This window comes from Phyllobates terribilis, unplaced genomic scaffold (assembly GCF_046119375.1).
Source record: "Phyllobates terribilis strain yellow unplaced genomic scaffold, ASM4611937v1 Scaffold_1__5_contigs__length_1240528914, whole genome shotgun sequence".
In the NCBI taxonomy this organism is placed as follows: Eukaryota; Metazoa; Chordata; class Amphibia; order Anura; family Dendrobatidae; genus Phyllobates; species Phyllobates terribilis.
The window spans coordinates 1116422285-1116566463 of NW_027362761.1; the positions used below are offsets into that span (position 1 = coordinate 1116422285).

At 46.3% G+C, this 144179-nt stretch overlaps 2 protein-coding genes and 1 non-coding gene across 6 annotated transcripts; 1 reads left to right on the plus strand and 2 right to left on the minus strand.

Moving 5' to 3' along the window:
- Positions 1–35241: 35241 nt before the first annotated feature.
- Positions 35242–67117, minus strand: ZCCHC4 (zinc finger CCHC-type containing 4). Of its 2 annotated transcripts, none has more exons than XM_073646627.1 (13): positions 66758–67117; positions 59488–59606; positions 57699–57781; positions 57253–57528; positions 56758–56838; positions 52560–52632; positions 51426–51576; positions 48647–48744; positions 47306–47427; positions 44839–44914; positions 43386–43437; positions 38479–38623; positions 35242–35489 (listed from the first exon to the last, which is right to left on the minus strand). In XM_073646627.1, the coding sequence occupies exons 1-13, from the start codon at positions 66852–66854 to the stop codon at positions 35375–35377; spliced, it is 1488 nt and encodes a 495-aa protein (XP_073502728.1). In that variant the 5' UTR covers positions 66855–67117; the 3' UTR covers positions 35242–35374. The 2 variants fall into 2 exon arrangements, with proteins under 2 accessions (XP_073502728.1, XP_073502738.1); XM_073646637.1 differs by lacking the exon at positions 66758–67117 and adding an exon at positions 60667–60822.
- A 3036-nt stretch (positions 67118–70153) lies between these two features.
- TRNAI-AAU (transfer RNA isoleucine (anticodon AAU)) lies at positions 70154–70227 on the minus strand. Its single transcript has one exon. It is a non-coding gene; the product is annotated as a tRNA-Ile (tRNA).
- Positions 70228–70429: 202 nt separating this feature from the next.
- SEPSECS (Sep (O-phosphoserine) tRNA:Sec (selenocysteine) tRNA synthase) lies at positions 70430–105554 on the plus strand. Of its 3 annotated transcripts, none has more exons than XM_073646650.1 (10): positions 70430–70650; positions 74992–75146; positions 76397–76515; positions 76598–76756; positions 77568–77721; positions 77827–77929; positions 78719–78940; positions 93880–93973; positions 100166–100256; positions 104931–105554. In XM_073646650.1, exons 1-10 carry the CDS (start codon positions 70537–70539, stop codon positions 105217–105219), a joined length of 1500 nt encoding a protein of 499 aa, XP_073502751.1. In that variant the 5' UTR covers positions 70430–70536; the 3' UTR covers positions 105220–105554. The 3 variants fall into 3 exon arrangements, with proteins under 3 accessions (XP_073502751.1, XP_073502761.1, XP_073502770.1); XM_073646660.1 differs by lacking the exon at positions 70430–70650 and adding an exon at positions 70697–70849; XM_073646669.1 differs by lacking the exon at positions 70430–70650 and adding an exon at positions 70700–70833.
- The last annotated feature ends 38625 nt before the right edge of the window (positions 105555–144179 follow it).

A 144179-nucleotide genomic window follows, 5' to 3' on the forward strand; every position in this document is an offset into this window, starting at 1 on the left:
TACGCACTTGATGTGCAGAAGGTGAGCGCGGAGGACATGCCCCTGACTTCTGGTTTCACTTACCCTGGCCGTCCACAAGCAGCTTCTGCTCCGGCAAAAGCTAAGTACCCTGGAGACAGGGTCACCTACATCCGTCACCATGGAGAACGGGGGTGGTACGCCCTACACGTTCATTGAGTGTTGGAGGAGGAAACTGTACCCCTGCCGCCCGAAGCTGATGACTCGGCTGGGCCAGCCTACAGCGGACAGGTGTTTCCCAGGAGGGAGCACCACTATTGAACTCCCTGTTTGAAAGTTGAACTGTAAATAGTTACCCTGAAAGGTATTGTAATGATCACTGTGTGTGTTTAAAAAGTTTGTCCATTTGTTTAGTGTACCCGGTTAAGGTACAAGGACTGATAGGTTGTGGACAGTGAACAGCCAGGACTTTTATTTGTAAATAGTTTGCACTTCTTAAGGTGCTTCTTATTGGTTTTATACAGATCGCAGAACAAAAACCCGTTTGGCGTGGCCGAAGACGTGGTCCAACAGCAGGATCACCTAAGCCCTGCAGCCACACCCAGGGCCTACATTGAGGATTTTCGGACGGGTCCCTCATGTTGCTCATGTTGCACCTTATCCAGTGAGATAGACACCCGGTTACAAATCTCACTACAGTTTGCTGAACTTACTTGAAAAGTGATAAAAATGTTTTATATGTGGAGAAGAATATTATTGAAAATGCTTTTATAACGTTTTATATGCTAATAGAAACCAGTAATGTTTAAGAAAATGTGCCTCCCATAAAGGGAAGAAAGTTATGATTGTTCTTCTAAGTGAATGCATTCTAAACATTTTGTATGTCTAAAATACCTTGTTTTTACTCTCTTCCAGCCCGCTGATATGCTGTGTTTTACCAGGGGGGTATGTGGCGCCCCTGCGGTTTCAGTCGCCACAGAGGTACTGCATCTCACCAAGAGGTGTGGTGCCCCACTCTCAGGTAAGGAGGGAGTACTGCCCGGGACCCACCCACCAGCATCCAACACTACACCATTCCAGACCTGCAGGCAGGGCAAGATGCACTGGCTTATGCTGAGCCCTGCCCCTGGTTGGAAGTGGGGGTAACCTAGAGAGGGGGAACCATGTAGTGGGTGTGGGTGGAGGAAGTAGTTCAGGGGAGCACCTTCAGTGGGTGTATAAGAAAGCAGGGAACCATCTAGAAGCAGGCAGAGAGAACCAGTCAGACAGAGGAGAAGGAGTGGGAGCAGGAGCTCTGGAGGAGCTCTGCTCAGAGAGGAGAGAGGAGGACAGGCGGGAAGAGGATGGGAGCAGAGGGAAGGCTCCAAGAGGAACAGAGGGGATCCCAGGGGCACGGGAAGTGCAGATGCCACCCGTGCGCCCGAATCTACACGGACGTGGAGGGATCAGGCCACAGAGGGGACCGGCCCCTAACTAGTGGAGAACTACAAGGCTCAGCTAGGAACCGGAGGCTACTGTACTTTCAGGGTGCAGATGCTCACTACAGCAACTATATTGCCAAAAAGGTGGCCACGTAGGATTCAAGGGACTGCAGGTTGCCCGTCAAAATCCGAGGCTACCGGCTTGGGACACTGGTTGCGAGGCGCAGGGCAGGAGGGTGAGAGCCAACGCAGGAAGATGACTGAGAAAGGCACACAGCATGGGGTCCCGTTGAGTACTCTTGAGATACCTGAGGGATTGCTGAACCCCTCCCTTGGTGAACACAGGACGGCGTGGAAGGTTACCCTGGCGCTGGGAACCTGGAGTCTGACAACTGTGAGTAAATCTTGAAGACTGCACCCCCACTGTGTCCTAGAATTATTATCTGCACCATCACCTGCACCACATTGCACAGCAACATCTACCAAGTCACCATCTACACTGCCCTGGAGCTTAGCTCTACTTGTGGAGAGCTGAACCAACTCTGCTGCATCACCATCAGCTCCAGAGGATCTGCACCGCAGCGGCGGCCCCATATAGCCGCATACCACAGGTGGCGTCACGAACATTAACTATAAAAACTTTATTCCCCTTTTCCAAATTCCCCTTTTATTGACCGCCCTGGGTCACGGACCGGGTCACTGCCACCGTGACATCCCCCAGCCTCGACCGGCCCAGCTACCGAGTACCCCACGGCCCAGGGGGCGCGTCACATGTCATTGGTGCAACCTGTGCAGCCACACAGGGGCCCAAGAGGTGAGGGGACAACTTCTACCTCCAAAGCAGGTGGAATTGTGCATTATCATGAGCTATTGGACAGCAAAGGGCCGATATACATTCCTCGCATAGGGGCCCTATTCTGTCTGTATCCGCCCCTGGGAAGCACACTAGGACAGATTTACAAAATTGACCAAAAGAATAATGGTCTTTTTTGGTCCAAAGCAACCAATCACAATTATTATTATTATTATTATTATTATTAATAACGGCCTTTAGCTTGATCTCGAGCCATGGCGATTTGATGGGTGAATGCTCTGTAGGAAGATCGATCTTGTGCAAGCCTACTGTAGATGGATCCACCAGGGTCTTCTCCACCATTATCTTGATTGTATCAAGCCATCGGGTGGCTGGTCTTCCTCTACGTCTTGTTATTTCTGTTCTCCTGACCATGATGTTCTTCTCCAGTGATTGCTCTCTTCGTATGATGTGTCCACATTTCAAAGGCGCTGATTCTTCTTCTGTCTCGTTTCTTTATCGTCCAGGTTTCACATCCATATCTTACTACAGAAAAGACCAGACTATGCACGAGCCGTGTCTTCATCGCCAGTGAAATGTTTCTTGATTTAAAGACCTTGTCCTGTGACTTCATTGTTGATGTGCCCATAGCTATTCTCCTATTGACTTCCAATGTCATCGCTGCATCTTGAGTGATTATTGATCCGAGTAGGTTGAAGCCCTTTACAACTTCCTGTTCGGCGCTGTCCATCTCAAATGTATCCCGGTCGCACCTGGCAGTAGTCAATATCTTTGTCTTTTTTGTATTGAGCTGGAGTCCCATACTCGAGCTTTCCATTTTGACACTTCATAATAAGTCCGTCATTCCATCTACGCTTGTTGCTATCAATGCTGTATCGTCTGCGTATTTAAGATTGTTGATAATTCGTCCAGCAATATTGATTCCTTCTTCTTTTTTGGCAAGTCCAGACTTCCCGAAAATAGCTTCTACATATCAATTGAAAAGAAATGGTGACAGGATGCAGCCTTGTCTGACGCTTCGCTCTACTTTGAACCATGACTCTGACGTTTCAGAAAAAATAAACTTTGAAGATGTGGACAAGGGCTCGTAGGCAGAAACGTGACTAGTCCAGTGCGGCTTTTAGCCGCTTCTCACCATAACGCTATAGTCCATTAACAGGTTTCTCCTATGTGTGTCAATCACTTGGAGCGTCACGGGGAGAAGCCGTCCAGGGGCCGCACCAGACTAGTCACGTGTCTCTACCTATGGTCCTTGCCTACAGATCTTTAAGCCATGTTTTTTCTGAAACATCAAAGCATGTCAGAGAAAAACATATCTGCTACAATCATGCAGCCTGACTCTGATTCATGCTACCCGAGGTTTGGACAGCATGAACCAACTGACAATACTGCAGGTGCCCTGGGATGAGTGCACTTGGGAATTTTATTAGCTCATTGGCTTTGTATTTACTGCTCCTTAACAAATCTGTTATTTAGAATTAAAAAAAAAACACACAAAAAAAATTACATGCCAATTGCTATTTTTGTAACATTTTGTTACTAATTCTTTTCTGCTTTTGTGTTAATCACATTTTTGTGACTAAAGGTTATTTTTAGAGACTCTCTTTTGGGAACATACGTTGTCTATAACTTATCACCTCCATAACTTGAGATATCACAATAAAAACATTTCCTCCCCTGCACATTTACTACATTCCAAACCTGCTCGGAAAACCAATAAAATGCACAAAATTGCAAAAAAAAAAGCGGAAGCAAGTTGTTTGCTTTTCAAATCACACAGAGAGCAGCCATGTTGCAACATTATGTTTAGTCAGTGCCGTATTGTTGAATTTCCACAGTTGCATCATGGTTCACGGGGTGAGCAGATACGTGAACAGCTGAATAGCATGTTTTGTGTTCTCAAAGGTAAAATTAACTCTCCAAAGTACTATGCCACCACTGAGCGCATATATCCATATCGCTGAATATAAGGGGCTAACTTGACATTCTTGGGCCCTTATGCAAAATCTCCACCAGGACCATTAACTATCATTGGCCTTTAACAATACTGGTGTTGCCAAATTGGACAATTGAACTGCAACCCCAGCACCCACAATAGTAATGCCCCTGATAATAATGGCCATGCAGGCAAAGACACTTAACATGATTATGCCATAGAGTAAAGGCCCCCATACTCATTAGACTAACGTTGACCAAACCTACCAATATGCGTATGGGATCCTCCCGACTCTCCCCTAACAGATGATGCTGGGAGAGAGAAGCATTATCCAGCATTTTTTTTTCCACGGATCTGTGTTTTCATTCTGTTAAACTAACAATATGTTCTAATCTCATTTATTTATTTTCAGATCAGAATCAGACACTTAAAGGAATATTCTCATGTTATTAAATTGCTTTAATTAGACAGCATGAAAATTAGCAAGTTTGTAATTGACTTGCTTTTTTGATCTGCTGTTATTCTCCTGCTGTGAAAGCTTTTATCTTTCATATTGTACAGCTCATTTCCATTGAACTGGGACCCTGACCATGAGTGTACAGTAGTTACATTCCAGGAGAGGAGTTAACTCCTAACATACTAGACATCTCTCACAGTGATTTCTATACAGCAGTTATCTGCACATCTCCCTCTCCTTACCTCAGATCGAAAGCTGTGTGCTGCTCAAGAGACAACTTGAGAATAACTTTTTAAGGCTATATACACACTGCATCTTTTAGATGCTGGCACAGCCATCAAACTTTCCAGGGGGGCTTTTTCCAAACACTGCTTCGTTGGCTCTGCTGCTGGTGTCTTCTACTCTATACTGTCAAGAATGAGCCTGCCACTTCTTTAATGGCTACTGGGTTTCAGAAGCCTTTAAAAGAAGTGACATAAGACAGAACATGTGCACAGCAATTTCGTTTTGACATTGCTGTGCATCACGATAATTTTATGGTGCACTTTTGCAGCACTTGTATAGGCTGATTCTGGGTGGAATCAGCCTGAAAAAGATGCATTGTGCACATAGCCACAGTCTATTGGGATCTGCTAAAAAAAAAATAAAATGGAAGACATCTGTTATGCATCTTTTTTAATGGATCCATTGCTAAGTAACAATGGAAAAAGCACAGCCAATATGCCTGCTTCCGTTTTTACAAGCACAAGAGAAAACAGATTCATTTTTATTTTTTGGAAGATGAAAAAGAAAAACTGATGTGTGAATATGCTCTTAGTCACCGACTATACTCACTGACACCCTGACTAATGCTCACTAATGTATTGACTGATAATAATTACTAATTTAAAGGAAACCTGTCTTGTTAAAAAAACGCTATCAACCAGCAGATATGAGGTTAGTGTTCTGAAGCTGCCTTCAGAGGTCTTGTGTAGTCTATGGCTTGATGGATCCATTCCCAACTGTACTGGTGCCATGAGGGGGACTTCATACAAAATGAGTTGGTTATAATGCTGATCAGTATTCTTTCTACAGCTCCCACTGAGGTTGTTCCAAAATGCTGACAAACCCCTGAACAGTAAATTTACCTTGCGATGCAGTGATGGCAGAATTGCTCTCTTATCCTGCCTCACAAAAAAAATGAAATAGAAAGCTATCAACATGTTGTATGTACCCCAAAATATTACCAATAAAAATGCTGTGACTCATCCCATGATAAACAAGTTTTCACATGAACAATGAAAAAAAAAAACTTAAAAAAAGCTATGACTCCTGGAATATAGAGTAACAAAAACTATTTTTTTTTCTCAAGAAAAATTAGTAAGAGAACAAATGAAATGTAGAAATTTGCCATTGCTATACTTGTACTATATTAAGTTATAGTGTAATTTATATTGAATGGCGTAAAAACAAATCCCCCGGCCCCCACAAAAAAAAATGCAGAACTGTTATATTTTTCATTTCCCCACAGAAAAAACATACAGTACCTTGAAAAAGTATTTATACCCATGAACTATTCCACATTTTTTTATGTTACATCTACAAACTTTATACAAAAGTGTAAAGGAAATGACACATGATTTTCTAAATATTTAAAAAATATAAACATGAAAATTGTGATGTGCATTTGTATTCAGCCCCCCCATAGTCTGATACCCCTAAATAAAATCCTGAGTGACCAATTACCTCCAGAAGTCACATAATTAGTAAGTTGAGTCCACCTGGGTGTAATTTATTCTCAGTATAACTAGAGCTATTCTGTGAAGGCCTCGGAGGTTTGTTTGAGAACATTAGGGATCAAACAGAATCATAAAACCAAGGGACACACCAGACAGGTCAGGAATAAAGTTATGGAAAATAGTAAAGCAGGGTTAGGTTATAAAGCAAATAGCCCAAGCTCTGAACATCTCACAGAGCACAGTTAAATCCATCATCCAAAAGCGGAAGGGAGTATGGCACAACTGCAAACCTACCAAGACTTGGCCGTCCACCTAAACTGACATCCCAAGCAAAGAGAGCACTAATTAGAGAAGCTGCCAAAAGGCCCACTGTCACCCTGAAGGAGCTGAGATCCCCAGCTCAGGTGGGAGAATCTGTCCACATGACAACTATTAGTCATATGCTCCGCAATTCTGGTCTTTATGAAAGAATGGCTAGAAGAAAGCCATTTTTGAAATCAAGCCATAAGAAGTCCAGTTTACAGTTTGCAAAAAGCCATCTAGAGGACACAACTAGTATGTGGAAGAAGGTGCTCATGTCAGTTGAGACCAACGTAGAACTTTTAGGGCTAAATTCAAAACTCTATGTGTGGTAGAAAACTAACACTGCACATAACACTGAAAACACCATCCCCATAATCAAACATGGTGGTGGCAGCATTATACTGTGGGGATGCTTTTCTTTTTTTTTGTAGGGACAGGGAATCTGGTCAGAGTTGGCGGGAAGATGGATGAAGCTAAATACAGGGCAATCCTGGAGGAAAACCTGTTAGAGGCTGCAAAAGACTTGAGACTGGGGCATGGGTTCAATTTCCAGCAGGATAACAATCCTAAACATACTGGCATTTTAGATGAAAGCATATTCATGTGTGTGAATGGGCCAGTCAAAGTCCAGACCCAAATCCCATTGAAAATCTGTGATCCTTTGTTGGGTGAAGAGAATGGGGCATCAGACTGCGCTGCTCGCCTGTCAGAATAATGTATCAGAGGAATCCAAGTCGATGTAATGATGAAATAGACTTTATTTCTACGCGTTTCGTGGTGATCACACCACTTCCTCAGGACAGTTTTTATATATATATATATATATATACTAGATGGTGGCCCGATTCTAATGCATCGGGTATTCTAGAATAGGTATGCGGCCGACGGGGCGCAATTAGCAGAGCGGTGTTTAAATTTTGCGCCAAAATCGCTGATTGGTCGCGTTCGGCAACCGCGACCAATCAGCAAAGCGGTGTTTAAATTTGGCGGCAATATTGGTGATTGGTCGCGGGCGGCGGCCGCAACCAATCAGCGAACCGTGTTAGTGAGGACTGGAGAGCGTGTTTAAATTTGGCACCAAAATCGCTGATTAGTCACGACCAATCAGCAGAGCGGTGTTTAAATTTGGCGCCAATACTGCTGATTGGTCGAGGCCGCCGGCCGCGACCAATCAGCGATTTTGGCGCAAAATTTAAACAACGCTCTGCTGATTGGTCGCGACCGTCAGCCGCGACTAATCAGTGACTTTGGGGCCAAATTTAAACCCCGCTCTGCATCGCTCTGCTGATTGGTCACGGTCGCCGGCCTCGACCAATCAGCAGAGCGTTGTTTAAATTTGGCGCCAATCTGGCTGATTGGTCGCGGATGGCAGCCGCGACCAATCAGCAGAGCGGTGTTTAAATTTGGCGCCAAAATCGCTGATTGGTCACGGGCGGCGGCCGCGACCAATCAGCGAACCGTGTTAGTGAGCAATGGAGAGCGTGTTTAAATTTGGCACCAAAATCGCTGATTAGTCGCGGCCGGCGACCAATCAGCAGAGTGTTGTTTAAATTTGGCGCCAATCTCGCTGATTGTTCGCGGCTGACGGCCGCGACCAATCAGCAGAGTGAGGTTTAAATTTGGCGCCAATACTGCTGATTGGTCGCGGCCGGCGACCGCGACCAATCAGCAGAGTGGGGTTTAAATTTTGCGCCAATACTGCTGATTGATCTCGGCCAGCGACCGCGATCAATCAGCAGAGCGTTGTTTAAATTTGGCGCCAATCTCGCTGATTGGACGCGTCTGGCGTCCGCGACCAATGAGCAGAGCGTTGTTTAAATTTGGCGCCAAGCTCGCTGATTGGTCGCGGCTGGCGTCCGCGACCAATTAGCACAGCAGTGTTTAAATGTCGCGGCAAGATCGGTGATTGGTCGCGGCCGCTATTTAAATGTGGCGCCCAAATCGGTGATTGGTCACGGTCAGCGTCCGTGACCAATCAGCACAGCAGTGTTTAAATGTGGCGCTAAGATCTGTGATTGGTCGCGGCCGCTATTTAAATGTGGCGCCCAAATCGGTGATTGGTCGCGGGCAGCGGCCGCGACCAATCAGCAGAGCGGTGTTTAACTTTAGCGCCAAGATCACTGATTGGTCTCGTGCGGAGAGCGCGACCAATCAGCGAATCGTATTGGAGAGGAGCGGGGAGCGGAATCGTATTAGTGAGGAACGGGGAGCGCCGCTGCCTGTGCGGGTACTTCCACTGCGAGAACCCGGGACATGAGCGACTGCTTGCAGCAGAAGTATCCCGACCCGCAGCGCCGCTCCCCAGTCCTCCCTTCACACCCTAGCCGCTGATGTCTCCACAGTATCCGCATAGTGTTACAAAGGTCCGGACATTTGTGTGAAAAATCGCTGATTGGTCGCTGGCGCTGCCCGCGACCAATCACCGATTTGGGCGCCAAATTTAAATATCGGCCGCGACCAATTACCGATCTTGGCTCCACATTTAAACACCGCTGTGCTGATTGGTCGCGGCCGATATTTGAATTTGGCGCCCAAATCAGTGATTGGTCGCGGGCAGCGCCAGCGACCAATCAGCGATTTTTAACACAAATGTCCGGACCTTTGTAACACCATGCGGATACTGTGGGAACATCAGCGGCTAGGGTGTGAAGGGAGGACCGGGGAGCGGCGCTGCGAGTCCGGATACTTCTGCTGCGAGCAGTCGCTCATCTCCCGGCTTCTCGGAGTGGAAGTATCCGCACAGGCAGCGGCGCTCCCCGGTCCTCACTAATACGATTCCGCTCCCCGCTCACCAATACGATTCGCTTATTGGTCGAGCTCTCCGCACGCGACCAATCAGTGATCTTGGCGCTAAAGTTAAACACCGCTGTGCTGATTGGTCGCCGGCGCTGTGCGCGACCAATCACCGATTTGGGCGGCACATTTAAATAGCGTCCGCGACCAATCAGTACAGCGGTGTTTAAATGTGGAGCCAAGATCGGTGATTGGTCGCGGCCGATATTTAAATTTGGCGCCGAAATCGGTGATTGGTCGTGGGCAGCGCCAGCGACCAATCAGCGTTTTTTAACACAAATGTCCGGACCTTTGTAACACCATGCAGATACTGTGGGGACATCAGCGGCTAGGGCGTGAAGGGAGGACCGGGAAGCGGCGCTGCGGGTCCAATTGGTGGCGGCCGCTATTTAAATGTGCCGCACAAATCGTTGATTGGTTGCGGACTTGGCCTGCGACCAATCACTGATCTTGCAGCCAAAGTTAAACACTACTGTGCTGATTGGTCGCGGACGCTGCCCGCGACCAATCACCGATTTGGTCGCCAAATTTAAATGTCGGCCGCGACCAATCACCGATCTTGGCTCCACATTTAAACACCGCTGTGCTGATTGGTCGCGGCCGATATTTAAATTTGGCGCCCAAATAGGTGATTGGTCGCGGGCAGCGCCAGTGACCAATCAGCGATTTTTAACACAAATTTCCGGACCTTTGTAAGACCATGCGGATACTGTGGGGAGATCAGCGGCTAGGGTGTGAAGGGAGGACCGGGGAGTGGCGCTGCGGGTCGGGATACTTCTGCTGCGAGCGCCCGCTCATGTCCCGGGTTCTTGCAGCGGAAGTATCCGCACAGGCAGCGCCGCTGACATCCAATTGGTCGCGGACGCTATTTAAAATTGCCACACAAATCGGTGATTGGTCGCTGTCTTGGCCCGTGACCAATGACTGATCTTGGCGCCAAAGTTAAACACTATTGTGCTGATGGGTCGCGGACGCCGACCGCGACCAATCACCGATTTGGGCGCCAAATTTAAATATCAGCCGCGACCAATCACCGATTTGGGCGCCAAATTTAAATATCGGCCGCGACCAATCACCGATCTTGGCTCCACATTTAAACAGCGCTGTGGTAATTGGTCGCGGCCGATATTTAAATTTGGCGCCCAAATCGGTGATTGGTCGCGGGCAGCGTCGGCGACCAATCAGCACAATAGTGTTTAAGTTTTGCGCTAAGATCAGTGATTGGTCGGGTCCGAAGACCGCGACCAATCATCGAATCGTCTTGGTGAGGACCGGGGAGTGGCGCTGCCTGTGCGGGTACTTACGCTGCGAGAACCCGGGACATGAGCGGGCGCTCGCAGCAGAAGTATCCCGACCCGCAGCGCTGCTCCCCGGTCCTCCGTTCCGCATGGAGGTCAGCGGCGCTCATCTCCCGGCTGCATCTCCGTCCCGCAGATGGGTCCGGCGGTCGGGTTCCTTCTGCTGTTGCCAGCCGGGAGATGAGCGCCTCGCGCCGGTCATCTCCCGGCTGCATCGCCGCTGAGCTCCGTCCCGCAGATGAGCCGCTAACGGCCGCCATCTTTTTTCTGAAATCCCCCGGCGCTGATTGGCCGCTGCCGGACCAATGAGCGACGCGGGATTTCCTGGACAGACAGACACACAGACAGACAGACAGACAGACAGACGGGATAAGACGATTATATATATAGATATATATATATATATAGTCTATTGCACGACTCGTTAAAGGGTTGATTGTGACTTGTAGGATTGCTACTTCCAATAGGTGGCGCTATAGAGTACAAGTCCTCTTTTTCTCTGAAGAGGCAATTTGCATGGTAAAACTTGAAAATTGCTGTTCACAGACACTCCCTATCCAATCTAACTGAGCTAGAGCGAGTGTGTAAAGAAGACTGGGAAAAAATGTCACCTCTTGATGTGCAAAGCTGGTAGAGACAGACCCCAAAAGACTTGCAGCGAAAGGTGGTCCTATAAAGCATTCACTCTGGGGGGCAGAATACAAATACACGTCACAATTTACAGATTTATATTTTTTAAATAATTAGAAACCATGTATCATTTCCTTTACACTTCACAAATACTTGGAACTTTGTATTGGTGTATCACATAAAATTCCAATAAAATAAATTTAAGTTTGTGGGTGTAAAGTGAAAAAATTTGGAAATGAATACTTTGTATGTGGTATGAATACTTTTTTGAAGGCACTGTATAGTGAAGGCACCCAAAATAGAAGCATAAAAAATGCAAATGTGGATGCACAAGTCAAGCCCCCATATTGCTCTGTTGATGAACAACAAATAAAAAAAGTTGTAGCTTTCAATAAGTGCGGATCAAAAAAAAGAAAAAAAATCACATCTCGAAGGCAGAGGTGTTGAAAACACTCAGGACATGGAAAATTTTGTAATGTGAAATAAATGAAGAAGCGGCAGCTAAGTAATTGAGGTAACCTGTTATCTGTGCTACTGATGACACACAATGAACCTGATCCCTTGTCCGCGCCCGGCTGATATCTTTACAACTACAGTCCAGAGAAAGTACAGGAATACTCTTAGAGACGAGGACATGGTCAGAATTTTTTTTAATCTGCTGCACTTTGCACGGTACAGTAACTTTATCACCTTACTCCTTTTACTAACCGTACCGTTAATGTGTCTAGGGCAGTAAAGCCGTAAACACATCAACATCATTATTCATGTTTATGGAGAGTGGTGTTAAAAGCAGTGACCTTAGCTAAGGTGACAAGTGCTGTATAGTGTGCGGAGAAGTCTACAGTATGTAGGGACAGTATTGTCATGGGATACAGACATCCTACTCACTACTGTGACGCCTCATGCTCGAAAAAGCCCTTTAGTTTACCCTGGGAGATGGGGGACTCGGAATCGGGTCCTGTGATGGAGAGATGGGATGCAGCCGTGGCCCGGACCCGACCCGTGCTCAGGGCCGTCACATTAAAAAGGATGGTATGGGCTTATCCGGGTTGAGTGGCTGATTAACGACTACGCCACCTGTGGTGCCTGGTGAAGGGCCACCAGCGCCGCTGCAGTCCGCTGAGGCATGGTGTTATGGCGGCCAAAGTTCTTACTACTCCCCACAGGCGGAGCAGGGCCTCAGGGCAGAGGAACAGGATGGAGGGGGTAGTAGTAGAGGAGAACGGATGCCGCGTCTCGCGGTGTGGCGCAGAAATAACAGTCCGGAGGCCATAGGGGTGAACTTCCAAGGCTTTACTCACTTTAGAGATGGCAGAAGGAAGGTGACTCCCTGCTCCTCGCGGCATGGATTTATACAGTGTGAACAGTAAAAATTAAAACAAATAAAGCTATACTCACCCCCGAGGCCCCGGCGTGTGCTGCAGCGCTGCTTCCTGGCTGGTTCCCGGCTGCCGGCATATCGCGAGACAGAGCGGTGAAGGGCCTGCGGTCACATGACTGTGACGTCACCGAAGGTCCTTCAGCGCTGCTGGCATTCAGAGACAAGCCGCCGGACAGGTGAGTATAAACTTTATTTGTTATTTTATTCTTTTTTTACAGGTACAATGGTACCCAGGTCTGGATGAGAGTCTCCTCTCCTCCAGACCTGGGTACCATCCGCACATAGAGACGCATAGAAGCCGCTTGTAAAAATGTACAGTCGCGGTTTCTGTGCGTCTCAATGCAAGTCAATGGCGGGAGTTCCGCTGCGCTTCCGCAAAATTAAAAGACATGCTGCGGATTTTTGTACGCAGCATAAACGCTGCGGAAAAATCCGCAGCATGTGCATAGAACATGCGGAATCCCCTTGGGGACCATGGGGTGCGGATTACCTAGCGTTTTACAAGCGTTTCCGCTGCAGAAATTCCGCAGCATAAACGCTTGAAAAACGCTACGTGGGCACCCAGCCTTAAGGAGAATCTGATTTTCAGCTATACATTGTATGGCTTTTATTGCCATTAATCTAGTGAAGGGCAAGATGGCCTAAACATTTGGTGTCATTTGCATCTCCAAACCCAAGGTAAGATGCAAGGGTTGCCTACATCAGCGGGACAGTATTTCAAAAGTGAGAACCAATATGGCTGCTATTGCCATCTTAGCAAAAAAATAGTTAAAAGTAAGAACATAAAATTACCAAGCTTTGGCTGCTACTCTAATCTCTGATTAAATAATATGTTTCCATTTTTAAGTTTTTAGGTGGAAATCCTCTTCAAGCCCAATCATATGGTAGTCCTGTCACCTTCCATTTTTTTATGACGTCTTCAGCAAGTTGAAGTTGCTCAGAAGGTATCTGCATAAGTCTCACTTTTCCATTTACACTAGAGTTTTAACATTTAGTCTCATATCATAACCATATAATGTGAAGAACAGTCTTGAGGACAGTTGTTAACCATTGACTCCACATATTTCTATTAATATATTATACTCATGTAAAATGCAGACAGTTTAATGCTTCAGGTGGGAGGATGATCCCTCTCCTCACAATTCATCACATAGCTGGTTAAAGATTGACACTTTAACTTCTGTACTCGGGCTCTCGTCTATGTACCTGGACACGTTGGCTGCCAAAATTCTAGGAAACGAACAAGTGAATAATGTGTACCAATTACTTAAGAGAAATCCAAGGAATTAGGTTGGCATAAGGGTGGCCACCAGAAGCTTTGTATCTTACATCATAAAAGTCGGTGACATAGTACTGGAAAATGGAAGCGTTGTGTGTGATATGCATGAGGTCTATGACAGTAGTCTTTTCATTCGGGACCTTGCAATAACTCATTTCACAATAGTTTAAACTTCAGACAAAAATTGATAAATAAGTATTAATTTGATAAAATTTGTAATACAACCACATTTAGCCTTCATATTATGACTTTACATCCAAGCCAATAGTAAGTTTTATGATCCCATGTAAGCGCATCTCAAGCCAGACATGTCACTAGAAGCAAGGATCACCAGGCTACAACTTGCCTACTTTGGACACATCATACAAAGAGAGCAATCACTGGAGAAGGACATCATGGTCGGAAGAATAGAAGGAACAATGTGAAGAAGAAGACCAGCAACCCGGTGGCTTGATACAATCAAGATAATGGCAGAGAAGACCCTGGTGGACGTATCTAGGCTTGCACAAGATCGATCTTCCTACAGAGCGTTCATCCATCAAGTCGCCATGGCTCCAGATTGAGCTGAAGACCGTTAATAATTCTAATAATAATAATAATAATAGTAACAGCATCATAGGGATGTATCCTACAGTTAATGGTAGGTACACCTTCAAAGGTTAATGCCAGAGTAGAGTCTACCCTAATAATACTATGAAGACCTCGGCATTAAAAGGGTTGTCCACTAGTCATACAACCATGTCTTAAATACTATACACTAAAGCCCATTAGAAACCGCTGATAGGTTGCCAGACTCACGTGGCAGAATAATGTCATGTGAGCCTCGGGAGACCCAACACTAACATCACTGGAACGGGTGAATATAGGGTGTTTTTTAATTTACATTGGGAAATGTAGTGATTAAGATGGGGTTGTCCGAGTAGTAGGACAATCTGTTTAATATGATGCTTCAAAATCTTTAGGTTCTATGCACAAGCATTCCATTAATTTCAATGCAACGTTTCTGTCATAACTCTGACCATCATCAGACAACTGTATTGAAGAGGAGATTGTATCATTGCTATGGGGAGCGGTTCAACCAAATTTAGATAATTAGACCCTCGGTCTTTCTCAGATATGCAGTTGTAATACGAATACTACAATGCGGCTATATTATGTCAGCACTAACGAGACAAAAAGGTAATGGAACATATTGTTTACTGATTTACCTATTTATATGTATATGTTTTTACATATACAGTCATGGCCAAAAGTATTGACATCCTTGAAATTGTTCCAGAAAATTAAGTATTTCTCCCAGAAAAGTATTGCAATTACACATGTTTTGGTACACACAGGTTTATTTCCTTTGTATGTATTGGAACAACACAAAAAAACTGAGAAAAAAAGGCAAATCGGACATAATTTCACACAAAACCCCAAAAATGGACCAGAAAAAAATATTGGCACCCTCAACTTAATATTTGGTTGCACACCCTTTGGAATAAATAACTGCAATCAATCACTTCCTATACCCATAAACAAGCTTCTTACATCTCTCAACTTGAATTTTGGACCACTCTTCTTTTGCAAACTGCTCCAGGTCTCTTATATTTGAAGGCGTCTTCTCCCGACAGCAATTTTAAGATCTCTCCACAGGTGTTCAATGGGATTGAGATCTGGACTAATTGCTGACCACTTCATAACTCTCCAGTGCTTTGATTCCATACATTTCTGGGTGCTTTTTGAAGTATGATTGGGGTCATTGTACTGCTGGAAAACCCAGCTTTCTGACAGAGGGCACTACATTGCGACCCAAAATCCTTTGGTAATCTTCAGATTTCAGGATGCCTTGCACACAGTAAAGACATCCAGTGCCAGAGGTAGCAAAACAACTCCAGAAAATCTTTCAACTTCCACCATATTTCACTGTAGGTACTGTGTTCTTTTCTTTGTAGGCCTCATTCTGTTTTCAGTAAACAATAGAAAGATGTGCTATCCCAAAAAGCTCCATCTTGGTATCATCTGTCCATAAGATGCTTTCCCAGAAGGATTTTGGCTTACTCACTTACATTTTGGCAAACTGCAGTCTAGCTTTTTTATGTCTATGTGTAAGCAGTGAGGTCCTCCTGGGTGTTCTGCCTTAGCGTTTCATTTCATTCAAATGTCGATGGATAGTTCATGCTGACACTGATGCACCCTGAGCCTGCAGGACAGCTTGAATTTGTTTGGAACTTGATTGAGGCTGCTTATCCACCATAAGGACTATCCTGCGTTGCAACCTTTCATCAATTTTTCTTTGACGTCCTTGTCCAGGGAGATTAGCTACTGTGCCACGAGTTGTAAACTTCTTGATTATGTTGCGCACCGTGGACATAGGAACATCAAGATCTCTGAAGATGGACTTGTAACCTTGAGATTGTTGATATTTTTCAACAATTTTGGTTCTCAAGCCCTCAGACAGTTCTCTTCTCCTCTTTCTGTTCTCTATGCTTAGTGTGGCACACATTGGCAAACAATGCAAAGATTGAGTCAACTTCTCCCCTTTTTATCTGGTTACATATACATAGTTACATATACATAGTTAGTAAAGCCGAATAAAGACTTGCGTCCATCAAGTTCGACCTGTTAGTTCTGTAATTGCTAAAGTTGATCCAGAGGAGGGCAAAAACCCCAAATGATTTAGCCAATCTTCACCTGAGGAAAAATTCCCTCCCGACTCTGAAACCAGCAGTCAGAATAAATCCCTGTATCAACCTACTATTTTATTCTATTTTTAAGTATATGCTGAAATCTGCCTGGTATCTAGAAAAGCATCCAGTCCCCGCTTGAACTGGTTTAGTGAATCCGACATTACCGTCTCCTCACTCAGTGAATTCCATATTCTCACTGCTCTTACCGTAAAGAACCCCTTCCTATGCTGGTGCTGAAACCTTTTCTCTTCCAGTCTTAGTTAATGCCCTCTTGTTACCGTAATATCCCTCCTTTTGAACAAATCCCGGGCAAGGTCTCTATACTGTCCCCTAACATATTTGTACACATTTATTATGTCCCCCCTCAACCTTCTCTTTTCCAGGCTGAATAGTCCTAGTTTTGCCAACCTCTCTGGGTATTGCAGTCCCTCCATTCCCTTTATTAATTTTGTTGCCCTCCTTTGTACCTTTTCAAGCTCATTTATATCCTTTCTATATATTGGGGCCCATAACTGAGCACAGTATTCCAAGTGTGGTCTGACCAGTGCTTTGTACAGTGGAAGAACAATGTTCTCATCCTTTGCAGCTATACCTCTTCTGATACATCCCATTACCCTGTTTGCCCTTACAGCAGCGGCCTGACTTTGGGCACTCCAATTTAGTTTGCTATCAATCAAGATGCCCAAGTCCTTCTCCATCTCTGAATTCCCCAATGGTTTCCCATTCAGTGAGTACTGGTGACTTCCATTTTTCCTTCCCATATGTATGACCTTACATTTCTCCTCGTTAAACCTCATTTGCCATTTAATGCTCCACCTACCCAGATTATCCAAATCCCTCTGTAGGTCTGCACTGTCCTCTTTTGTATTAATTGTTTTACATAACTTTGTGTCATCTGCAAATATTGATATTTTACTATTTATCCCGTTGACTATGTCGTTAATAAATATATTAAATAACATTGGGCCTAGTACAGACCCCTGTGGTACCCCACTAGTGACACTTACCCAATCTGAGTATATTCCATTTATAACCACCCTCTGCCTTCTATCCTTTAGCCAGTTAGCTACCCACTTGCAGACATTTTCCCCCAGCCCCATCATTCTCATTTTGTATACCAACCTATTATGTGGCACGCTATCGAACGCTTTTGAGAAGTCGAGATACACGACATCCACTGGTTCCCCCTGATCTACTCGAGAGCTAACCTCCTCGTAGAAGTCAATCAGGTTTGTTTGGCAGGAGCGATTCCTCATGAATCCATGTTGGTTCGGGGTTAATAGATTATTAGCGTCAAGATGCTCCATGATTGCCTCATTAATAAAGCCTTCAAAAATTTTGCCCACAACGGACGTCAGACTCACCGGCCGATAGTTTCCGGCGTCACTTTTTGCTCCCTTTTTGAATATTGGCACTACATTCGCCTGTCGCCAATCAAGTGGCACAGACCCAGTCTCAACAGAGTCCTTAAATATAAGATATAACGGTCTGTCTATCACATTACTTAGTTCCCTTAGTACCCGTGGGTGTATGCCATCAGGTCCTGGTGATTTGTTTATTTTAATGTTACTGAGGCGTTTCTGTACCCCAGCTTGGGTTAGATTTGTCATACTTAGTGGAGGATTAAGTTTGTCACTTCTCATTTCGCCTGTTAGTTCTTTTTCCTTTGTGAAAGTTGACGAAAAAAATTTATTTAATAGATTAGCTTTATCCTCATCTTTCTCTATGATTTTGCCTTCATCACTTTTTATCGGTCCAATATTATTCGATTTAATCCTTTTACTATTTATATACGTAAAGAACAGTTTGGGATTTGATCTACTTTCCCTAGCAATACGTCTCTCTGTTTCCTCCTTTGCTATTTTTATTTGTTTTTTACAGGTTCTCGTTTTTTCCTTGTAACACATTAGTGCCTCCTTGCTGTTTTCCTGTTTTAATCTCTTGAATGCCTCTTTTTTGCTATTTAACGCCCCTTTTACGTTCTTGTTCAACCATATTGGTTTCCTCTTATTTCTGGCCCTTTTATTCCCATACGGTATATACCTCTCGCACTGAGTATTCAGAATTCTTTTGAAGGTTTCCCATTTACTATTCGTATTTCCTTGATTAAGAACTTTGTCCCAGTCTATAAGTTGAAGGCTTTCTTTCAGCTGATCAAACTTCGCCCTCCTAAAGTTTAATGTTTTTGTTGTTCCCTTATTGATAACCCTACTGAAGGGCATTTTGAAGTCGATAATATTATGGTCGCTATTACCTAGGTGCCCCCCTATCTGTACCTCAGTTATTCTATCAGGCCTATTAGTCAATATTAAGTCCAACACGGCCTTCCCTCTCGTTGGTTCCTGCACTAGTTGGGAGAGATAATTATCCTTGATATTTGTCAAGAACCTTTTTCCTTTCTGCGATCTACAGGTTTCTGTTTCCCAATCAATATCCGGGTAGTTGAAGTCCCCCATTACAATCACCTCATTATGTTTTGCTATTTTGTCTATTTGTCCTAATAGCAGTTTCTCATTCTCCTCTGTTATATTGGGTGGCTTATAGCAGACCCCCAGTAATATTTTATTATTATTTTTTGCCCCCTCTATCTCTACCCACATGGACTCGACCCCCTCTTCTCCCTCTCCTATATCTTCCCTTAGTCTGGGCTTTAGACGTGACTTTACATATAAGCAGACTCCTCCGCCCTTCCCCTGTTTCCGGTCCCTTCTAAATAAACTATAATCTGTTAAATTTACCGCCCAGTCGTAGCTATCGTCTAGCCAAGTCTCTGTTATACCTACGATGTCATACCTCTCCTCCGATATAAGCGCCCGCAGCTCATCCGCCTTATTGGTCAGGCTTCTTGCGTTGGTCAGCATGCAAGATAAAACTTTGGGGTTATTTAGCATCCTATTCTTCTCTAACGATCTAACTGTACTATCCCCACCCCCCTCTCCACCCTCATTATATTCACTTCTCCCCTTCCCCCTTGCTTGCCTCACATCCCACCTATTTCCTTGGTTTCCCCCCCCCGTCTCTAGTTTAAAAACTCCTCCAACCTATTAGCCAGGTTTCAGGTGTTTCAGGTGTGATTTTCATATTTCTCACACCTGTTACTTGCCACAGGTGAGTTTGAACGAGCATCACATGCTTGAAACAAAGTTGTTTACCCACAATTTTGAAAAGGGTCCAACAATTTTGTCCAGCCCTTTTTGGAGGTTTTGTGTGAAATATGTCCAATTTGCCTTTTTTTCTTATTTTTTTTTTGTATTGTTCCAATACACAGAAAGGAAATAAACATGTGTATAATAAAACATGTGTAATTGCAATAATTTTCTCTGAGAAATACTTTCTTTTCTGGAACAATTTGAAGGGTGGCAACACTTTCAGCCATGACTGTATAATACAGAAAATGTGTAGAAATGTAAAGGGAATATTGAACAGCTGCTTCACTTGTATAAGTGCTGCTTCACCTGTTTTACCAAATTAACCTACTAATGTAACTATGGTCCTAAGAGCCGTTGTACAAATTGTGGATCCTACTACTCCAGCTAAGGCTCTGCTCTTGTCTTGTCTTTAATGCATATTAAGTGTGCATAATAATAATTTTTATTTTGATAACGCCAACCTATTCCACAGCACTTTACAATTCAGAGTGGACATGTACAAACAAAATACGACATTACAGAGTTACACATAATTCAACACATACCAGGAGGAGAGAGGGCCCTGCTCATAAAATTACAATTTCATGAGGAATTGGGGTGACACAAAGGGTAAAAAGTGCTTGTATTGTATGGTCCAGCCATCAATAAAATAAATAGGGGCATTCAAATAACGCTGCATGAACCGGTCACCAGCCAGTATGTGTACAAGTACAGACACAAAGTGCTACAGAATGTATGGAGAGTGTGAAAACAGATGATAGGAGGGATCAGATTCTGAGGAAAAATTTTTGGGCACACATAAAATTGTGGATACTGGGAATTAACTGGATTGTCTGAGGTAGTGCATTTCAAAGAGCTCGCACAGTACTAGAGAAGTCTTGGAGATGGGCGTGGGAGGCTCGGACTATGGAAGATGTTAATCTTAGGTCTTAGCAGAACAGAAAGCACAGGTATGGTGTAGACTGAGACAAGGTAGATGTAGGGTGGTGCAGAATTGTGGAGCTTTGTGCTTAAGAGTGATAGGTTTATGTTGTACTCTGCAGTGAATGGGCAACCAGTGCAAAGGCTGGCACAGAGTGGAGGCAGCAGTGTAGCAGCTGGACAGAAATATGATCCTGGATGCTGCATACTGTATGGATTGGAATTAATCATAGCTAGAGTTTTGCAGACTCAAAGGTAAGAAAAGGTTAAAATCTAGAGATGTTTCTGAGGTGTAGGTGGAATGAGCCAGCAAATGATCATATATACTGGAAATACATCCAAACATTAAGGCTGTGTGGCCACGATGCGTTTTTGGTGCGTTTTTGGTGCAGATTTGCAGCTTGCATTGCATACCTTATCCCATGACTTCCTATGACATTCTGCAAGTTCTGTGCACATTGTCAGGATTTTTTCTGCTCGGATTTTACTCGCAGAAAAAATCCGGATATGACCAATTCTTGTGCGTTTCTGCATGCAGATTTGCCATGTGAAAGCATGGCAAAAACGCATCAAAAACGCATGTAAAAACCGCATGCGTTTTTCTGCCAAGGAGATGCAGAAATGCTCAGGAAATTTTCTGCTTCATTTCTGCATCGTGGGCACATAGCCTAACACCAACGCACCCCACATCTGCAGGCAGATGTTTGTTTTGTAAATGTTGGCATATCTTTTTAACCCCTTAAGGACGGAGCCAATTATGTACTTAATGACCAGACCAAATTTTACAATTCTGACCACTGTCACTTTATGAGGTAATAACTCTGGAACGCTTCAACAGATCCCACTGATTCTGAAAATGCTTTTTGTGACATATTGTACTTCATGGTACTGGTAAAATTTCTTCGATATGACTTGCGTTTATTTGTGAAAAAAAAAGGAAATGTGACGAAAATTTTGCAATTTTCAAATTTTTAATTTTTATGCCCTTAAATCAGAGAGATATGTCACACAAAATAGTTAATAAATAACATTTCCCACATGTCTACTTTACATCAGCACAATTTTGGAACCAAAATTTTTTTTTGTTAGGAAGTTCTAAGGGTTAAAAGTTGACCAGCGATTTCTCATTTTTCCAATGATATTTACAAAACCATTTTTTTAGGGACCACATCACATTTGAGGTGACTTTGAGGGGTCTACATGACAGAAAATACCCAAAAGTGACACCATTCTAAAAACTGCACCCCTAAAGGTGATCAAAACCCAATTCAAGAAGTTTATTAATCCTTCTCGTGCATCACAGGAACTGAAGCAACGTGGAAGGAAAAAATGAACATTTAACTTTTTTTCACACAAATTTTACTTCAGGCACCAAATTTTTAATTTTCTCAAGGGTAGCAAAAGAAAATGAGCCACAAAAATTGTGCAATTTCTCCAGAGTACACCGACACGCCATATGTGGGCGAAAACAGTGGAAACCCCCAACAAGTGACACCATTTTGGAAACTAGACCCCTCAGGGAACTTATCTAGATGTGTGGTGAGCACCTTGAACCCCAAGGTGCTTCACAGAAGCTTAAAACATTGAGCCGTAAAAATAAAATTTTCAAATTTTTCCCACAAAAATGTTTTTCAGCCCCCAATTTGCATTTTCATAAGGGTAACAGGAGAAATTGCACCATAAAATTGTTTGTGCAATTTCTTCTGAGCACGCCAATACCCCATATGTGGGTGAAAACCACTGTTTGGGCACACGGCAGGGTTCAGAAGGGAAGGAGCGCCATTTCACTTTTTGAGTGTAAAATTTGCTTGAATAATTAGTGGACGCCATGTCGCGTTTGGAGAGCCCCTGATGTGCCTCAACAGTGGAAATGACGCGCCCCTGGGCCTGTGTCGCGCTGCGTTGCGCACGCGGGAGCTTACCCGGAGCCGGATCTGTTGAGGGTTGTAGTCTCGTGGCGGTGACCCGGTCCGTGCCCAGGGAGTCAAACTGAGCGGTGATGTATCAGCGGTAGATGTTGGACGACTACGCCACCCGTTGAGTACAGCTAAGGAGCTGCTGCTGCAGGTCAGACCGCTGAGGCCGGTGGTAGGATTGTGCAGCGTGATAGTATAACCCCCAACGGGAGGGGTATGGCCTCAGGGCAGCCGACGTGGATGATGGGGGTAGCAGGAACCACTCGGAGACGGTACGGTGTAGTTCAGGGTCTTTACTGGTGACAAAGATAGACCCTCCCGGAGTACTGGCTAGCGATTGGGGCCTGGTCAGTCCTTGAGCAGATGGGATCTCCCCTGGCCAGGCGGAGTTGTAGGCCTCCCAAACTAACTGTACTCTTCTGGCTACCTTGCTAGAGGCGGGTATAAGTAGCCCACGTCCCTCAGTGTACCGTGTGGTGCTCACCCGTATGGCCGGTGACTCGGGGCCTTCGGGTTTCTTGGCCAGAGGACCTGGAATCCCCTGCCTGACGGATTCTGCTGCTGGGTAGGAGTTAGTCCCCACAGCCTCGGACTCCGGGTCCGGTAAGAAATCTTCTCAGTCAGGGCGAGCTCTGCAGCTGCCAGCCCTTGACTCCTTGTAACACTGCTCCCACAGAGCTCCTGATGTTCTGTTCCTATATTTGCTTCTTTCCTCTGTCTCTACTTCTTCTCTACTCACTAACCCTGCCTCAGCCCTAGGTTTATATAGGGGAAGTTCTTCCCCTCCCAGGACTGGGCAGGAGGTGTGGCATGCATAGGATCCCTGACCAAGAGACCTCCCACCTGCTCTCAGACGTAATATCTCTATCACTGTGGCAACCAGACCCCTGGGGTGTCACATTAACACCCCACAAGTGACACCATTTTGGAAACTAGACCCCTTAAGGATTTTATCAAGGGGCATAGTGAACATTTTGAACCCACAGAATTAGGTCATCAAAATGAATATGTTGTCTCTAGTTTTGAGCGCAAATGCTCGCTACTTGAGTTTGCATCGGGTGCTCTAGTATGCACCAAGTATCGCGGGTGCTCGAGTAGTGACATGCTCGAGTCTCCACCCCGCATGTTTCACGGTTGTTAGACACCCCAAAAAAACATACGGGGATTGCTCGTGTATGGCACGCAATCCCCGCGTGTTTTTTTTGGCTGTATAACAACTGCGAGACATGCGGGGCGAGGGCTCGAGCATGTCACTCGAGCACCCATGATACTTGGTGCATACCCGAGCACCCGATGCAAACTCAAGTAGCGAGCACTTGCGCTCAACACTGGTCGCCATATTGTCATCATTTTTTTTTCTTTACTTTTGAAAAAATCCCAACCCCAACACAACCCTAACCCTAGCCCTAACCGTATCCCTAACACAACCCTAACCCTAATCATAACCGTAACCCTAACACAACCTAACCCTAACACAACCCCAACCCTAATCATAACCCTAACATAACCCTAACACAACCCTAACCCTGGAAAAAAAATATTTTTTTTATTTTATTATTTTTATTTACCTAGAGGGGGGACAAAAGGGGGTTTGATTTATTATTTTTTTTTATTTTGATCACTGTGATAGGGTTTATGGTTTAGGGTTTATCACAGTGATCAAAATGAACCAATAGGGAAAATTCCCTGTTGTTGCCGGGCACTGCGCATGCACCCGCCATTTTTTTTCTGCCACAAGATGCAGGAGGCAGGGGGAGGATCCGGGGGGTGATCAGAGGATTGCGGAGGTAACGGGTGGGCTCGGGGGGCTTAATTTCTCTCTTCTGACATTTACATCATGTCAGAGAGAGAAATGATTGTAAACTGAGGGCACACTTTTTTTTGTGATCACCGCTATTCGGTGAATAACGGCGATCACGTCACAGGGGACCGTAAAAACTTGATCATGTTCTCCAGGGTCTCAGCTACCCCCGGTAGAATTTCTGACTCTGGGGGGCGCTACAGGCTTATTCCTGAGCGACGCACGGAATAAGTACCCTTAACTGCTGCCGTGAAAATGCGTTACAGAAGTCGTTAAGGGGTTATATGGTTTTCAAAAGCATAGTTGATTGCACATCAATAAGAGGGGATCCCCCCACCCCAAAGACATGCCTGGGGTATGTAGAACTTATGGTCAACTCGAGTGGTCCTTGTATACATGTCGGAACAGGGAAATCTTCCTCAAGAAACTCAGTTGATGAGATAATTCCTTTAATATGCAGTCAAGAATCATAAACTTTCTTAATCAATGTGGTAAAGCATTTATACAGACCGATTGATAAAAGATGGCCCATACCATCCACAAAACTACACTTTGACGTTATATGTAAGTAGTAATGTATGGATGTGACTTTACAATTATCGAATTACAAGAGGACCTTCCCCCTGAGTGCACAAAGCTCTTATCACACCCACATTGGTCCTTTTACACTAAAAAGATGAGCGCCTGACAATAAAACACTAATAACTCACAGATCAAATGATCTTTATGTTGATGCACTAGGAATAGTGTACTCCATTTTTCACCGGCTTTCCCTGCTGCAGGCTCTGTCTCTAATTTTAGCTGTATCTGAACTGGTGTGTGGTGGAGACTAGTTGCTACCATGTTTCCCATACACAGCACACACAGAGACATGAGGCATTCCTGCTCTCCTGTCTATATACACTGCTCAAAAAAATAAAGGGAACACTAAAATAACAGAATATAACTCCAAGTTAGGCTATGTGCCCATGATGCAGAAATGCTCCGGATTTTTTCCTGAGCGTTTCTGCATGTCCCTGGCAGAAAAAACGCATGCGGATTGTACATGCGGACTGTACATGCGGATTGTACATGCGTTTTTCCTGCCAGGGACATGCGGAGGTGAAGCGTTCTTCACATGCATTTCCGCATGCGGGTTGTCAAGCGCTTTCCAAGCGATTTTAGCATCACTTGGAAAGTGCTTGACAACTTGGTCACACTATATAAATCCATGCAACCGGCATGGATTTATATAGTGTGACCGAAAGAATGGTAAAAAATAAATGTATACTTACCTTCTGATGGCCCCCGGCGTCCTTGTCTTGGCTTGCCGGCAGTTTGCGGTAGACTAAAGGACCTGCCAACGTCAGCGGTCGCGTGACCCGTCACATGACTAAATGATGTCATGGCAGGTCCTTTTCAGACCATCGAGAGCTGCCGGCAAGCCAGGACGCATCGCTAAGGACACCGGGGGCCATCAGAAGGTAAGTATAATGTATATTTTTTATTTTATTCTTTTTTTTACAGGTACTATGGTACCCGGGTCCGGAGGAGAGTCTCCTCTTCTCCAAACATTGAAATGCATGGAATCCACATCTGCAGATGCAGTGATGCGGATTCCATGCGTTCCAATGCAAGTCAATGGAGGCGAAAACGCTGCGCTTCCGCAAAATAATTGGTAGTGCTGCGGATTTTTCCGCAATGATAATCCCCAGCGGAAATTTCCGCAGCATGTGCACAGTACATGCGCATTACCAATGGGGAACATGGCAGACCTTCTACCAAGCGTTTTTAAGCATTTCTGCAGTGGAATTGCCGCATAGTGGGCACACAGCCTAAATCAAACTTCTGTGAAATCAAACTGTCCACTTAGGAAGCAACACTGATTGACAATCAATTTCACATTCTGTTGTGCAAATGGAATAGACAATAGATGGAAATTATTGGCAATTATCAAGACACCCTCAATATAGGAGTGGTTCTGCAGGTGGGGACCACAGACCACATCTCAGTACCAATGTTTTCTGGCTGATGTTTGGTCACTTTTGAATGTTGGTTGTGCTTTCACACTCGTGGTAGCATGAGACGGACTCTACAACCCACAGAAGTTGCTCAGGTAGTGCAGCTCATCCAGGATGGCACATCAATGCGAGCTGTGTCAAGAAGGTTTGCTGTGTCTGTCAGCGTAGTGTCCAGAGGCTGGAGGCGCTACCAGGAGACAGGCCAGTACACCAGGAGACGTGGAGGGGCCGTAGGAGGGCAACAACCCAGCAGCAGGACCGCTACCTCCGCCTTTGTGCAAGGAGGAACAGGAGGAGCACTGCCAGAGCCCTGCAAAATGACCTCCAGCAGGCCACAAAGGTGCATGTGTCTGCACAAACGGTTAGAAACTGACTCCATGAGGGTGGTATGAGGGCCTGACTTCCACAGATGGGGGTTGTGCTCACAGCCCAACACCATGCAGGATGCTTGGCATTTGACACAGAACACCAGGATTGGCAAAGTCGCCACTGGCTCCCTGTGCTCTTCACAGATGAAAGCAGGTTCACACTGAGCACATGTGACAGACGTGACAGAGTCTGGAGACGCCGTGGAGAGCGATCTGCTGCCTGCAACATCCTTCAGCATGACCGGTTTGGCAGTGGGTCAGTAATGGTGTGGGGTGGCATTTCTTTGGAGGGCCGCACAGCCCTCCATGTGCTCGCCAGAGGTAGCCTGACTGCCACTAGGTACTGAGATGAGATCCTCAGGCCCCTTGTGAGACAATATCCTGGTGCAGTGGGCCCTGGGTTCCTCCTAATGCAGGACAATGCCAGACCTCATGTGGCTGGAGTGTGTCAGCAGTTCCTACAAGATGAAGGCATTGAAGCTATGGACTGGCCCACCCGTTCCCCAGACCTGAATCCGATTGAGCACATCTGGGACATCCTATCTCGCTCCATCCACCAATGTCAGGTTGCACCACAGACTGTCCAGGAGTTGGCGGATGCTTTAGTCCAGGTCTGGGAGGAGATCCCACAGGAGACCATCCGCAACCTCATCAGGAGCATGCCCAAGCGTTGTACGGAGGTCATACAGGCACGTGGAGGCCACACACAATACTGAGCCTTATTTTGACTTGTTTTAAGGACATTACATCAAAGTTGGATCAGCCTGTAGTGTGTTTTTCCACTTTAATTTTGGGGGTGACTCCAAATCCAGGCCTCCATTGTTTAATAAATTTGATTTCCATTGATGATGTTTGTGTGATATTGTTGTCAGCACATTCAACTTTGTACAGAACAAAGTATTCAATGAGAATATTTCATTCATTCAGATCTAGGATGTTTTATTTGAGTGTTCCCTTTATTTTTTTGAGCTGTGTATATTGCACATATTCAGAAACACAACAAAAATGGGGGAAACTATACGGCAGTACTGAGCCTCGTAGCTGTGACTCTAGCTCAGATGGGATATCTGTCTTGCTGCCTGTTTCACTCTGCCGCTCCACTTCTTCTCTGCAAAGACTTCAATAGGCATCTGAAATCTGACACCTCAATGGTCTTGTAATACTTCTTGTCTTGAGCAAGACAGATTTAAACAAGTTTTCAGAGTGGATGGTGAGTTCAGGAAGCAAGGGGAGAGAAAGTGGCTAATTAGTGGAGAAAAAAAGCAGAATTCGATGATAAATATATATTACAAAGTTTCTTATATTCAGTTTTTCTATTGCTTTATGCTAGATTAAATATTGTTTCAACCAATGCGTCTTTAGGAAATACCAACCACATCACTATAGGATATAAAGATGCGGCACTGTCATCTGAGCTCTGATGTGTGAGGGGACCCAAAGGCCATCTACCACATAAGAGGGTACCAGTATTATAAATGGTATTGTATGTAAAGGGAACATTTTATGTACATGGCAAATACATGTGCTGTAAGCTGTATAGCAGCATACAACATCCCCTGCGGCTCCATACTACGAAGATTCAGGGACTCACCATACCGCTGCATGACGTTCATAAGGCAGAAAAGCTTGTTGAACATAGCTTTGTACCAAATCCATTGAAGATACAGAATACATTGGGACAGTAAGATGTGATGTCATTGTTTGCTATGACTGTGTGCTCGCTGCTTTGGCCCATAGACAGGAGAACCATTCATGGTACCAGTCTCTATGACATTCATGAGCCCTAACAGCAGATATGGAAACAGGTTGTCCAGATGGCTCAACCGCTGTCAGACAAAATGACTTGATCTGGTATCATATGAAGGCCGGTGCTCTATCTAATGACTGGGATAGGAATCTTTTTGAAACCATTTAGCTTCCAGCCCAGAACTGCACTACCGACGTTACCTTCACACCAACGTGGGGGGAGACCCTGCGTGAGTACACTGTTGGCCACAATGACGATTTTATGCAGCTTTCTCATTTCCTCCCTTATCTTTCCCCCGCTCTAGAACATTGCCACTGTAATTCTCGTCTTTAGGCTATGTTCACACACGTTGTGTTTTTTTCTGCAGCTAAATCTGCTGACAACTTTTCCCTGGCAGGAAAACAGCTGCATCAAAAATGCAGATTTTCCTGCGTTTTTTGATGCATTTTTTTCACTGTCCTTTTGCCTCTAAATAGGCATGTACATAAAGTTCTGTGAAAAAAAAAAAGAATCCCATTCTATTTTGCCATAAAAAAACATTGCAAAATGCGCAGGTGCGTTTTTTGCTGCGTTTTTTTCACCACCCATTACTTCCTATGGGTGAAAAAAACGCTGCAAAAACGCTGAAAGAAGTGACATGCTCTATTTTCTAAAAAAGCAAGCAAGGCAGATAATACGCAGCAAACAAAAAGCAACATGTGTGAGCAGATAATTCTGGTTTCTCATAGACTTTGCTGGTACTGCCAGACGCAGCTGAAAATTTGCATAAAAATCTGCAGCAAAATACGCAGCAAAACACAACGTGTGTGAACCTAGCCTTACTGTTTACGTAAGATTTGGCACCCCGCTTTTTCACCATGCAAAGATATTCAATATACACTGCTCAAAAAAATAAAATAACTCAAATAACACATCCTAGATCTGAATTAATGAAATATTCTCATTGAATACTTTGTTCTGTACAAAGTTGAATGTGCTGACAACAAAATCACACAAAAATCATCAATGGAAATCAAATTTATTAACCAATGGAGGCCTGGATTTGGAGTCACCTCCAAAATTAAAGTGGAAAAACACACTACAGGCTGATCCAACTTTGATGTAATGTCCTTAAAACAAGTCAAAATGAGGCTCAGTATTGTGTGTGGCCTCCACGTGCCTGTATGACCTCCCTACAATGCCTGGGCATGCTCCTGATGAGGTTGCGGATGGTCTACTGTGGGATCTCCTCCCAGACCTGGACTAAAGCATCCGCCAACTCCTGGACAGTCTGTGGTGCAACGTGACATTGGTGGATGGAGCGAGACATGATGACCCAGATGTGCTCAATCGGATTCAGGTCTGGGGAACGGGCGGGCCAGTCCATAGCTTCAATGCCTTCATCTTGCAGGAACTGCTGACACACTCCAGCCACATGAGGTCTGGCATTGTCCTGCATTAGGAGGAACCCAAGGCCAGCCGCACCAGCATATGGTCTCACAAGGGGTCTGAGGATCTCATCTCGGTACTTAATGGCAGTCAGGCTACCTCTGGCGAGCACATAGAGGGCTGTGCATCCCTCCAAAGAAATGCCAGGCCACACCATTACTGACCCACTGCCAAACCGGTCATGCTGAAGGATGTTGCAGGTAGCAGATCGCTCTCCACGGCGTCTCCAGACTCTGTCACGTCTACGTCTGTCACATGTGCTCAGTGTGACGCTGCTTTCATCTGTGAAAAGCACAGGGCGCCAGTGGCGACTTTGCCAATCCTGGTGTTCTGTGGCAAATGCCAAGCGTCCTGCACGGTGTTGGGCTGTGAGCACAACCCCATCTGGAGACATCGGGCCCTCATACCACCCTCATGGAGTTGGTTTCTAACCGTTTGTGCAGACACATGCACATTTGTGGCCTGCTGGAGGTCATTTTGCAGGGCTCTTGCAGTGCTCCTCCTGTTCCTCCTTGCACAAAGGCAGAGGTAGTGGTCCTGCTGCTGGGTTGTTGCCCTTATACGACCCCCTCCACGTCTCCTGGTGCACTGGCCAGTCTCCTGATAGCGCCTCCAGCCTCTGGACACTACGCTGACAGACACAGCAAACCTTCTTGCCACAACTCGCATTGATGTGCCATCCTGGATGAGCTGCACTACCTGAGCAACTTCTGTGGGTTGTAGAGTCCGTCTCATGCTACCACGAGTGTGAAAGCACAACCAACATTCAAAAGTGACCAAAACATCAGCCAGAAAGCATTGGTACTGAGATGTGGTCTGTTTTCCCCACCTGCAGAACCACTCCTTTATTGAGGATGTCTTAATAATTGCCAATAATTTCCATCTATTGTCTATTCCATTTGCACAACAGCATGTGAAATTGATTGTCAATCAGTGTTGCTTCCTAAGTGGACAGTTTGATTTCACAGAAGTTTGATTTACTTGGAGTTACATTCTGTGGTTTAAGTGTTCTTTTTATTTTTTTGAGCAGTGTATTTGGATATATTTCAGTGTTTGTTACATTGGGATACTAATATGGAATAACACTGTAATCTATAATATAACCGGGGATGCGGGTCTTTGTCCGAAGCCTCGATAGACTGCGTATGCGTGACGTGCAGTCTGGCTCCAGACAGAAGACCGCATCCAGCCGTTACAGGTAAGAGGAGGTGTATGGTGTCGGAGCTTGTGGTATGCGTAGGCACTGAACGCACACTGCGATCTCCGGCGCCATACTTACCTGACCGGGAAGAGCGTTGTCGCGGCGCCTCTCTTCAGCGGAGACCGGGGGCGGAGTGAGACGTCGGATTGGCGCGTGCGCATAGCGCTATCCGGCGCCATTTTACTGAAGACACATTTACAGTGTGTCTTCAGCAAAATGGCGTCCGACAGCGCGGTGCACGGTCGCCGCACTCCTCCCCCGGCCTCCGGCAGAACAGGACGCTGCAGCGCTGGAGTACAGAGAAGAAAGGTGAGTATAACTGTATATTTTTTTGGGGATGTGTGTATAGTGGGGGGGTGAGGGTTGCCACGCATACCAGGATTAGGGGAGCCATGCATACCAGAATAGGGATGAGGGGAGCCATGCATACCAGAATAAGGATGAGGGGTGCCACGCATACCGGGATTGGGGATGAGGGGTGACACGCATACCAGGATTGGGGATGAGGGGTGCCACGCATACCAGGATTGGGGATGAGGGGTGCCACGCATACCAAAATAGGGATGAGGGGTGACACGCATACCGGGATTGGGGATGAGGGGTGCCACGCATACCGGGATTGGGGATTAGCAGTGCCACGCATACCGGGATTGGGGATTAGCGGTGCCACGCATACCGGGATTGGGGATGAGGGGTGCCACGCATAATGGGATTGGGGATGAGGGGAGCCACGCATACCGGGATTGGGGATGAGGGGAGCCACGCATACCAGGATTGGGGATGAGGGGTGCCACGCATACCAGGATTGGGGATGAGGGGTGCCACAATACCAGGATTGGGGATGAGGGGTGCCACGCATACCGGGATTGGGGATGAGGGGTGCCACGCATACCAGGATTGGGGATGAGGGGTGCCACGCATACCAGGATTGGGGATGAGGGGTGCCACAATACCGGGATTGGGGATGAGGGGTGCCACGCATACCGGGATTGGGGATGAGGGGTGCCACGCATACCAGGATTGGGGATGAGGGGTGCCACGCATACCAGGATTGGGGATGAGGGGTGCCACGCATACCAGGATTGGGGATGAGGGGTGCCACGCATACCAGGATTGGGGATGAGGGGTGCCACGCATACCAGGATTGGGGATGAGGGGTGCCACGCATACCAGGATTGGGGATGAGGGGTGACACGCATACCGGGATTGGGGATGAGGGGTGACACGCATACCGGGATTGGGGATGAGGGGTGACACGCATACCGGGATTGGGGATAAGGGGTGCCATGCATACCAGGATTGGGGATGAGGGGTGCGATGCATACCAGAATAGGGATGAGGGGTGCCACGCATACCAGGATTGGGGATGAGGGGTGCCACGCATACCAGGATTGGGGATGAGGGGTGCCACGCATACCAAAATAGGGATGAGGGGTGACACGCATACCGTGATTGGGGATGAGGGGTGACACGCATACCGGGATTGGGGATGAGGGGTGCCACGCAAACCGGGATTGGGGATGAGGGGTGCCACGCATACCGGGATTGGAGATGAGGGGTGCCAAGCATCCCGGGATTGGGGATGAGGGGTGCCATGCATAATGGGATTGGGGATGAGGGGTGCCATGCATAATGGGATTGGGGATGAGGGGAGCCACGCATACCGGGATTGGGGATGAGGGGTGACACGCATACCAGGATTGGGGATGAGGGGTGACACGCATACCAGGATTGGGGATGAGAGGTGCCACAATACCAGGATTGGGGATGAGGGGTGCCACGCATACCGGGATAGGATGGTGGGGGCAGCACAAATAAAAATGCTCGCCACCCCGGCGTAGAACGGGTGGTTCATTAGCTAGTACTTTTATAACTATGTATGGCTATTTCTCCAAAATGTCCCAGGAGCAGTTTTTTCAACATGACGTCAGGCTGCATATCGCTCGTGCTACTGTGAGCGGCCCGCATGGGCTAAACGTGCTACCATGGCCTGCAGCGTCTCTGGACTTGTCTCCCTTCGAGCAAATCTGTGACTTCATTGGTCGACAATTGCCAAAGGGATTTTGAATAATTTGAGTGACCAAGTGCATTCTGTGAGGCAGAACATTCCTCGGAAAACTATTAATGACGCCATTGATAGCAGCTAAGGTGTGTATGTTTTCTGCATGTGGCGCTCATACTTGATGCTGAATAAATTAAGATGTTTTGAATATTTTGTTTCCATTTTTTCATCATTTCCATATCATTAACATGTCTATCCATACCCTGATTTTCATAGTTCCCCGTCTTTTCATTTTTTTGATGCTGCAAGGTCAATGTTGAGGGGTGTATGAACCAAGGTGGACCAAACCCTTAAGCATTCAGTGTAATCTTCACAAAGTTTAATCCCTATCACTGCGTAATCTTTGCCGTCTTTGCACTGTTTAAATCTCTAGGTTAAAGGTTAATATCATGCAATGTTTTATCTTTAGGAACACTCCCAAGATGTGTTTTCCAGAGTATATCATAGAATATTGGGTTACGATCAACCCATCGTATGCCAAATTTTGTTTTTTATTGCAGTGTAACATCAAATAAGATGGTAAAGACAGATTAGATAAAGGGCATCTATCATGTTATTACCAAACCTGACCACAGATAACTTCTAAATCACGATGTTGCTGGCTCTTGTTCACATCTGCATTGGAGCCTCAGTGGTAGAATTTTTACCATAAGAAATAGTGCAACATGTGAAGTGAGGAACAGCATGACAAAAATCTGATAAACCCCAATGGAACAGAATACAAAAAACATAAGTCTTCAACACAGATGTCAAGTAAGTCTCAATACAGTGTTAACTTGACTCTACTGACCTTACTATGTATGAGGACCCCATCCAATGTATTCCTATTTAAAGACGCAGGGTAGTTTTCGGTTTACTAAGACACATAAAAGTTGGCAATGCTCTACTGATTCAGTAACTGCAGAGTTTCAAAGCTCCTGGAATCAACATCAGCACAAAAATTGTGCGCTGGGAACTTCATGGAAAGGGTTTACATGGCGGAGCAGCTGCATGCAAGTCTTTCATCACCAAGCACAATGCCAGGCGTCCGATGCAATGGCATAGAGAAGCAGCCACTGCTCTCTGGAGTGGTGGAAATGTGTTCTGTGGAGTCATGGACCACGCTTGAAACCTGCCTAACTGCATTGTGCCAGCTGTATAGTTTTGTGGTGGAGGAATAAGGTCATACAGTTTTTTGCTTGGCCTAGACCCAAAACATATTAAGTAATTTTATACTTCCATCTTTGTGGAAGGCCCTCTTCTGTTCTCCATGACATTGTCTCAGTGCACAAAGCAAGGTCCATAAAGTCATGGTTGGGGGAGTTTGGGGTGGAAGGACAAAAACACATCAACCACATCCAACACCTTTGGGATGAACAAAATCAAAGATTGTGAACCCAGTCATCTCCTCCAACATCAGTGTCTGACCTCACAAACGATCTTTCAGATGAATGGGAGAAAAATTCCGACAGACCTCCAAAATCTTACAAAAAGCCTTCCCATAAGAGGGGAGGTTAAGAAGGTGGAACAGACTCCTTATTAATAAACTAGAACGTCAAAAGCTCCAGCTGCGGATGTGTAGGTGTCACAATACTATTGTCCATCAATGAGCAGTGGACATACAGTACACGTCCCTGTCACCCGTTCATCAGTTGTCCCTCCTTGGCCCATTTTCGGAAGCTACAACCAATACACACAGGAATATCACACAAGACCTGATGTTTTGGAGAAGTTCTGATCCAGTTGTTTAGCTATCACAATTTAGGCCTTGTCAAAGTTGCTCATATCCTAAGACATGCCGATTTTTCCTGCTTCTAATGACCGTTCCCTCGCAGCCTACTCTATGGCCAGTCCTGGGGCATAGAGCCCCTTCTCATATATCGGCAGAATCGGACTACACTCAGCTGAATAGGAGGCTTCAGTACTTCCCATTAAACAGTAACTTGTTAGCACATGTAGCGTCTATGACTTTATTGACAGGTGTTCGGCTCTGAGTCACAGGACACAAGTGCGGGCAGCCGGTTTATTAGTTACAAAGCTCAAGTAGAAATAAAAATGTTCAAACACAAAAGGAACAAAACAGCAGAAAGTCCTAAATAAGGACAGACTGTGCCTGATGTTATGTAAGGGAACATATTGCACTCAGGACGCAGGTTTCTTCTTCTTCCTTTGTCTCTTTTTTTTCTTCCAGCTAGCAGGAATTTGTGATGCTTTCTTTGTTTTTACTGTTAGATTTCTTTTGCTCGGATTTTGCTGTCTGATAGAAAATAAAATAATTTTATTAGAATTTTTGCATATACACAACACTGTGAGGGCACATAGTACTCTCCACTGAGCAGCCATAACATTAAAGAGGTTGTCCACTACTTCTACATTGCCGACCTATCCTTAGGAGATGTCACCTATGTCTGATCGGCCGGGGTCCGACACCTGGCACCTATTCTCGGTGTCGGCGTATGTGCAATACTCTGCCGAGGCCACTACCAGAATACTGAGCGGCTCCGCAATCAAGTACTTCCGGCCACCACCGCGAGCAGCTGATCGGCGGTGCTGGGTGTCGGACCCCGACTGATCAGATATTAATGACCTATCCTAAGGACCTAAGACTGGGTAGGCCCCTCCTGTCTCTAAAGGGGTTATCTGGCATCAAGATGGAAGATTCTCTAAGTCCTGTAAGCTAGCAAGTTTGCAAGCTGGGGTCTCCATGGATTGGGCACCCATAACTGTCGCAGGGTCACTGGTTGTCCTACTTTAGACCACTTTTGGTCGGTACTAAACAATGCATACACCCCACAAGGCCTGCTTTTGGAGATGATTTGAGCAAGTCCTCTAACCATCACTTTGCCCTCAACAAAATCCCTCTGATGTTTCATCTTGCCCATTTATCCTGCTTTGAACACATCAACCTTAAAAAGGGACTGTTCACTTGCCACCTAATATATCCCAACCCCCGAGAGATGTTTTTTCTATTTATGCAATATATGGTAAAATATAGACAAACATAAAAAAGCGTAACCACCGGTATGATATTTTTTTTTCCCCATATTTCAATAGGACAAAAAAGTACATGTGAAAATGAGAAGCTTGTAGTATATCTTAGAGAATTCTGCTTCTTTCTCCTCACTCTCAAAATTCTTAATTAACGGGTAAAATCTATTTTCAGTGAAGACAGATTTTCCCATTACTGAGATAGGAGATGGCAGTTGGTGCTCATAAAGTTCTATGGAGAACTGTAACTGTAGTTTCAGAACCTGCAACAGATTAACTGTATCGGCCTCCAGCTCCTCCTTCCAGAGAATTTTAAAAACACCAACTGTCAGCACCTATGTCAGTAAGGAGAAAATCTTCAGATTTTACCCATGAATTGAGAATGAATAATTAGTCCAGGAGGAGAAGGAAGCAGATTTATCTGATCAGGTTACAAAGTTGCTCATTTTTATTTTAAGACTAACATCCTCCATAATCCAAATCTCCCACTTTCGCCTCCAAGACTTCTCTCGTGCTGCACCAGTTTTCTGGAATGTTCTACCCCAGAAGCTCCGATTAATACGTAGCACCCACATTTTAAAAACACATCTCATTAGACAGGCCTATCACCTCACTTCACTAATCAACTCTCCCCTGTTTTTCCTTCTAATTTTTCCTCTGAATCTGGTCCTTCTTATTCATCTGTGTACTTATTCACATACTGGCTTGTGACCGGATCATGCAGCTTTATATCATAACCCTTATTTATTATAATGATGGTTGGACCGTAAATAACAAGCACTTCTTACCTTTTGTGTCCCCCCTACTTCCATATAGATTGTAAGCTTGGGAGAAGGACCCTCACTCCTCCTGTAACTGTTGAATGTAGGCTATGTGCCCACGATGCAGAAATGCTGCATATTTTTTATGCTTCTCCCTGGCAGGAAAAACGCATGCGGATTCTACATGCGTTTATCCTGCCAGGTAGAAGCGTTTTTGCTTGCAGGTTATCAAGCACTTTTCCAAGCGATTTTAGCATCACTTGGAAAAGTGCTTGACAACTTGTTCACACTATATAAATCCATGCAACCGGCATGGATTTTATATAGTGTGACCAAGTTAGCAAAAATAAAGAATAAGAATGGTGAAAAATAAAAAAAAATAAAGTTTATACTCATCTTCCGATGTCTTCCCGGTGTTTTGTCTGCTCCATCCGGTGTCTTGCACTGCTTGCGGCGGTGTGAAGGACCTGCGGTGACGTCATTGAGCCATGTGATGGGTCACATGACTCGGTGACGTCATGGCAGGCCCTTCACATCTACGCGAGCAGTGCAAGACACCGGAGGGAGCAGACAAAACACCGGGAAGACATCGGAAGGTGAGTATAAACTTTATTTTTTCTTTTGAAATTCTTTTTTTACGGTTTCTATGGTACCCGGGTCTGGATGAGAGTCCTCTCCTCCAGACTTGGGTACCATCCGCACATTGAAACGCATATAATCCGTGAGTACAAATGTACTGACACGGATTATATGCGTCTCAATGCAAGTCAATGGCGGCGATTACGCTGCGCTTCCGCAAAATTAATGGACATGTTGCGGATTTTTGAGCGCAGCATAAACACTGCGGAAAAATCCGCAGCATGGGCATTGACATTGCGGCTTGTCATTGGGGACCATGGGGTGCGGATTACCAAGCGTTTTCCAAGCGTTTATGCTGCGGAAATTCCGCAGCATAAACGCTTGGAAAACGCTACGTGGGCACTTAGCCTAATTGTTACTTTGTATTGTTTTTATTGTCTGTACCTGTCCCCTCTCCATTGTAAAGTGCTGCGGAATACACTGGCACTATATAAGTAAAATTATTATTATGGGAACTAATGATTTATGAAATAAAAATTAAAATGATGGTTACTCTTTGAAGGGATTGTCCAGGTTTGGCATGAAAGCCTGCCATCACTCTATGTGATGGCAGATCTGTGAATCCTCACAGTAGGCACAACGCGCGCTGTTAGGATTCTCCGATGCTGGGAGTCATGTGACTACAAGCATGCGCTGTGCATACTCCCAGGCACATTCCGGTTAGACATGCGCAGCCTCATTCAATGCAACTGAATTGAACACAGCCGGACACGTCTAGTTGGAATGTGGCCGGGAATATGCATATCACATACTTGCAGTCACATGACCACCTGAAGAACCCTGACAGTGCGCATCTTGAGGATTCACTTTTGTGCCAAACCTGAACAACCCCTTTACTATATTGATATCATAACTCACTTTTTGTGGACCCCAGCGACATGGCGGCGAGAACAGCTACTGCGTTTGTGGCCTTTGTCTCCACACTGAAAGCAGCCTTCGACAGCACGGCCACAGGAATGGTTTTCAAGAGCACAACGGTCACAAGAAGAACAATGAGTCCACGCTGTGAAATAAAGCCGGCCGCAAATTAGTAGATGCTCAGATGTATTTACATACAACTAATAAACCTAGGGTGAAAACTAAAAAGTCGCTACCTCTCATCCTCCATATTGCAGGTGGGAAGGGAGATTGGTAGTGATGAGACGGCAGCGCCACGTTTATATAAGTCTCCACGCCTATCTGTATGATCGACTTCTTAAGTAGGACACACGCATGCGGCAGATGTTGGGTGAACGCTTCATAAGCCAACTGCTTTCACGTCAGACCCGGCTCAGTCAAGTGTCCATGTGTTTTTAATAAGGAAAGAGGATGGCGGCTTACCTCCCAGAGAATAAAAGGGTCGCTTATGTCCCCCAACATCATCTTTCAGGAGGTAGTTGGGAGGACATTAGATGGTCGGCCAATCCTGCCTTTGGTATATGGGTATTGTTGGATAGTGCTTGTAGATACAAGCAATTTTGCAATTTACTGCTTATTAAAATTTAAACCCGTTCTTGAGATATTAACACCTTTGTTTATAGCTCGTTGCCTAGGAGACCGACCACCGCTGCTGTCTAGCTTGTAAACACTGTGCTTCAAAATAGAGCTGACAAGCTCAATAAAAAATAACTACTGCTGCGTCATAATAGCTGCGGTGGTCGGTCTCCAAGGCAACAAGCTGTAAACTAAAGAAAGGCTTTAATATCTCAAGAACAGCTGCAAACTCTAATAGGCAGTACAATGCAAAATTACTTGCATTTACAAGCACTATCAGACAATATCCATCTATGAAGATGGGAATAACCCTCTAAGCTGCACAAGTGATCAACAGATAAACCTCTCTGTGAATAAAATACAATCAGAACTTTTATCAACCATTGAAAACAGCAGGAAAGAACCTAAAACTGATTAAAAAAAAAAGTAAAAAGTCAAGTAACGTAAAATGTTATGACTTTTTTACTGTGTAATAGGTCAGAAACAAATAATGGAAAATAATTAAAGACAACAATATATATTAGAAGAAAAGGGTCTATTACAGAATAGTAATATTTGTATGAAAAATGGGATTTCCAAAACTATATAATACATTCAATGCATTGAATTCATTGAAAGACATTATTACTGATTTACATTATATCTAGTGAAAGTTTTAGTTAACAAAGCATGCTCAGACAAGAGTCACATCGTATACCCAATGTGTGACCCTGATATACAGACAGCATCACAAAAGAACAATTGTCATGCTCCAAATTCAACACTCGTACAGTTTTGGTGAAGAGTTCTCAAATATTTGCAAACTTCAGTAAATGACATAATCAGATTGAAGTGCTCTCCTACACATACATACTGTCTGCATACTGATGTAAAGCACATTTGTATGGAAATTCCTTGGGGACCAATAAACGGAGGTAGGGCAGGGCTGGGAGACGAAATGGGACAGTGTACAGTACAGAATGCTCTAGAGTCTGGGGTCCAAACCACCGGGCTACAGAGCCAAGGGTCCAAACCGCCGGGCTACAGAGCCAAGGGTCCAAACCGCCGGGCTACAGAGCCAAGCGTCCAAACCGCCTGGCTACAGAGCCAAGCGTCCAAACCGCCTGGCTACAGAGCCAAGCGTCCAAACCGCCTGGCTACAGAGCCAAGCGTCCAAACCGCCTGGCTACAGAGCCAAGGGTCCAAACCGCCTGGCTACAGAGCCAAGCGTCCAAACCGCCTGGCTACAGAGCCAAGGGTCCAAACCGCCTGGCTACAGAGCCAAGCGTCCAAACCGCCTGGCTACAGAGCCAAGCGTCCAAACCGCCTGGCTACAGAGCCAAGCGTCCAAACCGCCTGGCTACAGCCAAACCGCCTGGCTACAGAGCCAAGCGTCCAAACCGCCTGGCTACAGAGCCAAGCGTCCAAACCGCCTGGCTACAGAGCCAAGCGTCCAAACCGCCTGGCTACAGAGCCAAGCGTCCAAACCGCCTGGCTACAGAGCCAACGTCCAAACCGCCTGGCTACAGAGCCAAGCGTCCAAACCGCCTGGCTACAGAGCCAAGCCGTCCAAACCGCCTGGCTACAGAGCCAAGCGGTCCAAACCGCCTGGCTACAGAGCCAAGGCGTCCAAACCGCCTGGCTACAGAGCCAAGGGTCCAAACCGCCTGGCTACAGAGCCAAGGGTCCAAACCGCCTGGCTACAGAGCCAAGGGTCCAAACCGCCTGGCTACAGAGCCAAGGGTCCAAACCGCCTGGCTACAGAGCCAAGGGTCCAAACCGCCTGGCTACAGAGCCAAGGGTCCAAACCGCCTGGCTACAGAGCCAAGGGTCCAAACCGCCTGGCTACAGAGCCAAGGGTCCAAACCGCCTGGCTACAGAGCCAAGGGTCCAAACCGCCTGGCTACAGAGCCAAGGGTCCAAACCGCCTGGCTACAGAGCCAAGGGTCCAAACCGCCTGGCTACAGAGCCAGGGTCCAAACCGCCTGGCTACAGAGCCAGGCGTCCAAACCGCCTGGCTACAGAGCCGGCGTCCAAACCGCCTGGCTACAGAGCCAGGGTCCAAACCGCCTGGCTACAGAGCCAAGGACGTTCCAAACCGCCTTGGCTACAGAGCCAGGCGTCCAAACCGCCTGGCTACAGAGCCGGCGTCCAAACCGCCTGGCTACAGAGCCGGCGTCCAAACCGCCTGGCTACAGAGCCGGCGTCCAAACCGCCTGGCTACAGAGCCGGCGTCCAAACCGCCTGGCTACAGAGCCGGCGTCCAAACCGCCTGGCTACAGAGCCGGCGTCCAAACCGCCTGGCTACAGAGCCGGCGTCCAAACCGCCTGGCTACAGAGCCGGCGTCCAAACCGCCTGGCTACAGAGCCGGCGTCCAAACCGCCTGGCTACAGAGCCGGCGTCCAAACCGCCTGGCTACAGAGCCGGCGTCCAAACCGCCTGGCTACAGAGCCGGCGTCCAAACCGCCTGGCTACAGAGCCGGCGTCCAAACCGCCTGGCTACAGAGCCGGCGTCCAAACCGCCTGGCTACAGAGCCGGCGTCCAAACCGCCTGGCTACAGAGCCGGCGTCCAAACCACCTGGCTACAGAGCCGGCGTCCAAACCACCTGGCTACAGAGCCGGCGTCCAAACCACCTGGCTCGCGGCTGTCTGCTCAGGAAAGTGTCACTCTCAATGGTATCAGCATCCATACGGGACATTTTTATTCTACAAGGGGACTCTCAGGGCATTATTACTTCATAAGGGGGGACTTCGGTCATTATGACCTTACAAGAGGGTATTACTACTTTTTAAGGTGGTAAATCGAGACATTGTTCATTTATAAAGAGAAGCTCAGGACACGATAGCCTTCAGCGGGGCACACACTTCGGAGATTTATTCGCACAGAATGTGTCTTGTAACCAACGACCTGTTAGAGCTCACAAGGTAAGAAAGGTTGGAAACCCTGCCATACAGACAAATGCACGGAAGACACACACTGTGTACTCCTACCATCCGGATGCTTCCTTTTTGCTCAGAGTTTTCAGCATGGAGGCCAATTCTTCAGTTACCGGGTGGATAGTGTACTCTACTCTACATATAATAAGAAGCAGGGAAGACGCACACTATTCCCAACATTCAAATGCTTCCTTTACTCTCAGGGTTCACAGCATGGAGGCAAATCCTCAGTGTCGGGGTAGCGTACAGTATATTATGCACATTACTATCCTACTGGGTACTTTTTACAGCATAGAGGGAAATCATTTAGTGGCGGAGATAACATATAGTGTCCAATATAACAAGATGCAGGGAAGACACACGGCGTCTTCCGAGCATTACACGGCTTTCATTTATCTCAGGCTTTACAGCATGGAGGCAAATCCTAAGCCGAAGGAGGGAAAAAAAGCACAAATAATACTTTATGATTCATTTTTAGCTATAGGGATCTTATTCATGAGCCACCTTATCCATGGGGCACCTTACTCATGGGCCACCTCATTTAGGAGCTACATTATTAGTTGGCCACCTTATTCCTGGGACACACAAAAATTCTGATCAAAGGTCAGCTAAGGGTTTACTTAATGTACACACAAATTGCCAAAGGCAAACAGAGATCCCTTGAATAAGGTGTCCCCATGATTAAGGTGTCCCATGATTAAGGTGTCCCCATGATTAAGGTGTCCCCATGATTAAGGTGCCCCATGAATAAGGTGCCCCATGAATAAGGTGCCCCATGAATAAGGTGCCCCATGACTAAGGTGCCCCATGAATAAGGTGCCCCATGAATAAGGGCATAGCCTCTTACCCCTGATGACGCCGCATGGTGAAACATGCTGGAGAGGCTAATGGTTGCAAATGGATCTCCATTTGCCTTTGGCAATTCGTGGGGACACTCTACTCGTGGGGACAGCCTACTCATGGGGACACCTTAAGATCAGGCACCATGCTGACTGCCTCTCTGAGCCGGATTTCCGGCGGGCTATAACACGCTGGTGAAGCACGGTTTGCTGAATAAGTAATATAACCATGGAATAGTGAATTAGACTGGAAGCGAATCTTTTTATATGTGTCAGGGACGTGCCCATGTATGTTAATAAGCGATGCTATCTCATGATGATTATTTATAGGTTTTGTATCTGACGGGATATATCTGCATGTGGTTCCTTGGGCCTAATTCCAGGTTGCACCCAGTCCCTCTATCTAGATGAATATATGGAGGATTATAAGGAAGCAATTACCAAAAAAAATATTGTAAACCAGAACATAAAGTTCAATTACTTCTTACTTTTCTTTTTGCAGATAATCAGAAGGGAATGCCAGCTTGGTACTTACATGGCTTCACACATTTACTGCAGAGGAGACAGTGTTTCCACGCTCGGCCATCCTATAAGGAAATCATTACATTTACATGGGGATGCATATCATTTTATTGTTATAAGTTGGAGGGGAGAATGTAATTCAGGTTTTCTATGTAGAGTGCAATCTATGGGGTAAGGTTTCTCCTTGTGGAGAGTGACATTCCTAGCCTGGCATGCCAATATGAGGAGACTTAAACGCCTTGCTTGCTCCTCTGGGAAATTAAATATGCAAATTGTCTCTTTAGAGAGAAAGAGGACTTGAACTCTAGAGCCACCTATTGGAAGTAGCAATCCTAAAAGTCAATATTGACCCTTTAACGAGACTTATCACATGACTTAGGATAAAAGCCAACCCAGGAATCTCAATTTGCAGACACAGCGTTTCGGGGTATTACCCCTCATCAGTGCAAAGTAGAGTGCACAAATCCTGGATAGAGATTAAAGCCCACCCAGACAAATTGGACCAATATCAACCACACCCGCTGATATCGATGGGTTCAGCTGACAGTCTAATGTGTCAACTGATCGTCGGGCGAGATGTCAATCGGGCATGTTTGATTTCGGACTGCCGATAGCTTTGTTCTCACAAAGATAAGGCAGAGGAACTCGGTCGGCAACTTTCTCATAGAGAACTCAAGAGTGCTCGGATGAGTGAGCGATCCTGTGTATGGAAGAGACCACCAAGATGGCTGTCAGACAAGAACGATGAGCTGAAGCACCATTCATCCAACAGCCATCTAATGTGTATGGCCGGCTTAACTTACAGAATTATTATTTTTTAATACTGCATAGAAGTGTGAGCAAAATCTGTCCTGGTGATGTGATGATCACAGAGGCATAAGCCCCCCCCCATACACTTTAGGCGGGTGTTGGCTGAATGATGGTTGGTCGGCAGATATCTTGTCCCATACACAGGATCTCTCGCTCTGCCGAGCGCTCGTGTTCTCTATGAGGGAGCCGCTAATAGACATCTTAGGTGGTGGCTTATCTCTTAGAGAACAAGGGTTCAGCCAGCCGGAATAGGATATGCCGGATTCTTAGCACCCTGAAATTGTCTGGCGGTGAAGAGTCAGGGGCCGCCATACACATCAGAAGGTGGCCCCAACCTGTTGATATTGTTGGGTTTGGCCGACGTTAATGTGTATGGAGACCAATGTAGTTATAGTAAGGTTTTGTCGCGAGCCAAACACCTGTGTGATCATCACAAAACCAGGAGAGATTATCATTAGCAAGCGCCAAAGCTTCTGATCCATAATATGTTTAGAACTGCAGAACTTTAAATTCCTGGATCTCCACGATCTTCAGAGAGCGGCGCTCACGTGACACCAGGTCACCTTTGTACAAGTGAGCGGCTCTCCATATTCCCATACAGCTCTACATACGAAAATAAATAAATAAAATGCTGTAAGAATAATGCAAACTATTACCTTTGAGGGGCACGAATTGCAGATTTCACAATGCTTATTTTCAGAAGACACGTATCTCCTGCAGACCGCGCACAACCTAGATTGCCAAACCAAACAAATGGGAGAAAAGAAATTATATTTCTATATTTACAATTAAGTGATGATTTTGAGAATGTATTTACGAAAAAAAATCTATATCTAAATATTATATACTAGATGGTGGCCCGATTCGAATGCATCGGGTATTCTAGAATATGTATGTGGTCGACCGGCTGCAACCAATCAGCAGAGTGGTGTTTAAATTTGGCGCCAATATCGCTGATTGGTCGTGGCCTGCGGCCGCGACCAATCAGCGAACCGTGTTAGTGAGGACCGGGGAGCGGCGCTGCCTGTGCGGATACTTCTGCTGAGAGCAGCCAGGAGATGACCGGCAAGCGCCGGTCATCTCCCGGCTGCTAGGGCTGCTGATCTCCCGATGGAAAGTGTGAAGGGAGGACCGGGGAGTGAGGCTGCCGGTCGGGGTACTTCTGCTGCAAGCAGCCGGGAGATGACCGGCTAGCACCGGTCATCTGCCGGCTGCGTCGCCGCTGATCTCCCGACAGTGGCCTGCGTGTTAGTGAGGATCGGGGAGCGGCGCTGCCTGTGCGGGTACTTCCGCTGCGAGCAGCCGGGAGATGACTTGCTAGCGCCGGTCATCTCCCGGCTGCATCGCCGCTGACCTCCGTACGGCAGATGAGCCGCTAAAGGCCGCCATCTTGTTCTGAAATCCCGCGTAGCTGATTGGCCGCGGCAGGACCAATCAGCGACGCGGGATTTCCTGGACGGACAGACAGACGGGATAAGCCGATTATATAGTAGATATTATATAGAAGTGAAAATATATAAGATACGAAATAAAAAAAGCCAGAAAGATTGGAAGAAGTCCTAACTACAGGAACAGACTGCACTTAGAATCATAGAATGGTTGAGTTGGAAGGGACCTCCTGGTTCATCTGTTCCAACCCCCTGCTCAAAGCAGGATTCACTAGATCATCTCAGACAGATGTCTGTCCAGCCTCTGTTTGAAGACGTCCATTGAAGGGGAACTCACCACCTCTCGTGGCAGCCTGTTCCACTCATTAATCACCCTAACTGTCAAAAAGTTTTTTCTAATATCTAATCTGTGTCTCCTCCCATTTAGTTTCATCCCATTGCTTCTAGTCTTTCCTTGTGCAAATGAGAATAAAGATGATCCTTCTACAATGTGACAGCCCTTGACATATTTGTAGACAGCTATTAAGTCTCCTCTCAGTCTTCTTTTTTGCAAGCTAAACATTCCCAAATCCTGCAACCGTTCCTCATAGGACATGGTTTGCAGACCAGTCACCATTCTGGTCGCTCTTCTCTGAACTTGCTCCAGTTTGTCTATGTCTTTTTTAAAATGTGGTGCCCAAAACTGTACACAGTATTCCAGATGAGGTCTGACCAAAGAGGAGTAAAGACCGATAATGACTTCACGTGATCTAGACTTGGGGGTCATAGTCTGCAATTATGGAGACAAGAAGAAACACGTCTTCATAGGAGCAGCAGACACCAAACAGGAAATATAAAACCTTTACGTTTTGGTTAAAAATTATTTTGTTTTCAAATATTAATATTGCTTCAAGTGCATTGGTCCCACATAAATATTGCACAGCTGCATCAAAAATGCATTTTTTCAGCATTTTTTCAATACAAATTCCAATTGTTTTTTCAAAGCATTTTTTTCCAACACATCACAATTTTACTACACTTGTAAAAAAAAAACCACAATCACCAGAAAGTGCAAAAAAAACCACAATGTGTCTTAACTATAGACTTGATGACATTGAGACAGCCAGGACAAATCAATAATAGCTGCAATGTCACAAGCTACAAGTGGCTTAAAGGGGCAGTCAACTACTTTAAAAAAAAACACATTCTAAGTGGGCCGACGGCGGCGTTTTTTTTAAAAAAAAAAAAAGCCCCCAAAAAACAAAAACTTGACACTAAATGTACTGGACTCCATACTCCACACTGTGTCCCCCACCAGTCTCCGGTCCTCTTCTTTCAGTAGGGGACACTACGTGATGGCTGCAGCCAATCAACAGCCCTGATCAGTTACAGCCTTTACATTTCGTCTGGTCGTAAAGAAACAGTTTCTCCTCCAGCTCATACAGAATGTGAAGACTGCAGCCAATCAGTGGCTACTGGTTGGCTGCAGCGGTTATGTGATTCCCCCCAAGGAGTATGTAGGAGCAGGGTTGGTTTGGTAGGCGAGTATTATTTGTGTTAAAATACTGAACAATCCCTTTAAGCCCACAAAATAGTTCTAGACCTGTAAAGCATGTAAGCAGGCTTTAGCAAAAAGTTCTGTATACCATTCATGTGAATACAATGTACTGAGACTGCGCTCCATTCTTCTATGTGTGTGAACGAGTCTCTAAGACAAGACTGACACTCACGCCGTATACTACACATCGTTCTTTACCTGTAGCCCTCACTGGTGGGAAGTACAACACTTTCTGGGGAAATATTGGTAAAGATGCGGACAGGCGATTGCTTCCTTCCAGTCTTCCCGTATTTGTACAGTGTGTGGTTCTCATAATCCAACTGAAGGGACAAACAGAAGGGTTTTTTACCGCACTCTGCAGTATTTCGGTGAATTGACACCCGGCTGCTGTAGAAAGTTCTGTAATTGTCCCATAAAACTATTTTGCATCACAGAAATTTCTGCAGCAAAATCTGCAGCGGAAGAATTCCTCCTAAGGCCTCATTCAGACGTTTGTGCTTCACATTTTATCCGTATTTCTCCCACAGAGAACACAAACCCACAATGGTCTATGGGGCTGTTCACATGTCTGTATTTTTTGCGGATTAAAGGGGTTGCCCAAGGTAGTGCGCAGTCACTCTAATCCTCACAAAGCGCACAAAGACTGCTGTCAGGATTCTCTGGTGCTGGCCACATTCCAACTAGACTTATCCGGCCTCGCTCAATTCACTTGTATTGAACGAGACTGCACACGTTTAGTTGGCACGTGACCATGAGTATGCAAATCGCGCCGATAGCGGAGAATCTTGACAGCTCGTACTGTGCGCGCTGTGAGGATTCACAAGTCTACAGTCCGAAACTGATTATGTGGGTGGGATAGATGGCAAGACATGTGTGACCTTATCCTAAGCCACTGTCTAATATTCTAAGCATGAAATTATTTTGATGGGTGGAAGGCAAGGGGGGGGGGGGGCACATTTTAGGTTTGTGATAATTTACTATTTAAAGGGGCACTCCCATCGCCAAGATATGCAGTAGGTGTAATAATATTAGCAAATCCCTCCAATTAGAAATGTAGTGTAGTTTTCCTGATTCGCTATGTCTCTTTCCTCATGTGCAGGCATTGCAGGACCTTAGGTATCCATGGTTACGATCACTGATATAGTGACAGCTAGTTGCTATTGGTATGAATGCAGCTCTGGACCATAATACTGCATTTAAACTTTAGATAATTGTGTATGAGAGTTATTAATATCGCTCATTTCCTCTGATAAACAAGCAAAATGTGTGTGTATTGGGTAAAAAAAATCATGATTCTCTGCAGCACATCGTCCTGTGTAAAGAAGACTTGTGCTGCCGAGAACCGTGGCAGCCTATACGCACTAAACTATCAGTGCACACAGGGCATTAAAAGACCGCTGAACAGTAAAGATGGTCCGTCTGTGTAAACACTTATTCAGGATCCCTACAGAATTAGGATAGTCTATACAGAAGTGTAAAATGAGCAGTAAAGAAAGCGGCTGCCATGATGCCCCCCCCTCGGCACAAGTCACTTCTTACCTGATAATCTAACATGCTGAAACCAGGAAAACACTGAACAATACGCGCCTCAAAGAAGTAGGGGAAGATCCAAAACATGGGCAGCTCTTTAGTAACAGCTGAAAAAAAGACACATTACTGCTTAGCAGCCTTATAACATGTCAAGCAGCCCTATAAACTATGGCCCTGATTTATTACTATATTTGCACCTTTTTTACTTTTTTTTTTTTAATCTAGTTTTTGGTGTCTTTCGGTTGTTTTTCATTTGCAACATAGGCTTTAAAAAAATAATAAAAATAATAAATAAACCGCAAATTAAAAGCCTATTTTATATGTGCTTACCTGTTTAGTTTGGTTCTTAAGGCCCCGTCACACTTAGCGACGCTGCAACGATCCCGACAACGATACGACCTGTCAGGGATCGTTGCTGCGTCGCTATGTGGTCGCTGGTGAGCTGTCAAACAGGCAGGGTCACCAACGATCAGGGGAGCAGCGACATCGTGGAAAGAATCTTTCCATGATGTCCTGCTCCTGGTTACGAGCCTGCTGAAGCAGGAGCAGGCTGGTAACCATGATAAACAGCGGGTTACTAGGGGCACACGCGCACTTAGTAACCCGCTGTTTATCATGGCTACCACTCTGCTACAGTGAGCGGGAGGTTACCGCTCACTTTAGCAGGCTCGTAACCATGATAAACAGCGGGTTACTAGGTGCGCGTGTGCCCCTAGTAACCCGATGTTTACCATAGTTACCAGCCTGATCGCTGCTCCCGCTGGTCACACACAGCGATGTGTGCTGACCAGCGGGAGAGCAACAACCAAAAAATGGTCCAGGACGTTCTGCAGCGATCAGCGACCTCACAGCAGGGGCCTGATCGTTGCAAAGTGTCACACATAGCCACATCGCTGGTGAGGTCGCTGTTGCGTCACCAAAACCGTGACACAGCAGCGATCTCGCTATGTGAGACGGGGGCTTTAGAATGCTCTCCATCATGGGGTTTCCACATGATTGCGGCTGATTCATCAATTGTGATTTTTTTTTTTTTTTAAAGTTGCGACATTTTTGTGCAAATGTCCATCTCCGTTCCACCCACTTTCCCAGGAGCGATTTTATGTACGCCTGGAATTTTTGCACATCATTTTAGCAGATTGGGTGACTCTATGAGCTAAAATGTCACATAAAAGGTTAAAAACCAAACATAAAAGAGCATTACTGATTGTGTGCCAAATTACTTGGCGCTAAAAACGTCAGCAAATATCCAGCACTGGGGATGGGAGGAATAGTGGCAGCGTGTAGGGATTGGCAGTGTCACCAGTCACATGGAAAACTGTTTAGCGAGTAAATCCTTTAGTGAAATAAGTATTTCAATTACTAAGATTTTTAACCTAAGTATTTTTTGGTGCAAAAACAGGCTTACATAATCAGAGAAAAATCTAACTTTTTCAAATTCATAATCTCACACCTTCAAAGCATGAAATAGAATCAAGTCTGGCTATGTCACCTACTCCAATAGCACTGCGGTACGGGGGAGTGGGGTGGGGGTCTATACTCCCCCATAAAGAAACACACAAGCTAATTTATAGCATTGACTGAGCGCTAAAGACAGACATAGTGTGCCCTCTAGTGGACAAAGGTGTGCATTGCATGAATATCTATCAAGAGTAAAGCTGGCCATACACAGTCTAATTTTGCCTGAATCTGTCAATGTGTCCGGCCGACTGTCTAATGTGTATGGGGGCACTGGCCGACTGATCATAGGGAGAGATGTCGATCAGGCATGTCCAATTTTGGACAGCCAACTGCATTGTTCCCAATGCAAATTTGTTATTGGTCTTTGCATTTTTTTTTTTTTATCTCACACTGTTTACGGTGTAGTAAAATATCAAGTTAATTTGACTGTATAGGGATACCATGAACGTGTATATATGTATGTGAAATATATATATGTTTTTTTTTTGTTTTTTTTTTAACTTTTGCACAAAAATGGAAAAAAGGGATATTTGTATCGCTCTATCCCAAAGACCATAACAATTTACATTCCTCCGATCTAGGTCTAGGAAGGCTTGCTTTTTAATTGTATGAGTTATGGTTCTCTTGGTGCCACGTTACAGTATATGTAATTTAATGACCAACTCTTAAAATAATTTTGGCAGGTGATGAAAAAAAACAAATGATTTGAACACTTGGATATCACTTTGGAATACTCAGTATTCCAAAATATTCACGGTGTTCCAAACACTCAGTGTTCAAAAGCATTATGGCCCATTAGTACAGTGACAGTCAACCTGTTAGGCTCTTCCTCTGGAACAGTATACTGATGGCAAACCTGCGAGTCATTGTTAGTAGATAATGGCCACCCTGTGATTGTATCGCAGGGGTCTGAGAGCGGGAGAAGACTCACTATGTAACCCCTGAGCACCCTGAGATTGTGTTGTGGGGGAACAATGGGCTGACAGAGGAACCCTCTTCCCTCTGCTAAACACTTGAAATACTGCATTCGCTATTAACTGCTGCACTTAAAGGGTTAAACTTCCTGCATCGGACATATCTTTAGTGGTTATGGAGAAGGGCTCACTTTTCGCATCATTAGATGCAATGGAAATGAAACATTACATGACGTAAAAAACATACAGGCTGTCAGTGAAATGCACAGACACGACAGGTCCTGCTCTTTGTTGAAGTAGGGGGGATCTAAGGAAACCCCTTTATAATAGGCCATAGTGATACCCGGTCACTGTAAACGTGCAGATCATAGGGTAATAGGCACAGAAACATATGCCATGCATGGCCTGACTCTCACCTATGTCTGGTGCCGACCTCCGCATGTCGCTAATTCTTTTAAAGCTGAAAGCTAAAGGTTCCACTAAACCTCCAAATGGAGGATCCGTCACCATGATGACCCCTCGTCCGTCATCTTCTTGTAGAAACGTCTGGCAGATGTTCTCTGCGGCCTGAAATACAATAAGGAAATATACGAGCAGTGACCCCATAGCATTTATTATTACAGATCAGCGGTTTGCAGCATTTTCCTAATATACTTGGCTTGTTTTGCTCCGATTCCTAATACCGAGCACCAGTCACACACATAAGAAGAAATGAAATGCAAGACAGATTGCCTGAAAAAAAAATGAAAGCTTTATTAAGGCCTAATTCATGCGCCCATTTTTTTCTTGCTTATAAGAAAAAGTGGACCGGTTTTTCTCATTGTGCTGGTTCTGATATTTATTCATTTTTGGTTCACGTGTCAATTTTTTTTCAAGGTTTTTAGCATATGAGGTTTTAAAGAGCAAAAGAATTTGCTCGTTATTTAATACATTTTTTTCATGATACATGCGGTGCAAATTCTTGTTTGCTAATATTAAGGGATATTAGTGGGAAAATAAAAGTCTGCTTTACACATTTGTTTTTACAGTCGTAAAGGACCTCTGAAATACATTTAAAATGTGTTCCCATTTCCGCATATGAGGCCCAGTTATAGTGGAAATTCAGGTTCCTGCCTGCAAAGCAAAGCGGTCTGCGTCTCCAGGATGCATCAGCCACTGCATCCTCCATACACTCAGCGATGACATGACTGCTGGGTCCGGAGGAGAAAGTGCCATTAGCGCTTCCAATTACTACATACACAGCGCTTGAGATGAGTGAAGGCAGGGACAATAGGTAGGGAAGGCAGAGACGATAAGAAACCACCTCTGCCTTCTCTATGGAAAATCTGGCTCCCTAAACTGCACGATTGCATACAGCTGCACTACTATGTAGTGGCATTTTATAACGTCATTGCAGTGTAGAACGCCATCCAGACCCCGCCCGCAAAAAACACGGGACATGTGAACAGCCCTGTAGACAATGATGGGCATGCCTTCTACCGCTGAAAATCAGACACCGAACCTATATGTGAAACACAGCTGTATGAATGAGATAAAATACAAAACATTACCTCTCCGCCAAAAAAATGATGATTAAACATGTTGTAATGACAAAATTCATTCTTCCCATAAAACTGAGAATACCTGAAATAAGAAAAAAAAAGTAAATTACCTTATTATAATAAACACAGGGTCAGCACCAATCACTTCCATGTACAGTAGGTGTCTGGTTTTAAAGTGGACCTGATTTTTCAAGTAAATTCTCCTAAACGGATTCACAAGCGTGCTATAACTGTAGAAAAAAAAGACATGGACCGCACATCCAATAAGTATAAATTGATGTATTGCGTCTATATTCACCAACATGGGGATTCGTCTCACAAGTACATCCCAAATGAGCAATGAATCAGTGAGACTCAAATCATGCAAAAATGTCCTCCCTTCATCAAGTAGTGCAACTTGGAAGTAGAGATGAGCGAATCGATTTGTGAGACTCCAGTCCAGCATCTAGGTAAGTGGTACCTGGTTGGTAGACAGGTGAATCTTTTACGTTCCAGCATGGCATCTGATTTGTCAGGGAGGCGCAAAGTCATCTGTGCAATGTCAGCCCTGGCTAATCAAAGCAGTGCCAGGGTCGCCAAAAGGTAAGAGATTCGTGGGACTCCCATCCAGGTACCACTGATCTAGACGCTGAACTGGAGACCCGCTCATCTCTACTTGATACTGACTATTGCTACTTATCATAAATGTAATAAGATGTCGTGTGTATTCTGCAGACAAGCTAAAGGAAGAGGACAGAGCTGTTTATAAAGAAGAGGACACAGCTGCTTGTAAAGGGTTAATCTGAGTCTGCTACTATATACTGTACAGATTCAGCAGAAGTCAAACCTCCCAGAGTACGCTGTAGGATTTACCACTGCTGCTGCAGCAGCTCCATAATATACGGGGCTCAGTCTGATATTACCACTTATATAACTACATTCAGCATGAAGTAAAGAGACTCTCCTGTGCTGATGACATGATTCACTCTCCCAGGCTCCGGCCACTCAATGGTATCTCCCAGCTTAGAAACAGAAACCCTCACACAGCCGTCAAATAGTGAGACTCCTGACTTCAGCCGCCCCTTAAAAGGTCATTTCTTTTATCACTAAATTAGTGAGGAAATGTATTAATTTTCCTAATTACATATAATTGAGAAAGTTTTATATTTTGTCGTCTTTTACTATAAAAGAGATTCCCAATAGGTGATAGGTCCTCTTTAAAACCCCCATGCACAAAATAAAAGTTGGCCAAAAAATGCAATTTTGGCATGATTGGCCAACCATTTATAGTGTTTGGGGGGTCAACCAACACCCCCCTGACAGATGAGTAGGCAGAATATTGTGTGAGTGTTGCACTAGCCTCAGTCTTCCATGTCAGTCTTTAATGAATGGACAGCTGATCCATCTATGCTCATTTTCATATGTGTCCCACTGATCCACTGCCCTACAGCTAATAAATGGTGGTACTATTAACCCCTTAATGACTGGGCCAATTTCGACTTTCATGACCAGCCCAAATTTTTGAACTCTGACCAGTGTCCCTTTATGTTCTAATAACTTAAAAACGTTTCATTGTACCCCAGTGATCCTGAAACAGTTTTTTCGTGATACATTGTACTTTATGTTAGTGGTAAATTTAGGTCGGTATGATTGGCGTTTATTTGTGATAATATCGGAATTTTGGAAAAAATTTTGAAAAATTCGCAATTCTCAAACTTTCAATCATTATATCCTTAAACCAGTTAGTCACGCTGTACAAAATAATTAATAAATAACATTTCCCATAGGTCTCCATTACATCTGCATCATTTTTCAAACGTAATTTTATTTTGTTATGATGTTAGAAGGGTAAAAAGGTGTAACAGTAATTTCTCATTTTTTCAACAAATTTACAAAACTTGTTTCTTTAGGGACCTATTCAGATTTAAATGCACTTTGAGAGGCCTATATATTGGAAACTCCCCAAAAGTGATAACATTTTAAAAACCGCATCCCTCAAATACTTCAAAACTGTTGTCAGGAAGTTTTTTTTAACCCTTCAGGTGCTCAACACAAGAATTAATGCAAAGTCTAATGAAGAAAAAAATAAATTTTAATTTTTCCTCAAAAATGTTGCTTTAGCCCCAATTTTTTTCTTTTACAAGGGATAATATAACAAAATGGACCACAAAATGTGTTACCAGTTTCTTCTGAGTGCACTGATACCCCACATGGGGTCAGAAACCTCTGTTTGGACAAAGAGCTCGGAAGGGAAGGAGCAATATTTGAATTTTGGAACATAAATTTGGCTGAAATAGATTGCGGGTGCCAAGTTGCATTTGCAGGGCCCCTAAGGTGCCTAAACAGCAGAAACACCCCACAAGTGACCCCATTCTAGAAACTACACCCCTCAAGGATTTTATCTAGGGGTATAGTGAGTATTTTGAACTCACAGGTACTACACAGAATTTGATAACATTAGGTCATTATATTGAAAAGTTCATTTTTTTCATGAAAATGTTGCTTTAGCTCCAAATTTTTAACTTTTACAAGATGTAAAGTTAAAAAGTGGACCACTCGGTTCGTTACTCACTTTCTTCTGAGTGCGGCGATACCGCACATGTGGTCAAAAAGTTCTGTTTGGACGCACGGCATGACTCGGAAGGGAAGAAGCGACATTTAGTATTTGGAATGTAAATTTGACTGGAATAGATTGTAGACACCATGTCTAATTTGCAGAGCCTCTGAGGTACCAAAACAGCAGAACCACCCCATCTCCCCGAGTGACCCCATTCTGGAAGCTAGACCCTTCAAGGAATTCATCTAGGTGGGTGTTGAGCATGTTGCATCACAGATGCTTCACAGACCTTTTTAAAATGTGGATGTGAAAATAAAAATTATGTTTTTCCTACTAAAATGTTGTTTTAGCCCCAAATTTGTAATTTTCACAATAGATAATAGGTGAAAACGGACCCCAAAATTTGTTATGCAAAAAGCAATGATGCCCCATATGTGGTTAAAAACTTCTGTTTGGGCGCATGGCAGGGCTAGGGAAGGAAAGAGCCATTTGTCTGGAATAATTGTGAACGTCATGTCGTGCTTGCAGAGCCCCTAACATGCGAAAACAGCAGAACCCCCCCACAAGTGACCCCATTTTGGAAACTAGACCCCTCAGGGAATTCATCTATTGGTGTACTAACCATTTTTAACCTACAGGTGATTCACAAAACTTTTTAACATTTATATATGAAATCAAAAAATGACCGTATTTTGCGGACTATAAGTCACACACCAAATTTTGGGGAGGAAAATAGGAAAAGCATTTTTTTTTAATAAAATGGTGGTTCATCATATAGTCCGATTTTATGGTAGCTTACCGGGAGAGGGTGGCCGCGGTGTAGCGGGGTCACAGGGGGCAGGGTCGCTGCTGCAGGAAGCTGGTGGCAGCAGGAGTGGGGCTTTCAGAAAATGTCAGCGGAGTCCCCGCACTTGCCATTGTTTTCACTGCGGTGAACCTCGGGAAAATGGCTGCTGAAAGCGGTGCATGTGCAGATTGAGATCTCAGGAGGCGAGATCTCAATTTTTTTCTATCCATGACTTTTTGATTGCTTTTTATTAATTTTTTTGTGTGTCAGCATGATGAAAAATTTACATTTTTGGTGTTTTTATTAATTTTTTTTATGGTATTCGTCATTCGGAATAAATAACATGAGTTTTATAGATCGGGTGACAATGCCAATTATGTGTACTTTATTTTGTTTATCTCTGTTTTATCACAAATGCCGAATTTTTAGTGGGGCAATGGATTTTCCTGATGTGTGCGCGCTTTTTTTTTGGATATTTTTTACTCTATTACATATTTTAATGTGACACCTGGCTTATAGCTGGATCTCATAGGCCACCGTACCCTGGGGTCATCAGATGACCTCAGAGTACCATGGCAACAATCGTCATAGGGAGTCTTTTAACCCCCTTTTACCACCTTGATACCGCAGTCATGATTGACAGTTGTATTTAAGGGGTTAATTGGCCCCAATCAGTTTCAAAACTGGCCAGGACTGATATCGCAGGGAGTCAGCTGTCTTGTACAGCTGTCACCTGCGGGGCGGCGCTATACACTTATTCCTCAGTGCCGTTAAAAAGCAGCACTGAGGAACAAGGCCCCTTAGCCACCATTAAAGGGCGTGTCGGCGGTCGTTAAGGGGTTAATCTATGGCTACATAGAAGAGGGCATGAGCATTCTCCTTACCTGAAGTCAATATCTAACAAGACACTCTTCACCTTTGGTCTTGAGTCTTCCAAGGACTTTAATCTTATCCACTCGTGTAATCTGAAATATAATATATTTGTATGTATGTGTGTGTATATATTTGTCCACCTTTGGGGACAAGTTATTTTACTTAATTGAATGTATTTGCGGCTAAAGATCATTTTTGCAATTGGGTTTCAAGAAAAAATTTCCACCGTTTGGCCTTTACAGACTTATTTCCACTGCTCTTTCAACTTTGATGTAGTCTCTGTCCATAAATCAGCTGCGAGGAGCTCAGAAAAAGACATATAGTTACAAACTCTACCCCATCAATGAATGAGCTCCCTGATGGACTTTCAGTTAACTCATTCTGAGGCTATCAAAGGCAAATGGTGCAAAATTTTAATGAAACCCAATTGCAAAAATGTTAAGTAAAATAAGTAAAAAAAAAAGCCCCCCCAAATGGTGAATGACCCCTTGTATTATCTGACATACCTGGGAGTTCCCACGCACAGTACTCGGGTATAGCCCAGGCTGGTGATGGTGTCCAGGATAAATGTGCAGCTTCTATCTGTGAACAGGTACTGGGCATTGCTTTTCTTGTTCTCCAGCGGATGCAGCAGCTGACTGGGCGTCTTCATATGCGAAACGGAGACATCGCCAAGAAGATGATGCCCCCGGTGCTGCTGCCAGTCACTCTCCAATAACAGCTGCTGGCACTCCCTGCAAAACTTCCTTTTTGCTAATGGGAGTGCAATGAACTCTAGAAACCTGCAGTGGATAGGATGGAATATATCAAATAGCGCAAAGCCATCATTCAAGAAGATTCCAGACATCTCAACAACTGGAAACATCAACTGTCCAACAACAGAAGAATCCAGTTAAGTGACAAGTAGGAACATTCCTCCATATCGCCATCCAGCCTCAGCGCCATAAGGTACCTGGCCGTGTACTGTCCATGGGTCATAGGGGGCTGACAGCTGCGGTTATACTCCTCTCTTGCTTGAAGTCTGGCTTCCGAGACCTGCCAACATCGTCATAAGACGCCGTGTTATTAAAGCCGTGCTAATGCTGCATTTATATCTAAAGAGTCTACGTAAATGATCACCATCGATCCCTCTTTGTTCATCGAGCCCAAGAAGAAGCTCTTGGCTGCTGCGAAACAGCTGTTGCCTACTTGTATCCATGTGCTCCATGTTGTTTTTAAACCATATGCAATAATGGTTTATATTTTACAAAAAGGTGAGGTGAGTGCTGCGATATTTTTGCCTTTTGGAGAGTGTGACTGATTGCAAGAGTCAATTAGCAGCCACTGACTGTCTGCAGCGGTCATGTTCTGTCCAAGGCGGAAGCAAGAGCTCAGACAGAACATCTCTGCTCCAGCGAATCCATGGACCATGATTGGGTGCAGCAATAACATGATGTCTGCTGCCATGGGATGGGGACACGGGCATCTCTGCGGAGGAATAGTGGGGGTCTGCTTGGTGGGTTGTCTTGGGCTTAAAGGGAACCTGTCATCTGAAACATGCTGCCAAAACCGCGAGTAGCAGAAGCCAGAGCCTGGCTGCACTATTGTAGCCAGCTATATATTCCTCTGAATCTTTCAATTTCAGACAAAATATACTTTAAAGATCCGGCCAGAAATTAGATTAGTCCAGCACTGCCCCCTGCTGGCTCTTCCCAGCGCTGCTCCAGGTGATTCACAGGTCTCTCCCTTGTATGCACAGGATAGGCTAGTCTCCAGAGAGAACTTTAAAGTATATTTTCTCTCAAACGCCGCAGCTATTCAGAATAAGATATAGCTCAAGCGTGCAGCCAGGCTGAGGGTCATGCTGCCTGCAGTTTGTGCATTAACACAATAGATTTTTATCGGCCGAAGCCAATCGGACCATCAAAAAAAACTGGATGTGTATGGAGGCCACACAACTCTCCAACGATGGCAGATTTAGATGGGTTTGCAACTGTCTGATCTTTTTATTCACCAGCTAGAATACTGGTAGATTTCAGCTCTGAAGCATGCAGAATTATAAATGTATAAGTGTGTGCACTCACGTTAGGAACAAGAGAAGTTATTGACGATTTAAGAAAGCTACTCATCTTTTTAAGATTAATTACAAATTATTAATAAATAAAAGCATTTCTCAGCCATGACGCCGCTGCCCAGGGGTCCCGCGTGTGACGCCGCTGCCCAGGGGTCCCGCGTGTGACGCCGCAGCCCAGGGGTCCCGCGTGTGACGCCGCTGCCCAGGGGTCCCGCGTGTGACGCCGCTGCCCAGGGGTCCCGCGTGTGACGCCGCTGCCCAGGGGTCCCGCGTGTGACGCCGCTGCCCAGGGGTCCCGCGTGTGACGCCGCTGCCCAGGGGTCCCGCGTGTGACGCCGCTGCCCAGGGGTCCCGCGTGTGACGCCGCTGCCCAGGGGTCCCGCGTGTGACGCCGCTGCCCAGGGGTCCCGCGTGTGACGCCATTGCCATCAGCTGATTGCCAGCAGTCCAAGCCCTAGAACCCGCTCGATAAAACTAGCAGTGCCAGGGAAAGTGTCCCATGTCCATACCTTCCCCAGTAATGGTGGGAGCAGAAGTCATGTAGTATTATATAACCAATCAATGGTAATACAAGTGTGAACTGGTCATTCTTAGCATCTCGTGTCTATGATTAACAGAGAGGGTCCTAAGCAGAAGATCACCCGCTATAACATCCATGTGCCATCATTTAATATATAGAGACATTTACCTTTTCATCCTCCCACTGGAAGAAGCGACAATCCTTCCTGTCCCGGCAGGCTGAGCAGGCATAAAATCGTCTCCCCTGCTCCTTCCCTTGAGACATTTTTACAAATAATAGTGTCGGACCTGCAGGCAAACGAGAATACAGCGGGATAATGGCATCATGTGACATGCAGAATCTTCCCCATCTCTAAAGGGGTCGTCCACCTTTGGTGACTTTTGTTTTTCTTTTTACTTTCATTTTTTGCACTTACAGGTTATTTCTTCCCCTGAACATTTAAGTTTGATGTGGTCTGTGATCATAAATCAGCAGAGAAAGTGCCCAGCAAAAAAAAAAAAAAAAAAAGCATTAGGAACTCCCCATCAAGACCGTCACAATGAGCTCACTCATGGATTCTCAGTTAACTCATTCTGCAGCCAGAAATAATACAGGGCAACTCAGGGGATATAGAAGGCAAACGGTGCAAAATTTTATATTGAAACAAAATTGCAAAAATAATTTTAGCACTTTCAATGTAATGACCCTTGATATATATATAAGTGATTTAAAGTCCCACTGCATGGCCCTGGGATGATACATTGCCATAAAGCATAAGGTCCTCAGTACAGAACGGAATCACCTTGACTTGTTCCAGCTGATTATTTACATATAAATATTATTTTAGCCCAAAATACAATTAAGAAAAACAAATTGTCACCAATCGTGGAGACCCCCTTTAATCCTATTATTGAAGCATCTATGCAGGGTCCCCCGACACCAGTCACTCCCACATCAGCCCAATAGCTGCAGATGGAGCAGGACACGGCAGGCGTGCGAGGCCATAATGTCACCGGCACTGCTCACCCCTTTAAGCGGTGCAGGAGGTGGCAGGACCCCTTTAATGTTTTCCCAGACACCATAGCAGCAATATTAGCCCCTAATGGCTGACTTCTCACCAGGGGGCACCACTGCCATAAGGAGACCCCTGAGACCACAGCGCACTATACATAAGGGGAGGCGGTCACTGACCCCATTTATTGCACAGTGGATGAAGAGCTATTGCTCTGTGTTATCAGCCTCTGCCCCTGTGACCCTCTGTGCACATTCCTGCACTGTATCCTGGAATCTGGGCGCTCATGCTGTGCTGCTCCTGGTGGGGTCACACACATCTATGCTACATACAGGGCAGATGATTCCTGCTCTCACCATGTGGGCAGTGGGGGGCGCTCTTTGCGCTCAGAAGCACCTGGATGCCCTCAGCCTGCACGGCTTCCCCTGCCTCGTCCATGCTGCACGGGCTGATGACGTCACTGTCACATGACTCATCCTGGGAGGGATGGCCCTGCGTCACGTGACCTAGCTGACGGTGGGGAGAGCCATAGTGTCCTCTCTCCACACAGCGCACGGGGGAGCGTGGGCCGCGTCCTCTCCACACAGAGCACGGAGGAGCGTGGGCCGCGTCCTCTCCACACAGAGCACGGAGGAGCGTGGGCCGCGTCCTCTCCACACAGAGCACGGAGGAGCGTGGGCCGCGTCCTCTCCACACAGCGCACGGGGGAGCGTGGGCCGCGTCCTCTCCACACAGAGCACGGAGGAGCGTGGGCCGCGTCCTCTCCACACAGAGCACGGAGGAGCGTGGGCCGCGTCCTCTCCACACAGCGCACGGAGGAGCGTGGGCCGCGTCCTCTCCACACAGCGCACGGGGGAGCGTGGGCCGCGTCCTCTCCACACAGCGCACGGAGGAGCGTGGGCCGCGTCCTCTCCACACAGCGCACGGGGGAGCGTGGGCCGCGTCCTCTCCACACAGAGCACGGAGGAGCGTGGGCCGCGTCCTCTCCGCACAGCGCACGGGGGAGCGTGGGCCGCGTCCTCTCCACACAGAGCACGGGGGAGCGTGGGCCGCGTCCTCTCCACACAGCGCACGGGGGAGCGTGGGCCGCGTCCTCTCCGCACAGCGCACGGGGGAGCGTGGGCCGCGTCCTCTCCGCACAGCGCACGGGGGAGCGTGGGCCGCGTCCTCTCCACACAGCGCACGGGGGAGCGTGGGCCGCGTCCTCTCCACACAGCGCACGGAGGAGCGTGGGCCGCGTCCTCTCCGCACAGCGCACGGAGGAGCGCGGGCCGCGTCCTCTCCGCACAGAGCGCGGGGGAGCGCGGGCCGCGTCCTCTCCGCACAGAGCGCGGGGGAGCGCGGGCCGCGTCCTCTCCGCACAGAGCGCGGGGGAGCGCGGGCCGCGTCCTCTCCGCACAGAGCGCGGGCCGCGTCCTCTCCGCACAGAGCGCGGGGGAGCGCGGGCCGCGTCCTCTCCGCACAGAGCGCGGGAGAGCGCGGGCCGCGTCCTCTCCGCAGAGCGCGGGGGAGCGCGGGCCGCGTCCTCTCCGCACAGAGCGCGGGCCGCGTCCTCTCCGCACAGAGCGCGGGCCGCGTCCTCTCCGCACAGAGCGCGGGCCGCGTCCTCTCCGCACAGAGCGCGGGCCGCGTCCTCTCCGCACAGAGCGCGGGCCGCGTCCTCTCCGCACAGAGCGCGGGCCGCGTCCTCTCCGCACAGAGCGCGGGCCGCGTCCTCTCCGCACAGAGCGCGGGCCGCGTCCTCTCCGCACAGAGCGCGGGCCGCGTCCTCTCCGCACAGAGCGCGGGCCGCGTCCTCTCCGCACAGAGCGCGGGCCGCGTCCTCTCCGCACAGAGCGCGGGCCGCGTCCTCTCCGCACAGAGCGCGGGCCGCGTCCTCTCCGCACAGAGCGCGGGCCGCGTCCTCTCCGCACAGAGCGCGGGGGAGCGCGGGCCGCGTCCTCTCCGCACAGCGCGCGGGGGAGCGCGGGCCGCGTCCTGTCCACGGATTCTTTCTTTTGTATGATAAGATATTATAACATTTTCAAATATAATTTACCAGACCATGATCCTGCCCCAGTCAGACACGGCCATTACACAGTACACAGCAGGGGCACATTTATAAGATTATCTCAGCACAGGAACATTCTATAACACTTTCTGTCCACCTACTTCTGGACCACCCTGTGTGTATACAGTGGTGGCCAAAAGTATTGGCACCCCTGCAATTCTGTCAGATAATACTCAGTTTCTTCCTGAAACTGATTGCAATCACAAATTCTTTGGTATTATTATCTTCATTTAATTTGCTTGCAAGGAAAAAACAAGAGAATGAAGCAAAAATCAAATGAGCAGAGCAGTGTTTAAATATGGCGCCAATATCGCTGATTGGTCACGGCCGGCCACCACGACCAATCAGCGAAGCGGTGTTTAAATTTGGCGCCAATATCGCTGATTAGTCGCAACCACCGGCCGTGACCAATCAGCAGAGCGAGGTTTGAATTTTACGCCAATACTGCTGCTTGTTCGCGGCCGGCGACCGCGACCAATCAGCAGAGCGTTGTTTAAATTTGGCTCCAAAATCGCTGATTGGTCGCGACCGCGACCAATCAGCAGAGCGTTGTTTAAATTTGGCTCCAAAATCGCTGCTTGTTCGCGGCCGGCCACCGCAACCAATCAGCAGAGCGTTTAAATTTGGCGCCAATCTCGCTGATTGGTCGCGTCTGCCGTCCGCGACCAATCAGCAGAGCGTTGTTTAAATTTGGCTCCAAAATCGCTGATTGGTCGCGACCGCGACCAATCAGCAGAGCGTTGTTTAAATTTGGCTCCAAAATCGCTGATTGGTCGCGGCCGGCCACCGCAACCAATCAGCAGAGCGTTTAAATTTGGCACCAATTTCACTGATTGGTCGCGTCTGGCGTCAGCGACCAATCAGCACAGCGATGTTTAAATTTAGCGCCAATCTCGCTGATTGGTCGCGGTGGGCGACCAATCAGCAGAGCGGCGTTTAGATTTGCCCTCCTTCTCGCTGATTGGTCGTGGCCGGCCACCGCGACCAATCAGCAGAGCGGCGTTTAAATTTGCAGCCCATCTCGCTGATTTGTCGCGGTCGGCGACCGCGACCAATCAGCAGAGCGTCGTTTAAATTTGCCGCCCATCTCGCTGATTGGTTGCGGTGGCCGGCCGCAATTAATCAGCAGAGCGGCGTTTAAATTTGCCGCCCATCTCGCTGATTGGTCGCGGCCGGCCACCGCGACCAATCAGCGTCGTATTAGTGTGGGCCCGGGAGCGGCGCTGCTTGTGCGGCTCCGTACTAGCGAGGACCGGGGAGCGGCGCTGCCTGTGTGGCTCCTTCTGCTGCAAGAAGCCGGGAGATGAGCGGCTGCTCGCAGCAGAAGCATCCCGACCGGCGGCGCCGCTCCCCGGTCCTCCGTTCACACTTGCTGTCGGGAGATCAGCGGGCCAAGCCGCTGATCTTCCGATTTTAGCCGCATGGAGGTCAGCGGCGCCGGTCGGGGTAGTTGTGCTGCTAGCGCCGCTCATCTCCCCGCTGCATCGCCGCTGAGCTCTGTCCCGCAGATGAGCCGCTAACGGCTGCCATCTTTTTTCTGAAATCCCGCGGCGCTGATTGGCCACTGCCGGACCAATGCGCGACGTGGGATTTCCAGGACAGACAGACGGGATAAGACAATTATATAGTAGATAATCTCTTTTCATATGCAGAATAACGTTGATTTCTGCCATGATTAGTCCATGGTTCGGCAAGTACAGACATTATAGTCTCACAACGTGTCAATCAGATAAGTGCAGGCAAAGGGTTGTCAGGGACTGACAAGGATGGGTCCATTGGATTTGTCACCTAGAGCTGTAGGTCCCACACTCGGCCCCCCCCCCCCGATACCTGCTCTGGTAACGGCCGGCTGTAGGCAATGCACAGAGGGGATCACCATCACCTATGGAACCTACAGATAGGTCGTCAATATATTAATCCTGTGAGTTAAAGGGAACCTGCCACTTTAGAAAATGCTATTTACCTGTAGATATAGAGTTAATCTGCAGGTAAATAACATTATAATGCTGCCCGGCCGCCTACTGAAGTGCAGCTAATGGGAGGAAATGAACTTATTTCCTCCTGGGAGCCGCCAGCTTTCAGTCATGGGATCGTGCACTGAACGACTTCAGTCACCGCTCACTATACTGTGAGTGTGACATTAAGCTCTGACCGATCACTGCACTGATGCACTACTGAGCCGGCTGTCAGTGCCGGGCCGTGCTTACAGCTGCTGCTCACTGTATATTGAGCTCCATGTCTGCCCCATAACTAAAAGCTGGCGGCTCCCAGGAGGAATTTTCCTCTGCTAGCTGCACTTTCAGTAAGGAGGCCAGAGATCATAAGAATTCTAAGAGAGAACAGCACTGGTATCGTTGTGGGGGATCATTCTATGTGGGGGTACTGGGCATCATACCTTGTGGGAGGTACTGTGGAGACCATAAAAAAGAGATAATTGTGGTGGGGGGGGGGGCATCATACCTTGTGGGAGGCACTGTGGAGACCATAACAAGGGGATCATGCTGTGTGTGTGTGGGGGCATCATACCTTGTGGAAGGCATTGTGGGGACCATAACAAGGGGATCATGCTGTGTGTATGGGGGGGCATCATACCTTGTGGGAGGCACTGTGGGGACCATAACAAGGGGATCATACTGTGTGTGTGTGGGGGGGGGCATCATACCTTGTGGGAGGCACTGTGGGGACCATAACAAGGGGATCATTGTGTGTGGGGGGGGGGGGCATCATACCTTGCGGGAGGCACTGTGGGGACCATAACAAGGGGATCATACTGTGTGTGTGTGGGGGGGGGGGGGGGCGGCATCATACCTTGTGGAAGGCACTGTGGGGATCATACTGTGTGTGTGTGTGGGGGCATCATACCTTGTGGGAGGCACTGTGGGGACCATAACAAGGGGATCATGCTGTGTGTGTATGTGGGGGGGGCATCATACCTTGTGGAAGGCATTGTGGGGACCATAACAAGGGAATCATACTGTGTGTGTGAGGGGAGCATCATACCTTGTGGCAGGCACCGTGGGGACCATAACAAGGGGATCATTCTGTGTGTGGGGGGGGGGGGCATCATACCTTGTGGGAGGCACTGTGGAGACCATAACAAGGGGGGCATCATACCTTGTGGGAGGCACTGTTGGGGCCATAACAAAGGGATCATTCTGTGTGTGGTGGTGGGGCATCAAACCTTGTGGGAGGCACTGTGTAGACCATAACAAAGGGATCATTCTGTGTGGGGGGGGCATCATACCTTGGAGGCACTGTGGGGACCATAACAAGGGGATCATTCTGTGTGTGGGGGGGGCATCATACCTTGGAGGCACTGTGTGGACCATAACAAGGGGATCATGCTGTGTATGTGGGGGGGGGCATCATACCTTGTGGGAGGCACTGTGGGAACTATAACACGGGGATCATACTGTGTCGGGGGGGGCAATCATACATTCAGTATGAGCAATATTTCTGTGTGGGCTCAACAGACAGAACTGGATGAAATTCAGGGAAGTGGCTGAGCATAAAATATAGTCCGTGTCCCTCTTTCCTTTTCTTTCAGTGTTAGGAGATGTGATATTCTCAGTGCCGCGCTGCAGAATAAAGTTGGTGGTAAATAAGCCACAGTAGATAATATGGCAGCTGGTCCACAATAATACAAACACCCTAAGATCCCCCAGTTTGCTGGATACTATTATGCAGGAGCCACATGGGTACGGAGCGGACCGTGGAGGATCGGCACAGCTCGCACTGTGGCGGACATTGTACAGGCATCTTACTTGACATCTAAAAAACATGAAAGATCTTTGTAAGAAGCTGCCCAGGAGATACAGGGAGGTGCATGAAAACTGGTAAAAACGAGCAGTGGAGTGATCAGATTGCTATGGGCGACTACTCCAATATCCCTTTGCACCAGTTTTAAAGGGAACCTGTCAGTATCATTTTAGGGAGGCAATAAAGGAGTAGTAATGTATACGACAGAGTGCAACTAAAGACACCTATTTCATAGGATGTCAAAGTTGGAAGGTACCTCCAGGGTCATCGTGTCCAACCCCCGGATCAATGCAGGATTCACTAAACCATCTCAGATGTCTATCCATCCTCTGTTTGAAGACTTCCATTGAAGGGGAACTCACCACTTCTCGTGGCCGCCTGTTCCACTCATTGATCACCCTCACTGTCAAAAAGATTTTTCTAATATCTAATCTGTATCTTGTCCCATTCAGTTTCATCCCACTTCTTCTTGTATTTCCATGTGCAAATGAGAATAAAGCTGATCCCTCTACAGTGTGACAGCCCTTCAGATATTTGTAGGCAGCTATTAAGTCTCCTCTCAGTCTTCTCTTTTGCAATCTAAACATTCCCAGATCCTCTAACCGTTCCTCGTAGGACATCGTTTGCAGTCCACTCACCATCCTGGTAGCTTTTCTCTGAACTTTTGTATGTTCTCCCCGTGTTTGCGTGGGTTTCCTCTGGGTTCTCTGGTTTCCTCCCACACTCCAAAGACATCCTGATAGGGAATTTAGATTGTGAGCCTCAATGGGGACAGTGCCCATAATGTCTGTACAGCACTGTAGAAGTAATGGCGCTTTATAAGTGAGTAAAATAAATAGATAAGTAAACTTGATCCAGTTTTTCAATGTCTTTTTTAAGATGTGGTGCCCACAACTGGACACAGTATTCCAGATGAGGTCTGACCAAAGAGGAGTAGAGGGGGATAATTACTTCACGTGATCTAGACTCTGTGCTTCTGTTAATGCAACCCAGAACCAGATCATCGGGATTGATCATCCTGATCCATTGAGAGAGCTTACTTTTTATCCATATGCAAAATTAGTCTTCGGGCAGCTGCCACTGCTGTTTATACACTTAAATGTCCCCGGCAATCTCTAACAGCGGCTGCTTAGTGGCACGATCGCGGTGGGACATGGAGTGCAGCAGCAATCAGCCCCCTCCATGCCAAGCAGTTGTCAGATGCAGGTGGGTGGCCAGGGACCCACCACATGCTGGCCTTCATAGGAGACGGTCATTTGTACTGTGTAATGCAACACTGACGTATTGCAGTGCAAAGTACAAGCAAACAATTTCAGGTCTGCTAGAAGAACTAAAAAAAAAGTAATTGAAAAAGGTTTCAAAAATATTACACAAAGGTATCATAAAAATTTGAATCCCTGTCCGAAAATAATGAAATAAAAAAATAAATAAACATATTCGGGATCGCCATGTCTGTAAAAGTCCAATGTATCAAAATATCAAATTATTTAACCCATAAGGTAAACCTCATACAGCAAAAAAAAAAATCAAAACAGAATTGTTTCTCGCTCACTCATCCCTCCAAAGAAAAGAAATATGGAGCAATCAAAAGTTTCACACAGCTCAATCGACGGAAAATTAAAAAAATTATAAGTCTCGGAATTTTTTTTTTTTAATAAAATTCATAATTTTTTAAAATCCTTAATGCAACACGTAACTGCGTCATTACTTGGGTGTCAGTGTATGGAGGGGGCTCAGGAGCCGAGGTCTCTCCACATGCAGCTGATGCCGGCTATATTACATAGCTGACGTCTGTGTCTAACAGCAGCGACTGGAGCCGAGCTCTGATCGCTGCTGTTAACCATTTACATGCCGCTTTCAAACTCTTGACAGCTGTGTTTAAATGGAGCATTTTATCCCACTTTGAATTTGCTTCCCATTTTTAAGACATTATATGGTAAAATGAATGATATCATTCAAAATTTCAACTCATTCAGCAAAAAAATATATATATCAAGCCCTCATATGTCTGCAATAACAGAAAAATAAAAAAGTTATGGCTCATGGAAAAAAAATAAAATAAAAAAATAAATAAAATAATAACCCCTTCACGACATCCGCTGTACATGTATGGCGCACGGTGGGAGTGGGTGTATGGAGCAGGCTCCTGCAGTGAGCCCACCCCATGCCCGACAGGTGATGGCTGTGTATTACAGCCAAGACTTGCCGCTAACGATTGTTAACTTGTTAAATGCCGCTGTCAATCTTTGACATTTAACACGTGCCGACGGGGGCACGTGTTATTTTCTCCGCCCATCGGCATGCTTGTGGCGTAATCGTGGGTCGCTGATGGGTTGTCATGACTGCCGGGGGTCTACTGATGACCCCTGTGCCTGTCATTACGGAGCTGCTATGAAACCCAGCCTGTGGCCGGGCTTCAAAGGAGACTGTGATTTCTGCTATATACAGCGATGCCACAGCATATAGCACAAGCGATCAGACAATGGCATCTTCAAGTTCCCTAAGGAGGGTAACAAGAACAGTAAAAAGTAAAAAAAAAATGTTTTAAAAAATATGAAATAAAAAAAACAGACCAAAAAAAACAAAGTTCAAATCACTCCCCTTTTTCCCCATTGAAAATAAAGATATTAAAAAAAACACATATGAGGTATTGCGGCGGTCAGAAGAATCCGCTCGATCAAAATATAAAAACAATTAACCCGATCGGTAAACAACATAAAAGGGAAAAAAATTAAAGAACGCCAAAATTACGTTTTTTTTTGGCTGCCACAAAAAATGCTGTAAGGCTAAGTACCCACGATGCAGAAATGCTGCAGATTTTTTCTGCATCTCCCTGGCAGGAAAAATGCATGTGGATTTTACATGCGTTTTTCCCGCCAGGTAGAAGCGTTTTTGCAGGCATTTCTGCATGCGGGTTATCAAGCGATTTTAGCATCACTTGGAAAGTGCTTGACAACTTGGTCGCACTATATAAATCCATACAACCGGCATGTATTTATATAGTGTGACCAAGTAAATAGTTAAAAATAAAGAATAAGAATGGTAAAAAATAAAAAAAAACATTATACTCACCTTCTGATGGCCCCAGGTCTCCTTCTCCGGTGTCTTCGGTGGCTCGCGATGGTGTAAAAGGACCTGCGGTGATGCCATTTAGTCATGTGACAGGTCACGCGACCGCCGAAGTCAGCGGAGAGAACACAGGGGGACATCGGAAGGTGAGTATAATGTTTAATGTCTCCTCTTCTCCAGACCCGGGTACCATCCGCACAATGAATCGCTTAATATCTGCATGTGTACATGTAGTGATGCGGATATTAAGCGATTCAATGCAAGTCAATGGCGGCAATTATGCTGCGTGTCCGCAAAATTAATGGACATGCTGCGTATTTTTTCCGCAATGATAATCCGCAGCGGAAATTTCCGCAGCATGTGCACAGCACACGTGGATTATCATTGGGGACCATGGGGCACGTATTACCAAGAGTTTTTTAAGCGTTTTCGCTGCGGAAATTCTGTGGCAAAAATGCTTGAAAAACACATAGTGGGCACACAGCCTAAAAAGCGATTAAAAAGTCTCATCTCTTACAAAATGGTACCAATAAAAATGTTTTCTCACCCCGCAAAAAATAAGCCATCACGCGGCTCCATCGGCCGAAAAATGATGCGAGTGTTGGAAAATGGTGAGACAATCCCCCCAATTTTTTTTTTAAAACTTCTGATTTTTTTTTTCGCCACTAAAATAATTAAGAAACTGGACATGTTTGGTATCGCTGTAATCATACTGATGAGGAGACTCAAGTCACCAGGTCAATGAAAGCTGTAAAAAAATAGAGCCTAAACACAGTGGTGAAATGACCCATATTTTTCACCATTTCAGGCCATGGTAATGTGAGAAGTCCATACACGCGCCGTACAGCACATAAGCAGACCTGGCTGAAGCTCTCTGAGCGCTGTGAGAAAATACCTGAGCTTGTAATAATTTATAATAACCACTAAATTAATTCATAGCGTTAAATAAAAATAATAAAATGAATTGGCCCGTACGGGGATCGAACCCGCGACCTTGGCGTTATTAGCACCACGCTCTAACCAACTGAGCTAACCGGCCACGCTGACTCTGCCCTGCTCACATGGGCTGATGACCGCGCCTGCATGACGTATGTCCCCTCCCATTCTGGGCGTGGTCTAAACAAATTGCTGAGTGATTTAGAACCCGACTTTTGACCATGGGTTTTGATTTTTTTTTTTTTTTTTTTGTATGTCGCAATCTGATTGGCTGAGGAGTCATATGCCCTCTCGTGAACGGTTTTGATTGGCCAGGTTTACCCATTATGGGTGGGACTTAATCGCGGCAGAGTCACGTTGCGCGTCAGGGTGCTGAATTGCCATCTGTTTATGCAGTCTCCGGTTACCGGCCATGAACGGAGATAGTTTCAGTGCCGGAGAGCAGATCGTGTCTCCGGCCTATATCCGGCAGGGCCGGGAAGCGCGGCGCAGCCATGAGCAGCTGATACGCGTGCTGCTGGAGAAGGTAAGAGGCAGTCTGCGGGCCTGGACCCACCGTGTCATGTGACAGCCGGCCGCAAAGCATCCTGGGATTTGTAGTTTTGATTTAAAAAACGAACGGAAAAAACCCCATAGTGCTTGTGCTGCCTGATACAGATGTGACATCTCTACACAAAGACGTGACCTGTGCCAGCGAGGAGCCTGAAGGGTTAATAGTCTGTCTAGTATGTAAATGGTGTTTCCTGTCTGCGGAGGGTTTTGTTTCCTTCCCATGGAAACAGGTCTAGTGCATGTAACCACCATGGCTTATAGTATAGGATGGGGGTCCTAGAAAATACATGATTACAGCAATGCAACCTGTGCTGCTGCAGAGGCTCCTCCGGGGGGCGCTGTGTGCGGGGCTGCACATCCTCTGTGCTGCTGTGGAGGCTCCTCCGGGGGGCGCTGTGTGCGGAGCTGGACATCCTCTGTGCTGCTGTGGAGGCTCCTCCGGGGGGGGCGCTGTGTGCGGAGCTGGACATCCTCTGTGCTGCTGTGGAGGCTCCTCCGGGGGGGCGCTGTGTGCGGAGCTGCACATCATCTGTGCTGCTGTGGAGGCTCCTCCGGGGGGGCGCTGTGTGCGGAGCTGCACATCCTCTGTGCTGCTGTGGAGGCTCCTCCGGGGGGGGCGCTGTGTGCGGAGCTGGACTTCCTCTGTGCTGCTGTGGAGGCTCCTCCGGGGGGGGCGCTGTGTGCGGAGCTGGACATCCTCTGTGCTGCTGTGGAGGCTCCTCCGGGGGGGCGCTGTGTGCGGAGCTGCACATCCTCTGTGCTGCTGTGGAGGCTCCTCCGGGGGGGCGCTGTGTGCGGAGCTGCACATCCTCTGTGCTGCTGTGGAGGCTCCTCCAGGGGGGCGCTGTGTGCGGAGCTGCACATCCTCTGTGCTGCTGTGGAGGCTCCTCCGGGGGGGCGCTGTGTGCGGAGCTGGACATCCTCTGTGCTGCTGTGGAGGCTCCTCCGGGGGGGCGCTGTGTGCGGAGCTGCACATCCTCTGTGCTGCTGTGGAGGCTCCTCCGGGGGGGCGCTGTGTGCGGAGCTGCACATCCTCTGTGCTGCTGTGGAGGCTCCTCCGGGGGGGCGCTGTGTGCGGAGCTGCACATCCTCTGTGCTGCTGTGGAGGCTCCTCCGGGGGGGCGCTGTGTGCGGAGCTGCACATCCTCTGTGCTGCTGTGGAGGCTCCTCCGGGGGGGCGCTGTGTGCGGAGCTGCACATCCTCTGTGCTGCTGTGGAGGCTCCTCCGGGGGGGCGCTGTGTGCGGAGCTGCACATCCTCTGTGCTGCTGTGGAGGCTCCTCCGGGGGAGGGGGGGCCGCCGTGCGCGGAGCTGCACATCCTCTGTGCTGCTGCAGAGGCTCCTCCGGGGGAGGGGGGGCTGCCGTGCGCGGAGCTGCACATCCTCTGTGCTGCTGCAGAGGCTCCTCCGGGGGGCGCCGTGCGCGGAGCTGGACATCCTCTGTGCTGCTGCCAAGGCTCCTCCGGGGGGGGGTGCTGTGCGCGGAGCTGGACATCCTCTGTGCTGCTGCCGAGGCTCCTCCGAGGGCGCTGTGTGCGGAGCTGCACATCCTCTGTGCTGCTGTGGAGGCTCCTCCGGGGGGGCGCTGTGTGCGGAGCTGCACATCCTCTGTGCTGCTGTGGAGGCTCCTCCGGGGGAGGGGGGGCCGCCGTGCGCGGAGCTGCACATCCTCTGTGCTGCTGCCAAGGCTCCTCCGGGGGGGGGTGCTGTGCGCGGAGCTGGACATCCTCTGTGCTGCTGCCAAGGCTCCTCCGGGGGGGGGTGCTGTGCGCGGAGCTGGACATCCTCTGTGCTGCTGCCGAGGCTCCTCCGAGGGCGCTGTGTGCGGAGCTGCACATCCTCTGTGCTGCTGCCGAGGCTCCTCCGAGGGCACTGTGTACGGAGCTGGACATCCTCTGTGCTGCTGCAGAGGCTCCTCCGAGGGCACTGTGTGCGGAGCTGGACATCCTCTGTGCTGCTGCCGAGGCTCCTCCGAGGGCACTGTGTACGGAGCTGGACATCCTCTGTGCTGCTGCAGAGGCTCCTCCGAGGGCACTGTGTGCGGAGCTGGACATCCTCTGTGCTGCTGCCGAGGCTCCTCCGAGGGCGCTGTGTACGGAGCTGCACATCATCTGTGCTGCTGCAGAGTTTCCTCCGAGGGCACTGTGTGCGGAGCTGGACATCCTCTGTGCTGCTGCGGAGGCTCCTCCGGGGGGGGGGTGCTGTGTGAGGAGCTGCACATCCTCTGTGCTGCTGTGGAGGCTTCGGGGGGGGGTGCTGTGTGAGGAGCTGCATATCCTCTGTGCTGCTGTGGAGGCTTGGGGGGGGGGCGCTGTGTGCGGAGCTGCACATCCTCTGTGCTGCTGTGGAGGCTCCTCCGGGGGGGTGCTGTGTGCGTAGCTGCACATCTTCTGTGCTGCTGTGGAGGCTCCTCCAGGGGGGCGCCGGGCGTGGAGCTGCACATCCTCTGTGTTGCTGTGGAGGCTCCTCCGGGGGGCGCCGGGCGTGGAGCTGGACATCCTCTGTGCTGCTGCCGAGGCTTCTCCGGGGGGAAGGCGCCGTGCGCGGAGCTGGGCATCCTCTGTGCTGCTGCCGAGGCTCCTCCTGGGGGGCGCCGTGCGCGGAGCTGGGCATCCTCTGTGCTGCTGCCGAGGCTCCTCCTGGGGGGCGCCGTGCGTGGAGCTGGGCATCCTCTGTGCTGCTACCGAGGCTCCTCCTGGGGGGCGCCGTGCGCGGAGCTGGACATTTTCTGTACTGCTGCCAAGTCTCCTCCGGGGGAGGGGGGGCCGCCGTGCGCGGAGCTGCACATCCTCTGTGCTGCTGTGGAGGTTCCTCCGGGGGGCGCTGTGTGCGGAGCTGCACATCCTCTGTGCTGCTGTGGAGGCTCCTCCGGGGGGGCGCTGTGTGCGGAGCTGCACATCCTCTGTGCTGCTGTGCAGGCTCCTCCGGGGGGGCGCCGGGCGTGGAGCTGCACATCCTCTGTGCTGCTGCCGAGGCTCCTCCGGAGGGCGCTGTGCGCGGAGCTGGACATCCTCTGTGCTGCTGCCGAGGCTCCACCGGGGGGGGGGGCGCTGTGCGCGGAGCTGGACATCCTCTGTGCTGCTGCCGAGGCTCCTCCGACGGCGCTGTGTGCGGAGCTGCACATCCTCTGTGCTGCTGCAGAGGCTCCTCCGAGGGCACTGTGTGCGGAGCTGCACATCCTCTGTGCTGCTGCAGAGGCTCCTCCGAGGGCACTGTGTGCGGAGCTGCACATCCTCTGTGCTGCTGTGGAGGCTCCTCCGGGGGGGCGCTGTGTGCGGAGCTGCACATCTTCTGTGCTGCTGTGGAGGCTCCTCCAGGGGGGCGCCAGGCGTGGAGCTGCACATCCTCTGTGCTGCTGTGGAGGCTCCTCCGGGGGGCGCCGGGCGTGGAGCTGGACATCCTCTGTGCTGCTGCCGATGCTCCTCCAGGGGCGCCGTGCGCGGAGCTGGACATCCTCTGTGCTGCTGCCAAGGCTCCTTCGGGGGGGCGCCTTGCGCGGTGCTGGACATCCTCTGTGCTGCTGCCGAGGCTCCTCCGGGGGGGCGCTGTGCGCGGAGCTGGACATCCTCTGTGCTGCTGCCGAGGCTCCTCCGGGGGGCGCGTGCGCGGAGCTGGGCATCCTCTGTGCTGCTGCCGAGGCTCGTCCTGGGGGGCGCCGTGCGCGGAGCTGGACATCCTCTGTACTGCTGCCGAGGCCCCTCCAGGGGCGCCGTGCGCGGAGCTGGACATCCTCTGTGCTGCTGCCAAGGCTCCACCGGGGGGGGGGGGCGCCGTGCGCGGAGCTGGACATCCTCTGTGCTGCTGCCGAGGCTCCTCCGGGGGGGGCCGTGCGCGGAGCTGTTCCTGCTGCACGCTCGGCACAGTTTATTTTCTAGACATATTTGTACTGAATCTGTCACATCCACCATAAGACGTTGCAGTGACGGCCCCGTGCACTGGGAGGCGCTTGTGCCTTCTAGGGTAAAGTCCCACTTGGTTGATTCATGCTGCTGAAAGCCGAGCCCATGACGGGGAGAATGAGGCACCCCTCCCCCATCCATAGATTAGTGGGGTCCTGGCTCCTGGGCCCTCATGTGCGGCCCCCTCTCCATTGTTCTTGGTATTGCTGACGTTCTATCGGTCGGACCACCTCCGATCAGCAAGTTACCACCCGTCCTGTGCAATGTGGCCGGTTCAGCTCCCTCTCATCTCGTATACGGGGGTCTTCACAGTTGGATTTTCTTCATAGTGTCTCCTGGAGACTTACGGTGAATACTCAGCATTGTATTTCCGATCTTGTATCTATAATAAACTGTTAATTTTTTTTGTTTTTTAGGGTAAATGCCCCCAGGATGCCTGGGACGAGAGCACTATCGAGCTCTTCCTTCATGAGCTGGCCGTGATGGACAGTAATAATTTCCTCGGGAATTGTGGAGTGGGAGAACGCGAGGGACGAGTGGCGTGTGGCTTGGTTTCTCGCCGGCATTATCGGTATTTTTCTCTTGTAATCAGATGCTCGGCCATTACTCTAGTGCTAATCTCTGGTGCGGGGCGGCCGGGATTCATCATTTATTTCAATGTATAAAGACTACAGAACCCGTTCTGCTCCCCAGTGGTGACTGGTACTAGAACGCACCCACGGGATCATGGGTGTTACCATTCACCACCCCAATCTGCCGCAGAGCAGCAGGAGAATGCCGCCTCCGGCACCGCTTATCCATACTGCCAATTCTCTGAAGGAGGAGGGTCTGAATTTCCCCATCAGTCCCCAATATGTTCAGGAGCCGTTCTGGAGCGTGGCCTCAGGGGTGACGGACGCTGTCTCTGACCGTCTACACAGGTGTCCAAGTGCCGACTGATCAGTGTTTCTATGATTACGGCTTCTATCGGGAATGTGACCATTGGTCCCAGAGATGACATCAGTCAGGGTTCATCATAATGTGAAGTAGGAGGATAGGGGTGGTAGTCTGGCACTGCTGTGCTAGATACAGGAAATACAGAGGCCGTAGTAAGGTGTTTGAAACATGCGATTCATTCTCGACGCATTTCGCAGTTTCTTCATCAGGAGACCATAGTATTAAAATCAACCACTCTCTAGACAGACTGAAATAGATTACAATTTATATCGCATGTGCTTTCTACGTCCTCTGGATTTCCTGTATCTAGCAGCGCGGACTACCACTCCTATCCTTCTAGTTCTACACAGCGGGATCTCCTGATGCGAGGGTACCGCAGCGGTCACACCGTGATTCCTCACCTGTGGGTTAAACACCCCTAAAAGTTGAGCATTTCCTCCACCTCTCACTGAGACCAATTTCTGCACCAGATAAGACCCCATTGCGCTTTGTGTCATCCCCTCTTTCTCTTCTTCATCATAATGTGGGCGGAGATCTGAGTCTATGAAAAAATGATTTCTTTGGGATCCTAAAAAAAATAATCCGTAGGGTTCTACCTCCCTATGTGCGCAATCATGGCCATATGTGGTTGGTACAAATCTATTATTTTTTTATTTTTTTTTTTTAATTAAAAGTGAGTAAAGTGTCGTATTTAGCCCAAAGTGATACAAGCAAAAATTATTGCTCGGCACCCTAAATACAAGACCTCATACAGCTCCATAGATGGAAAAATATAAAGTTACTGGTCTCGTAAAATGGTGACAAAAAATAATACAAACTTCTGAATTTGGATGTGGCTTCTAATGAGGCTGGGACGATGTGCTTTTGTTTTTTGTTTTTTTCCAGGCTGATCCATGGAATCGGGAGGTCGGGGGACATATCTGCGGTGCAGCCCAAAGCTGCGGGCTCCAGTCTCCTGAATAAACTCACGAACGCGGTGGTGCTGGATATTCTCCGGACCGCAGGCGGGTGCCCTCATCTATTACGTCTCACAGCCCCACCGAACACAATGCCATGAAAAATGAGCCCTTGTGCTTCTCATTACAGGTGTGCGCACGGCAACAAGCTGCTTTGTTGTTCCTATGGCAACCGGAATGAGTTTAACGCTTTGCTTTCTAACGCTCCGACAAAAGAGGCCGAAGGCAAAATACATAATCTGGCCGCGGATAGACCAGAAGTCGTGCTTCAAGTCCATGATTACTGCCGGTAACGCTCCGGGGGTTATATTCTCTGTGGACAGCACACATTTACCTGTTTTATATGGTGAACGCAATGGGGGGGAAAGTCATAATTGTGCACCCACCAAATATGTGATAGATCCGGGGGGGGCCGCAGCTATGGGGCGAACATGGGTCTGACCTCTGTCCTCCGCTGTCATCCTATCTATCTATCTTATAATATAATAATTTTTATTTTTTATATATACATACATAGGATTCATTTAGTCGCTTGTACAATACACTAAATTACTTCCCACAACAGGGCTTTATAGGGGTACAAAGTTAAGAGACATGGGGACCCAGCTGCCATGACAGCCTATCAGCACCTTTCTTCTATAGTATAGGTGGGCAATGGGGTGACAGCGGGACCTCAAATACATGCTGAAATTGCTATTGACTATGACATGTTAGGGAATATATTGCTTCCTTTGGAGCTAGCTCTGACCATGAAGTTACAGGCAGGTGTCAGCTGTATAACGCAGCCGGCGCCTGCTGTGTAGGGTACATGCATCACATGTCCAGAAAGGGTCAAACATTCTTGCTCAGTTCAATTACACAGGAGAAGGAAGAAAACTGCAGTCTGACCCCTGCCAGTGCTTTAGTTCTAGGGGAAAAATAAATTGAACATGTTTAAAATCCAACATGCCTGATTTTGGGGTTGGATTCTCCCCTACACATTAATTTAAGCTTTGAAGAGATATTCCCCTCAGTCATTTAGGACATATCTGATGCTTCCCACATGGGCCTTCATATGTAGCTCATTAACCCTCTGTGCTCTCACACTGTCTCTAACAAAGGATTTGAGCCGGTGGTGATTGAGAATGTTCTGGAAGGAGATGAGCTTCGCACTGACCTGAACGCAGTGCAATCCCGAATCTGTGAGCTGGGGGCCGAGAACATCCTGTGTATTCACTCCACCACTTCGTGCTTTGCCCCTCGTGTGCCCGACAGGTAAAAAGTTTCCCAAACTTGTTCTTTTTTTCTCTTAGTTCTTTTCCACATTAACCTACAAGTAAATCCAGAAGAGCGTTTTACATTCACTCTGTTCTTCTCTAGACTGGAGGAGCTGGCTGAGATCTGCGCCAAGTATGATATTCCTCACATAGTTAATAATGCCTATGGTGTCCAGTCATCAAAATGTATGCACCTCATCCAACAGGTACTGTAATGGGTGCCCTGTCTACCCCGGAAATGTCATACTTTTTTTATTATTATTATTGTTTAACTAATCCAAGCTGCCCAATGATTTGAAACATTTAGTTTCCTATAGTCTTTGTCTTCAACCAGGTAGCACAGTGTTTCCCAGCCGCAGTGCCACAGCACCATAGGGCGCCATTGATATCTCCCCACCACTTAAAAGATTGTGAAACACTGGCCAAATCTAATGTTGCCTAACTATTGTGGTTACTAGGGTTGAGCGAGTATGTTCTGTCCGAGTATGCTCGGGCCGAGCTCCGAGTATTTACAGCTGCTCGGTGATATGGTTGAATCGCTCCCGTGTGCATGATTTGCAACAGTTTGACAGCTTTATTACATGTGAGGAATGTGTAAGAAATAGACATTCCTCACATGTAATAAAGCTGTCAAACAGTTACAAATCATGCCCACGGGATCGTTTCAACCATATCACCGAGCAGCTGTAAATACTCGGAGCTCAGCCCGAGCATACTCGGCGAAAGGGTTAACAGAACATACTCGCTCAACACTAGTGGTTACATGACCACCCCCTTCTCTTAGGCCATACAATTACGTTGCGTTGTCTATTAGATAATGGTGTCAGCCATCCAAGGCCACGGTCCATAGTGGGGTGGGCACACGTACAGCATCTTACTCCCTGTAGCTGTAAAGTTATGATTTAGTGTTTGGGGAAAAAAGACTTATTAAAAAAGGAATAAAATGACAATAGAAACTACCACAATTATAACTATTTATTTACTTTTCCCTGTAGGGTGCTCGTAAGGGCAGGATTGATGCTTTTGTGCAGAGCTTGGACAAGAACTTCATGGTTCCTGTAGGTGGCGCTATTGTAGCAGGATTTAACGATTCTTTCCTGGAAGAAATTAGTAAAATGTATCCGGGGAGAGCATCGGCCTCCCCATCTCTGGATGTCCTGATAACGCTGCTGTCGCTCGGTGCAAGCGGATATAAGAGTCTATTGACAGAAAGGAAGGTACGATGCTTTACTGCAGAGTTATTTTCTTTAATCTGTAGCATAATCCGTGAACCGGAGCTTTGTACTAACCTCATGCTACTGGCCGGTTACTGAAGCGTCTTCTGCTACAAAAGCGATGCAGATCTAAAACGCACCATGTGTACATCCCCTTAGCTCTTCCTTTATATGTCCCCTTCTTATCTAATCTATTCTGGCTTCTGAGAAAAAAATGCTTTAAAAACTGCAATTGTGGTTTCAGCTTTAGGCCTGGTTCAGATGAGCATATGCACACTCGTCCATTTTTCATCCAGATATTACAGACTATTTTTCTTCCGTATTGTCATCTGTTTGTCTTTTTTTTTTTTTTTTTTGCAAGCTACAAATGTATGTTTTCCATATGTTTGTATAATATATTCTCCTACTACACCATTGACGTACATTGGTCCTTGTGCTACCCATTTTGCATACAGGCAGCACCTGGACATTTAATACACTCATCTGAGCATTTACTGTCCTTCTCACAAAAGCGTAGTACAGACGCATTTCTGCCCCCATATTACAGCTGCAAGTCCAAGCCTGACTGTGGGACGGACCCTATGAGGCTGATAATTTGGGTGATCAGACCCACAGTCAGGTCACAACCTGGAGCTGGAATACAAGGGCAGAGTATTTGAGCAAAACGCAGCGGTGAACCCAGCACAAAGGAGACATGCAATTTTTTTTATTATTATTATTTCTCATTCCTTTTGGATTTGAATCTGAATTTGGCTCCAGAATCCTGCATCAAAAACTGCTGATTGAAATGTTACAGGGTAACATGTCACCCCCTGTCGATACATATGTAGCACCCCGAGGGCTCGGCTGCTACAGGGGTATTGCACCTCGAACCAGAGGTGTGGTATTCCACTCCCGGGTAAGGATGGAGTATGGACTAGAACTCAGTTAGCTGCATACACCACATACATCCCATTTCCGGGGGACAGATCAACGGTACTCCCACCAGATAGATGTGCAGGTACGACAGCGTCTGTCCCTGGCTGGAGTGGGAGGGGGGGAGGAATATCCCAGTGGTGCAGGAGCAGAGAGGGGAGGGACTCTGGGCATAGGAAGGAGCCCATTGGTGGCTAGTCACCTGGGCTCGGGTGTCAGAGGGAGTATAAAAGGTGGGCACCATCTTAGGAGTTGAGTTCAGTCAGACAGAAAAAGAGGAGAAGAGTAGTGACAGGGAGCAGCAGCCCTGTCTGGGTGCTGCTCCTGAAGGGAGCAAGAGAGAGAAAGACAAGAGGAAAGGAACAAGGAAGGAATGGAACCTGGAGAAAGGCCCAGAGACATGAAGGAAGAGGGAACCCGAACACGCTAGGAGTCAGCGGGTGAAGGGTTGGCAGATCAGGGTACCGGATCCCGAACTGGTGGAGGCCACTTATCCTCAGCCAGGAACCGGAGGTCGTGGCCACGTCTTGGCGCGACCACTCACTACACTCACCACGAAGGCACGCCACATAGGGTCAGGGAAACCGGAGATAGGTTTCGCCACCAGAAGCCCCGAGGAAGCTGGACATGGGTGGGTCCCTAGTGGGGACGGCCAGAGAAAGGAACGGAGAAAGGGGTTCAAGGTCACACTCTGGAACTGCCTGGGGGTTGGTCGAGCCCCGTACCTGGTGGACGCAGCACGGCTCGGGTCGTCATAACCTGCAGGACTGACACTGATAACATCTGTGAGTAAAGCATTGAAAACTGCAATCAGTCTCTGTGTTCCATCGCACTACCAGCACTAAAGGTACCGGGACGCCCTTTCTATCACTCCCTTCACCCGCACCAGCTGCCCTGAGGCCATACCTCTCCCGTTGGGGGTTATACCACCATTGCTGCACACATACCACCGGCCTCAGCGGACTGTTCTGCAGCGGCGGCCTTGCGACCGCAAATCAACGGGTGGCGTAGTCGACACTTAAACAACATCTACAAAGACTGCCACACACTTAGTTTGACCACCCTGGGCACGGACCGGGTCCCCGCCACTCGGAGACTACTACCCCCATCGGATCCGGCTCCGGGTATTCCCCCGCGCACACGTGCGCCGCACTACAGCACTGGCCCAGGGGGCGCGTCAACTTTGGTGTAGTCGGCAGGATCTCGTGCCCGTAACCACCGGGTACTGCGTGCCTGAAAAAGAGACTTTTTACTTACCTGTGGTGAAGTTTCCCGCCGTCCGGAGTCGTTTCCCGCCATCCGGAGCCGATTCCCGCCATCCGACGCCATCTTCTGCCTTCTTCCCGCCATCCGTGGAGTTTTCCCGCCATTGGGCGCCATCTTGAGGACGCCGCGCGGGAAGAAGAGGGGTGTGGACTCCGAAAGCCCGCGAGAACTGAAGCCCCGCCTCACGTCCGGACGTTGCGTAAGGTCCTGGAAGGAGCCCAGCGACGCCGACGTCACAGGAGCGCGACGGAAGGTCCTCAACCCTGACGATCCACTGCGGAGCCGCGGCCTACGGAAGAGGATCATCGCGAGGTAGGCCGCGGTCCACTAGGGGGGAGGAGAATGTCGGATACGGAGGAGAGCTTCACCGCCACAGCCGCCATACCAGATTGCAGAGCTGCTAGCGGTGCTCCAGAAGGAAGAACCGGAGTACGCGCAGGCCGCGCTGGAAGAGCTGAACAGGAGGATGATCTGGGCGCAACGAGACGTGCTTGCCGGGTGGAAGGAGGAGTTGACCCGGCGCACGCTGACCTGCCAACCGGAGGTGCAGCCACCATCCAGCACCGCGTCGATCCCAAGAGGCAGCAGAAGCGTACCGGAGGCCGGGGACGACGCCGCCGCGGGGGAGGCCGCAACGACAAGTAAGGGGAACGCCGTTACTCCGGGCCCTGAGGCCGCGGACCTGCCCCTACCTCCCGCCGCGGGACCCGAAGCTCTGGGTGCCGCACCGCCCACCGTACCTCCACCACCAGTAGTCAGCCCTCCAGCAGCAAGCTCTGCAGCGGAGCCTCGCCCTGAACCGTGCTCCCCAACACCGGGCACGAACAGAAAGTCACCGGCCTGGTTAAAAGGCCGAGTGCCCGCGGGCGCTGCACCCCAGCCGGGGCCCCCAGTCGTGCCATCATTGGGGAAAGACCTGTATGAGCAGCACACCTGCCCGGATGGGACACCATTCGTCTGGCCGCCTGAGTACACCAACCCCCGCTCCAGGAAGAGTCATCCCGTAGGAGCAAGGGCCCCAGATGAACCGCTAATCCCAGCTCCGGAGCCCGTGGACCTCTCTTCACCCCGCTGGAGGACGCCCAATTCGAGGGGGACCCCACTGGAGAAGACCTGATGGGGTTCACTCAGGAGACCCGGGCGGGCGCCGCCCGGCGCTATGAGACCTGCCGCCAACAACTGGCAACGTTTGAGCGGGAGCGGAGAGAGAGGAAAGTGAAGGAGGAGTGGCTCCACATTAAAAACGTGGAGCAGGAGACAAGGACCCGCCAGGACCCCCCCGTACAGCTCACGGTCCCCGAGTCACCGGGACTGTTGTTAAGTTTCACATGGCATGTGGCTGGGGCATCATCTAAGACCCGAAGACCATAAGCCAGGTGTTTGTAAACAGGAGCGACGTAGAGTCCCACCTACCGGAGGGGCACAGTGGACGGGACCTGGTGCCTGGAGATACCGTCACCTATACCAGGCATAAGGGAGTGAAGGGGTGGTACGCCCTTCATGTCCACCGGGTCAAGGAAGAAGAGGAGCAATCGTACCAGGAGGAGGAGGAGAAAGAGGGCCCGGACGGGTCTGAACCTGAGGAAGAGAAAGGAGCGTGTGGAGCACACCGTTAATCGTAAACGGTAAAAGAGGAGATGTAAATAGTTACCCGACCGGGTATAAGGACTGTTGTGGGACTGTTTCCACTAAGAGTGTGGTCCCCGTTGGGACAGAAAGAGAACTGTTGCCTATTTTTGCCCTAATCCCTAACCTGACCGAGGACTGAGAGCGGTCATCCCTTCCCTCTACCTGGCCGAAGACTGAGAGCGGCCAGATCCCAAGATCCCAAGAACCCGAGAATTCAAGAATGTTTTATTTGAGAATGCCTTAATGTGAAATTTGATATGATGCCAAAGTTTTACATAGTGTTTTTGTAAAAGAGTTCCGGTGGCATTAGCCAGCTGTTGAGAAAACCTCCCATAAAGGGATGGATGAAAGTTGATGTGTTTTATGTGTACGTACACTTTAAAAATTGTTTTTACTCTATTTCAGCCCGAGGACGTGCTGTGGTTTACCAGGGGGGAATGTAGCACCCCGAGGGCTCGGCTGCTACAGGGGTATTGCACCTCGAACCAGAGGTGTGGTATTCCACTCCCGGGTAAGGATGGAGTGTGGACTAGAACTCAGTTAGCTGCATGCACCACATACATCCCATTTCCAGGGGACAGATCAACGGTACTCCCACCAGATAGATGTGCAGGTACGACAGCGTCTGTCCCTGGCTGGAGTGGGAGGGGGGGAGGAATATCCCAGTGGTGCAGGAGCAGAGAGGGGAGGGACTCTGGGCATAGGAAGGAGCCCATTGGTGGCTAGTCACCTGGGCTCGGGTGTCAGAGGGAGTATAAAAGGTGGGCACCATCTTAGGAGTTGAGTTCAGTCAGACAGAAAAAGAGGAGAAGAGTAGTGACAGGGAGCAGCAGCCCTGTCTGGGTGCTGCTCCTGAAGGGAGCAAGAGAGAGAAAGACAAGAGGAAAGGAACAAGGAAGGAATGGAACCTGGAGAAAGGCCCAGAGACATGAAGGAAGAGGGAACCCGAACACGCTAGGAGTCAGCGGGTGAAGGGTTGGCAGATCAGGGTACCGGATCCCGAACTGGTGGAGGCCACTTATCCTCAGCCAGGAACCGGAGGTCGTGGCCACGTCTTGGCGCGACCACTCACTACACTCACCACGAAGGCACGCCACATAGGGTCAGGGAAACCGGAGATAGGTTTCGCCACCAGAAGCCCCGAGGAAGCTGGACATGGGTGGGTCCCTAGTGGGGACGGCCAGAGAAAGGAACGGAGAAAGGGGTTCAAGGTCACACTCTGGAACTGCCTGGGGGTTGGTCGAGCCCCGTACCTGGTGGACGCAGCACGGCTCGGGTCGTCATAACCTGCAGGACTGACACTGATAACATCTGTGAGTAAAGCATTGAAAACTGCAATCAGTCTCTGTGTTCCATCGCACTACCAGCACTAAAGGTACCGGGACGCCCTTTCTATCACTCCCTTCACCCGCACCAGCTGCCCTGAGGCCATACCTCTCCCGTTGGGGGTTATACCACCATTGCTGCACACATACCACCGGCCTCAGCGGACTGTTCTGCAGCGGCGGCCTTGCGACCGCAAATCAACGGGTGGCGTAGTCGACACTTAAACAACATCTACAAAGACTGCCACACACTTAGTTTGACCACCCTGGGCACGGACCGGGTCCCCGCCACTCGGAGACTACTACCCCCATCGGATCCGGCTCCGGGTATTCCCCCGCGCACACGTGCGCCGCACTACAGCACTGGCCCAGGGGGCGCGTCACATACACTGTGAGAAGGTGAGAAATGATGAGAATCCGGTATACAAGGAGCTGCAGTACTGCAGGTTTTATTATCGACGCGTTTTGAAGTACACCACACTTCTTCCTCAGGATACAACCACATGTTTCTTTGTCAACGTGTCTAAATGTGGTTGTATCCTGAGGAAGAAGTGTGGTATACTTCAAAACGCGTCGATAATAAAACCCGCAGTACTGCAGCTCCTTGTATACCGGATTCTCCTCATCTCTCCAGCAGCGCAGAATAATCCACCAACTTTTCCTTCTTATTTGCATCTGGTCTGGTGACCTGTGGATCTGCAGCAGCTGATTACTCAAAAAATGTTGTGTTATACAATTGCATCAGGTTAGCATATCCTGTTTTTAATAAAGCATTTATTGTCGGGTAAGACCCTATTTGCTCTAATTTGCTCCCCAGCTCTCCCACAAAGATACATACACTATGGTGCATTACTCTTATACTAGTCTTATTCTAGACCCCCAACACTGGAGAGAGGGTTACATTCGGCACAGTCATGTAATCCACTCGTTTTGCTTAGATCCGTAAATCTACCACAGAGTTGATTATTAAATAAAGAATCTAATTGGATTCCTGAATGAATACTTGTGTGCAGTCTGTTATTTCCCCCTCCCCCCCAAATGTATTTTAAGTGGGCTACACAGTGTTGTAGGGGACTTAACCCCTATATCAGCCATACTAGCCCTGTACCTGTTATTGGTTCAGTGCCTGAGAAAATAACGTACAGTCCATATGCAAAGGAGGGGGCCATGGTGCACCCTTGGTGTGACCAAGAGTTTGGTGCACCGTTATGCCTCCTCACTTGCATATTGTGGCCCTCTCCTGCTTCTGATTGACGGTGCTTGCTTCCAGAGTGAGCTCTGTCTGTATGCTGCCGGCATGTGTACTGACATTGCCTGCCCCCGGTCACGTGTGTTCTCCTCCCTGTTTTTTTTTTTTTTTTTTTTTTTTTTTGCCTGCTGATCCCGCTCACTACACTAATACACCCGGGAGTGTAGCGAGCGGTTTGAGATGTCTAAAGACGCTCACTACAGTTCTGGGTGTATTCGTGTAACAAGCGGCATCAGCTGAAGGAAGACTACACATCCGGCTACTGTGCGCATGCGCGGCCGAGCAAAGGCAGTGCGCATGTGCGCACACTCCAGCAGCATTCAGACACTGCTCGCTATAGGAAGTGAGCTGTACCAATCAGAAGTGAGGGAAGGGCTCAGTACGCAAATAGGGGCTAATAACATGCAAATGCATTTTGGGGGTGACTGACTCCCTTTTAATATGTTCAGCAATTACCTACTAAATGCAGAAGTAAGTTGGTGTACAGAAGTATTATATATGGCATATCCTGCAGGAATCGCCCTTTATCTCCAGAACTTACATTGGTCCCCCGACCTCTGGCCTGAATGGAGAGGTGGCCACACACTTTTCACCAAAGAAAACCTTTCTCACCGATTCACAGGATAGGTGATGACTTGTATATCAGTAGGGGTCTGATCGGCAGAACGGTGCACTGCTGTCCCTGTTACAGTAGAGCAGCACTGGATATGCTCGTTCGGCGCTCCAGTAATTCCCGATGTGGCCGCCATGAGCTGCACTTGGCTTTTTCTGGCAGCTCCATAAATAATGAATGGACTTGTCATCGGTCGTCCAACCTGCCACTCCATTCTTACTGGAAATGAAATTTTTCATGTCTGCTGATCGGAGCAGCCGTTGTAGCAGTTGGACACCCTCCGATCAATAAGTAATCACTGGAATGCCCCTTAAGTCCAGTAGAAGTGAATAGGAGACTGGACGCAATATCCTAAGGCTTCCTCCCGAGGTTGGCCATGAGTCTAAGGATCCTAAGTCTACAGATTTCTACCACCTTTATTTGAGTCTTTTAAGGTGTGTCATGAAGGAATACCTCTTTAGACATGACATCTGCTTCACAACCAGACAGATGGGTGGCAAAGGAATTTTCTTCTTTTAAAGTGGTACCTTCATGTTAGGAAATCCTGGCCAAATGGCCCCCTTCAGTCCACTTTGGATGGAGATGCAGACACTGCTGTGGCTCTTCCCATTCACCTCTATGGTAGTTCTGAAAATATCCGAGGAAGGGTGCTTGGCTATCTTTTTATAACCTCAGGAACCAGTCGTAAATGTCTGAACTGGAAATACCCATTTAGTGGTAATGCCTTGACCAAGGTGCCTGATATAGCGGTGACCTTCCCGGTTGTGCCTTGACCAAGGTGCCTGAGATAGCGGTGACCTTCCCGGTTGTGCCTTGACCAAGGTGCCTGATATAGCGGTGACCTTCCCGGTTGTGCCCTTGACCAAGGTGCCTGATATAGCGGTGACCTTCCCGGTTGTGCCTTGACCAAGGTGCCTGATATAGCGATGACCTTCCCGGTTGTGCCTTGACCAAGGTGCCTGATATAGCGGTGACCTTTCCGGTTGTGCCTTGACCAAGGTGCCTGATATAGCGGTGACCTTCCCGGTTGTGCCTTGACCTAGGTGCCTGATATTGCGGTGACCTTCCCGGTTGTGCCTTGACCAAGGTGCCTGATATAGCGGTGACCTTCCCGGTTGTGCCTTGACCAAGGTGCCTGATATAGCGGTGACCTTCCCGGTTGTGCCTTGACCAAGGTGCCTGATATAGGGTGACCTTCCCGGTTGTGCCTTGACCACGGTGCCTGATATAGCTGTGACCTTCCCGGTTGTGCCTTGACCAAGGTGCCTGATATAGCTGTGACCTTCCCGGTTGTGCCTTGACCAAGGTGCCTGATATAGCGGTGACCTTCCCGGTTGTGCCTTGACCAAGGTGCCTGATATAGCGGTGACCTTCCCGGTTGTGCCTTGACCAAGGTGCCTGATATAGCGGTGACCTTCCCGGTTGTGCCTTGACCAAGGTGCCTGATATAGCGGTGACCTTCCCGGTTGTGCCTTGACCAAGGTGCCTGATATAGCGGTGACCTTCCCGGTTGTGCCTTGACCAAGGTGCCTGATATAGCGGTGACCTTCCCGGTTGCTTATCCTTGAAACCTATATGATATCAGATTGGAGAAATATACAAATTATCTCTCAATCTCATGTAGCCTTTACCACCATGGTGGCTTCTACCGCGTGACATTTGATTTATTTTCCAGACTCTCCTCCACCAGAATTACAGAGAAAAGAGAAAAAAAACAATGTCCGGCGCTCGCTCTGCAGTCTTCGCGTGCGCTTCAGCTCTCAGGATTTTCCATTTGTTCATCAGAAATGAAGGGCTGAAATTAGGTTAAATATAGTACATAGAGATCAATGCCGCCGCCATCTCATTTTCTGAAACCTTACACAGTGTTTGCCTGGGGTGCTATTAAGTTCCCTTTCCAAGTTGTTATTGATTTGACCCCTGAAAGAAAGATTCCTCCAAGCCCGAATGCTCTATTAATCTGCATTAAATAACATCCCCCATATGATTGTATGTGACCGAACTGCATGTATGATGCCCCCCTGTGTGTATGGCGGGGGTCAGGGAGGGAGAATCTTATATTTAAGCTAGAAGTTATAAAAAGTCAGTGTGATTGATGGAGATGACTTCCTGGTATTCCCTTCCTTTGATAAAACGGCTGATACTTAATGCATTTTATTGATGGGTAAGACCAAGGGCAGCGCGAATCTGCGGTCAGCTGAAGGAGAAGCCACAATCATGGCGTTATCTGATTAAACCTAGCATATTATTAATTTATCCTCCCGAGATTTACATCACTGATAGCCAGCAGGCTGACCTTCCATATGCCAATCACAGCACGCTTATTACACCACTCCGTAATAACTCCTGCAAACACTGGAACAATGACACAATGCAAGGAGCAATATCCTTAAAGGGGTTTCACTTTTAAAGGGAATCTACATAGCAAAAACCTGCTGACAATTTGAAGACAGCAGGAGATAGAGGCTGAAACACAGAATTCAGGGATGTCACTTGTCAAAGTGTGTGCTGCTGTTTACTAACTGAAGGATTTATCACTAAGAGATTAACGTTGCTGTACTAGTCTGGCACCGCCCCCCTCCTATGATAAGCTGCTCACTGTCCATGGACTTTGTACATGGAGAGCCTGGTGTGGGCGGGGTTAGCTTTCTCAGCTCTGCTTCATTCTAAATCTAAAAGCTCTGATTGTGTGAGAACAGCTGCACCCAGTAATCTAACTGACACGTCGTTGGATTCAGCTTCTCTTTCCCTACATTATGCTGCTCTCAGATGAGGTAGCAAAAACCTGCTGACAGATTCCCTTTTAAATGGAGTGTTACGATTAATCTTACACAAGTTGAGAGAGAATCTTGACAGCAGCACGATGGAGCAGCATGGGGGCAGAGACACTGATTCCAGTGATGTATCACTTAGATTACTGGGTGCTGCAGTTGTGATAGAATCACAGTTTTCTTTGCTGCAGAGGTAAGAATGCTGATCCCTGTGGAACTCCGCCCACACCACTGATAGATAGATTTCTGTGTACACTGTATATTGACAGCTGTCAATCAGTGGTGGGGTCATGGTTGGACCAAGAGACATGAAATGCCTAGCCCTGGAGTGATGATCTGCTGATTAAACATCTTATTGAAAACGCAAGAGAGCCTAGTAAGTGATACATCGCTGGAATCAGGGTCTCAGCCCCTACATCATGGTGCTCTCAGATTACATAGCAAAAACCTGTTGACAGATTCCGTTTAAAGGGCTATTCCTCAAGTAGCAAGTTATCCAAAGTTGCTTATGTCTGAGGGTCCGACTACTTGGACCACTCCCAGCGTTTCCCGAGTACAGGACTCTGTAGAACCTGTCTTGAATGAATTGGAGGATCGTTAAGTTGACCTCCAGTGGCTGGACCCCCAGCGATCCGCAGCATATACCCTATCCTGTGGATATGGGATAACTTGATATTTTAGTAAGACCCCATTTTAAGAGGAAGCGATCATCAAAAAATCGCCTATTGAATAAATCAGGTTTTTACATATATTTTTGGCACTTTTTTTTTTTCCTATATCACAATCTGTATTAAAAATAGAATCTGATCCTTTGTTTTATATTGTAGTGTCTAATGAGCGTGTGCAAAGAAGGTCGGCCTGTCTGAGCATTGCGATGTGATCGTCGTCTGTGTTATATGGCCATCTGCATGCGCCCTTTTTGTGAGCCTAAAAAAAAAAGCCCCAGTAGCCAGTGTGAAAATTGCAAAACTACTACTAATTTTATTTATTTTAATACAGATTTGTGATATGAAAAAAGTTTATATTTTAAATAAATGTAACACTTAAACCTGATTTAAACAATCGGTCATTTTCTGATGAGGCTTCCCTTTAGTATAAATATACTTTTATTATAGAAAGATTTCCATTTAATAAAGTGATGACATATACGACACTAGAATATATAGTCGCGTCAAAATCTGTGGGGGTCTGATGGTGGGATCATCCCCGATCCTGAAAGCGAAGTGGGGTGATGGGCTGATTCATGTTTTTGCCCATTCACTGTTCTTCCCACTGACCACCCGAGTGAAGTCCTCAGCACTGAATCTGTGGCCCCTTCATTCTTCTGCTCAGCGGGGGTGCCAGAGGTTTGTCCCCATCCCCCGATGATCAGTGCGTGGTTTCTTTTCTTCGCAGTGTGCTATCCCCTTATGAGATGGGAATAATCCCTCAGAGCTTGGTTACCAGCTGCTTACATTGGGGACAATGCGGTGGGGTGGATCATCTCAGATGCCACCAGGGGACCATTCCACAAGTGCTTCATCTTGACAATCAAAACAAAAAACAGGAACTTTTTTATTTTATTTTTTCCTGTTCTCCTTGTGATTAATAGAGAAGGCTTATGATTAGAGGAACCCTATGATTTAGGACACTGAATTATGGAATAGGTGGGCAAACAACCCCTTTAAATTGGATGTGATCTACAGGCCCCCTCCCATGTATAAGGGATAATCTGGGTGATTCTCTTCATAGGAATTCATGGGAATTGTTCAGGGTGTTCACAATTCTCCTGTAGCGCCACCACAAGGATGGGGGGTACATTGTGTGCTGATTAATACCAGCTAGGTGCCCACATCACCTCCCAGATCATCACATGCCTCAAAGGAACAAGAGCAATGTATCATGGGTGTATCAGTGGTGACAGACAGTCGCCCAGCAGTTAGTTGCAGGAGATCTCTACTTTTAGCATTGCAGACATCTTCTTAGAGGCGGTCTCTAGGACCTAGCTGCTACCTTCCTCTGGCTAATTAACACCCTGGCCTGGGTGTATAAATACCTGCTGTCTGCTAGAGGGAGGTGCTGACGAAACTCATTATCCTTTTTGAAGGCTCAGAGAAAGTGCATTACTTCATCTTCTCTGGAGCTATGAGGACGAGTGTTCTGAAGTCAACTGAGGCTATGTGCCCATGATGCAGAAATGCTCCGGATTTTTCCTGAGCATTTCTGCATCTCCCTGGCAGAAAAAACGCATGCGGATTGTACATGCGGACTGTACATGCGGATCGTACATGCGTTTTCCTGCCAGGGACATGCGGATGTGAAGCGTTCTTCACTTGCATTTCCGCATGCGGGTTGACAAGCTCTTTCCAAGCGATTTTAGCATCACTTGGAAAGTGCTTGACAACTTGGTCACACTATATAAATCCATGCAAACGACATGGATTTATATAGTGTGACCGTAAAGAATGGTAAAAAATAAAAAATAAATGTTTACTTACCTTCCGATGGCCCCCGCAGTCTTTATTCGCTCCGTCCTGGCTTGCCAGCAGCTCGCGGTACACTGAAGGACCTGCCGTCACATGACTAAATGACGTCAGCGCAGGTCCTTCAGTGTACCTCAAGCTGCCGGCAAGCACAGAGAAGAAGTCCGAGGGCCATCAGAAGGTAAATATCATATTTATTTTTTATTTTCTTTTTTTTTTTTTTTTTACAGGTTCTATGGTACCCGGGTCGGGAGGAGAGTCTCCTCTTCTCCACACCTGGGTATCATCTGCACATAGAAACGCATATTATCCGTGTGTGCAAATCTGCTGACATGGATAATATGTGTTTCAATGCAAGTCAATGGCGACAATTACGCTGCATGTCCGCAAAATTAATGGACATTTTGCGTATTTTTCCGCAATGATAATCCGCAGCGGAAATTTCCGCAGCATGTGCACAGCACATGCGGATTATCATTGGGGAACATGGCAGGCCTTCTACCATGCGTTTTTTTTTAAGCGTTTTTGCCGCTGCGGAAACGCTTAAAAAACCGCATCGTGGGCACACAGCCTAAAAGCTAAGCTATCTACTTTGTGTGTTCCCCCTTGTTGTCTTTAGTGGTCAGTGGGGATCGACTAGCACTCATCCCCCTCCCTTCCCTAACCAGGGCCCAATGCCAGGGAAAGACAGGACGAGGTTCGCCTGCGGCGATTGATGGAGAGCCAATACAGGGACGTTAGTTGAGACAGGGTGATATTAGATCAGGCTAGGAGGTCTCCGCTCCCCCCTTTCCCTAGTGTCTGGGCTCCCTTTTCCTCTTCTCTCTGTGTTCCCTTGCGTGACACAATGTGTGCGGTGTATAGACCGACTCTAACATGGGCAGACGTTGTGTATCCAAGAAACGTGTAGTGCATTCACTAAGGTCCAAACCACGGCCTGTAGTATCGCAGGTTCCTCTTGGTGTCGCTATAGACCACACGATTATTGCATTCTGAAGAGTAGGGCTCCAGCCATCTATAAATCTGGGTTAAAAAACATAGAAATGTAATACATTTTTTTTCTTAATTAACTCTTTCACTTAAGCTTTGTCTAAGCAGAGTGATTAGTTTTCTTCAAATACTATTGCCTTCAATCTTAGAGTAATATATACTGAACATATAGGTCTGTTTTATTAAGCTTCAGCCTCCATTTTTTTCTTTTTTGCTCTATAAAATATATATATACAGTATATAATATACTATAGTATTTTTTTTTTCCTTTATTTTTTATTTTGTGTTTTTTTTCCCAATGGATAGGGCTCCCAGTTTTGTTCTTGGTGGTGGGGGGGGGCTGTCCTATTTGGACCTCGATGCTCGAATGTGCACTCATCTTGCCCCACAGGGGTTTCCAGAAAGCATGCAATGGCCAATGGGCGCTCAAAGTTGATAAAATAAAACCGAGTTCTTACAGTCATAAATAGGCACCAGTTGGCCACTGCCTGACTGCCGGGGGTGTTCTGTCTGGACTATAATGGTCATAAATGAGTTGTCTATTTATAAAGCAAGAACCTATGCCAGCGCACAATGGCACAACTTTGACATTAACGAGCCGTATGGGACTGACGTAGCTTGGAAATGTGAGCTTAAGTCGCTGTTATCTCAACCAATTTTGCAGTAATTAAGAAGAGTACAAGAACCCTTGTAATATGTTATCAGAAAAATTTGCCTTTCTCCACTTAAGAGACACTTCTCTCTCCCCTGCTTCCAGAACTTATCATTCATTCTGGGGAAAAAAGCAACTTTAAATTCATCTTGCTCGAAACGAGAGTAGTGTCAGCACAGTGAGGTATCAGACTACAGATGCCTAATGAAGTCTCAAGAGGAGCAGAGGGAAAGACAGACACACAGATCAGACATCAGAGCAGCTGCTCTCTATGCACCAGCTCAGAGACAACTGAAAATGAGAGAGAGAGAGAGCGTGCTGAGTGGGAAAAATGTAGGTTTCAAGTCATTTATGGCCAGACATTTTGCTATTCCTCTTCTATTCACTCGATGGCTTATTCTGAGATGACCGGCATGCTTTAAGTGTCATGTTTTTATATGACTATTGCCACTATTTCATTGTGTATGGCTCAAACAAAAGGTAAAGGGGAGTGGGGTATTCATAATAACAAGGAGTCCACAAGGAGGATCAAATAGACCAAGCTCCATTCATTCTCTGAGGCTGTCGAGCGCTCAGACTGAGGATGCCCAGGCGAGTGGCGGTTCTCACGGGGCACCTTCTGCCACCACTGCAGGTTATTACTGGCTTTATGGGTCTGTAATACTGTATATTCCTGGTATCTATGTTGAGCTTTATTATATTTGTAGAGTATTTTTGTATGGGCATTTTCTAATAGTTTTCCATATTGTAGGGTGTTTGCTTGTGTTTTTTTTGTATAATACAGATTACTATATAATCTGTAATTAAAAAAAAAAATTATATATATATATATATATATATATATATATATATATATATATATATATATATATAATTATAAATTTTTTTTTTCTTTTTGTGGACCCATAGGAGTTATACATACACACCTCACCAACACCTACAATATAAACAAGTGTATTATATTGTGGCCTGGTTTTTTTTGTTCCTTAATGTTTCATTGTTTACAATCACTGTTTTGTTCAGTTTTTTTGTTTTATTTATTTTTTTTTGTTCTTTCTATCCTCTGCTAGGAATTATATACATATCTTGCCAAGGAACTGAAGGCATTGGCGGCAAAACATAACGAGAAGTTGCTAGATACTCCACATAATCCCATCTCGTTGGGTAAGTGTATGCAGTATATGCAATTACATGGCATGGACAGTGTAATTCTATTACAGAACCCGATGGTTCTGAAATTCTAAAGTTTTTTTCATAGGACAAGAATAGTTTGATGCCAAATGCTGAAGGGTTTTTCCCCCTTAACACGTGATGCCACCATTGGCAAATATTACTCTTGGTTCTTTTCTATGGCGCCTTGCAGTATGCCCTGACTCCAAAAATGACAGTCTGTTTTACAAGAGCCAAAGTCAGGATATGTTAATGTCCTGTAACTTTTGTACTTTATTACATTATATAGAAGTAAGTAGTAAACCCAGCTGTTAAAAATGTTATCCAAGCATTTAATATGGATGATCTATCCTCTGCATATGTCGTCAGTATCAGATCGGCGGGGGTCCAGCACTGATCGGCAGCCAGAAGTAAACATTGTACAGAGATCCTGTGCTGTTCTGCTCCATTCAATGTGTAGTGGCCGCAGCTGAGAACTGCAGATCAGTGGCAAAAGTTCTGAAATTAATCCTCTTGGTACATGACAAAACAGGGGTTTCTAGACTTTTTATATCATATGTATGTAATGAATGTGTGTGTGTATGAATTATAATGTACTGTGGAAAAAAAGACCTGAACCGTATGTCCAAAAATGTTGATCTAAAGCCACTATGCAAACCTTTAGAAAACTGAACATGAGGTTCTTAGTTTAACATTCTGATCAGACTGTGTGAGGCCCACTGCCATGTCACAGTGAACTTCTCAGTGGGTCCCTAACTTTTTATAGCCTTAAATGCGCGTCGCCGTGTGCTAACCACCGCCGCAGCAACAGTGCACCAGCAGGACGGGCGACCTGGTGCCTCACAGCACCCATGCTGCAAGGCTGAGTACCCATGACTCCAGGCCACGCCGCCCCATAGGCACAAAACCATAGCAACGATGGCTTCAACACAAAGGTTCACTGTGACTATGGCAGTGGCTTCATACAGTCTGATCAGAATGTTAAACTAAGAACCTCATGTTCAATTTTGTAAACTTTTGCCTGGCCGCATTAGATCAGTGTATGATTTTTGGATGTGTGGTCAACGTCTTCTCTATAGTTCAGCATATATAATATTATGTATGTGCTCCTTTAATTTTCAAATCACTTAGGATAATTGTGCAAATGTGTGTTAATAATTAGTGAGCCTGTGCCACAAGGCAGTGCCCTATAAAGCAAATCTGTCATCAGGATTGTGCAAAGTAAACTACAGGCAGTGTCACAGGCCGCCCCCGAGCATGACAATCGAATTATCTCCAAACTGCAAATAAAGAAGAACCACAGGACGGATTTCATCAACCCAGGTATCATTTTACTCAGTGTAACGGCGCCAAACTGACAGTGTATGTAGTTTACTAAGCACAATCCTGCTGACAGGTGCGCTTTAATGTAAATCATCTAATGCATTGGTAGAGAGGACTGCATCAGGGTATGGGAGTGGCACACAAAAGCAAGTAAAAGCCAAATGCAGATGATATGACTCCCCTTGTTAGTCCTTTTAAGGTGACTACATACTTCATAGCAAACTGCCAAGAGTAAGCATCATTTTCAATTTTTTTTTTTTTTTTTATAAGTTGATAGTACAAGTGAAGAACAGAAACTTTGTGATACATCGTATCGGAGAAATCTGGTTCTTTTCTTCTCCTGGACTGATCTTTCACTCTCCGTTCTTGGGTAAAATCTGTCTAAAGCGAAGACAGACTTTCCCATTGCTGAGATAGGAGATGGCAGCTGATGCTAATAAGATTCTGTAGAGGGGGGAGCTGGAGGCCGACACAGACATTCTGCTGCAGTTCACGTGAAATGACGGCTACACTCTAATTACAGTAACATGGTAACTGCTTACCATTGATAGGGGTTGTCCCTTTTGAAGCTTATAGGGGCCATTAAGGGTGGTCCTTTGCTTTTGATCGCCCTTATCCTCCATAGAGAGACATTGCAAAGACCTGTTCCCTCTCCTGGGAAATCGGTATATGGTGAATAGACAACTTGAAGTGCTGCACTTACCCTGTAGAGGGCGCCGTTAATGAAATGAGTGTCTGCATGGAGCGTCTGTCTTAGTGGTGGTGCTCTTTAAATCTAATTCTTGATACATAACTCTTCATATTCAGATAAAATGCTAGAAAAAAAGTGTCCTCCTGGATCATTTTGTTCTGCGCTCGCTGACTCTGCCTACAGTGAATCTGTATTATCAGCACAAAGGGATGTGCAGTAAGCACTTAGCCCGGACGTAATGGTTCAGTACAATCGATGGATCCATTTCTTTATGGCGCTGTGTGAACGCCGGACACAAATGGCTTCTGATCCCTACTTTGTGCTGTGTGACATAAAGCCTATTAATGCTATGTAGCTGCAAGGAAGCGTCTGTCTGCGCCTCTGGGGTCAGCCGTCAGCGACAAACATTCTTATTTTAAGATGTCTTGATTGCACCTCAATTTTTTTTTGGGGTGGCGGGAGAGGGTCATGCATTTATTCTGTTTGTTTCCTTACCACATGCTGGGACATAGTCACACAAAAGTTGTAGACTTTGGTTCAGGGTTTGCATTTTGGGATACACACTATACTACATATCTACAATCCAGACCGGTCCAAGAAAATGTGCCTGCAACATCAGACTACTGTATATTATACAGACGGACATTGACTTCTTCCTGTGGATACTTGTCCTCTCCTGCACCGGCCCAGAGTGAAATCCTAAAGTCATCTCTTGTCAGTCATTTCTCACTATTCGCAAAAAAAAAAAAAAAAAAAAAACCAGAGCAAATGTCATCAGTGTTTGGTCCATGTGTCAGTTTTTACCATCTGTGTTTCATCAGTTTTTTTTTGTTTTTTTTTTCTCATATGTTAAGACCACGTTCACACGTTCAGTATTTGGTCAGTATTTTACATCAGTATTTGCAAGTCAAAATCAGGAGTGGAGCAATCAGAGGAAAAGTATAATAGAAACACGTCACCACTTCTGTATTTATCACTCACTCCTGGTTTTGGCTTACATACTGATGTAAAATACTGACCAAGTACTGAACGTGTTAACATGGTCTTTAAAAGAAGAAAGGGGGGGGGGGAAGCTTTTTTTTTTCTAACCAGTACGATGTTAATCATGGACAACACACAGATCCGTGTAAGCTCTGCATGATTTTAATGGACCTATAGACTTGTATTGATCCAGTATATGTTGTTTTTATCAGGAGACATTTAGGGCCTGATTCATAAAGACCGGCGTTATTCACGGTGATTATGATTAGGGGGATGCTGGAGTCAGACGCTCCTGATTTTTGAGGAACTGCACACCTCTTTATAAATCAGGAGCATCTGACGAGTGCTCTGTGCTCTACGCCAGATATCTCACTCCGGTCAGGTACTGGAGTGAGATTTCTGCCATAGGGAACGCCCCAGCTCATCACGGATTAGACAAACTGTGGCATCACGTCCCCAATCTCGCTTGGAGAAAGTGGCGTGAAGACACCAAAAATGTCCAAATTTAGGCGCAACTTCGAATACCCGTTCGTGAAAAACCTGAGTCCTAATGGCGCTTTTGTTTGGGGGTTCAGAGTGATATAAATCATTCTCTCTTTACCGATTCCTTCCCCCTCAATAATCCCATTCTGATGCTTTCCCAGTCTTGGTACTCCCGGAGCTGTATGGCTGCAGTGGTCACAGGTCTGTCCAATCACTGGATGCTGCGGGGACTAACTTGTTACTTATATTGATAGTTTTTGACTGTTGCGATGGCATGTCTGTCCATGCTAAACACTGCAGGGGAGCTGGGAAGCCTTGGATTGGGAGTGGCGGTGAACTGATACAGTCAGCTGTGGGAGTACTGGGGCAATTACCACATCCAGTCACTAGCTTTGTGCTTGAGGTCGTAGAAAACTCAAGTGAACAGTCTCCAACACCCATCAGCACCAGACTAACCTCATACCTTTTATAATGGGGTCTGATAATTGTCCATTCTGCGTGGTGTGCCAGATGGAGACCCCACTGCAGACTAAGCGATCCTCTGTGAGCAAAGCGCATGATCTCTGCTCAGGTCATCAGCTTTTGCTTGTAAGGCTTCACGGCCACATACACACGTGGTCAAAATTGTTGGTACCCCTCATTTAATGAAAGAAAAACCCACAATGGTCACAGAAATAACTTGAATCTGACAAAAGTAATAATAAATTAAAAATCTATGAAAATGAACAAATGAAAGTCAGACATTGCTTTTCTGCTTCCACAGAATTAAAAAAAAAAATTAAACCCATGAAATAGGCCTGGATAGAAATGATGGTTCTTCTTAACTTAATATTTTGTTGAACAACCTTTTGAGGCAATCACTGCAATCAAACCATTCCTGTAACTGTCAATGAGACTTCTGCACCTCTCGACAGGTATTTTGGCCACTCCTCATGAGCAAACTGCTACAGTTGTCTCGTGTTTGAAGGTTGCCTTTTCCAGACGGCATGTTTCAGCTCTTTCCAAAGATGCTCAATAGGATTTAGATACATACAATTCATGGAAAATAGGTAGTATTTATACCCCACATAGGAGTCATATATATAAAAAGATATTTAATAGTTGCTTAGGTGTAAGACTACCAAGTTATGGACATAATACAGGCTAAATCGTAGAAACAGCAAGCAAAAACAGAAAAACAACGCTCATAAGGCCTTCAAATTTATATGAAAATTTAACAAAGTTTATTTAGGGATAATAATCACAAGCATACATGGGGGTAAAATATAAATACAGCCAGTATGAACCATACATAACCAGCTCCACATAGCACAGCATAAGGTATTGCAAAAGAAGTTGCAGATATATATTCACAAGTGGTACAAAAAAGTAATACACTGTACTGGAATACACCATGAAATAATCTCTTATAATCAGTCCCCCATAATTAAATGCCCTTTTATGATTTTTTTTTCAACAATGGTGTTCTCCTTGGTCGTCTCCCATGAAGTCCACTTTGGATCAAATAACGACGGGTGGTGCGATCTGACACTGATGTTCCTTGAGCTTGAAGTTCACCTTAAATCTCGTTAGAAGTTTTCCTGGGCTCTTTTGTTACCATTCTTATTATCCATCTTTTTGATTTGTCATCAATTTTCCTCCTGCGGCCACGTCCAGGGAGGTTGGCTACAGTCCCATGGATCTTAAATTTCTGAATAATATGTGCAACTGTAGTCACAGGAACATCAAGCTGCTTGGAGATGGTCTTATAACCTTTACCTTTAACATGCTTGTCTATATATTTCTCTCTAATCTCCTGAGACAACTCTTTCCTTTGCTTCCTCTGGTCCATGTTGAGTGTGGTACACACCATGACACCAAACAGCACAGTGAGTATCTGTAGCCCTATATACAGGCCACTGACTGATTACAAGATTGTAGACACCTGTGATGCTAATTAATGGACACAACTTAATTAAACATGTTCCTTTTGTCACATTATTTTCAGGGGTACCATCATTTCTGTCCAGGCCTATTTCATGAGTTGAATTTTTTTTTTTTAATTTTACGGAAGCAGGGTTGAAAAACAATGTCTGACTTTCATTTGTTCATTTTCATAGATTTTTAATTTATTATTACTTTTGTCAGATTCAAGTTATTTATGTGACCACTGTGGGTTTTTCTTTCATTAAATGAGGGGTACCAACAATTTTGACCATGTGTGTATGTGGTATGATGGCAATTCTCAGACATGTCGTGCGACCAAAAACATTTCTGCAATTCGCTTGCAACTTATAAAAAATAAAAATAAAATAAAAGTGCCAAATCGCCAACAAGTCATATGCGACTTATAGTGACGCCTATAGCAAGTGAGTTGCTGGTGAGCAGAGACAGAAAGTCAAAGACATCTGGAAACCTTTACGCTCCGTCTAGACGGTGACAAGTCGTAGTGTGAGATGATTAGAAGTCATTGGATGTGATATCTCAGTGCGGCACACAATCTCCATGTCTCCAAGGATTTGCCGAGACAAGAATGTTTCTTTCAAGGAACCGCAAGCAGAGATGTGGAATAATGGTCCTGTAAACCTAATGTCCGGTTAGGTTGTATTCACATTAAGTCCCTTTATAGATAAAGGGCTGGTCCTTGTATATATCACTGTATTGCTATGTGTCAGACGTGGCCTGGTATGTAACGCTTCATTCCTTCTTTCTCCCTTGTAATCACGTAGCAATGTCTCTGAAGAATGTGAGCGAGGAGGGCGGCTCGGCCATCACACAGCTCGGCTCTATGCTCTTCACAAGACAAGTGTCCGGCGCTCGGTGAGTGGTTTCTATAAATGGGGGGCAAACGAGGTTCCCAGGAAATGAGTGCAGAGGTAACGCTCCCGCTCTTACCTTCCGGAAACCGAGACTGGCACAACACCAGCTGTTTGCTGAGAAGCCACAGGGGACCGACCTCTCCGACTAGTCTGCCGTGCGTCTCCATCCCTGACGTCTATTAAACTTTTGTTTTTCTCTGAAACACCGCAGCGTTTCGAAGTTAGTTATACCTGGCTAAAATCACAGCGCCAGTGACTGATACATGATACCTGGTCTATGGGCAGCATGTATCCACTGTCCGATTCTCTTTAACATCCTTATTTTAAATGAGGGGGAAAAGGGGCATGATTCGAGATGAATACAGTGGCATGTAAAAGTTTGGGCACCCCTGGTCAAAATTACAGTTATTGTGAACAGTTAAGCAAGTCGAAGTTGAAATGATCTCTAAAAGGACTAAAGTTTAAAGATGACACATTTCCTTTGTATTTTAGGCAGAATTTTTTTTATATATTTTCATCTTTTACATTTTAAAAATGACAGAAAGGAAAATGGGGCCGATGCAAAAGTTTGGTCACCCTTTGAGATTTGTTCTCAGATAACCTTGACCAAGGTTTTAGACCTTAATAAGCCTGTTAGGGTTATGGCTTGTTCACTGTCATCGTTAGGAGATGCAAATTTCCCAGCATTATAAAAACCCAGCCTCCTCTAACCTTGTGCCAAAAAACAGCAGCCATGGGTTCTTCTAAGCAGCTGCCTAGCACTCTGAAAATGGTGGAGGCCCACAAAGCAGGAAAGGCTATGAGAACATGGCAAAGCGTTTTCAAGTTGCCATTTCCTCAGTTTGAAATGTGGTTAAGAAATGGCAGTTAACAGGAACAGTGGAGGTCAAGATAAGGTCTGGAAGACCAAGCAAAATTTCAGTGAGAGCTGCTCGTAGGATTGCTAGAGAGGCAAAGCAGAACCCCTGCTTGACTGCAAAAGACCTTCAGAAAGATTTAGGAGTTGCGGTACATTGTTTTACTGTTCAGAGACACCTGCACAGATATGGCCTTCATGGAAGAGTCATCAAAAGAAAACCACTCCTGCGTGCTCACCATAAAATTCAGCACCAGAAGTGTGCAAAAGAACATCCAAACAAGCCTGATGCATTTTGGAAACAAGTCCTGTGGACCAATGAGGTTAAAATAGAACTCTTTGGCCACAATGATCAAAGGTATGTGTGGCGAAAAAAGGGCACAGAATGTCAGGAAAAGAACATCTCGCCAACCATTAAGCATGGGGGTGGATCAATCATGCTTTGGGGTTGTGTTGTGTTGTGTTGCAGCTAATGGCACGGGGAACATTTTTACGGGTAGAGGGAAGAATGAAATTAATTAAATTTCAACAAATTCTTGTTGCAAATATAACACCATGTGTAGTAAAAAAACAAAAAACCTGAAGTTGAAAAGAGGATGGCTTTTATAAATGGATAATGATCCTAAACACATCTCAAAATCCACAATAGACTACCTCAAAAGGTGCAAGCTGAAGGTTTTACAATGACCCTCAGTCCTCTGATCTGAACATCATTGAAAATCTGTAGCTAGACCACAAAATAGCAGAGCATGCAAGACGACCCAGAAATCTCACAGAACTGGAAGCATTTTCCAAGGAAGAATGGATGAAAATCCCTCAAACAAGAATTGAAAGACTCTTGTCTGGCTACAAAAAGCGTTTACAAGCTGTGATACTTTCAAAAGGGGGCGTTACTAGGTACTAACTATGCAGGGTGCCCAAACTTTTGCATCAGCCCATTTTCCTCTTTGTAATTTTTAAAATGTAAAAGGTGAAAGGAAAAAATATATATCTATCTTTTGTTTTTGCTAAAATACAAAGGAAATGTGTTCTGTTTAACTTAAGGCAGTTTAGGGATTTTCATCTTCAACTTGCTTAACTGTTCACAATAACAGCAATTTTGACCAGGGGTGCCCAAACTTTTACATGCCACTGTCTATAGATAGATAGATAGATATACATATTCTTTTACTTTATAGTCTCCTTAAGGGACTAGAACCTACAGTTATCCAATCGCTTATGTAGTGCAATACTACTGTATCTCTATATATTGCACCAGTACGTTGGCGTTCACAGGAGCACGGTCATGGCAGGCACTTGGGTGAGCATCAGATACCTTTTTATTTTGCCAAAAACCTTTCACGTGTGTATAAGGATGATTTCTTAGCAGATACTAACTTTTTGCTTCTACGAGCCTCAATGCTTTCCTGCTGTCTGCCATCTTTTACCAGAATTACTCGGTTCGGAGAACGGCCCCCCTCCTTTCCTGACATGTCTTCATTAGTAATTACATGTACTTCCCATGAAATAACAATTCTGGAGCTTATTCTCTTTATATTCTGCACTGTGCTGTTCCTCTGTTATTTCTCCTGAATATATTCCTAAATAAATTGCCATCTGGGTGTTTCCATTTTTTCTTTTTTTCTTTTTTTGTATCAAAAGGGCGTGTTTCTACAGTCTGGCATTGTCAGCACTGATTGGACAGTGTCAGTTGTGCAGGGACACGCCCCCAACTGGCCACACCCAGGTGTCAAATTACTCATGTATTTTCTAGGAGGAATAAGAGCGGAACGGCACAATAAAGTATTCTTAGAAAAGCTGCTGCACAATTATTTCATGAAGAATACAAGTATTTACCAAACTATACCTGTCCGAGACAGAAGTCCTCTTTAAGTGCAAAATGCTGTATTACTCCGAATTATTGAGCTTTCTTTAACATCTTTTGGAAAAACTGCTGCATCCACATATCCGGCGGGGGCTCGGCAGCCTCGTGGATCATATTCAGCTGAGATGGTAATGTCTCCGTACTGCTTGGGAAGCACAGCAGCTGAGCCACAGCCGACCTCTGTGCCAGCAAACATACAGGACAGGAGGGCGTTCTGTTACTTTACCTCCACTCCTATAGGATCAGACCGCAAGATGTATCTAATATTACCCAAAACCCCGTACATAAGTGACCCTATCAAAGTAGTCAAGAGTGATTTGTGTTCTGTTCAAAGGATTTTGTGATACTGGCAGCAGAAGCTACGTTATGATAGATAAACCTGCGCTGGAGTAGGAGACCAGTTTCGTAGTTCATAGTACAGCACTGAGTAGTGGGTCCCCCTGTGATCAGTAAGTTATTGCTTATCCTAAACACAGAACCTTCTTTTTTTTATTCCTTAGCTTCCTAAATGAAAGTTAAGAAACTTTCAAAATTGTACTCGTCTTTGTTACCACTTTGCTGCTGCAGAGTGTCTGCAAGTCCTTTATCTAGCTGAATGTTTTTGCAAAAATGTTACAAATCTGTCAGCACGCCTGATCTTTTACAATTTCTCTCTGCTCTATCCTTCCTTCTCTCTCTGTTAGGGTTCGCTCACATCTGCGTATTAATCCAGCGAGTGCAATACGAGAAAAAAAATCACATTGGACTTGCACCTATAGTATTCATGGAGGCCGTGTTCATCTGCAAGTTTTTCCTCAGCTGGGATTGGGCTGAGGAAATAATCTCAGCATTGATAAGTCAATGTTTCTGAGAAAAAAATCTCACGGCACACAGACCATGCATGTGCCGTCCGATTTTCTACAAACACATCTCAAAGGAAACCCGACATTTCATCAGATGAGTGCAGTAAATTCACAGCCCGGATCATCAGAATAGGATAGAATACATAGAAATATATCAGTAAGATATAGAATCAGTGCTTTGCGTGTGTAGTTTTCTGTACTTGTATTTAGTAAGTAAATAAATGGGGAAAAAAATGGCGTGGGTTCCCCCTTATTTTTATTAACCAGCTAATGGAAAGCAGACACTTGAGGGCTGGTCTGGGAAGGGGCCAATATCCATGGAACTTCCCAGCCTATTAATATCAGCTCACAGCTCTATTCTTAGCATTTACTGGTTATTATTAAAGAGGGGGGACTCTAAAAATAATGACGTGGGGTCCCCCCTATTTTTAATAACCAGCAAAGGTTAAGCAGAGATATGCAGGCTGGTATTAATAGGCTGGGAAGGTCAACAATTTTCCATGTCATAGGCGTCCATATCCTGTAGGGCTTGCTTATTTTTGTGGATGGGTTTTATAGAATGAGAGAAGTGTTTATCGTAGGAATGGAATGTGATCACCACGGATAGACAGTAGAGCGAGGTTCTTAAGGGCAGATTGGAGAAAAAACATAGAAATGACAATCGATTCGCAGGACCCTGGTACAACAGCGGTGTCAGCACTTTGTGGCTGCTGGACAGGAGCCCTGTGAATCTCCTCCTAACCACCATAATCTCCGGGGCTTCTTCTGATTTGTAGGCTCATCAGTGTGGCACAATGCATGCATGACATAGCACAGAGCCTACTAATCAGTAGTGGAGCTGGGACTACCGGCAGGTAGGAGGTGGTACAGGGGGCTCTCATCTAGCATCCACAAATGGCAGCCGACATGGCTGCTGACCAGGGTCCTGCGAATCGATTTGCCAAACTCTAGAAAATAACCCCCCAGTCTCTCATGCACGCACTTTTTGCCTTTTTATTTTTAGACTCTGAGCTCCTCGTGTGGCCTTTATACTAAACACCCTTTTGTTTCAGATGCGTTTTAACTTCAATCTTTCTTGTAGTTTTTACCTTTCTTCGCTTCCATCTTTTCCAGGGTGGTGCCACGAGGAACATCACAGACCATCAGTGGATATACGTTCAAGGGTTTTATGTCCCACAGCGACGACTATCCGTGCACTTACCTGAATGCCGCATCAGCCATCGGCATTAAAAAGCAAGATATTGACCTGTTCATCAAAAGATTGGACAAATGCCTCCGGCAATGCAAGAAGGAGAAGAGCGTGGAGGACATGGCTTCAGGTGCTTCACTGGTAACGGAGGAAGATGTTACAGAATTAACCAAGGACCTGACAGCCTCTCTGCGGGTGGAAGCCGAGACCTGACACTATGTAAAAGCTGAAGATCTGGATTGAAACTGCAATGCAGTTAGCCGCGTCCGCGCTTGCCATGAATTATGTGTTGTAGCCTGATAAGAATGCTAATTCCTGCTTTATTTCAAAACCTATACAATTTGGAAGAAAATTAGACCCTTTCTGCTGATGAGTCATGCGTGCGTTAGTCAGTCTAAATTATTCTTTATTTTCAGTAGGAAATAAATCCTGGTAGAGCCGGCTTTATACAAAATATCATAATGAAGTGCCTTTTACCCACGCATTCTCATTGCCCAATGATGCATTACATGTTCTGGTTTATTTTATAAATAAATCATTTTATGTAATTTTTTTTTTTTAATACATTTTTTATTTAGTACTAACATTTTACACAGGTACAAAGAAGAAAAAGCAGAACAAGATGAGGCTATTTTAAAAAGGAAAAAAAAAAATCAAACCAAAAAAATAGTTTCTGCTTTGTAGTAACAAAGCGCATGAAACCATATTGGATCCCACATGTTTTGGTTTTTCGTTGGTGTCAGATGGTGGATCTGTTTCGTGTTGCAGTCGGGGAGAGGCCAGTGCGCCACCAGAAGATAAGCATATATTAAGGGTATGTTCACACGAGGCAGATTGGTTGCTGAAATTTCTGAAACTCATTCACATGCTGCAGAATGTCCTATATCATGTCCACATGCTCAATAATGGAGAGATCTAGTTGAAAGTGAGATTGCATCAAAATCTTATTGATAAGTTGCTGATTGCTGGGAGTCTCAGCACTGGACCCCCCCCCAGATGATCCCAAGAACTGGGCTTTGCAAAGCCCCATCTTGATTAGCGCAGAAGTGAGCATGCTTGACCACCAGTCCATTAATTGTCTATGGGAATGCAAGTGATACTGCAAAGCGCTCGTCTATTGCCTTCAGTCCCGTAGACAATGAATGGAGCCTGGGTCCCACGGCCAACCTCCTCTCCGTTCAGGATGGGGCTCTGCACAGCTAGCATTAACACAACACAATTAGCCAGTTAGTCCTGGTCATATGAGTAGGAGTCCAGCGGGCGGTCCTGGTCATACACATAGGAGTCCAGCGGGCGGTCCTATCTAAATGACTGACAGCTGTCTCTTCATGTACAATCACTGCTCCTTGGACACCCAGGATTTCAATTAATAAAACACAAGTTATGCTGAATCTTTTCCAACAAATCTGTATATTTTTCTGCTCGGCTTCTCTGCCATGGGCATGAACCATTGCTGTCCTGTGGTCAGCCGCGCGGTTTGGCTGGTGAAACAAACCTGTCTAGAAGTGATTATACAATGAGGAGTTCATGGACCTCCGCAACTCGGGTGTCTTGCGGTTTTCTGCCTCGGGCACATCGATTTCGTGTGATTGCAGCCTCAGGCAACTACTCAAAATTACATTAAAAACTGGTCTTTGAGTTGGGTGGTCGCTTAGAAGGAAACAGCCAGGACTAGAAATCCGTCAGAGAAAATCTTGCCTAGATCATATCAAATCTAATGTTCTTCACAAGCCGATGGTTTTTGGAGAGGATTCTCTGTTCAACAGTCATACATTTCTATAATCAGAGGACAATAGGGTCGCACGGTGCCCAAAAAAAGTCCCCTAATGGTTCCCTACCAATTATTGGAGTGCTTTGCATTGGATTGACCTCTGTTCCTGACCCGGCTTGGTCTCATCCATTGGTTGCCCTTCTGGATTGGACCCTGTATAACATGGACTGTAATTTTAGGACCAGTACACATTTCAGTTTCTTAGGTAAGAAAATACACCTGTGCACCAGGATAAATAATGCAATGTATATAATGTTACTCAACCTGATAGATGAGCTTTAGTTGTTATAAATTAGTTTTTTAAGGTTGAAGGAAGACTAAGTCCATCTAGTTAACCCATAGCCTAACATGTTGATCCAGAGGAAGGCAAAAATAAACCCATGTGGCAAACACTGAGCTCCACATTGGGGAAAAAAAATCCTTCCTGACTCCATACGGCAATCAGACTAGTTCCCTGGATCAACGCCCTATCAAGGAATCTAGTATATATAACCTGTAATACTATACTTTTCAAGAAAGGCATCCATGCCCTTCTTAAATTTTAGTAGTGAATCACTCATTACAACATCATGCGGCAGAGAGTTCCATAGTCTCACTGCTGTTACAGTAAAGAATCCGCATCTGTGATTCTGATTAAACCTTCTTTCCTCCAGACGTAGAAGATGCCCCCTTGTCCCCGTCTCAGGCCTCAGAGTAAAAAGATCAGTAGAAAGGTCTTTGTACTGTCCCCTCATATACTTGTGACAGAGTTACTGGTATGATATATGAGGGGAGGTATGTGTCGCACAGGTTGCTAGCCTGTGTGAACTGAAACCAGTGGACTTTCTGCCAGCATGTTATATGCTAGTGGGTTAACTCACTCAAAGGGAGTGGTTTTAGGGGAATGACATAGTGATGGGAGGGATGTCATTCCCCATACCTCCACCCCTGGGTGTGGCTGAGCATCGTTTAAATGTTCAGTCCTGTTTTTTTTTCTGTGAGTTGTGTTTGGAGAGGCAAGGTCTCCAGACCGGACAGCCATAGCTCAGGAGGGAGCTGAAGGCTGGACATAACTTGTGTGTTCGACCCGCACACACATATATGGACTGTGCTATAGTTTATCTTTTGTTGTTTAGCCAAGTAAGGCTGTATTTATTTTGCTGGAGTGCAGAGCTTTATGCTGCTAATAAAGCCTGCAAAGAAAACCCGGGTTCCTGAGTCTACTTCCGTAACTGGCCGAGCGAGTCGTCTTACCACAGTGTACATAGTAATAAGATCACCCCTAAGTCTTAGTTTTTCCAAACTAAATAACCCCAAGTGTAATAACCTGTCTTGGTATTGCAGACCCCCCAGTCCTCTAATAACCTTGGTCGCTCTTCTCTGCACCCGCTCTAGTTCAGCTATGTCTTTCTTATACACAGAATACTGTGTACAGTTCTGGTCTCCGAAGTGTGGTCGCACTAGTGACTTGTATAGAGGTAAAATTATGTTCTCCTCATGAGCATCTATGCCTCTTTTAATGCATCCCATTATTCTATTTGCTTTTGCAGCAGCTGCCTGACACTGGCCACCAAACGTGAGCTTGTCGTCCACCAATATACCCAGGTCTTTTTCAGTGACAGTTTTGCCCTGTGATCTACAATTAAGCATATACCGTAATTATACATTTTATTTCCTCTGCCCAAGTGCATTACCTTACATTTATCCCCATTAAAGCTCATTTGCCATTTATCAGCCCAAGCTTCTAGTTTACATAGATCCTCCTGTAATATAAAATTGTCCTCCTCTGTATTGATTAGCCTGCAGAGTTTAGTGTCATCTGCAAATATTGAAATATTACTCTGTATGCCCCCTACAAGGTCATTAATAAATATGTTAAAAAGATGCGGGCCCAATACTGACCCCTGTGGTACCCCACTGTTAACTGAGACCCAGTCTGAGTGTGTTCCATTAATAACCACCCTTTGTTTCCTATCACTGAGCCAGTTCTTAACCCACATACAGTACAGACCAAAAGTTTGGACACACCTTCTCATTTAATGATTTTTCTGTATTTTCATGACTATGAAAATTGTACATTCACACTGAAGGCATCAAAACTATGAATTAACACATGTGGAATTATATACTTAACAAAAAAGTGTGAAACAACTGAAAATATGTCTTATATTCTAGGTTCTTCAAAGTAGCCACCTTTTGCTTTGATGACTGCTTTGCACACTCTTGGCATTCTCTTGATGAGCTTCAAGAGGTAGTCACCGGAAATGGTCTTCCAACAATCTTGAAGGAGTTCCCAGAGATGCTTAGCACTTGTTGGCCCTTTTGCCTTCACTCTGCGGTCCAGCTCACCCCAAACCATCTCGATTGGATTCAGGTCTGGTGACTGTGGAGGCCAGGTCATCTGGCATAGCACCCCATCACTCTCCTTCTTGGTCACATAGCCCTTACACAGCCTGGAGGTGTTTGGGGTCATTGTCCTGTTGAAAAATAAATGATGGTCCAACTAAACGCAAACCGGATGGAATAGCATGCCGCTGCAAGATGCTGTGGTAGCCATGCTGGTTCAGTATGCCTTCAACTTTGAATAAATCCTCAACAGTGTCACCAGCAAAGCACACCTACACCATCACACCTCTTCCTCCATGCTTCACGGTGGGAACCAGGCATGTAGAGTCCATCCGTTCACCTTTTTTGCGTTGCACAAAGACACGGTGGTTGGAACCAAAGATCTCAAATTTGGACTCATCAGACCAAAGCACAGATTTCCACTGGTCTAATGTCCATTCCTTGTGTTCTTTAGCCCAAACAAGTCTCTTCTGCTTGTTGCCTGTCCTTAGCAGTGGTTTCCTAGCAGTTATTTTACCATGAAGGCCGGCTGTACAAAGTCTCCTCTTAACAGTTGTTGTAGAGATGTGTTTTCTGCTAGAGCTCTGTGTGGCATTGACCTGGTCTCTAATCTGAGCTGCTGTTAACCTACGATTTCTGAGGCTGGTGACTCGGATAAACTAATCCTCAGAAGCAGAGGTGACTCTTGGTCTTCCTTTCCTGGGGCGGTCCTCATGTGAGCCACTTTCTTTGCAGCGCTTGATGGTTTTTGCAACTGCACTTGGGGACACTTTCAAAGTTTGCCCAATTTTTCGCACTGACTGACCTTCATTTCTTTAAGTAATGATGGCCACTCGTTTTTCTTTACTTAGCTGCTTTTTTCTTGCCATAATACAAATTCTAACAGTCTATTCAGTAGGACTATCAGCTGTGTATCCACCTGACTTCTGCACAACACAACTGATGGTCCCATCCCCATTTATAAAGCAATAAATCCCACTTGTTAAACCTGACAGGGCACACCTGTGAAGTGAAAACCATTTCCGGTGACTACCTCTTGAAGCTCATCAAGAGAATGCCAAGAGTGTGCAAAGCAGTCATCAAAGCAAAAGGTGGCTGCTTTGAAGAACCTAGAATATAAGACATATTTTCAGTTGTTTCACAGTTTTTTGTTAAGTTTATAATTCCACATGTGTTAATTCATAGTTTTGATGCCTTCAGTGTGAATGTACAATTTTCATAGTCATGAAAATACAGAATAATCTTTAAATGAGAAGGTGTGTCCAAACTTTTGGTCTGTACTGTACATATATTTTCCCCTATTCCCATTGTTCTCATTTTATGTATCAACCTTTTGTGTGGAACCGTATCAAAAGATTTTGAAAAGTCCATATACACAACATCCACTGCATTTCCTTGGTCCAGTCCAGAACTTGCCTCCTCATAAAAGCTGATCAGATTAGTTTGACAGGAACGGTCCCTCGTAAACCCATGATGATATTGGATCATGAGGTTATTCCTCTTCAGATACTCTAGTATAGCATCTCTTAGGAAACCCTCCAGGATTTTACCTACAGTAGAGGTTAAGCTTACTGTCCTCCAAGTTCGGTTTTTGTCCCCTTTTTGAATATTGGCACCACATTTGCTATACGCCAGTCCTGTGGTACAGACCCTGTTATTATGGAATCTTTAAAGATTAAACATAATGGTCTATCTATGACGTTACTTATTTCCTGCAGAACTCGCGGGTGTATCCCATCCGGGCCCGGGGATTTGTCAACTTTAGTGATTTTTAGACGCCGCCGTACTTCCTGCTGGGTTAAGCAAGTGACATTTAATGGAGAATTTTTGTTATCACTGATCATGTTTTCAGTCTTGCGATTTTCTTGTGTAAATGTTGAAAAAAAATCATTTAGCATATTTGCTTTTTCCTCATCCTCATCCACCATTTCACCCATACTAATTTTAAGGGGGCCAACACTACCATTTTTTAGTTTCTTACTTTTTTAGTTAAAGAATATTTTGGGGTTATTTTTTCTTTCTCTGGCAATGAGTCTCTCTGTCTGTCTTTTCTGCCTTGATTTGGTTTTTACAGAATTTATTACATTTTCTGTATTTATTTAATGCCTCATCACTACCTACTTGCTTTAGTTATCTAAATGCTTTCTTTTTGTCACTTATTGCGCCCCTTGCAGCTCTATTTAGCCATAGTGGTTTCCTCCTATTTCTAGCATGTTTATTCCCATAGGGTATATATTGTGCCTATTCAGGATGCTAATAAATGTCTCCCATTTGCTTTGTGTAGTTTTATGTCTCAGGATATCGTCCCAGTTTATTGCACTAAGATCATCTCTCAACCGTTAGAAATTTGCCTTCCTGAAGTTTAGTGTCCTTGTAACCCCTCTACTACACATCTTATTAAAGGATACATGAAAACTTATTATTTTGTGATCACTATTACCCAAGTGACCCCCAACTCGTATATTTGATATGCGGTTTGGCCTGTTGGTTAATATTAGGTCTAGCAGTACCCCCCTTCTTGTTGGGTCCTGAACCAGTTGTGAAAGGTAATGGTCTCTCATAATTGTCAAAAACCTATTACCTTTGCTTGAACTACAGGTTTCTGTTCCCCAATGTATTTCAGGGTAGTTAAAGTCCCCCATAATAATGACTTCTCCTTGAGTCGCTGCTTTATCTATTTGCTTTATGAGGATATTCTCTGCTGCTTCCATTATTTTTGGAGACTTATAACAAACCCCTATCAGTAATTTATTTATTTTTCCCACTCCCCTTATCTCCACCCACAGGGACTCTACATTTTCATTAGATTCACATATATCCTCCTGCAAGACGGGTTTTAAGGATGATTTTACATATAAACACACACCGCCTCCTCACTTATTTGTACGGTCATTTCTGAACAGACTATAGCCCTCTAAACTAACTGCCCAGTCATGGCTCTCGTCCAGCCATGTCTCAGATATGCCCACCATGTCATAATTATTTTCCAACAAAATTAATTCTAATTCCTCCATTTTGTTGGTGAGGCTTCTGGCATTAGTGTACATGCATTGTATGTATCTCTCTGTACCTCTATTCCTTCTTACTATATTGACTGTTCTAACCCCCATGCCCAATTTCTTTATTTGTGCCCAGGTCACTGTCTGCACTATCGTCCGCACCTATAAAATGAATACCCTCCCCCCAAATCCCAAGATTAAACACTCCTCCAACCTTCTAGCCATTTTGTCCCCCAGCACAGCTGCACCCTCCCCATTGAGGTGCAGCCCGTCCCTAGCGTAGAACTTGTAGCCAACTGAGAAGTCGGCCCAGTTCTCCAGGAACCCAAACCCCTCCTTCCTACACCAATGCCTGAGCCACTTATTTGTCTCCCTAATCTCCCGTTGCCTCTCTGGGGTGGCACGTGGTACAGGCAAATTGTGGTATTGTGTTCAAAGATGGACAAATCATTTCAAGGGTTTGTCCAAAAAGATAAAAAGTTGTTTAAATGAATCGGAAATTGCCTGAACGCCTATACTGTCATTGTCATAGCAGTCTTAATGTTCCAATATTGGAATTGCTTCCATCCACTTACAGTTTTGCTCCAAGAAAGAAAGGAAGATCCCCTGTTTTGGCACAGGAAAAGAAAAGGGGGCTGGTGTGGTTGTTACACTGAATAGGACAACCAGCCTCCTTCACACTCGTCATTCACCACACTCCGACACGAGGAGCACTCCTCCCTATATGTGAACACACTATACATGCCAGTATGGGTCGTATATAGGAATAGCAGAAACTATATAATATTTTACATAACTGTATGCTAATTCCAAATTTGCAAACTTTATGGACCTTGAATATCAAAGGAATTCAAAGTGACTGACAAATTAACATCAGCGAAAAAAGAACGTGTGGAAATGGCCTCTGGATACATTGCAGCCGTGACGGAGATGACCTGTCTGGCGCCCACGTTGTATAGAATATCCAGGTACGTCTCTGTTCTGCGGCGGCACACTCTGTAGCACTTCACATCCTGTCAAGGTACATTAAAGTTGGATTTAAAATTAAAAGAGACCCCAGTCGGAGGTAGAAAGGAAAGGGCAGAATGATCTGCTGTGTAATTGTGTTTTGCTTTTGTTGAAATGAGCACTTTATAATTTGTAGCTGCTGAGAACGGAACAGGGCAACCAGATGCATCGAATCTCCAGAGCCCAGTAGGTGGGGGGAAAGAGATTATGTTGCAAATGTTAATGCTGGCATTGCAATTTAGCTCATACAAACTGAAAGCGCATTATTGAAAAGTCATTTGTAGTGTATAATCATCATTTTCAGGACAGCTGGAGTCCAGAGACCTACATACTCCTCCACTCCGCCATACATCAGCAATTTTTCAATTTTTCATCGCTAAAGGAATGATAGAGCTAATTGAAGATTAATTGAAAGATTAATTGCATGGCCAACTTTTATGACTAATGGCCGCAGCCGAACATAACACTTCCTAAACAGATGGGGACGGGACCATGATGATCTTCAGAATGCTCTTTAACCAGATTAAAGTTAACACGTTTAAGGGTCTGCTCCCTCCAGATACCATCCAATGAAACGGATCATTACACATTGTAGAACCAAGGAAAAAAATGACAAAGTGCATCGGGCACCGCTTTGGAAAGTCTTAAGATCGGCTGACTGCGTGACTTAAATAGAGAGTTTATTCAGACGGGTACTTGAAGACTGTCATGGTGATGAAGCAGGCGCAATGGTTGCTTTTCATGATCATTTGGATGTAAAATGATACATTTAAAACTTGTAGGTTTATAACAAGATTATCCGCTTCTTTACCAGGGAAATTACCTTAAAATCACTTTGCTTCAATGTAAAAACAAATCACTGGATAATATCTCTCACTTGTCGTCTTCTGTCAGGTGAATAATAATTCTGTGTTGCCCTTTATTAGTTGTATCTGTTATGGGGAAAGCTGAGCGCATAATGGCCAACAGTTATTGGCTTGAAAAAAAAGTTTATGCATGTATTTTTTTTCCAAGAGGGCTGTTTCTAAGATTTTTTTGGCCTTTCTTTTAAAATGTCATATACTTAAAGAAGCACTCCTCCTCCCATCAAAGTTTTTATCCTCTTAATATATTGCAATCATCATATTATATAGCACTGTGTACTTACAATTGCTCATTTTGCCTTTCTAGCCTTCTGCTATCAATAGTGATCACTCGACCTAGACAAAACAAATATGATTTTCTTATTAAAGGTATTTAGGAATATATTCATAATGACATTTTCTTTATTTTTTTTCTATTGCTGGAGAACCCCTTTAAGTAGAATTTTAAGATGAATACATGCCTATTTTAGACCTTAAAAGCGATTTCCCAGATTAAAAGTTATCCTCTAGCCACAGGATGCAGATAACTTACTGCTGGGGTTATGACCTGTGAGCCCCCTATTGATCCTGAGAATGGGGCTCTGTTGAGTCCCGCCTGGATGTTGCATGAGTTGAGCATGTATATGTACAAATATGACAAAAATAAGCTACCAAATAAATAGGAGGGAGAATCGGAGATATAATTTAACAGACAGTAGTAGTCCCCTGTAGACATTTCATTTACATTAACAGACCCCCTTGAGGAAGCAATATACAGTTGTGCTCAAAAGTTTACATACCCCGGCAGAGTTTTTGGTTTCTTGGCCTTGTTTCAGAGAATATGGTTATTGCTTGGGTGAAGCCATTTATTGTCAAACTACTGTGTTTTCTCTTTTTAAATCTTAATGACAACCAAAAACATCCAAATGACCCTGATCAAAAGATCACATACCCCAGTTCTTAACCCCTTAAGCCCCAAGGGTGGTTTGCACGTTAATGACCAGGCCAATTTTTACAATTCTGACCACTGTCACTTTATGAGGTAATTACTCTGGAACGCTTCAACGGATACCCCTGATTCTGAGATTGTTTTTTCGTGACATATTGTACTTCATGATTGTGGAAAAATTTCTTCGATATCACTTGCGTTTATTTGTGAAAAAAACAGAAATTTGGCAAAAATTTTTAAAATTTTGCAATTTTCAAAATTTGAATTTTTAAGCCCTGAAATCAGAGAGATATGTCACACAAAAGAGTTAATAAATAACATTTCCCACATGTCTACTTTACATCAGCACAATTTTGGAACCAACATTTTTTTTGTTAGGGAGCTATAAGGGTTAAAAGTTGACCAGCGATTTCTCATTTTTCCAACAAAATTTACAAAACCATTTTTTTAGGGACCACATCACATTTGAAGTCACTTTGAGAGGTCTTTATGACAGAAAATACCCAAAAGTGACACCATTCTAAAAACTGCACTCCTCAAGGTGCTCAAAACCACATTCAAGAACTTTATTAACCCTTCAGGTGCTTCACAGGAATTTTTTGAATGTGTAAGAAAAAAATGAACATTTAACTTTTTTCACAAAAATGTTACTTTAGACCCAATTTTTTTTATTTTCACAGGGGTAACAAGAAAAAATGGACCCCAAAATTTGTTGTGCAATTTCCCCTGGGCACGCAGATACCCAATATTTGGGGAAAAAACACTGTTTGGGCGCACGGCAGGGCTCGGAAGGAAAGGAGCGCCATTTGACTTTTTGATTGTAAAATTTGCTTGAATAATTAGCGGATGCCATGTTGTGTTTGGAGAGCCCCTGTGTGCCCAAACTTTGGAGCTCCCCCACAAGTGACCCCATTTTGGAAACTAGATCCCCCAAGGCACCTTTCTAGATGCATAGTGAGCACTTGGAACCCCCAGGTGCTTCACAAATTGATTCGTAAAAATGAAAAAGTGAAAAACACTTTTTCATTTTTACGAATCAATTTGTGAAGCACCCGGGGGTTCCAAGTGCTCACTAGGCATCTAGATAGGTGCCTTGGGGGGGTCTAGTTTCCAAAATGGGGTCACTTGTGGGGGAGCTCCAATGTTTGGACACACAGGGACTCTCCAAATGCAACATGGTATCCGCTAACAAATTGAATGGAAAATCGGCTCAAATTGTTAGCGGACACCACGTTGCTTTTGGAGAGCCCCTCTGTGCCCAAACTTTGGAGCTCCCCCACAAGTGACCCCATTTTGGAAACTAGACCCCCCAAGGCACCTTTCTAGATGCATAGTGAGCGCTTGGAACCCCCAGGTGCTTCACAAATTGATTCGTAAAAATGAAAAAGTGAAAAAAAAAACACTTTTTCATTTTTATGAATCAATTTGTGAAGCACCTGGGGTTCCAAGTGCTCACTATGAATCTAGATAGGTGCCTTGGGGGGTCTAGTTTCCAAAATGGGGTCACTTGTGGGGGAGCTCCAATGTTTGGGCACACAGGGACTCTCCAAATGCAACATGGTATCCGCTAACAAATTGAATGGAAAATCGGCTCAAATTGTTAGCGGACACCACGTTGCGTTTGGAGAACCCCTCTGTGCCCAAACTTTGGAGCTCCCCCACAAGTGACCCCATTTTGGAAACTAGACCCCCCAAGGCACCTTTCTAGATGCATAGTGAGCACTTGGAACCCCCAGGTGCTTCACAAATTGATTCGTAAAAATGAAAAAGTGAAAAAAAAAACACTTTTTCATTTGTATGAATCAATTTGTGAAGCACCTGGGGTTCCAAGTGCTCACTATGAATCTAGATAGGTGCCTTGGGGGGTTTAGTTTCCAAAATGGGGTCACTTGTGGGGGAGCTCCAAAGTTTGGGCACACAGGGACTCTCCAAATGCAACATGATATCCGCTAACAAAATGTCGGCTCAAATTGTTAGCGGACACCATATTGCGTTTGGAGAGCCCCTGTGTGCCCAAACTTTAGAGCTCCCCCACAAGTGACCCCATTTTGGAAACTAGACCCCCCAAGGCACCTATCCAGATGCATAGTGAGCACTTGGAACCCCCAGGTGCTTCACAAATTGATTCGTAAAAATGAAAAATTGAAAAAAAAAACACTTTTTCATTTTTATGAATCAATTTGTGAAGCACCTGGGGGTTCCAAGTGCTCACTATGCATCTAGATAGGTGCCTTGGGGGGGTCTAGTTTCCAAAATGGGGTCACTTGTGGGGGAGCTCCAAAGTTTGGGCACACAGGGACTCTCCAAATGCAACATGATATCCACTAACAAAATGTCGGCTCAAATTGTTAGCGGACACCATGTTGCGTTTGGAGAGCCCCTGTGTGCCCAAACTTTAGAGCTCCCCCACAGGTGACCCCATTTTGGAAACTAGACCCCCCAAGGCACCTATCCAGATGCATAGTGAGCACTTGGAACCCCCAGGTGCTTCACAAATTGATTCGTAAAAATGAAAAAGTGAAAAAAAAAACACTTTTTCATTTTTATGAATCAATTTGTGAAGCACCTGGGGTTCCAAGTGCTCACTATGAATCTAGATAGGTGCCTTGGGGGGTCTAGTTTGCAAAATGGGGTCACTTGTGGGGAAGCTCCAAAGTTTTGGCACAAAGGGGCTCTCCAAACGCAACATGGCGTCCGCTAACAATTTGAGCCGATTTTCCATTCAATTTGTTAGCGGACACCATGTCTCGTTTGGAGAGCCCGTGATGTGCCTAAACAGTGGAGCTCCCCCACAAGTGTCCCCATTTTGGAAACTATACCCCTCAAGGATTTTATTAAGGTGTATAGTGAACATTTTGAACCCAGAGGTACTGCACAGAATTTGTTTACATTAGGTCATCATATTGAATAAGTTGTCATTATTCTTGAGCGCAAGTGCTCGCTACTTGAGTTTGCATCGGGTACTCAGGTATGCACCATGTACAGCGTGTGCTCGAGTGACATGCTCGAGTCCCTGCTCCGCATGTTTCACGGTTATTAGACACCCAAAAAAAAACATGCGGGGATCGCTCGTGCATGGCAGGCAATCCCCGTAATGTTTTTTTGGCCGCGAAGCATATGGGGCAGAGACTCGAGCATGTCACTCAAATACCCACGATACTCAATGCATACCAGAGCACCCGATGCAAACTCAAGTAGCGAGCACTTGCGCTCAACACTAGTCGCCATATCGTCATCTTTTTTTCTTACTTTTGAAAAAAATCCCAACCCCAGCCCTAACCCTAGCACAACCCTAACCATAGCACAACCCTAGCCCTAGCACAACCCTAGCCCCAGCACAACCCTAGCCCCAGCACAACCCTAGCCCCAGCACAACCCTAGCCCCAAACCCAGCCCTAACCCTAGCCCAATCCTAACCAAAGAGTTTATTTTTGACGCTGTTCCTTGTGCGGTATAAGTGATTAGATGACTTTATTCTTCAGGTCGGTGTGATTACAGCAATGCCAGAATCATATGGGGTTTTTATGACTGACAGCTGTCACACACTAAAAGATGCATTTTTTGTAAAATCTAGTTTTTGCATCGCCATATTTTGAGAGCTATAATTTTTCCAGATTTTGGCAGACAGTCATGTGACGGCTCGTTTTTTGCGGGATGACTTGACGTTGTTATTGGTGCCATTTTCAGGCACGTGACATTTTTTGATCGCTTTCTATTCCGATTTTTGGGAGGCAGAATAAACAAAAACCAACAATTCAGGAATTGGTTTTTTTTTATTCTGTTCCGCGTGTGGTAAAATTGATGAGGTAGCTTTTTTCTTCGGGTCAGTACGTTTACAGCGGTACCACATTTGTATCATTTTTATATGTTTTGGCACTTATACACAATAAAAGCTATTTTATAGAAAAAAATATTTTTTAGCATCGCTTTATTCTGAGAGCTATAACTTTTTGATTTTTCGGCTGATGGAGCTGTATGGTGGCTTGTTTTTTGCGGGACGAGATGACGTTTTCAGCGGTACCATTTTTATTTATATGCGTCTTTTTGATCGCGTGTTATTCCACTTTTTGTTTGGCGGTATAGTGATAAAGCATTGTTTTTTGCTTCGTCTTTTTTTTTTTTTACCGTGTTCACTGAAGGGGTTAACTAGTGGGACAGTTTTATAGGTCAGGTTGTTCCGGACGCGGCGATACCAAGTATGTGTACTTTTTTTTTTCTTTTTTTTTATAATAATATTTATTGATGGGTACATTATATTTTTATTTTTGGTGGATTATTTTTTTTATTTTTTTTTTATATTTTTGCAATTTTTTTTTTTTTTTTTTTTCACTTTCAGACAGTTTATACACTTTATTACTTTGTCCCACTCTGGGACTTTCACTTTTTTTTCTCTGATCGCCTGCATGGCATAGGGACGGAGCACCATCCCTATGCCATGCAGGCTGTCAGCGGTGCACAGTGTGAAGATTGTTTGGAGATGCACTGCGCATGTCCAAACAATCTTCCAGCTGTCTGGTGACCCGGATGTTGTCATGACGAAGAGGAGGTGAGTATCGGCGATCACCTCCCCTTGCCCCCGCAATGCCGCGATCGGCTGCGATCGACTTCGATCGCAGCATCGCGGGGTTAATGTGCTGGGAGCGGTGCAGGACCGCTCCCTGCACATAGTACCGGGTGTCAGCTGTGACAATCAGCTGACACCCGGCGGCGATCGCGCCCGCACAGCCTGTGTGCGCGCGCGATCTCCATGACGTACTAATACGGGTCTGGCTCTTAAGTCCCAGGGCACAGACGCTTATTAGTACGTCAGATGTTGTTAAGGGGTTAATACTGTGTATTGCCCCCTCTAACATCAATGACAGCTTGAAATCTTTTGTGGCAGTTGTGGATGAGATTCTTTAGTTTCTCAGATGGTAAACCTGCCCATTCTTCTTGGCAAAAAGCCTCCAGTTCCTGTAAATTCCTGGGCTGTCTAGCATGAACTGCGCGCTTGAGATCTCCCCAGAGTGGCTCAATGATATTGGGGTCCGGAGACTGAGATGGCCACTCCAGAACCTTCACTTTGTTCTGCTGTAGCCAATGACAGGTCGACTTGGTACAGGTACACTTCACCTGTGAGAGACAGAATCTAAAAATAAAAAACAGAAAATCACATTGCATGATTTTTAAATACTTAAATTGCATTTTATTTCATGAAATAAGTATTTGATCACCTATCAACCAGCAAGAATTCTTTCTCTCACAGACCTGTTAGTTTTTTTTTTTAAGAAGCCCTCCTACTCTGCACTCATTACCTGTATTAATTGCACATGTTTGAACTTGTTACCTGAATAAAAGACACCTGTCCATACACTCAATCAATCACACTCCAACCTCTCCACCATGGCTAAGACCAAAGAGCTGTCTAAGGACATCAGGGACAAAATTGTAGACCTGCACAAGGCTGGGATGAGCTACAGGACAATATGCAAGCAGCTCGGTGAGAAGGCAACAATTGTTGACACAAATATTAAAAAATGGAAGAAACACAAGATGACTGTCAATCTTCCTCGGTCTGGGGCTCCATGCAAGATCTCGCCTCATGGGGTAAGAATTATTCTGAGAAAGGTCAAGAATCAGCCCAGAACTACACGGTAGAACCCTGTCAATGACCTGAAGAGAGCTTGAACCACAGTCTCAAACATTACCATTCGTAACACACTATGCCGTCATGGATTAAAATCCTGCAGGGCACGCAAGGTCCTCCTGCTCACGCCAGCACATGTCCAGGCCCATGTAAAGTTTTTCAATGACCATCTGGATGATCCAAAGGAGGCATTGGAGAAAGTCATGTAGTCAGATGAGACCAAAATAGAACTAAGATGGGCTTTCAAAATAGGTCGTGGCAGGGTCTTCAAGCATAACAATGACCCAAAACACACATCTAGGGCAACTAAAGAGTGGCTCCGTATGAAGTATTTCAAGGTCCTGGAGTGGCCTAGCCAATCTCCAGACCTGAACCCAATAGAAAGTTTTCGGAAGGATCTGAAACTCAATGTTGCCCAGTGACAGCCCCAAAACCTGAAAGATCTGGAGAAGATCTGTATGGAGTACTGGGCCAAAATCCCTGCTGCAGTGCGAGCAAATTTGATCAAGAACTACAGGAAACGTCTGACCTCTAATTGCAAACAAAGGTTTCTGGACCAAATATTAAGTTCTGCTTTTCTATTGTATCAAATACTTATTTCATGCAATAAAATGAAAATTAATTATGTAAAAATGATACAATGTGATTTTCTGGATTTTTTTTTAAGATTCTGCCTCTCACAGGTGAAGTGTACCTACGATAAATATTACTGACCTCTCCATTCGGTGTAGGTGGGAAAACTTGCAAAATCGTCAGTGTATCAAATACTTATTTTACTGTGTGAAATGGGATACTATTACGTGCAGTCAATAAATATATCTTTTTTAGCCTTAAAACTCTAGTTTTTCTCCTCTTTTTGAGCACTTGTTCCCTGTAGACATTTCTTTAATAGTAAAGTGGTGGGTAACATGGATTACAGGGCAGTACTGTGTCTTCTTTCTTACAAGTACATCACATCCTTCGTGTGGGTTTATAGAGCGAGTTCTGGAGCTCAGTCCACACCATAACAGGCAGATGCAGACTGTGTTATACAGCCGGCATCTACATATAATAGCAGCAATCAGAAGAAAGCCAGAATGGTCATCTTTAGTCGCTCTAGCTCCCCTCTACAAAGAAATAACAAGAGATCAAATCATCATATGTACCCCAATATGTTACCAATAGTGTTGAGCGATACCTTCCGATATCAGGAAATATTGGATCGGGTCTATACCAAAAAAGTATCGCATATCGCCGATTCCGATACCGGAAACCAATGCAAGTCAATGGGACACAAATATCGAAATGAAAATAAACCCTTTCTTTCCTTGTAGGTTAATTCTACATGAAGGAAAACAACTAACAATAATGTAGAATGTATTGGGGGAGGTGGTTGCCCAAATCGATGGGAACAGTGCTCACAGTGAAACATGAAAAGCCGGCAATTCAGCAGCGGCATACACCGGTACCCGACAATTTAGAACAGAAAGAATAGAGCTTCACACATAGATTAGATTAGATAGAAACATGTCAGTCACATATATATGAAGTACAGTGATAGTGTTGCTTACTGTACTTGTCATTTAGTGTAAAGGATTTATTAAAAAAAATAACAGTGTTTTCGTGCACCGTCTCTTTAAAAAAGCCGGCCGGCAATTCAGCATCAGTACCCGACAATTTAGAATAGAAAGAATAGAGAATCACACATAGATTAGATAGATAGAAACATGTCAGTCACGTATATATGAAGTACAGTGACAGTGTTGCTTACTGTACTTGTCATTTAGTGTAAAGGATTTATTTAAAAAAATATTAGTGTTTTCATGCACCGTCTCTTTAAAAAAGCCGGCCGGCAATTCAGCAGCGGCATACACCGGTACCCAACAATTTATAACAGAAAGAATAGAGCTTCACACATAGATTAGATAGATAGAAACATGTCAGTCACATATATAATAAGTACAGTGATAGTGTTGATTACTGTACTTGTCATTTAGTGTTAAAATAAAGGATTTATTAAAAAAAAAAATTGGCGTGGGGTTCCCCTTAATTTTAGTCTCTAGCGGAGGTTAAGCAGACGGCTGGGGCAGATGTTTGAAGCCTGGGAAGGGGGTAATACCCACGGAGCTTCCCAGGCTACTAATATAAGTCCCCAGCTGAATACCTAGCCTTTACTAGCTATTAAAATGGGAGACCCCCCAAAAAAATGACGTGGGGTCCCCCCTATTTTAATAGCTAGCAAAGGTTAGGCAGACAGCTGGGGGCTGATATTAATAGCCCAGGAAGGGTGCCATGAATATTGGCCCCCTCCCAGGCTAGAAACACCAGCCGTCAGCCGCCCCAGAAATGGCGCATCCATAGGATGCGCCAATTCTGGCACTTAGCCTCGCTCTTCCACGCTGCCCTGGTGCGGTGGCAGGGGTAATAGTGGTGGGGTTCATGTCAGCGCCAGCTGCCATGAAGCCCAGGTTAGTAATGATGGGCGTCTATAAGACACCCCCATTACTAACCTACAAAGTGTTAAAAAGAAAAAACACACACTACACCCAGAAAAAAATAATTTATTTGAAATAAAACACACCATTTTATTTAATTCTTAGTTTACTAAAAAAAAATAGTTACCTGTCCACGTTCCTGCGCTGATCTCCCATGCACAGCTGTCACATCTGGAGATGGTGACAGCTGTGCATGGCTGCTGTAAGCTCACACGTCCGCTCCCGGCAGCGTGAGCCACTGACTGAGGTCACCGGAGTGCATTCAGGCAGCGCAGCTCCGGAGACCTCCTTTACGGCACTGCTGTACCGTGGGAATTTCTCACGGTACAGCAGGGCCGTAAAGGAGCTAACCGGCGCAGCGCTGCCTGAACTCCGGCGAACCCGCTTATGCAATGACGGGGCTGCCTTACGGCCCCGTCATTCTAGCGGTTCAGAGCGGTCACATTCTATGTGGCTACTCTAAACTGGAGATCATCGTGGGACACTCGTGGACTACTACGGAGGGGTAAGGATGAGGTTGTGGTTTATTATTTTATATTTTATTACAGGAGATCGATGGCTTCGGGGAATTAGGTGTCTAGGTGAGTATAGGTGTATTTTTTTATTTTTTACTTTATTTTAGGTGGCGATCGGCGGAGACAGGTAATGTATGAACTAATTTATTTTAGGTAACCACTGGCCACCAATGAAATGTATTTAAAATTTATTGGGGACCAAAAACAAAAAAAAAATATGGGGGCCTAAAAGAATAAAACACGTATAGGGGTAAAAATAACATATGGGGCAGTTTAAATAGCAGGATCAGGCTGATGGGAACTACTGCTCCCATCAAGCTGATCCTGCTGGCACGGGTGGACGGGGGACAGACATAGGCCGATGGGAGTAGTAGTGTCACATCGGCCTATGTCTGCCTGCACGCACACACCCGCAGACATCGCACAGACACCGCGCACACCCGCACACACTCGCAGACATCGCACAGACACCGCGCACACACTAATCATGACGGGTCTCATGGTCTGGGAGGTGAGGCTGACCTGTGCGGCCGTGGGAAAGTTCATGTGAGTTCATGCAGTTAAGCATGAACTCACATGAACCCTCTGAGGGTACAGCGGCTACTTCAAATGAACAGCTGATCGGCATCAGCTGATACCTCAGCTGTTCATTTGAAATAACCGGCGGGAAAGCCGGCGGTGAAGTCTTTTCACTGCCGGCTTCCCCGCCCGGGTCCTTCGCTCCCCGGTCCTTGGTGCTGTGCTCCCCGCCCGGTCCTAACTTACGATCAGGATGGGGGGAGCGGAGGATCGGGGTGGGAGGCTGCGGGGAAGCAGTATGGGGCTGTGTGATTGTTTAAAAGCCGGCGGCTTTTTACCGCCCGCCGGCTGTTAAACAATCAGGAGAATTCTTTCAAGCTGGGATGGCATTCTGATGACAGGCTGGATCGCAGCTGAGCGCTGCCATCCAGCTTGTCATCCTATAGAGACACTGCAGAGCGCAGGCATTATGGGAACTTCCGATTCCGGTATTCAATATTGTAAAAGTATCGGAATTAAGTATCGGAATTCTGATACCGCGAATATCGGCCGATACCCGATATTTCAGTATCGGAATGCTCAACACTAGTTACCAATCAAACCATCCGCTTGCCACCTAAATACAAGCCCTTACATAGCTACATTGATGGAAAAATAAAGCTATGGATCTCAGAAAATGGTGACACAAGCCATATTGATTTTTTTTTTTCATCACAAAAAAAAAATGCCATACAAGTTTGTCATCTCCGTAAGCATACTCACCTGAGGAATCATTCTGAAACAATTGCAGAATTAGGGTTTTGGTTTTTTTGACATTTCACGCAGAATTTTCTTCCTGTTTTACAGTTCATTTTATGTTAAAATGAATGGTATTACTCAAATCTGCAACTTGTTCTGCAAGAAAAAAAAGCTCTCATATGGCTATGTTGACAGACAAAAAAAAGTTAAGTCTATTGGAAAGAAAGGAAAAAAAATGGAAATTGGCTGCGGTGGGTAGGGGTTAAAGGATAACATATGTTGGCGATATGCCATCATTTACTAACATGTACTTATTACAGAGGTATTAATTTATATATAATTTGCAAAGCTGCAATTACATTCCTGCTTCAGTAATCAAAAATAAGGGTATTTTAGTGCAATATCGGGACTGTTAAAGAATAATTCAATTTAAACTACTGTACACTGAAAAATGTCTGTTCAGACCTCACCGTAACGTCAAAAATTAATAAATACAATTCTGCAACAATGCAATAACTTGAGTTGTAATATAAGATTCAGTTCGTGTAAAGAACATGCCTACAATAGTGAACATTAGGTTTTCTTTTTATTGTGAAGCAAACAACAGCTTGAAACAAAATAACTGAAAACTTCAGTGTGCATAACTATTCACCTCCCTAAAGTCAATACTTTGTAGAGCCTCCTTTTGCAGCAACTACAGCTGCAAGTCGCTTTGCATAAGTCACTATGAGCTTTCCACATCTTGCCAATGGAATTTTTGCCCATTCCTCAAGGTAAAACTGTTACATTTGGGGAATCTCTCACATGTTTAATTTCACAAATATGCAGATATCTTAGTGTAAAGTGCAACAACAAAAGAGCTCACAGAATCACCACCATATAAGAATGAAAATAGATAAAACATCACTTTTATTAAATTGCTTAAAATATCACTCAATAACTGTTTAACCGACCTTAAAAAAAATTCAATTATTACAAGGCACTATTTGGGGACTAGGCCCTACAGTAGTTCTGTTGTCACCCTGCCTAGCCGCAGAGGTTGGCACCCTTTTCCTGCGCAGTGGCGCCGCCGCTCAGCATCGACTGTCCCTTCTAGCTCTGTTATATCCCTAACAGGAGGGACCAGAGAAACAATAGAATAAGCGATTGACGCGCCCCCGGGGCAATGGGGTACTCGGCAGCCGGGCCTATGGATGCTAGGGGGATATGTCACTGTGGCTGGCCCGGCCCGTGTCCCAGGGCGGTCAACCAAAAAGGGGGATTGTAACTTGGATAAAAAATAAAAATAAAGTAAATAGTTTTGTGACGCCACCTGTGGTACCTGGTAAGGATTACCAGCGCTGCTGCAGACCTCCGGGGGGTGATGGGATGGCAGCTGAGATGTTTCTGCTCCCCACAGGTGGAGCGGGCCCCCGGGGCAGTGTGGAGTTTGGTGGGTGGTGATGCTGGGACTTGTAGTGCAGGCAGATGGCGCAGCAGGAGTAACTGAAAGAGACAGGGGATTCACTTCAATACCTTTACTGGTGCGGATGTCAGGTACGGTCCAGGGTACTCAGTAGGATGGGTGCACTTCAGGACTTCTCCCAGTGAGCGGGTATAAGGCCTCCTGGTCCGTGTCTCCCTCTCTCTAAGCTCCTGGCCAGCCTGCAACTGGGCCTAGCTTCTGTGTCGTGCTGTTCCTTCACCTGTCGCTTGGTAGTAGGACCTTTTTCTGGCAACCACTATCCCTGGACGCCGGGGCCTTCGTGGTTCCTAGTCCTGTCAAGGGTTTAGCTTCAACCAGGGACTAGTAGTCCTCCTGGTATACCGGTGATCCCTACTGGATATAAAGGACCCTGTAGGCGCGGACCCGGTGTCCGGTTTGTGTCTTGGGGTGAGCCTATGATGCTACTCTGCCCCCTCAACTCCTCTCCTCCTTGCCTCCTGTCACACTCGGGGCCCTCAATACAGCAGCAGACATGCTGCGTCTTCGCTGCTCTCAGCGTCAGCATGCTCTCTCTCAGACTGAGAGACTAACTGGGACTGCCTGGCTCCATCCTCCATATATATCTCCCTAACAGGGCTCCCTCTGGTGGTATCAGGTGGAAGGGTGGAGGTGTTTGTTTGTAATGAGTGCATCTTGTGGAGAAGTCCGTCCATGCACCCTTTTGGGTCCTGTTGTACCTGTTGTAGCAGGGTGCTACACAAGGTATGAAGAGACCTACAAATTGAGGGGATTGCCTGAATCAAAAAATGGAAGTGTTAACCTCAATGAAATTTGGATCTTCTTAACACACTTGAATAGGTTCAAGTTTATAGTAAAAAAATAGTAAATAGAAATAATTCCCTATGTAGCCCTTGATCATCACTCAACGTAGACTATCCCTGACCGACCCCAATCGGCCCTAAGACAGAGAAGGACAGAATTAATTGGACAAAAAAGTACATGTAAACATGTTCTGATAACAAGAGCTAGAATAACAATCGCTCTATAGATTAATGGGGATGGGTTGCTTGCTTTTCTTAATAAATGTGTGCATGCACAGAATAACTCATCATGATCAAAAAAAACATATAAAGAAATGGTGCACTTCACCCTAGCCATCAATGGTATAATAACCCTTGGATGACGGTATTTGTGTCGTCTAGCAATCACTTGATTTATGCACACCTATAATATTGCACTATGCTCAAGATATTATGGTCATAGACTCATAGCAATCAACCCCCATATATTTGTAAGTAACAAATCCAATTTGGGTATATACCCTAAACACTCTACGATAGGTTCATCGGGAGAGCGTACTTTAAGGTAATATTCAAATCAAGTATAACAGAGCATATACAGTATTCAATTAGTAAAGAGAAAATTCCTCAAAAAAAGTAGTTAGGGTTGTGGACTTAGCTTAAAGATGCAGCCATAGTGTACTATGCTTTGTTATACTTGAGTCCCCAAATAGTGCCTTGTAATAATTGAATTTTTTTAAGGTCAGTTAAACAGGTGTTGAGTGATATTTTAAACAATTTAATAAAAGTGATGTTTTATCTGTTTTCATTCTTATATAGTGGTGATTCTGTGAGTCTCCCACATGTCTTTTGGCAAGCTCAAAACGAGCCATACCTTTTTTGTGTGTAAGTAAAGGCTTTTTTCTGCCCCATCTTCCTTAAACGCCACCTCTATGGAGTATATGGCTTATTGTGCTCATATGGACAGATATTCCAGTCTCTGCTTGGGAACTCTGCAGCTCCGTCAGGGTTACCTTTAGTCTGTGTGCTGCCTCTCTGGTTAATGCCCTCCTTGCCCGGGCTGAGAGTTTTGGCGGCCGGCCCTCTCTTGGCAGGCTTGTTGTGGGACCACATTCTTTCTTTTTGATGATAATGGATTTGATGGTGCTCCAGGATTGGGATTTTTATTATAACCCAACCCTGACTTGAACTTGTCAACATCTTTGTCCCTGATTTGTTTGGAGATCTCCTTGGTTTTTATGGAGTTGTTTGGTTAGTGATGCCTCTTTGCTTAATGGTGTTGCAGCCTCTGTAGGTGTGTATATTCTGACAGACATGTGACACTTAGATTGCACACAGGTGGACTTCCTTTCACTGAGTATGTGCCTTATGAAGGTAATTGCTTGCACCAGAATTTTTTACAGGCTTCATAGCAAAAGGAATGAATACATATGCACATGCCAATTTTTACTTATTTGATCCCATAAATTAAATTTATGCCTATATTTTTCTCACTTCACTTTACCAACTTAGACTATTTATTGCTGCTGCATAACAAACACATCGGATTACAATATTATATTTATATGACCGAAAGTGTTGGCACCCTTGAAATTGTTCCAAAAAATGAAGTATTTTTCCCAGAAAATTATTGCAATTACACGTGTCTTGTTATACACGTTTATTTCCTTTGTGCATTTTGGAACAACACAAAAAACAGGAAAAAATAGCAAATTGGACATAATTTCACAGAAAACCCCAAAAATGGTCTGGACAAAATTATTGGCACCATTCCAAAATAGTGGATAAGCAATATGTTTTAAGCACTTAAAAAGTTCAAGCTCCAGTGATATCCTATCATAAAAGTAGGACATTGAAGTAGAAGTAGCAATGGTGATTTCCTCATCTCAAACAATTTATTGTAACAAAAAACAACAAAAGTGGTGGTTGTACTCCAACAAAAAATGTCAATAACTTGTCATGCGGCCTTGAGCATCAATTATAGCTTGACAACGACACCTCATGCTGTTCATAAGTCGAGTTATTGTCTGCTGAGGCATGGCATCCCACTCTTCTTGAAGGGCGGCCCTCAGGTCATTGAGGTTCTGGGGTAAAGAGTTACGAGCCTCTACACATCAACTCAGCTGATCCTATAGATTTTCTATGGGATTCAGCTCTGGAGAAAGTCCAGGCCACTACATTTGAGGTACCCCAGTCTCCGGCAGCCATTCCTTAATGATGCAACTTCGATGAGCTTAAGCATTGTCGTCCCTGAAGATGAAATTAGACCTGTGTTGTTCATGCAGAGGCACAATGACTGTATTAATGATGTTATTCAAATAGTAGGGGCTTGTCACTGTACCATTCACAAAGTGTAGGGCAGTTCTGTACTGACTAGACCACCTGCCACACTGTAACACCATCACTATCAAAGGCTGTGGACAACAGTGGCTGATGCATAGCGCTCTCCTTGACATCATTTCTGCTCAGCATGAATCTACTTTCCTCAGTGAACAGCACTGAGGCCCACTGGTCGCTCGTTCAGCGTAGATTCTCCCTGGCCTTGGTGGTGTGTTAAGGTACCCTTGCAGGTCGTCTAGCACGCAGACCACGCTGGTGTAAATGGTTTAGAATGGTTGGACGTGACACTAGGGTACCTCTAACCTCCTTTAATGCACCTGGACTTGTGTGCCATTCATCATCCGGTTCCGAAGGTCATTTTTCACAATGAAGAAGTCATCAGTGTGGGATGGGGCTGAGGACATCCACTTCTCTGCCTTTTTGTGACTCTTCCAGTCTCTCTGTATCTCTGTTGCAACCTGCTGATGACTCTGTGACACTCTAAGCTCAGTGGCCCCTTTAGTCTGAGAACATCCTGCTTGAAGGCCCTCAATGGCGAGGTACTGTTGATGAATTGTTAGGTGTCATCTTGGTCTCATGATGTGAAAATGTGAACAGCATGCTGAGGAGGACAGTTTAATACCAATTCTAATTGAACCCTGAAATTTATTGGGCGATTCATGGATAGAACACCTGTCGTGAATTTTGCCATTAAGCTCCTTGTTAGAGAACAGCAAATTGTGCAAAAAGTACTGAAACATTGAACAGCTGGACATGTGCCTTCAAGAGTTTAGAGACGGTCACATTGAGTTCACCTGAAAAGGTTAGAAGGCATTTTAGGATCATCCTGAAATTTCACCTGAAAGCCAAATATCCCTAACTTTTTGTGTTTAGTTTATATTTAGCAAAAAAAAATTCAATTCCTATTTAGTTTATCAAGTTTACTAAACTTTCTGCCAACCAAGAGACAGCAGTTCTCAGAGCGAGAGGATTATAGAAGAATCTTTCAAGTTTCCTCATCTGAATGTCTTCACAGCACATTACAATAGTGTCCAAATGATTTGCACATTGTTTTTATTCCATTCCCTTTCTGCTACCTGAATGATTTTCCCAGCCAGCTCAATTGGCCAGAAATGCTTATGTTTTCATTCCTGCTGTTTGTGAGCTTCCTGAGCATGAAATGAAGTGATGCTATTGGCAGTAGGTGCCTGTACACATATCATTAGTCCATGATATTGTGGGTCTCAGCGCCAATTCATGTGCTACAGATGCTATTTTAAGTGACTTATGTGTAACTCTCTCATTACCAGAGTATATCTGCCCTACACCAAGTAATATCGTCTTTTTATAAAAATCTTCTGTAAAATAACAAAGATGAAAGCCCCTCATACACATTAGATTAATGTTGGTTGAACCTGTAGATAGTGACGGGTTCGTCCAACACTCCTGTGTGTGGGACCCTGGACAATTGATTGTCGGAGGAGATAAGGATCCGGCATGTCCGATTTCAGACTATCTTTTGATCCTTTTGTTCTTCCTGAGATAAGCTACCGCCAGAGATGTCTGCCGGTGGCTTACTCATATAGAACACAAGAACGCTTGACCAAGCGAGCGTTCCTGTGCATTAAAGGGAGGGCGGAGATAGCTGCCGGCCAAAAACACGCCCGAACTATTGTTCTGCCAACAGCCATCTAATGTGTATGTGGCACTTAACAATATGTGTAGCAGTGGCAACTGCGCAACTGCATTCTTGGGGTGGTGTATCTTAGGATGTAGGGTTTTCCTACTAGACAATTTTTCTAAAGTTTGACCCAGCCCTACAGGGGAAAAATGAGATGAGATATCCGCACAATAATGTTTCTACAAAACAGCTGCGACTTCATGGGCCTTGAGTATTGAACTCATATGCATTGCTCTTGAAGCTATGTGAAGCCCAACTATGATGGACCCCCTTTTTCTCACACATAAACAATGGAAAAGTTCTGTAATGAGGATCTGGAATTAATGCCTTTCCAGACCGTGCCAATGCAGTAAGTAATCAGCCAGAGTCTTGCTTCAATGATTGGGATTGGAGTTACCTAAAGTTACCAATGGGTTTAACAGAAGAAGGAGGCTTTCTCTATCACCAGCTGATTGATTGCCATTGGACTGATGGAACTAACAAAAATCTCAGGTCTGCCATGTCTGTGAGTCTGTTAGCCAGGGTTGTTGTTTCTCATACCATCCCATATTTCCCTCCCAATAATATTCAATAAGTCCTAAGTACCTTAAAATAATACCAATGAAAACTAAAACTGTTCCCGCAAAAGTTAATCTCTCATCCAGTTACACCAACAGAATAATTCGCAAAAGTTTTATGACTCTCAGAATCTGATGACATAAAACAAAATAGATCCTCTCATTAAATACTGTGCACATTACAATTGTCCTCTCATCATATAATTCTAATTAATGAGATTAATCAGTTTACTTTTTTGTTATTTTCAGCCAGATCAAAGTGACCTGATGGAGCCCACCCTGAACAGAAGCAAGTTATGATGTCTCTGTTATTTCTACTGATGCAAGTTCTATCTTAAATCCCAAAGGTCAAAAGATCAACCTCTTTGTTCTAAAATTGTCCTCCTCAAACTCAATTGCGTAGTATTGAAAATGCTAACCAACAAGGTTGAACTGAACCGTCAGTGTCAGACTGGAACATAATGGAATAAGTAATCTTGGTATATTCTTTCTGTATTTTTTGGTATCTAGTCCAAAGTGGCTAGCAGAGTCCGAATAGGCCCATGCTCCAGGTTCTAAGTACTTGGGCGTGATGCCAACAAGCTTTGTGCCTTGGCCAGGGAGGCGAAACTGATCCTTTACATTTGCAAATACAGGAATAAAGGGAAAAAGGCGTCATCAACATCCACCTGAGCTAGTATAGCAATGCTTGTGGCGGACTGAAGACTGACACCGATTGCGTGGGAACCTGGGTGCTCACCATGAAAACAGTTTAAACAACAATATCCATGTAAATAGAAAAGATGGGTGGCACTCACCGCCCTTTAAAAATCCTTTTTTGCGTGTCCTTAAAAGATAACAGCGGGGGGAACAATGTGGATACTGGACGGACGATGGACGTTTCGTGTTACCTGCACTTCAACAGGTCCGAAGGTAGGGAGGAAGTGACGGGAATCCTCTAGAAATGTGCATCTACCCACCTGTTTGCATAATTCTAGTAATTAAACACACACCCTTCACCTGTCCAGAAAGCAAACATGAAAAGATTTTACATCAAAATCCCTCTACTAAAATTACATAAAAAAAAACCTGTTCAGCAAATCATTATAAAAATACAGTCAAGTCAAATTTATTAAAACCTTGCGCGTGTGCGCAGAATCCACCTGGCTTTTCTAGTCAATAGAAGTTTGTGGAGATTCCCTCCCTGGGCAGGCAATTTATCTCTTCCAAGTCCTGCAAAACATAAACCCTCAGGATTTCCTGAATGACTCTCCTGTATGTGCTGAATGAGTCTAGATGTGCCTTTTCCTGTAGAAATAGATCTAAAGTGCTCCCAAAACCGGAAAAATAGCCGGTGGATAGTCTTCCCGATATAATAAAAAATGCATGGGCAGAAAATAATATACACCACGTAGCATGTTCTGCAGGAAATAAAATCCTGTACCTGATGAAAGATCTCACCTATTTGGAGCGTTGGGGAGGTGAGACGGAATGAGTAAAAGTTACAGTTACCGCATTTATGATTACCCATAGGTCTTGAACCACTTAACCAATTTTTGGATTCCGTTTTTAAACGATTGTGTACCAGAAGATCCTTGTGGTTAGTGCTTCGTCTGCAAGATATTAGTGGTCTACGTGCCACAACATCTGCAAATCTTACCGTCTTTTTCTAAAATATGCCGACTTTTATTTATGGCCGTCCTAATTTGCCGATCCATCGCTCCGAATTTAAAGCTGAAGACAAATCTCTTTGCCTTTTCCCCCTTACTTCTTTTATTCCATTTTAATAGATCTGACGCGCCCCTGGGCCTGTGTCGCGCTGCGGTGCGCACGCGGGAGCTTACCCGGAGCCGGATCCGTGGAGGGTTGTAATCTCGTGGCGGTGACCCGGTCCGTGCCCAGGGAGTCAAACTAGACGGCAGTCTATTAGTAGTAAATAGTTGATGACTACGCCACCTGTTGAGTGCAGCCAGGAAGCTGCTGCTGCAGGGCAGACCGCTGAGGCCGGTGGTAGGATTGTGCAGCGTGATAGTATAACCCCCAACGGGAGGGGTATGGCCTCAGGGCAGCCGACGTGGATGATGGGGGTAGCAGGAACCACTCAGAGACGGTACGGTGTAGTTCAGGGTCTTTACTGGTAACAACGACAGACCCTCCCGGAGTACTTGCTAGCAAACGGGGCCTGGTCAGTCTTTGAGCAGATGGGATCTCCCCTGGCCAGGCGTAGTTGTAGGCCTCCCAAACTGACTGTACTCTTCTGGCTACCTTGCTAGAAGCTGATGTAAGTAGCCCACGTCCCTGAGTGTACCGTGTGGTGCTCACCCGTATGGCCGGTGACTCGGGGCCTTCTAATGGCTTCCGCTCCACGATGGCGGTGCTGGTCCCACGCGTGTGACCGTGCCTTCGGGCTTCTGGGTCAGAGGACCTGAAATCCCCTGCCCGACGGATTCTGCTGCTGGGTAGGAGTTAGTCCCCACAGCCTCGGACTCCGGGTCCGGTAAAGAATCTTCTTAGTCAGGGCGAGCTCTGTAGCTGCCAGCCCCTGACTCCTTGTAACTCTGCTGTTTCCTATGCTGCTTCTCTTCTCCACTCTCCTTGTCTGACTCACCCTGCCTCAGCCCCGGGTTTATACAGGGGAAGTTCTTCCCCTCCCAAGACTGGGCAGGAGGTGTGGTATGCACAGGATCCCTGACCAAAGGACCTCCCACCTGCTCTCAGACATAATATCTCTATCACTGTGGCAACCAGACCCCTGGGGTGTCACATTCCCCCCTAGTGAAATTTAGTACTCCGGGACTAAACACATTTAGAAAAACATAACAAAGCATAACATTAACAATACTATAAGAAAAACACATAAGATGGTTACGGCGTGTCCGCAACCGGATGCAGTCTTTGAAGAAAAGCAAAGGTGTCCATTTCACCAACACAGGGAGACGTAACCAGGTAGGGGTCTGTCCTACCCCGAGTCCTTAACAGTCTCTAGTCCATCCTGGGTTACGCTCCAACTATATACAAGGATTCCCGGTAAATCCACCAAGGTTTCCTAAAAATAACTAGAAACACAAAATTATACACAAGCAACAAGACACAGAAAAACATAAATAAAACAATTTATACACTTTAAATTCTCCAGCTTGCGGGTAACTGGCCTCTAGTGGCCCGAGTGGACCTACGGAGCTGACTGTCTGGCCCTGAACTACAGGGTGTAGGAGCTGTCAAGGGTAAACTGGGCAGCTGTCTACCGGCTCTTTGTCTCACTAGGGGTACGGCAGGCTCACTATAAGCAGAGGGTTGATTCTCCTGTTCTGCTTGTGTGGAGTCTTCTGCCTCCTGGACCGGCTGTTCTTCCAGCTCTACCCGTTGCTCCGTAGGTTCTTGGGGTGATGGTTGGAGGAAGGTGAGTACGGGTACCACAACTGCACCATTGACTTGAGTCCAAGACTGAGGAAAGTCCCCGAGCACGGTACTAACCATATCTTCCCTTTCTTCCACGGGTCGATGGTCTTCTTGTTCCTCTTCAGGGTTCCTCAGTTGTTCGGGACACTTCTTCAGGTGGTCCCGGGATACAATGGCTGTGGTTTCCCCTCCGTCTTTACTGATGGTACAGACCTTCGGGTTCTCGTGGCTTGAGGGCAGTACGGTGTACGGGTCCTTCTCCCACTGGTCGTCCAACTTGTGGAGCCGTCTCTTCCTCTTCAAGACCTGCTCTCCGGGTACCAGGGGAACAGCGGGAGCATACTGGTTGTAAGTTTTCTCTTGTCTTTCCCTAGCCTGACAGAGACTTCGCTCCACGCTCTCCTGTACTCTCCGGTACTGCTGCTGCCTCTCTGTGTCCCAGTCTGTTTCTGGTGAAGTGTCCTCGGGGGTCAGGACTCCCATTTCCAGGTCAACAGGTAACTTACCAGGTCTTGCCCTCATTAGGTAAGCCGGGGTACAGTTGGTGGAACCTACCGGGATGTGGTTGTATAGGTCCACCAGATCGGGCAACTTTTCAGGCCACAGACTGCGTTCTTCCAGGGGCAACGTTTTTAGAAGATCCATTACCACCTGGTTCATTTTTTCACAAAGTCCATTAGTCTGCGGATGGTAGGGTGTCGTCCTTATCTTCCGGCAGCCATACAGATTGCAGAATTCCTGAAAGACCTCCGCTTCAAAGGCAGGTCCCTGGTCCATCAGCACTTGGTCCGGGTACCCGTGTGGACGGCAGAAGTGCTGCTGGAAGGCTCTAGCTGCTGTTTGAGCCGTTAAGTCCTTGACGGGGACGACAACCAAGAACCGGGAGTAATGATCCACGATGGTTAACGCGTAGACGTAGCCACTTCTGCTTGGGGTCAGTTTTACATGATCCAAGGCTACCAGTTCCAACGGTTGCCGGGTGACGATGGACTGCAGGGGAGTCTTCTGGCTGGCTCGGTCCTTCCTTCTCAGGTTGCACGGGCCACAATCTCTGCACCACTTCTCGATGGTTCCCCTCATGCCTACCCAGTGGAACCGCTCGCGCAGCAGGAACTCCAGCTTTTTCCACCCGAAGTGTCCAGCTCCGTCGTGGTATGCCTCCATCACCATGGCTGCGTCTCTTCGTGGCACCACTACTTGCCAGAGTAATTCATGCGTCCGGGAGTTAACCATTCTGCGGCACAACTTCCCTTTGTAAAGGAACAGTCGACTCTTCTCTGCCCATAGTTGTTTGGCTTCCTCCGGAGCGTCTGGTTCAAGGCGAGCCTCCGGCCGAGTCAGCATCTCCTTCACCAGTCGGACGGCAGGGTCGCTGTCTTGCGTTTCCGCCCAGTTGTAGTGGGGTAAGGGGTTCAACGTAGCAGCCTGCTTACTCCTTACCCGGTGGGAATACTGAATAGTCCCATGACGGTGGAACGCAGGGAGTTCAACTTCTTCCAGTCCCTCCGGATCTTCTCCTCCGTCCGGCAGGTTGGGCATCCTGGACAGGGCGTCCGCGTTGGTATTGGAGCGTCCTGCCCGGTATTTAATTGTGAACTCGTAGTTGGACAGACGGGCCATCCACCTCTGCTCCAGGGCACCGAGTCTTGCCGTGTCCAGGTGTGTCAGCGGGTTGTTATCCGTGTACACGGTGAACCGGGAAGAAGCGAGGTAATGCTTAAAGCGCTCAGTGATTGCCCATACTACGGCCAGGAACTCTAACTTAAATGAGCTGTAATTCTCGGGGTTCCTTTCGGTGGGTCGCAGTTTTCGGCTGGCGTAGGCGATTACTCGTTCCTTCCCCTGCTGGATCTGGGACAGTACGGCTCCTAGCCCGATGTTACTGGCGTCGGTGTAGAGGATAAAGGGCTGGCTATAATCCGGGTACGCCAGGATTTCGTCCCCCGTGAGGGCCATCTTCAGCTGGCGGAAGGACTCTTCTTCCAGCTCTTCCCATTTGAAGGGCGGCTTCTGGTTCTTGGCCTTCCGGGACTGGCCTATCAGGAGGTCCTGCATAGGTGCTGCCTTTTTGGTGAAACCGGGAATAAACCTTCGGTAGTAGCCTACCAACCCGAGGAACTGCCGCACTTCTTTTACGCTGGAGGGGCTTGGCCATCCCTTAATTGCGGTGATCTTATCGGGGTCGGGAGCCACTCCGTCAGCGCTCACCACGTGTCCCAGGTACTGCACCTTTGGTTTCAGGAGGTGACACTTGGAGGGTTTCACCTTTAGGCCGTAACTCGCCAGAGCCTCGAACACTTCCGCCAGGTGTTTCAGGTGGTCCTCATACGTCTTGGAATATACGATGACATCGTCCAGGTACAACAGGACCGTCTCGAAGTTTCTGTGGCCCAGGCAACACTCCATTAGGCGTTGGAAGGTTCCTGGTGCGTTGCAGAGTCCGAATGGCATGCAGGTGAACTCGCTAAGTCCCATCGGGGTGGTGAATGCGGTCTTCTCCCGGTCCGCCTCTGCTACAGGAACCTGCCAGTACCCGCTAGTGAGATCCAAGGTAGAGAAGAAGTTAGCAGATCTTAAAGCAGCCAATGACTCCTCTATCCTTGGTAAGGGGTACGCATCCTTGTGTGTGATACGGTTGATTTTCCGGTAATCTACACACATCCTCATGGTGTTGTCTTTCTTTTTGACTAAAACTAATGGGGCTGCCCAGGGGCTACAACTATCCCGGATTACCCCAGCCTCCTTCATATCTCTAAGCATCCCCTTGGCGTGTTGGTAATGTGCAGGGGGTACGGGTCGATACCTCTCTTTTATGGGAGGATGATCTCCCGTGGGGATGCGATGTTCTACCCCCTTGACTCGCCCGAAGTCTAACGGGTGTTTACTAAACACTCTCTCATACTCTTGAACCACCCGATAGACTCCTTGTTTCTGATGTGAGGGAGTGGAGTCAGTACCCAAATGTAGTTGCTGACACCAGTCCTCCATGTCTTTCTTAGAGCCGTTACCTTCCTCCGGGTGAGATGGAGGCAAGGGTTCCACAGATTGTATAGAACTTTGATTAGTGGTATATAATTTGGCTAGCGTGGCATACCGGGGCAGGTACACTTCCCTCTCCCCGATATTTATTATGCGAATGGGCACCCTCCCATGGCGTACATTGACCACCCCCCGTGCTGTCAAAATGGTGGGCCTACTGTCTGAGTAAACTGGTTCTACCATTGCCTGGTAATCTCTACCTCTCAGACCAATAGCTGCCCGGCACCAAATCATCATTTCACTTTTTGGGGGCATGGCAATAGGAAAAGGGTCACACATTCTTACGCTACCAATCTCACCGCCGGAGAGTTCCACTTGTTGCCGTTGCATCAGTGCCCGGATCTCTTTCTGGAGCACCCGCTGCTCGCCGGAGCTGCCATTCTTGGCAACCTGCTGTAAAAGGAAAATCACCTCTGCAAGACAATTTTCAATTACATTAGTTCCTAGAGTTATTTTTGGGTGACTCTCATGTTTATCAATATCTACAATGATCAGTCCCTGTGCGGCCAGTTCGACTCTACCAATTTTGATGGTCACCTCTTTAAATCCGATCTGTGGCACGGGCTGACCATTGCTGGCGATGATACTCAAGTCGTCGTCGGGGTAGCGGGTAATATCCGAGTCATTCCAGTACTGCTTGAAGAGCACGTACGGGATGGTGGTGACCTGTGACCCGGTGTCCAGTAGGGCACTCATGGGAATGCCATCCAGTACCACAGGCAAGACTGGACGTCCTCCCACATATCTGTCGCGCCAGTTCGATGGGCCTGGTGATCTTTTTCCTGGGGGTTGGCCCTCTACCCCAGGTTGTGCCCGTTTAAAGAACAGTACCTTGCCATATGTCCGGGTTGATTGCAGCGGCGGCAGATGGGTCGTCCGTCCTCACTGTATCGGTCACCGGGTCTTCCTCTGGCCGGTGGGGTCCTCCTTGGTCGACGCCACGGGATGTCCTCCGGTCCGGATGCCAGCTGGATCTTCCCTGGGGTGGAAACCTGTAAAGACTGCACAGTTCGGGTTAGCGCAGCAACGCTCTTAGCTAGCTCTTGGACCTGATGGTGTAGGTCTGGAGCCGGGTCATTGTCCAAAGCCTGCGCATCAGCTCCCACAGGCCCTGCTGACAAGGGCGCCGCCTCCTGGTAGTAAGTGGTAGTGGGGCGTCTGTGGGTCACAACGCCACCTGGTGCCGGTTCTCGGAGCACCCGGATGGCTCTGTCCTTGAACTGTGCAAAGTCCAGATGGGGATCCTGTAAGGCCATTGCCCGCAACTGGGTTCGGTGGGCATTGCAATATAAACCCTCTATAAATTGTTCAGTCAACAGCCTGTCCTCGTTTCCCACCCCATCAGGGTCGGTCTGCTTTATGGCCCTCAGGGCCTCTTGTAGGTTTAGTGCATAGTCCCTTATACTCTCATGCGCTCGCTGCTTGCACCCGTAGAATCTAAGCTTAATCTCGGCTGAGGTGCGGGTATCAAAGGTGTCCTTCAGCCGGGTTAGTATCCCTGCGACAGTCTTCCTCCCAGGTGGCCAGGATTTTACTTCCCTTTTGGCTGCCCCTGTTAGTTGGGCCACCAGGATGCTCACTTTTTGCTCTTCTGTGAGGGGGTACACCTGGAAGAGGCTATCCAGCTTTTCTCTAAAGTCATGCAGGGTATGTGACTCCCCTGAGTACTGGGGTAGCCAAGCTGCTCCCGGGATATAGGGCATGGTGAAGGGCATAACTGCAGCAGCGGTAGCGCTGGCGGGGGTTGAGGCAGTGAAGCTCTCCTCCGTATCCGACATCTTCCTCCCCCCTAGTGGACCGTGGCCTACCTTGCGATGATCCTCTTCCGTAGGCCGCGGCTCCGCAGTGGATCGTCAGGGTTGAGGACCTTCCGTCGCGCTCCTGTGACGTCGGCATCTGCTGGGCTCCTTCCAGGACCTTACGCAACGTCCGGACGTGAGGCGGGGCTTCAGTTCTCGCGCGCTTTCGGAGTCCACGCCCCTCTTCTTCCCGCGCGGCGTCCTCAAGATGGCGTCCAATGGCGGGAAAACTCCACGGATGGCGGGAAGAAGGTCGAAGATGGCGCCGGATGGCGGGAAAACTTCGCGGATGGCGGGAAGAAGGTAGAAGATGGCGCCGGATGGCGGGAAACCTCCACGGATAGCGGGAATCTTCACCACTGGTAAGTTTGAACAGTCTTTGCTTTTCAGGCACGCAGTACCCGGTGGTTGCGGGCACGAAATCCTGCCGACTACGCCAAAGTTGACGCGCCCCTGGGCCTGTGTCGCGCTGCGGTGCGCACGCGGGAGCTTACCCGGAGCCGGATCCGTGGAGGGTTGTAATCTCGTGGCGGTGACCCGGTCCGTGCCCAGGGAGTCAAACTAGACGGCAGTCTATTAGTAGTAAATAGTTGATGACTACGCCACCCGTTGAGTGCAGCCAGGAAGCTGCTGCTGCAGGGCAGACCGCTGAGGCCGGTGGTAGGATTGTGCAGCGTGATAGTATAACCCCCAACGGGAGGGGTATGGCCTCAGGGCAGCCGACGTGGATGATGGGGGTAGCAGGAACCACTCAGAGACGGTACGGTGTAGTTCAGGGTCTTTACTGGTAACAACGACAGACCCTCCCGGAGTACTTGCTAGCAAACGGGGCCTGGTCAGTCTTTGAGCAGATGGGATCTCCCCTGGCCAGGCGTAGTTGTAGGCCTCCCAAACTGACTGTACTCTTCTGGCTACCTTGCTAGAAGCTGATGTAAGTAGCCCACGTCCCTGAGTGTACCGTGTGGTGCTCACCCGTATGGCCGGTGACTCGGGGCCTTCTAATGGCTTCCGCTCCACGATGGCGGTGCTGGTCCCACGCGTGTGACCGTGCCTTCGGGCTTCTGGGCCAGAGGACCTGAAATCCCCTGCCCGACGGATTCTGCTGCTGGGTAGGAGTTAGTCCCCACAGCCTCGGACTCCGGGTCCGGTAAAGAATCTTCTTAGTCAGGGCGAGCTCTGTAGCTGCCAGCCCCTGACTCCTTGTAACTCTGCTGTTTCCTATGCTGCTTCTCTTCTCCACTCTCCTTGTCTGACTCACCCTGCCTCAGCCCCGGGTTTATACAGGGGAAGTTCTTCCCCTCCCAAGACTGGGCAGGAGGTGTGGTATGCACAGGATCCCTGACCAAAGGACCTCCCACCTGCTCTCAGACATAATATCTCTATCACTGTGGCAACCAGACCCCTGGGGTGTCACAGATCCGCTGGGGAAAAAGTGTCAATTCTATTAATGGCTCTATTTATAAGGGGTTCTAGGAAGCCTCTCTGCATGAACCTCCTTTACATTTGGGCAGCATATACTGTACTTCTACTGCCCCAACAATGAGCGATGTAGATTAGAATGTCCCCAGGCCATTAGTGCAACATAAGTCCCTTTATTCATCCACTTAATAAATTCTTAATCAATCCACATTAAACTTATCCATTTGTAAAAATTCCTTGAACAAAATCCTTTAGAAAACATCCCTTTGACATCCAACAAATACTCCTGACATAAACCTCCAACAGATGCCTCTGACATGTGCAACCATCCTGCTCCCAAAAATAATGGAACAGGTAGACCACACATTGGGTCTTGATGAAGAAAAGATTTATGTGATATAAATTGTATAAACTATTGAGAACAAAATGATGTACTGTATCAACAGTCAATGGAAACCAAAATCATCAACCCACTGAAGGCTGGATTCCAAATCACCCTGAAAATCAAAGTAAAACATTGAAATCAAAGGTGGATCCAAACTGAGTGAATTTCATCACGGCAACTCATATGTTGACTCAGTAGTATGTATGGACGCCACAGTTCACCACTCTAGACAACTTCTGGCCATGCTCCTGATGAGACGCAGATGGTGTCCTGGGGAGTGTCCTCTATGATCTGGATCAAGGCACCAATGAGCTCCAGGACAGATTGTTTTAGATTTGGTGGTGTCATATGCACTAATATGTAATGACCCAGAGGTTGTCACCTTCAGGTTCAGGTCTGGGAGAGGTTAGGTCACATCAATACATCAATTCCTTCATCATCAAGGAAACTGCCTACACACTCTGGCCATGTGTGGTGGGTATTGTCCTGCACCAAGAGTAAACCAGGGTCAATTGCACCAGTGTAAGGTCTGACAATGGCTATGAGGATCTCATCTCAGTACTCAGCATCTATCAGTGTACTGCTGGCGATCAAGTGGCGTTTGTGAGATCATCCAAACATATGCCTGCCCAGACCATCACTAAACTACTGCCAAACCGATCATGCTGGATGATATTGCAGGTCGTACAATGTTCACCACAACATCTCCAGGCTCTTACACGACTGTCACGTGTGTTCAATGTGAGCCCACTCTCATCTATGGCAAGGATGGGGCACCAATGATGGACCTGTGATTTCTGGTCTTCTCTGGCGAATGCCAACTGACCTGCATAATGCTGGGCTGCGAGCACAGGTTCTAGAACAGGATGTTGAGCCCACATGCCGACCTCATGGAATCTTTTTCTGACCGTTTGGTCAGAAGCATGCACACCAGTAGCCCACTTGAGGTAGTGTTATAGGGCTCCGGTAGTGCTCCTCCTGTTTTTTTTATAGTACATTTCTTTCATAATTTATGCCTCTTTTTAGGCTCAAATTAATTTGTCACACGCTCAGCTTCGCCCCTTCTGACGAAATTCAGCTTTCTTTTCAAAAAATGGCAGAGTAAGATGGAGCTGGCACAGAAAAAAGCTAAATGTTGTGACAGTTTGAAACATTTAAAACGATTTTATGCAATAATTGTGGTGACACCTATTGGATGAAATGGGGCCTGTGTGTTGCATATTCAGCAATTAGGAGAAGATCAGTGTCACGGCTGTTAGACAGCTGTGACACATGCAGCCACGGCGACAGTAAAAGAAATGCCGAGCACGCCAAAATACTCGGCGAGCACCCGAGCATGCTCGCCAAAAGGGTTAATGAAACATACTCGCTCAACACTAGTGATAAAAGATAAACTTTATTTATTAACAAATTACAAAACCATTACAAGACCACTAAAAACTTAAAAAAAAAACAAAGCTTTGTGTCTATCCAATAACAGGCTATAGTTATACAAACTCAGCCCACCTAATCATAAACTAGTTCATTTGTAATTGTAATAGTGCAGCAATAATAAAAATGGTAATAAGGCTGCGTGCCCACTATGCGTTTTTCAAGTGTTTTTGCTGTGGAATTTCCGCAGCAAAAACGCTTAAAAAACACTTGGTAATACGTGCCCCATGGTCCCCAATGATAATCCACATGTACTGTGCACATGCTGCGGAAATTTCCGCTGCGGATTATCATTGCGGAAAAATCCGCAGCATGTCCATTATTTTTGCGGAAACGCAGTGCAATTGCCGCCATTGACTTGCATTGAATCGCATAATATCCGCATGACTACATGTGCACATGCGGATATTAGGCGATTCAATGTGCGGATGGTACCCGGGTCTGGAGAAGAGGAGACTCTCATCCAGACCCCAGGTACCATAGTACAAAAAAAAGAATTTAAAATAAAAAAAACATTATACTCACCTCCTGCTGGCCCCCGGTCTCCTGTATGGTGCGTCCTGGCTCCCCGGTGGCTTGCGATGGTGTAAAAGGACCTTCCATGACGTCATTTAGTCATGTGACAGGTCACGCGACCGCTGACGTCGGCGGTCGCGTGACCTGTCCATTGACTAAATGATGTCATGGAAGGTCCTTTTACACCACCGCAAGCCACCGGATTTATATAGTGTGACCAAGTTGTCAAGCACTTTTCCAAGTGATCTTAAAATCGCTTGGAAAAGCACTTGATAATCCACATGCGGAAATGTATGCAAAAACGCTTGACAAACGTTTATACCTGGCAGGAAAAATGCATGTAAAATCCGCATGCGTTTTTCCTGCCAGGGAGATGCAGAAAAAATCCGGAGCATTTCTGCATCGTGGGCACATAGCCTTATACATTTGTGAGGCCTAGGTTGAACTTGATGGACCTAGGTCTTTATTCAACCTACGTTACTATGTTACTATTGCAATGTAAACCTTGACAACATTGACTAATGAATCCCATTCCCCCATTCCCTATATTTAATAAAGGTTGCTAGAGCTGATAAACATAAAGTACTATAAATGAGTTGAGTTTGAGCCAAATTTCCTGAAAATTGTGAATTCGAAACACTTTGAGATTCTCTCTCT

Coding starts and splice junctions, on each gene's coding strand:
- ZCCHC4 (XM_073646627.1), bottom strand. CDS start 66,854: ATGTCTTTGGAGTGTGGGAGGAAACCAGAGAACCCAGAGGAAACCCAC. Junction 57,782..59,487: donor TCCAGTGGGAGGATGAAAAG/GTAAATGTCTCT, acceptor CGATGTTGGCAG/GTCTCGGAAGCCAGACTTCA. Junction 35,490..38,478: donor GTCGCTGGGGTCCACAAAAA/GTGAGTTATGAT, acceptor ATTTTCTATCAG/ACAGCAAAATCCGAGCAAAA.
- SEPSECS (XM_073646650.1), top strand. CDS start 70,537: ATGAACGGAGATAGTTTCAGTGCCGGAGAGCAGATCGTGTCTCCGGCC. Junction 76,757..77,567: donor CAAGTCCATGATTACTGCCG/GTAACGCTCCGG, acceptor TCTCTAACAAAG/GATTTGAGCCGGTGGTGATT. Junction 78,941..93,879: donor GTCTATTGACAGAAAGGAAG/GTACGATGCTTT, acceptor ATCCTCTGCTAG/GAATTATATACATATCTTGC.